This window comes from Phragmites australis, chromosome 12 (genome assembly GCF_958298935.1).
Source record: "Phragmites australis chromosome 12, lpPhrAust1.1, whole genome shotgun sequence".
In the NCBI taxonomy this organism is placed as follows: Eukaryota; Viridiplantae; Streptophyta; class Magnoliopsida; order Poales; family Poaceae; genus Phragmites; species Phragmites australis.
In genome coordinates, this window is record NC_084932.1 from 31,846,274 (window position 1) to 31,990,452 (window position 144,179).

General features: G+C 43.4%; 4 protein-coding genes and 1 pseudogene across 7 annotated transcripts; 2 read left to right on the top strand and 3 right to left on the bottom strand.

Annotated features, from left to right (window-relative positions):
• Window positions 1-2,799: 2,799 nt before the first annotated feature.
• Window positions 2,800-80,407, bottom strand: LOC133886539 (uncharacterized; annotated as a pseudogene).
• LOC133887228 (uncharacterized) lies at window positions 44,552-46,235 on the bottom strand. Of its 2 annotated transcripts, none has more exons than XM_062327178.1 (4): window positions 46,075-46,235; window positions 45,832-45,924; window positions 45,612-45,747; window positions 44,552-45,524 (listed from the first exon to the last, which is right to left on the bottom strand). In XM_062327178.1, the coding sequence occupies exons 1-4, from the start codon at window positions 46,198-46,200 to the stop codon at window positions 45,448-45,450; spliced, it is 432 nt and encodes a 143-aa protein (XP_062183162.1). In that variant the 5' UTR covers window positions 46,201-46,235; the 3' UTR covers window positions 44,552-45,447. The 2 variants fall into 2 exon arrangements, with proteins under 2 accessions (XP_062183162.1, XP_062183161.1); XM_062327177.1 differs by having other exon boundaries at window positions 45,832-45,927.
• Window positions 69,946-76,170, top strand: LOC133887214 (wall-associated receptor kinase 3-like). Its single transcript, XM_062327164.1, has 4 exons — window positions 69,946-71,083; window positions 71,846-72,120; window positions 73,421-73,504; window positions 74,962-76,170. Exons 1-4 carry the CDS (start codon window positions 70,317-70,319, stop codon window positions 76,044-76,046), a joined length of 2,211 nt encoding a protein of 736 aa, XP_062183148.1. The 5' UTR covers window positions 69,946-70,316; the 3' UTR covers window positions 76,047-76,170.
• A 28,335-nt stretch (window positions 80,408-108,742) lies between the features above and the next one.
• On the bottom strand, window positions 108,743-109,312 carry LOC133886540 (uncharacterized mitochondrial protein AtMg00810-like). The gene has a single exon (XM_062326212.1). It carries the CDS (start codon window positions 109,310-109,312, stop codon window positions 108,743-108,745), a length of 570 nt encoding a protein of 189 aa, XP_062182196.1.
• Window positions 109,313-114,376: 5,064 nt separating this feature from the next.
• Window positions 114,377-130,127, top strand: LOC133886088 (uncharacterized). 3 transcript variants are annotated; one of them, XM_062325818.1, is made up of 9 exons: window positions 114,377-114,616; window positions 114,718-115,337; window positions 115,545-115,645; window positions 127,225-127,281; window positions 127,396-127,477; window positions 127,582-127,813; window positions 127,939-128,083; window positions 128,179-128,431; window positions 128,881-130,127. In XM_062325818.1, exons 2-9 carry the CDS (start codon window positions 114,737-114,739, stop codon window positions 129,909-129,911), a joined length of 2,502 nt encoding a protein of 833 aa, XP_062181802.1. In that variant the 5' UTR covers window positions 114,377-114,616; window positions 114,718-114,736; the 3' UTR covers window positions 129,912-130,127. The 3 variants fall into 3 exon arrangements, with proteins under 3 accessions (XP_062181802.1, XP_062181800.1, XP_062181801.1); XM_062325816.1 differs by having other exon boundaries at window positions 127,225-127,477; XM_062325817.1 differs by having other exon boundaries at window positions 114,377-114,580; window positions 127,225-127,477.
• The last annotated feature ends 14,052 nt before the right edge of the window (window positions 130,128-144,179 follow it).

Consider the following 144,179-nt stretch of genomic DNA (forward strand, 5'->3'; position numbering starts at 1 on the left):
GTCAAGATCAGATACAACATTCACTTAGGCGGACGTCGTGCTTGACGACACTATCTACCAACCGAGCCAAGTGCTCGGTCCCTCTAAATGCACTGTTACGAGGGAAATGTAAGTGATTAGTTATCGAGGGATATGCATGAAACAACCTGCAGAGGAAGAAGAAAGGGCGACGTCGTCGTAGCTAGAGCTAGCTGCGCTTGTGGTTATGGCTCTGATACGTGCTCTATATATACACGCGCGCGTACATAAGATGCATGGTAGCTTGCCTCGATCGTGTCGATGATGACAACGCACGCATGCATTGATCTGCGTGATTAAGCAGCAGCACATCGCGTAATTCGCCCTCGCTGGGATTAACGACGACCGTGTCCCGATCTTCAACTGCATGCATTATATTGTCCAATCCTATTTCTTTCTTGTTTGCCGATAAATTAAGCAGCAGCACGCAATGCATGACCGACCGTATCGAAACAGAAACAATGTATATATGAGAGTCGAACTTGCACTTGCGTGTGCTCCAACTTTGGAGCAATACTAACGCCGAGACATCGGATCCCGCTACCGTCTGACGTCTTGTTGCTATTCGATTCAAGATGATCGACAACTTACTGTCGTTTGGATTCATTGCAAATGAAAAATCTCACCATAACAAGGTACTTGTTGCTTGGCTGCTCGCAACACCACCTGCGCCATGCGACTCAGATTTCCCTCGCAACTCTGCTTACTTATCATGTACTGCTCGATTCATAGAGCATCTCAACAGAAGAAATCAAACACTTCCATAGCCAAAAAAGACAAATTTGAGATCTCAATCAATATGCAAGGATGTGCTCAACAAAAATTGCATAAATCACAAACAAACATTATGATTGGGCAATCAAAATATTAAAGATCTCACTGCAACGTTCAGAAGGAACAGAAGCAACATTTACAAAAGTAGAATGCAACACTGAAGCCCAAAAAAATTAAAAAAAACTTGATCTTTTAGTGTAATAAATCAAAACTAACATTTGCAATATCTAAAATTACCTACCACAACAATTAGAATGGCGTGATACAACATGTCCTAAAAATTCTTCTAAATAATCAACAGAGAACAACTGTAATATCTAAAAGTGTATATCACAATAGCTTGATTGACCTAATGCAACTAGTGCAAGAAATCGATGTCACTACTGCAACAAGCAATAAACATTTGTACCACATATTGACACCACTATTGCAACAACCATAAAACATTGGTGAAACAAATCAAACAAACTCTTGTAACATCCAAAAAAAAGCAGCATCTCACAATGAAATGGCTATTACACTAAACCAAAATAAGATAATATAATGCAACATCCTAAATCAATAACTGCAACATCCCAGATCATGTATTGCAACATCTCAAATAAAAAAGGAAACATCACAAATAACCTATTGCAACATCATAAATTACCTATTGCAACATCACAAATCTACAGTTGCCCTCTGTCAGTCTCTAGTGAGATGCGCTAGCCATGGCGATTGCCTTCTTCAGCGAGCTATGAGACCGCTAGCAAAAGAGTAGGGAGAGGGAGTCCGACATCCTCACCGAAAGTCATTGGATCGAGCTACCTGCCACCAAAACCAAAGACAATATAAGGTGCTCAAGCTACCTAGGTCTCTCTCCGCTACTAACGAGCTACACTTGTACATTCGCGGAGTGACGAGTAGTGCTAGTGAGCTCTGCTCGTAGCCTCCCTTTGGTAGGAGTGAGCAAGTGGAAAGTGGACGCAAGCAACTCTAGATGCAAGCGAGCGGTCATGGGTGCACAGGGCAAACGAAAGCAAGTGAATCAATGTGAAATGGATAAGAACCCGTGGTTGGAAATTTGAAGCTAGGGAGATAAGTGACAGACCTGAAAAGCAAGGAGCCTAAATTGTACAGATGAGCATTTTAGGCCCAACTAGTTTTTCTACTGTTGTGGGCCTGTTGAAGCATCCGACACTCGTGTTTGCCATCGGACGTACGAGACGAAATATTTTTGTATGTATAATAATATTCATCGATCAGATCGATGCATGATGTTAAACTACAGCTAGATCTGTTTAATTATTACGTTATAGACAATTAAAGAGGATCAGGAGGCCTGCCTTCAACGCTTTAATTTTATCGAGGCAGACAACAGACATCAAAGAATTTTATCGAGGCAGGAAAGGGATGAAGTTGCACTAGTTAGTAAGAAAGCTCATGACTGAATTGGAATTGTGCCTAATAAAAGGAATACGGATCAACTTAGAAGCACATTCAGATAATAAGTTAGTGCTGTACATTACAGGAAATGGCCCATGAAATGAATCTGGCACATGGGATTCTTCATGAACCTAAGTTACAACACGTTGCGGTGCAGTGCAGCAAGATAAAAAAAATAAAATAAAATCAGCAGCTATATAGAACATTTTATCTTCAAGTTCTGCAGCCAACACCTCACAAGTTTATTTGCACCATTGGCGTCTTCAAATTTTACCAAGACCTCAAATTTTACCAAGACCACAGTGCTGTGACTTCAATTTTTTACTTAGAGCAAACAATGATAAGAGGGAAAAAATATGGGGGAACAAGAAGGAAAAAGAAAATATTATACAAAACTACAATTGTATTGTTAAGCCTAGTAGGATCGAGAATTGACCCCATGTTTCCTCAACCATTTATGTGCCCCTCACACCTCCAGATAAGTCTTGAAATGTCTGCTATAATCGACAGCTCATTTCATCTCGAGAACAAAAATATGGAATACTGCACAAAACAATCAGAAAAAAATCTTCTACATGGAAACTAAACCTTGCCTTTCCTTTTAGTATCTAGAGCTTGCATTAAGTTCAATCATGAAAATCAAACAAAAAGAAAACATAGAACCATCATAATCCATCTATACAGAAAATAAAAGGTTTAACATCACAAAGGCACTATAAAAAGAGATACCTTGTTCTGGAAAGTTCTCATAACCAATACGATTACATCACGTAACCTACAGAAGAATCGCATAATCAGATCTATGATTTTTATTTGCTATGCAAACCAAAACAAAAACACTTCACAAAGAAGGTTGGTAAGTGAGAAGGTAATATAAGATGATAGCTGGCACCTAACATCGTAATCCTCATTATCTGGCTCTGTCATTCCATGTGTATTAAATGGTAGATTTACACCCCAAGAACTTACTAAAACAAATTGAGTAGTGCGCCCATTCTGAATTTTTGTCTACGAAGATGAAATTTAGGAAAATCAAATAAACATGTCATGAAAATCAAACAGTTATTGTACTTCAGCATTCATAAATATTAAAATAGACAATGTCACGTAGGAAAACATACCTGTAGATTTGTCGAATACTTCTCATCAATTACAACTTCACCTGTATGTTTGAACTTGATCTGATAGCCAGGAATTCTAAGCACCAATGTAGCCAGTTCCCACTCCTCGGGAGAATACGCATGCTGCACAAAAGATGGTAGAAATCATCCCCAGGTCTTGGATACTGTTTAATCAAACTTGTTCTGTCATCGGTGAAAAATGTGCATGACACCACTGTAGTGCAATCATGGAAACGGTTGTCCAGCTATCAGGGACAGATAGATTGTTAGGACAGGAGCACAGGAACTACCCAGAATGAATTGGAAGTCATAACTGAGCAAACTCCAAAAATGGAAGCTACTATGGCTATTTTCATCCAAATAATTTTTCATAAATGTTTTTCTTCAATAATTGGATGTAGAACCTATTCTAATTCTACACAGAAGGGGGAAGGGGAGAAGCAAGACACTGATTAGACAAGCAATAAAACAAGCGTATAACATGTAGTGCTGCATTGATGTCATCCTTACACTGAGCTATTGTCTTAAAATCCCAACTTAAGAAACAACAAATACAAGATCTGTGTCTTCAAGTACTAACTCAGTAGTTCATCAAAGACACAACATGGAGAAGCAGTAAGTTGTAGACATGGGAGTACAAGTTTACAACTACATTAGCAACAATATAAAGCTTGTATTGGCGGAAAAGATGTACTATTAGATGGGTTACTTTTGGCAACGAGAGAACGAAGTTCTTTCATGTTGCTGCTATGGAGAGATTCAGAAAGAATGTAATAACCATCCTGGAAGCTCAGGATGGTAGCCTTGTCTCTCTACTCATGATGAAAAGGCTGCAATTCTCCTCAATATGTTCAAGAGCAGAATGGACTCTTCTGATAATCTTTCTATGCTGTTTGATCTTGATGCTTTGATTCACAGAGCTTTTTCCCTTGATAACTTGGCCGAGCCTTTCTCTAGAGAGTAGATTGATAGAGTTATCCGGGGCATGCCCTCTAATAAATCTCCCGATCCGGATGGTTTCAATCAGTTCTTCTTAAAGAAATGTTGGAGCATCATTAAGAATGACTTTTACCTTCTTTGTGACGACTTCTATAATGGTTCCATTAGTCTTCAGCCAATTAACAACTCTTTTATCACTTTGATTCCTAAGAACAACCCAATTTCTGACAAGGATTTTAGGCCTATTTCTTTTCTAAACTCTAGCCTCAAGCTTATCAAAAAGCTGCTAGCTAATAGATTGCAGAAGGTCATTGTTCCTATAATTCATAAAAATCAATATGGTTTTATGAAAAGCAGGACAATTCAAGATTGCTTGGCTTGGGCTTATGAGTATTTGCATCAATGCCATCATTCCAAAAAAGAGATGATCATCTTGAAGCTGGACTTTGAAAAGGCTTTTGACATGGTTGAACACCAAACAATTATTCTGATGTTGCAGAAATTGGGCTTCCCCCCGAAATGGATTACCTGGGTGATTTGCATTCTGAATTCCGATGCTTCTACAGTCCTGCTCAATGGGGTTCCTGGAACTTTTTTCAACTGTAGGAGGGGGGGGGGGGGAAGGCAAGGAGATCCTCTTTCCCCCCTTCTCTTCGTTCTAGCGGCAGATCTGCTTCAACATATCATCAATGAGACCTTTAGATCTAGTGTCTTCTCTAAGCCAATTAATACTCATGGTGAACTGGACTTGCCTATTCTCCAATATGTAGATGACACTTTGCTGTTCATGGAGGGTTCTCAAAAGCAACTCTTCTACCAAAAAGTTGTCATAACCAATACGATTACATCACATAACCTATAGAAGAATCGCATAATAAGATCTATGATTTTTATTTGCAATGCAAACCAAAACAAAAACACTTCACAAAGAAGGTTGGTAAGTGAGAAGGTAATATAAGGTGATAGTTGGCACCTAACATCGTAATCCTCATTATTTGGATCCATCATTCCATGTGTATTAAATGGTAGATTTACACCCCAAGAACTTACTAAAACAAATTGAGTAGTGCTCCCATTCTGAATTTTTGTCTGCGAAGATGAAATTTAGGAAAATCAAATAAACATGTCATGAAAATCAAACAGTTACTGTGCTTCAGCCTTCATAAATATTAAAATGGACAATGTCACGTAGGAAAACATACCTGTAGATTTGTCGAATACTTCTCATCAATTACAACTTCACCTGTATGTTTGAACTTGATCTGATAGCCAGGAATTCTAAGCACCAATGTAGCCAGTTCCCACTCCTCGGGAGAATACGCATGCTGCACAAAAGATGGTAGAAATCATCCCCAGGTCTTGGATACTGTTTAATCAAACTTGTTCTGTCATGGGTGAAAAATGTGCATGACACCACTGTAGTGCAATCATGGAAACGGTTGTCCAGCTATCAGGGACAGATAGATTGCTAGGACAGGAGCACAGGAGCTACCCAGAATGAATTGGAAGTCATAACTGAGCAAACTCCAAAAATGGAAGCTGCTATGGCTATTTTCATCCAAATAATTTTTCATAAATGTTTTTCTTCAATAATTGGATGCAGAACCTATTCTAATTCTACACAGAAGGGGGAAGGGGAGAAGCAAGACACTGATTAGACAAGCAATAAAACAAGCATATAACATGTAGTGCTGCATTGATGTCATCCTTACACTGAGCTATTGTCTTAAAATCCCAACTTAAGAAACAACAAATACAAGATCTGTGTCTTCAAGTACTAACTCAGTAGTTCATCAAAGACACAACATGGATAAGCAGTAAGTTGTAGACATGGGAGTACAAGTTTACAACTACATTAGCAACAATATAAAGCTTGTATTGGCAGAAAAGATGTACTATTAGATGTGTTACTTTTGGCGATGAGAGCACAAAGTTCTTTCATGATGCTGCTATGGAGAGATTCAGAAAGAATATAATAACCATCTTGGAAGCTCAAGATGGTAGCCTTGTCTTTGCTCATGATCAAAAGGCTGCAATTCTCCTCAATATGTTCAAGAGCAGAATGGGCTCTTCTGATAATCTTTTTATGCTGTTTGATCTTGATGCTTTGATTCACAGAGCTTTTTCCCTCGATAACTTGGTTGAGCCTTTCTCTAGAGAGGAGATTGATAAGTTATCCTGGACATGCCCTCTGATAAATCTCCCGATCCGGATGATTTCAATTGGTTCTTCTTAAAGAAATGTTAGAGCATCATTAAGAATGACTTTTTTACTGTCTTTGTGATGAGTTCTATAATTGTTCCATTAGTCTTCAGGCGATTAATAACTCTTTCATCACTTTGATTCCTAAGAACAACCCAATTCCGACAAGGATTTTAGGTCAATTTCTCTTCTAAACTCTAGCCTCAAGCTTATCACAAAGCTGCTAGCTAATAGATTGCAGAAGGTCATTATTCCTATAATTCATAAAAATCAATATGGTTTCATGAAAAACATGACAATTCAAGATTGCTTGGCTTGGGCTTATGAGTATGTACATCAACGCCATCATTCCTAAAAAGAGATGATCATCTTGAAGCTGGACTTTGAAAAGGCTTTTAACATGGTTGAACACCAAACAATTATTCTAATGTTGCAGAAATTGGGCTTCCCCCGAAATGGATTAGCTAGGTGATTTGCATTCTGAATTCCGATGCTTCTACAGTCCTGCTCAATGGGGTTCCTGGAACTTTTTTCAACTGTAGGAGGGGGGTAAGGCAAGGAGATCCTCTTTTCCCCCTTTCTGTTTGTTCTAGCGACAGACCTGCTTCAGCATATTATCAATGAGACCTTTAGATCCAGTGTCTTCTCTAAGCCAATTCATACTCATGGTGAACAGAATTTCCCTATTCTCCAATATGTAGATGACACTTTGCTGTTCATGGAGGGTTCTCAAAAGCAACTCTTCTACCAAAAAGGAATTCTTCACACTTTCTTGGCCTTAACAGGTCTCAGAGTGAATTACAGTAAGCCTTGCTTGTTCCCAATCAACATTAGCCAAGATAAAGTGTCTCTCTTGGCTGGAGTTTTTGGCTGCTCGTTAGGCTCTTCCCCCCTTCACCTATCTTGGCCTATCGTTAGGCACAACCAGACCTCGGGTGGAAGATCACGTGACTCTAATGAATAAAATTGAAAGAAGATTATCAGCTATCTCCAATCTCCTCACCATCACAGGGCGGTTGGAAATGGTTAACTCGGTCCTTTATGCTCTTCCAACCTATTCCGTGTGCATCCTCAGACTTCCTGTTGCTGTTGTTCAGACCGTTGACAGAGCCAAGAAGAAATGTCTATAGAGGGGGACTATCCTTCAGGTAACTTTAACTTGGTGTCTCAGCAAATTAGTTTTTCCCACAAACATGTGGTCATACCAGTATCATAAATATTTTAAAGAGTTTTCAAAATGAAGATAAAATGCTTAGAAATTCGATTTCCTAAACCTGCAGTAATGTTTTTCTGTACTAATAGCACATAGCCCCACCTTGGACTTGGAACAAATGAATAGCAAGGGTACCCCCAATACATATACACACACACACATAGCGAGTCTATTCTGCGCTTAGGCGCACTGTAGTTTACTATTGCGTCACTCTCTGTTTTGTTGCTTCCTTCCATTATCTCTCCAGTCACAACTCAAACATCTATTACTTACAATCCGCTAGGTAGACCAGTTATAACTGCGTGTCTAGAAGTACATAATTGCAACACGAGAAGCTAACGAGTTACGTTTTAGATTGTACTATTATTACAATCGTGTTTCTTAGGTTGTACATCATTAGGCAAAGAATTCGTTAGGAGTTACGTTCATCCATAACGCAATTGTAACTCAATTTTTTTTATTTATGTATGGTTGTAACTCCCTGTCTTGCGGGTTGTTACTCTACTATTTTTTGGATTGTAACTGGGGTGGCGCAACAGTAACTAGAGCATACATACATATACGATGAGTCTATTCTGCGCTTAGGCGCACTATAGTTTATCACTGCGTACATTCCCAGTTACAACTTAAAAAACTATCAGTTACAATCCGCTAGATAAACCAGTTATAACCGCACGTCCAGAAGTACATAATTGCAACATGAGAAGCTAACGAGTTACAATTAATATATATATATATATAAGGACCGGAGTTACGTTTTAGATTGTACTATGATTATCATCGTGTTCCTTAGGTTGTATATCTTTTGGCAAGGAATTTATTAGGAGTTACATTCATCCATAACACAATTGCAACTCATTTTTTTTATTAACGTCTGGTTCTAACTTCTTATCTCGCGGATTGTAACTTTACTATTTTTTGGATTGTAACTAGGGGTGACGCAACAGTAACTAGAGTTGAGTCTAGACACATAATATATATATATATATATATGTTGTCTATAGTTAATTTTCCTTAATTCATGGTTGTGGATAGATTAACTCATTATTATTAACGATTAATATATGTGAAGATGACTTTTCACTAACAGGATACATTTGACTACTACTTAGAAAATTTAAAAAACATGCCAATTAGAATGTAAAAGATGCTGATCCAGTTATATTCAAGCAAAGCACAACAACATTACAGTTCATGTGATCAGTGATCCAAAAGATGCAGCAACATATGCTTTAAAACTCACCACAGGTTATCTTCTCCTCATTGTTAGCAAATTGTCTCACCAAATCACCCTACAACCAAGACAAGAGACTCAGTACGCTTGAATAATAGCAGTGTAGGCAGAACTAAAATCAACACTGCAGGTAGAAGAGATTCATGTATCAGTTGTGCATGTAATTCCATTTTGAACACGGTAAGGTAAAATTTTCAAGTAACCTTCTATCATCTACATATTACGCATACCCGACTATGAAGGTGGAAAGGAACCACCAGAGAAAATCAGCATATATATCTTTTAAATGTACACTTCTTGCACAGATTGTTATAGAAATGAGAGACAAGGAACAACTTTTCTGTCAGAATATCATTTCTACTCCCTCCCTTACCACACGAATGACATTTTAAAATGTGCACAGTCAAAAACCTTTGACTTGATCACTGATATACACAATAATAGTTAGATGGGCGCGCAGTCTACAGCAAAAGAAATTGCTACTTGTGAATGATAACCTGGTGGCCATTATCATCCATAGGCGTGCAGTCTACAGCAAGAAGAGTGCCAACATCATCTGCAGTAACCACATACTCATACATCGTAGCACCTGAATTAAGAAATATAGAGAACTAGTCAGCAAATTAAATTGTCTCTGAACAATATAGCATAGAATGTAGGACAGGTTGCCCAACTTTACCTTCAATAGACTGTCTGGTGCCATCTTCAAGATAGCGAACCCACTAGGAACAAAACAACTTGGGATGAAAGGTTTTACTTGCAGAATTTAACCATTAACGGCATTCATAAAAAATCATAATCAGGAGTCAGAAAACAACATACCTGGAAATTGCAAAGGGTAGTACCATTTGTAGGGAAACCACATGCTGTTAATGTAAATCCTGGTCTAGGCTCACCAACAATTTGAAACCCTTCAATACCAGGTAAAGGATCACCTCGGTCAAAAGTAAGAATATATCAATAGATATGATCTGGAATCTTTTCTAGTTACAAAATTAGCTCTTTATTTACGATCAGCTGAGTATTCTTGATTATCATGCCTGTACAATTGTGAGTCACCAGTGCCAGCATTTTCTTCAAAATAATTAGAGGGAGTAGCACCTACAATATCCCTGAAAGAAAGTGCCAGGCAAGAAAGAGATGTCAACTTGTCAAGATCTTTTCATGCAGATCTCAGGTTAGACTGGGTAACAAATAATAATGGAGTAACAGAATATCTAAATGAGCTCAGATATTGAGCATACTGCTGAAAATGGGATCCATGATACGTTTGTTCAGCATGTCAATCACTTGGATCTTGAGCATATTGATGAAGTGTGTTCCTATTTGCATCTTGTGAATACAAACCAGTTAATCAATTATGTATGGAGATACGATATTAGAAAAGCAAAGTCCATGACCACGTTACCCTATTATAAGACAGGGAAAGTTCATTTCTCGATGGAGTTGCTTGCTGATGATTAATATTATTCATGTTTCCAGGTTGAGTCATATCACCTAAACTATCTTGAATCAGTACAATCAACTGAGTGTCTCAAAAAGGATAATTTAATTTACATCAAAATGGTAGTAATAGGCTTCAATAATATAACAGGTAATATGGTTGTTGCTTGCAAACAGTCAACTATATGATACAGAAGCTATTCAATGGGTCAAAATGCTGATAAAGAAAAGTTGTTCAAATGAAAGTGGCCTTGGCCGTTTGATTGTATTATGCGGTTTATGCATGTAAATATTTCAAGGCACAGTTCGGCAAACTCTTGAACATGTGAACTATCCAGCAATCATGTACACTAGTGACCAACAGTGGACCTATTTTTTCTCGAATACGCAGGAGAGCTGCATATCATTGTATTAAAAGAGGAATAAAACAAGTACACAACATGAAAACACAACACCCACATACTTACACACAAATCACCGAACCAGCTAAAGAATACATGCACGCCACATGCTATAAACGCGACCCCAACAGCTACAACGAACCAAGCTCAAAGCACAGGTAGCTATGATAATCCAACCACTCCTGCATCACACCGAAGTTGGGCCTCCTCCCCAGCCCGTCGCAGGACCATTTGGATGTTAGGCGTAACATCATTAAACACACAATCATTCCAGTGTCTCCAAATCAGCCATGCTCCAAGACTCACCAGGGAATTGAATCCCCGTCTAGCTGGTTTAACTATCCTGCTGCTAGCCCGCAGCGACCATTCGCTGAAGGCCTCCTCATCACCTTGTGGAGTCAGATCAGGCAGGCCAAAACACCTAAAGAGGAAGAACCAAACTTGCCTTGCAAACACACATGTCGTCAAGATATGCTGAATTGATTCCTCCACCTGATCGCATAAAGGACATTGCGCAGGATGCGGAAAACCCCTTTGGGACAAGCGATCCGCCATCCAACATCGATTATGGACAGCTAACCATATAAAAAATTGGCACTTTGTCCGAGCCCAGGTTTTCCAATAGTGGACCTATATCCAGAAACTTGTGTGTAAGTCCAAAATATCATAAAAAACTTAGAGGCCCCAATGGAATTATCAAAATTCCTAAAGAGGGGCGTTGATAATTTATGTTCTTGTAAGGGATCCCCATCACCCCAAGCACAAATTTTCTAGATCAAGCACTACTGCATACAATTAAAGTTACATTAGGGCCTATTTGTCTTTCAGAAAACAGGTCATTAAAATTAGTTTTAGTGAGAAGCGGAAAAAATATATCTGATTGCGAAGATAGGTCGTTTTAGGCTTCTCCACTGTTCTCTAAATATAAATCATCCTAGAACTTCTAGGCACTTTTTCCTCTTTTATTCCTTCTTTTCCCTTGCTAAATAAATGCTTTCACTCTAAAAAAAATGAGCCATCTTTCCCAATGCAGTATAAATGAAGAGCAACAAGGTCATTTGATCCACTTTCTTAATCTTTGTGCATAAGTCTAAAGTAGCCAATATTTGCAATCAGATAGAGTAGTGCCTTATATAAACTGATCACAATAATTCATCAACTACACCAAATCGATCGAGAGATGTCAGTTTCATCACACTTTTAGAGCCAATATCCAAATACCTTGAGCTGCACTCAGTGGGTTAAGACCGTACAAAAAAGGGCATTCATGATTACTCTCATTTATAAATCCAGAACGGTATGTGTTTTTTAAAAGTCATTGTGTTGCTGTGTCACACTCACGTGTCCTTGGCAAGTCAAAGAATCAAAATGAAACAGCGTTCAACATTTTCAGTCTTAAGGATGTATAATTGTGAGCACTTACATTTAGAGATCTCTGATCTTCCAATGCATCTGTTGGTACAAGCGCTGAAAATTGTGGCCAAAAGGAATTATTACATCCTCATGATAGACACTGAGCAAAAAGTAACAAAAATACGCTACTAAACATGTTTGATATTAAATATAAATGTAGGGCTAAACATGTTCGATGTGAACCATATGAACTGAGCAAATCGACAATAAGAAGAATCAAGAAAAAAGATTGAAGAATAACAGACATGTCAACTGCAACAGTAAATTATCTCCAATTTCAATAGAGATTATGATGGCAGCTACCCATGTAATAAAAAAACTCAAAGTCAAGCTGTGTAATAAAAAAACTCAAAGTCAAGCTGTGTAATAAAAAAAATACTCATTGGAAACAATATAGCAGCTAGCCATACTAACTAACCTGTTGCACACTGTGTCAGAGTACATCCTGTCTGATAAAGTTTGTGCAAGCATGCGAGGGATTTAGAAAAGTATCATAAATTTAGTCGCATTCAGTGTGACACTGCTCTAAATCCCAAACTTAGGAGTGGCATGCTCAAGAAAATCTCATGATGAAAGAACATGAGATAGGAGTTGCAATAGCTACAGAGACCATTGCACACAGAGATTTTGAGCATACATTCTTGAAATGTACAACAGCACGATACTTTTAGTTCATTTGCCAGTCTCATATTTTGCTCAAGATGGCTTTTCCTCTGGCTCAGCTGTTTCGAAGCTATATCTGGGGTGATCCTGATCCCCACGGTAAGCTCCGGCCACCACGTCTTCCTGCAGTCTACTTCGATCTCCTCAGCTGCCTCCTCCTTCCGACAGAATTTGATGACCCAAAGCTCTGTTAATAAACTTGCATAGATAGCTGAGGTGTCTGATCCAAGGTTTAGACCAGGGTTAACAAATGCGACGAAAACCCGCTCGAAATGCGCGGTTTTCGACCGATTCGGTGTGGTTCGCATTTAGAAACCGAGCAATTTTCAATCAAATTCAAATTCAAATCAAAATTGAAAATCTGATGAAATTCGGTCTGTTTTCGAAGAATGCGCTGAAACCCTGATTGAGACTAGACACAAAAATCACTATGAATCGGAGTCGATCACAAACAGCCCAATGCATTCCTATGAATCGGCTTCTGTTTGTGAGAGTGTAATGAGCACAAGCGATGGAGTCTTTGCTGCTCTTCTGCCATGTGCACGCACGCCATCTGTGAATCCTCGAAGCTTCCGGGCCACAATTCCACCGCCGGCTGCTCTGCCTTGCGCCTTACTGGGCAAAGCCTTGCATGTCCCGCGGAGCACAGAGCTGGAAGCCATGGATAACGTAAATTTCCTTGTTTGGAACGTACGGGCACTAAATTCCCGTGTCTTCTATGTTTGCTAGAGACGAAAATTGATGAAATATCGGATGGTTTTATTCTGGGAATGTTAGGAGCACACTTAATTTCATTGTTGCTTCTTTGTTTCCTGCGATTAACACTTGCCGGGGAATTCTTCTAGCAACTAGTATTGGCAAAGGAACTAGTCCTTGGGCTAGACTCGGCGCAACATAGGTGATGGCTGCATCACTGAATTGGTGTCGGAACGAAGGTGACTAATTTCTTCCATTTACAAGCTAGTCACCGACGACGATGCAACTCTGCTCTGCTGCACAACAATGTCACGGTCGCAACAGCAGGGCAAGAAAAGAAGCAGCCCAACCGCGAACCTGTGCTATCATGGACTTGGAGGGCATGAATTGATGCGCCATTCTCAGAAGAGGAGATGATCTGGAACTCCATACGAGACATTATGCATGCCATCTGAGATAACGCGCCAGGGCTTCAACGGGTAAATGTTCAGTTCTACAAGACGTTATTCGTAGTGATGGACACCGCGCCCGGATCTTCCATCTCCACAATGAAAATGAAGCTCTCATGATCCATCCTTATTTTGCCCAAGAAAACAGACAGAGGCAGTGCCGGTCGATGCAGCAAATTCTGCTTTGCCAGCCAGCGTCGTCCTTCCCAATCACTTCAAATACCTATCTTGTCCTACTCAACCTCACGATGATGATGGAATTCGCTCGCTCTCCGATGACGTGGGGCCAAAAGTTTCATTATTTTTTAAAAATTAGATAAGTGTTTATTAATTAAATATTTAAGTTTATCTCTTCTCTCCTACTTAAAAGTGACGTAGACGATCTATCGTCAGCGTTTTTCTGCCTCCGTCTGCATGCATCATCCGCGTCCATCATTCGCCCACCCGCACGCATCGTACGTCCGATCCACGACTTATCCATTCGTCCTCCTTACCCTCCCCACCTACCTGGCCCTGCTGCCCCCAATCCTTCCCTTCTCCGTCTCCGGATTCCAGATCGATCTCCGATTCCTTCCCACCCCTCAGCGTGTAGGATTGGAACCTGAGGGAGTGAGGGAAAAGCTCCGCACGACATCCCTCGGCGTGTTTTGAGGCTTGGTTGGGGCGGATTTAAGCTCGAGTGGGTGAGATTTGAGCTTGAGACAGCTATGTACAAAGAATTGCTATGTTCTTGCATGGTCTGAGAGAGCTGCGAGGGGGAGAGAGCAGGAGGCATCTGAGCTGCAAGAAAGAAAGCCTACAACGCCCCCTGCAAGATCCTCAATTGACGCAAACAAACATAAACAAAGGGGGATCTAAGATCAGCGAAGAGAGGGGATCAATGCTTTCGTCAATCCTGTTGCTAAAGTTAGACATTTGAACTTGTTCTCTTATTGTGTAATTGCGGATCCTATGCGTTATGCATAGTAGACTAAATCGTTTCTGGTAGAAGTGTAGACTGTACTTGTCTTATAGAATGTATAGTTCTTTGTCTTGTGAGATGTGTCATATAAGACTTGTGAGGTGCCTATACTATATTCTTATGCATGGTGCTAGCGCCTAGTGCTACGTCTAAGTGTCTTTCGTTCTGAATTAACAATTCCGGATTGATATATACCGATATGTTTCGTTTCTGATTTTTCTGTATTACTAATGCCATATTTGTTTCTAGCATTATCATCATCGACTCTGCCTCCAAGAGAAAATATGAAACTTTTAGTGGCTTCCAATATTATCATCATCTACTATACTCCTGAGAGAAAACATGAAACTGAAAATGTTGTCACAGGAGAAGCCCGGGATTGCAATACTTGATCGAGATACTTAAAATCTCAGAACATAATTATATATATACACATATTTACATATATGTTTGTTTATATATAATTGTACATATGTATATATATATATATATATATATATATATATATATATATATATATATATATATGCATTGGTTTTAGGTGTTAGTCTATCTTCAACCATATTTCCTTCATTTCGTTTTCTTTCTGATTTTTTTCCCTGTTCTTATTTCCTTAATTTTCTCTCATCTTCAACGGCTTCTCTTCGAGGGGAATCGCGGAGGGAAAAGAGAGATAATCCCGTTCTAAAAGTAATGACCTTAGAATTCTTTTGTAACAGAAACCGTGAAAAAAAGAAATCGTTAGAACGTCGAAGAGAAAAAAAATCACTTCACAACGAGATTTTCGTCTCCAAAAGAAGCCCTTGGCCATGACCTTATACGGTGACCAACGGTACGCTACCTCACAAGAGGTGGATAGTAGCGAACGAGGAACGTACATTAATTATTTGATGAGGACATATGATTATGTCTCGGAAGGATCACGGGGCTTTGTCCCATCATCAAGATTTCAAAGGTAAGTACGTGGAACGCTTGCGGATTACGGGTTTTAATCTCTAGTCATCCAACGACCAACGAGGACTCGAGCATAAACAAAGAGTACGTACATACGGCTAGCTGCCAGACGAATAAAACTGAGGATTCCTTTAGCCACTTGTGAACCTTTAATTAGCAGTACTGTAATATACTCGTAACAATTAACTAAGGAGACCGACTTTTCTTCCGATGCAAGTCACCAGCAGTCTTCCTAGAGATTTGTATGCAACCAAGTAAACTTAAAAATGGATGTGCTGCTTAAAAATAGCAAACTAAACACATAAAGCTTACAAACTGCAGACGCGGTACCTAGGGATTCGCTGTGAAAGGTATCTATGGATAGAAAATGAAAACACGGTAATTCTCGTTTCACCGAAGCTTGTTTTTGAAGTCCTGCGATCGAAGTAGCTGAAAACAATATCACGAGAAAACATAAATGAAAACAAGGAAAGTACGCAAAAACAATAGTGGAAATGATTTTGGGTTTTACCTATCTATTCCGAGTTTTCCCATTTTGGGTCGGCAATTACCGTTTCTCTCTATTCCACCGAGCCATAGTGCTGTCAACACACAAAGCACAAGCCCAGTTACTCCCGACCACAATAACTCGATCTCATTGCAATGGTTATGTGACTTGTGAGATATTGAAACTATATATGGTTTTATTGCTAAAGTTAGACATTTAAACTTATCCTCATATTGTATAATCGTCGATCCTACGGGTCATGCAGGGTGGACTTAATCATTTGTGTTAGACACTTAAATTGTACTTGTCTTATGGAACGAGTCATTTGTCTTATGAGATGTGTCATATAAGACTTGTGAGATGTCCATACTATATTCCTATGCACAGTGCTAGTGCCCAAGGCTACGTTTCAGCATTTTCCGTTCTAAATTATAGGTTTTCGATGGATACTAGCACGTTTCCGTCTCCACAATATTGTTTCCGATTATCCCATAATACCAATGTCATATTTGTTTCCAGCATTATCATCATCGACTATGCTTTCGAGAGAATAGATGAAACTAAAAGTGGTTTAGGTTTTTACCGATCAATTTCGAACTGTTATCATTCATAAAGGTAGGGGATGCCTCCAAGTCCCCCAAAATATTGTGAGCGCAGGAGAAGTTAGAGCTGTACTGCTTGATATAGTGGGTATCCACGTGTGGTCAATCTTTTTAAATTTTGGCTATAAAATATTTTAACATATATCATTAACATGTATTTGTTTTAAAAAATTATTTTTATAATTTTAGAATTCTTTTGTAACAAGAATCGTGAAAAAAAAAATTAGAACGTTGAAGAAGAAGATTTTCATCTCCAAAAGAAGCCCTTGGCCATGATCTTATACGGTGACCGACGGTATGCCACCTCACAAGAGGTGGATAGTAGCGCACAAGGAACGTACATTAATTATGATTACGTCTTGAAATGATCACGGGGCTTTGTCCCATCAAAAAGATTCCAAAGGTAGGTGGAAGCGCACGCGGAGAACGGGTTTTATTCTAGATATCCAACGACACGACCAAAGAGGCTAGCTGCCAGACGAATAAAAATGAGGATTCCTTTAGCCACTTCCGAACCTTTAATTAGCAGTACTATCGGTGTAAGTATACGGGGTTCACTGTTAGGAGGGATGTCAACGAATGATTTTTACGGGACTTGTTTTTTTTTTCTCTAAACAGGATCCACTGTGCGACCATTTGACATGGCACAACCACACTCTCGACTCCCGTTAGATTTCTTGCGACTAGTCCCTACAGATCGCGGGCAGATACTCGTGTAAACCAAACTACTCTTATTTAATGCTAATACCCATGTAGTTTTCCTTTCCCAGGCACACCTTACCGGCCGAGGCGACTGGGGCGGACGTAGAGCTTCCGTGTTCCATCCCGCGGCATTAATTGTTAAAGGATGGGTTCGCAGACGTCACTAAGGGTGTGGCAGGGGCGCGTGGGCAACCGGTGATTCGAATGGAGCAGGCCGGGTGACCCGGACAGATAAGTACAGAAGGAGCTGACGGAAGGGACAGGCCTTCGTAATGATAGTCTATTGTCGACCATCTAGATAGGGATGGGCCCACTTGTAAGGATCTTTCCCCCTGGGCTATAAAGGGAGGAGAGGAGAGAAAAAACGGAGACAAAAAAAGAATACACAGGATGTATAGGGCTATTACTGTAAGGGGGGGGGGGTCTGAATCTGGATAATCCTCGGTATTCTTAAATTGCACATACATACATGAATTCAGTAGGCACTTTTCGAACAAAGATCACGCACCCGTCATTCGATATACCCCAGAATCATTGTCAGAGACCCCCCCGGACAATTGGGTATCCATGTGTGGTCAGTCCTTTTAATCTTAGGCTATAAAAACCTTTTAAGATATATCGTTAACATATATTTGTCTTGGTTTTGCAAACGTGTAATTATAGAAATAAATGGTTAAATTATCTGGTTCGAGGGCGTGTGCTTAACCGAGTACTGTAACCGCAATTAAGGAGAGTGACTTTTCTTCAATCGCCTCTCTCTCGCTCTCTATATATAGATAGATAGATGGCCACATGCATGCATCCGGATCGGACCATAGAGCTAGCTTCAATACACGAATCATTACTAGCATGCAACACCCAGTAATAGCCATGCCACAAGTGCTGTGGTTTTTCCTTACGCCCGCCATTATTTCCCATCTGGTGGTGCCGCCGCCAGTGGCAGCGGCAGCCGCCGTCTCACGCATAGCCCCGTCGGCGGTGCCAGCTCCACGGCCGGGCTGCCCCGGCAAGTGCGGCGATGTAGACATTCCCTACCCATTTGGCATCGGCGACGACTGTGCCTGGTCGGCATTGGGTGACTTCAGCATCACTTGCAACCATAGCTTTAGTCCTCCAAGACCATACTATGGCGACTTTGAGATCATCGACATCACGGTGGAGGCCGGCGAGATGCGCGTCTTCAGCTCCGTGTCGTACATCTGCTACAACTCATCCAACACCACCGAATCCAACGATGTGGCCTGGACATTGAAACTCGGCAGGGCGTCTCTGATCTCGAAAAAGCGCAACATGTTTACGGCCATCGGCTGCCGCACGGAGGCATATCTCGGAGGCAAGGCGGCCGACTCGAACTACTTGACCGGCTGCATCAGCTCTTGCGAGAGCTTGGGCGATGCGGCTCAAGACAACGACGAGTGCGCGGGGCTCGGCTGCTGCCAGATGCAGGTCTCGGGCAACCTTCGCACGATAGAGGTCTACTGGGGCTCCGATTCCAATCTTGCGTGGAACTACAGCCCCTGTAGCTACGCCTTCGTGGCCGAGAAAGGCTGGTACGTACGCCTTAAGACTAACTGTCATTGCACGAGTACCATTATTAGCTTATCAACTATATAACTAGTAGCATTGTTGCTTTCCATGTATTTTACTAATAATTCTTTAGTCTACTGACCTAAAACTAATTAATTCCATATGTATATGTATATTTATATGTTGGCTATACGGAGAATATACACACTCATAGCCTTATACTTCTGAGCATCTGTGAAAAAAGCTACTCTCCTTCTTCTTTTGACTTTTTTGTAGTCTATGGGATACTACTTTAACTACTAAATTTTACACCTTCATCTAAATATACTCTAATGAAATTACTACATATATACTTTTGCAAAAACATTTCTAATTAAAGACAAATCTACCTAATAATCCTGATAGTTTTAAATACAATACAACATATGATTCTGTGTGTACGTCTTTTAGGATTTGTGTTGGTCAAACATCAATATTTACATAAAATTGATATTACTAAATTCATCAGGAATACTTTCATATATATATATATATATATATATATATATATATATATATATATATATATATATGTAAAACATATTTTCATAGAAATCAATAGTCAAAGTGTTACATTAGAGATTGTGTCAATGTTCTAAATGACTTTTATAAATTTGGAATTGTAGGAAGCTGTGGTTGACATTTAGAAAGTTTGATGGCAAGGATTTTAGTACTACAGAAAAAACAGTGGAGGAAGTGCCTTTTACCACGACAAGTAGAAAACCTTATACTATACTAGAAAATAAGAAAAACAGTGGAGGAAGTAACTTTTACCATGACAAGTAAAAAGCCTTATATATACTTCCCTGTAAAAACATCTGAGTAACTGTCGCTTTTCTATACATCAGGTACCATTTCCACCGAGAAGATCTCAGTCGGGACGGAAACAAGAGCTTTCTCAGCCGGGTTGGACAGAGAGGAGCTATCCCGTTGGTGCTTGACTGGGCCATCAGGAACAATGGCTCTTGCCTGCTCCCGCCGGAGGCAAGCGGAGGTAAACCGACAGCTTCTGCCTGTGTCAGCGAGCACAGCTTGTGCGTCAACGCCACACAGGGGGAAGGGTACCTATGCAGTTGCTCCCAGGGATACACGGGAAATCCATATGTCATTGGCGGATGCACAAGTTAGTTAATATATCCATATATAGCTTGTTATTCTTTTTGCATACATGTCTTTTAATTTACTTGCTCAGTAGTATAAGTGTTCGGTGCGAGGGATATATATATAGGAGATAACCCTAATATAATCCAATCTACGCTTAGGGAGATTTCTTATTTTTTGACACTAGAAAATTTTGTAATCCCTAATATGGCATCAGCTGTCTCAATGACAGTCAGTGACACATCCCCTTGTTATTTTGATATTGAACATACACCTAGAAGTCATTTGATTATCACCCCTTTTTCCATCAATTTTCTCATTCTTCTCAATATATCATCTAATTAACACAATAGCGATATGCAAGCATCTATCCCATGGCACCAACACACGAGATCGATCCATGTGTCAGTCTCACCGACTCCAGCTCTCTCCCTCTATCCTATAATTTGTCAAGCTAGACGCACCTTACCATGTTGCAAATAACCATTGGGGCCACACACTGGTTAGTGCATCTATTTTCTTTTTACCTTACCAGTTTTCTTCAACATCAGCGTACAACTTACTTTCAGTTAAAGTCTATAGCAAATATTTGTTGCACTTGACTAAAAATATATTTCCACTTTCAATCATAAGAATTAGAATTATATAACTATATATATAAGCAAATCTAGTCACACAATTGCACGTGCCACCTTGCTAGCTAGTTTCTCTTCTTTCAGGAAAAAAGAAATAAAAATATATGCATGGGATATTCTACGGTAAAATGATGATATGGGTGTTGATAAAATGAAATAACTTGTGCATCTGTAATTTCATTTAATTAACTGCGGTACTCGACAGCTCATAAATTTGTAGGAGAGCTGGGCGTCTCACCAAGCCAAGACATTAAGGCACCCTGTCAGGGTGTAATTGAGTGGCAAAAGAAACGGCCTCGGGCCTTTTATGGATTTTTCCTCTAACTAACTATTCAAAGTAATGCATTTTAATTAATCCTGTTATGCAGATATCAACGAGTGCAAGCTTCAAAAATCAAATCCTTGTGGCAGTGGTAGCACATGTCATGACACGCATGGTGGTTACGATTGCAAATGCAAATTCGGTAACAGAGGAGATGGTAAAAGTGAAACAGGATGTCAGCCCATAGTTCCTACAATTGCAATAGTACTATTAGGTGAGAGTTCTTTCAATAATTGCTCCCCCATTCACCATACATGTCATTTTGCCTTTTCTTTCGATTACATGGATGACTAGCTCATTCATACCAATCACACTCGCCACACATACTCACGCATCTACAGTGTGACTCCTGTCATACTAAAAGCACTCGTGTATGTGTAAATCATAGGCACTAAAATTTGAATTTTAATAGATGGATTCATATATATACTCACGTCTCCACCACTATGCTAAGAGGTGGTTCCCTATCAATTTGCAAATTGACACTATATATGCAAAATGAACAACTACGTAATTACTAGCAATAGGCAAACCTTTTCAACTTTATTACTCCTTTGTTCTTTTTATTTGTTGTTTTAGCTTTAGAAAAGGGCTCTTTTCTATTTTTCATTATTTGATTTCAAGAAGAAACATAGCTATATATCTCTACCTCATTTAGTGTTACGTTTGATAATAGTTGAAAACGCGCGTGAAATAATGTGAGATGGTTTGCATGCATGTATACCGGTCGACAGACAAATGCCTTAATATCGATCTCTTGAATTTGCATTTGCAGGTGTATTCGTTGTTGTGGTAAGCCTAGCATATTTGTTGCTACGGTTGTTGCTATCATTGCGTCTTCAGAAGCTTAAGAGACGGAAGCAGAGGATGTGTTTTGACAAGAATGGTGGTGAAATACTGAAGAGCGTCGGCATCAACATCTTCACGCAAGAGCAGCTCGAGAAGATCACAAACTGCTACAGCAGACCCATTGGACAAGGACACTTCGGCGAGGTCTTCATGGGGACCATCGATGGTGACCAAAGAGTCGCGGTTAAGCGCTCCTCCCTGAAAGGCGAGGAGCTCCCGCAGGAGGAGTTCGTGAACGAGATCACCATCCAGTTCCGGATCAGCCACGCCAACCTGGCCCGCCTCATCGGATGCTGCCTTCAGACGGACGTCCCCATGCTGGTATTCGAGTACTTCCCCAATGGGAGCCTCTACAGACTGCTTCATGTCACGAGGGATCAAGTGCTTCCACTGCTGGCACGCCTCAACATTGCCATCGGCTCCGCAGAAGCTCTCGCCTACATGCATTCGCCTGGTGGTCAGAACCATGTCCATGGCGACATCAAATCCGACAACATCCTTCTCGACCACAACCTCATGCCCAAGGTCTCCGACTTCGGGTCATCCAAACTCCTATCGATCGGGTACACCAGATACGTGGCAGCAGATATGAGCTACATAGACCCAGTGTGCATGAAGACAGGCCGTTTCACACAGAAGAGCGACATCTATAGCTTCGGCGTGGTGCTCCTGGAGCTCATCACGAGGAAGAAGGCCAGATATGGTGAGAACAATAACCTCCCCATAGACTTCGTCAAGTCCTGCAAGGAGGAGGGCAATGGAAGGACGATGTACGACACAGACATCTTGGCTGAAGGCGATGCTCAATCTCATCGTTACATGGAGTGTCTTGACAGGATGGGTGCTCTCGCGGTCCGATGCCTCAAGGAAGACGTGGATCAGAGACCGACCATGGCAGAGGTGGTGGGGGAGCTTAAGCAAGTCAAGTTTGAAGCTTGAGGAGGCCTATGTTCCGAGGCAAGCTGAAGGCACGGCTCGCTATATATATATATATCAAGGAACCAGGCATTTCAGCTTAAGGTAGCTACTTCATGCATGGTAGTAGCTAGTCGTCTTCAGCTTTATCCAGTATTTATCCTTCTTTGTCATTGTCGAGTTGATCGTTTGAACCATGCACGTCGTGTGCTATTTTATTTTCATGTAGCGGACTATCAGTACGCTGACATTTGTTAAGCTGCTTGCAATATTGTGTACTGCCACTTAGTTAACGAACGGTTGTTTCAGAAAACCTTATATATATTGGAGATGTGTGAACCAGCTATGTAAGTTTTTGCTTCCTCAAATATGGATATTGTAGAGAATAATTTGAACGGTAATCTTGACTTCCTGTCTTCCCTTGCGAATTGTAGAAAACCCAGGTCCTTGAAATAGATTAATATTATAATCCTTTCCCTGTGGACTCCCTGACCATATGGAAAACAAGTCTGCACAATTACTTGAGTTTAGTGCAGGTTATAACAATTGAACAGGTGGGTTTCCATCAACATTTTCAAACTTAAGCAGTCTCTATTTGACAGACCTTACCAACAACCTATTCACAGGAGCAATGCCAGAATCCATCACTGTGATGCAAAATCTCGCATTGCTTGATATCTCCAACAATAGCATGTTAGGCCCTACCCCAGCACAAATTATTATGTTCAGGAGCTTACAAAAATTGTTTCTCCAAAGGAACGAATTCTTTGGCTGTATACCAACAGATAGCATTGGCAATCTTAGCCGATTGGAATGCATTGAATTCTCCCATATATAACGAGTTAAGTGCACCAATACCGGCAAGCTTATTCAACCTTGGCGAAATTATCCAACTAAATATTTCTAACTATTCCCTTACTGGTGCACTGCCGATTGATCTTAGTGGGCTGAAACAAACGGATACAATTGAATTATCTTCCAACTTTTTGCTTGGAAGCATCCCAGAGTCATTTGGATAACTTAGGATGCTCACTCACCTGAATCTGTCCCTGATAAACTCATTTTCGGAATCGATACCAAACTCGTTTCAAGAGCTTACTAACTTAGCATCATTAGACCTCTTCTCCAACAAATCTCTCTGGTACCATTCCCATGTTCCTTGACAATTTCACCTACTTGACAACCTTTAATCTCTCCTTCAATAAGCTAGAAGGCAAGATTCTAGAGGGAGGTGTTTTCTCAAACATCACGTCGCAATCTTTGATCTAGGACTTTTGCCATGTTTCGGGAAGTCTCACTCACATAATAGACATTTCCTAAAAGTTGTATTCCCTGCTGTCACTATAACATTTTGTTCTACTGTCCTTTGCGGTTATCTAATGATCAGACGAAAACTTAAGAAGTGCAGGATTGATTACTCACTAATAAGACAATCAAAGAGGGTGAATGATTGCCTCTGTTCATAAGAGAATTGACGATCAGGCAGTGGGACATCAAGTATTTCAAACTGAGCTTGCCTCTGTTCTGGACGATCAGCTGCTGCAAGATGCTTCTTCTTCTGCCTGCGACCTGAACGACTTTCTTCCGCCAATATTTGAGCTGGCGTCGCTGAGCGCAAGTGACGCACCTGACCAGAGGCTGACGTTGAGTGATGTGGCTGTGACAATGAAGAAGATAAAAAGAGATTACATCAAATCCACATTCGCAACAATACAGAGTGCTGCCCAGTGATTACCTTTGTATATTATGCTCTATTCATATGCTTCTGCAGTAGAAGGACAGCATCAGCTGCAGCAAGCTTTTACTACATTTGCATTTTTTTTCTTCGCTTTTATATCTCATTGGCCCGTGCCTCCTACGATTTTCTTCTTTTTTTAGATATATATTGTCAAGTGTGAAACAAGTTCGTGTTCTTTGAAATGGAGGTAAAGGTTTATTTTATCCATAGATTGGCCTTGGCTGGATTTGGGCCTCATTGTCCAGGCCGAGTAACAAGCCCACCAAAGCCCAGGTAATGGTTGGTCCAATGCATCAAATCTTTTTCTTAATTAGCAGCCAAATCTTGTCGTGGCCATAGCCATGGTCTTCTCATCTTGCAGTGCAGCAGGTACGGTAATATAATGCATGTACACGTATATGTTTAGTTATTTTGCTATCTTTTTATTATACCGTACGTACGTATCTGTCGAGGACCAGCTAGATTTGCTATCTAACAGTGATGTACGTCTGGAGTGACAGACTATTGCCAGGTCGTGCCGTGCAACTAAACGACGTGCTTCGAGGGTCGGACTAATTTTTTCGGAGAAGATTCGGGAAGTGTTTGGGGCTGTTCTATATGCTAAATGGTCCAGCACTTAGGAAGAGTACGCTGGATCATTCGGCGTTCACGATTTTTCTGATATGTGCTTTGAATTGAAGTTTTTTATTTGGACTAACCGGAGGTGGAGTTATATGTTGTTGAAGATGTATGTTTGCTTGTCTCATAATGTGTAGGTGATGGACGTAACTTGGCAGCCTACAGCGGTATGATTGGAGCTAAGCGGGGTGCTTAGTGTTGAACGATCGAGGATGCCGGGTGGAGTCAAAGATGATCCTAATTATACATATGGAGATCAAGCAAAATATGAGAAAATAGATGAATACGACGTGTTGACAAAGTCAAACGAAGGGGATACATATACAAGTGACAAGGTGGTCCGAGAGATCAGGAGTGGGAGACACTTGCTAGCGATCAAGATCGTAAGATAGACTACACGTGTCAATATTGGGATGCTTGTTGAAGTGAAAGCAAACGACAGTATGTCACGTTTTAAGAAGCCTGCGAGCCGGTTTTGTGGTTCACCTAACATGCCTTAGTGAATGAAAAACAGTACAAGTCAAATATGAAATCAAATCCTCTGCCGACAGCTAGAACAGATTGATATTACTCCCAGTTGTTCCTTCGACTCGCCATGTGAAGCGGGTTATAGCATCTTCTGACATTTCTGGCTGTCTCTTCATGCAATTGTTCATATAGTTCCTTATAAACTGCAACAACGATAATACGATACTCGTATAATACGACACATGAATGCCTTATGTGGAATATATTGGCGGTAACAAACTCAATGGTCTGCACTAGTTGAACCACCCTTCCCACGAGAGGCAACAATAACTCCTTCCTGAATTTTTTAGAATAAAATGACCACACCAAGCAACAACTTTCATCGGGAATCTATAACTTTTTCAGCTTTCATAGGGAATCTCATGCTACAACCCCCAGCCATTCCTATACACTCAATCCATGTACTAGCCCCCAGCCACCATAAATAACTCTACCCTTAACCATAGATAGACCACTCATTCCTCAGCTCTCAACTGCAATGTCTTCTTCAGCACCACCAAGCCCAACCGAGAAACATTAGGGTATTTTATCCCCTAAGGGGTCAAATCGTCGATATACTTTTGTGGTAACCCTTGTAGGCTTCATGAATCCCAGGATATCTCCTACACCTATGGCAAACGCTTTTTCATATGTGTCAACTACCAGTACGACCCGTCTCGACATGTACCGTACGAGAACCCATTAGTATAGCGACATAGATCACTCATGTTGCACTTACCATACGATTTTATGCACTTTCTTACTAGTCTCCCCTCTTGTTTTATTTTTCATGTCTCCTCTACCTATCTGTGACTTCATGGGATAGCTAGATATGGAGCAAACTGAGGACTAGAAGCGATGGGTCAACATGAGCATGCAGTGAAGGAGGCAAGCTTACAAATACCAGGAGTACAAGAAACAGCATGAGGAACTACGGCTCAAATGTTAGGAGGAAGAGCACATGAGGAAGGCAGCGAAAGAGCGCACCATGGTTGAGGCACGAGAAGCAGAGAGGGAAAGAAAGCGGGAGAGGGCCCGTCGCACTAAGGCAGAGGCAAAAATATTATGTGCTCTCAGTAGAGAGCATCTATTGTAACCCGACATATTTTCATTTTCTATGGCATTTTAGGTTTAGCAATGGCACGCTATTAGGTTATTCTTTACGCTTACCATACTTGCAAACGTTTGTTGCCATCACCTTTTTATGGTTATGGTCCATTCGCGCAGCAACGATACACCCCCATGTCTTATGTAATGTTTAGCAGCATATGTAACATCCGTGCCAGGTTATACAATAATTATACTTCACAACTACTATTGTTTGAAAAATTAGATTTTGTATCCTCCCAACGTTACTTCTCTAAAAAATTTAACTCACACACTTTTGCATCAACTAAAACAGAAATGTCGACAAAATGACATCGAACCAAAATTAAGGATAAAATGAACCACTTCATGATGCCGTTTGGACAACTATTTGCACAACTAGCATTTTTCACCAAATAAATGTACAATATTTTTCAAATTGCCGTATGCAAAAGTTATATTAGAAAAAACAATTATACATATGTGTATTTTGTTGTATATTAATAAAGATGCCACCTATTCACTGGACGAGATGAAGGTCTCGCCCGTTCAACGGGAGAGACCAAATTATCACCCACTGAATAGGTGAGATATTCCTCTATTCGGTTATTTAATGCACTAAGCGTTATGGTCCATAAGTTCTTGCCTGCTCAACGGGCGAGATCTTGCTCTTGCCCATTGAACGGGCGATGGCAGCCTGCAATTTTTTCAAATGAACATGTATTCTTGAAAATATTAAACAAAAAAAAATTCAATTAGTCACCACCGCGCCGGGCTAGGCCACCAGTGTAGTCCGAAATGAACCGCGAGGTATTCAGATCTGACAAACTTGTTGACAAGTGCTTTCGCGAAGTATGTTTCGATGGGCGGGATTGTACAGGGAGATAAACCCTCAATGAGCCACCAACATAAGTTTCAGGTAATAATTCCTCTATTGCATATCAATTTAACGATATAATATGCATTCCATAGAACTAAATCTACCGTGCACAAATTTCTGCAGTGTCACAAGCAGCCACAGGGCACCAACCTTTGTGGGTTCTATGTTGCCCAGTACATGCTGCAAATCATTGGCTCTAGTCCACCAGTATATCCGCCAGTTAGTGTAATTATATTAAAATAAATTTTTCATCGTTGTGTCTAACTATTTTAAATTTCTTCTACAGACATATAAATTTCCTACAAATAATCTCGCGAAGGACGGTCTCATGTATATTCAAAAAAGGCTCATCAGTTTCATACTTCGGGAGATCATAAAGGAGACCGGCGAATTTTATGATCCTGAAAACTTTATTAGCTAAGGTTTGTAATCTCAACAGAAACCAGTCAGTTCAATATATTGAAAATGCTTGCATCTTGCAATCTATTGATGTATTATACCTTTATGGCTAATGATATAGAAAATGAAGCAAATGAACTCATTACTTCCTTTTATTTCACTATGCTAAAGCTAATTTGTTGGTTTCTATATTGTCAAGCACGGGAAGCAAATGAATTCTCAATGAAGAATGAAGAGTGAAGAATGCTGCGCAAATGTCGTGAGGCTTTGTAATATTGACATTTTACTTACGTTTATGTGTGACTTTGTGACTTTGTAATGTTGTGAGGCTTTGTAATATTGACTTTGTATGATATGTGTGATATTGAATGAAGATGTTTTATCTACAGAGTGTATGGAGTTTGAATGCAAATGATCTGTTATGTGTATGATATACTGTTGTGTGTATTTTGTTGTTGATATGTCAGTTACAATCAGTAATATATGGATTTTGTACTGTGTATATGAATTTACAGACGGTTCTAGGAAGACAACCATCTATACAAATGCATTCTATAACGGCTTATATTATATAGTACAGAAGGCTCAAAATTGGAACCGTCTGTACTGTCCCATAGTATATACGGTTCCAATAACGAGCCATCTATACTATTATAATAGTACAGACGGCTCCAATAACTAACCATCTGTACTGTTTCATATCACAGATGGCTTGTTATTGGAGTCATCTGTATTGTTACCATAGTACAGAGGGCTCGTTATTGGAGCCGTCTGTACAATTTTTTGTACAGACGGTTCAAAACCAATCTATATAAATCTGATTTGTACATACTCTTTTTCACAGATGGTTCAAAAAAGTGTCTCGCACCGGAGTTACGAACCGTCTGTACAAAAAGATTCTCTAGTAGTGATGCTGTACCCTGTCAAACCTATTTTGATTTAGGCTTATGAATAAAATATTCCTGGCTCGATCGTCAAACAGCGGAATCTTCCCACTTCTCTCCATTGTCGTATACGGATCACACAACTAGTTAAGGTCAACAAGTGATCAAAACCAGCCCTGATACCAATTGTAGGACCGAGATTAGTGACTAGAGGGGAGGTGAATAGGTGCCTCACCAAATTCTTTCGAATCGGATGGTATTCTCCTTGATTCACTCAAAGCACCTCAAAAATTCAAGTGGAAGCAAATAGAGAGAGAAAAAAAGGACTGATAACATATGACTCCATTGATGAGATATGAACACAATGTTCTATTTAAGACCATTCTATGAAACTAGTCACAAAAAGGCTAGCAACTTTGAAAGAAACTCAAGAAGTTGGTCACCAGTTGAAGAAACTATCTAAGTTGATGACTTAGAGGTAAGCGAATACGAGACCTAAATTTGTATTATTATACGTGCATTTTATGCCCCTAGCAACAAAGAGATCAACTTCACAAGGGTGGAAAAACTGCAGCTTAAAAAGGAAAACAAAAATCACAACCGAAAATGAAAAACTTGCAAGAGAAGCAAGGAAACCAAAAGGAGACTAGAAGGTGATGAACACAAGCTCATGTGAGAAAATCAACTTCATTAAGCACAGAGCTCAGTCCTATTTTAGGCAGATTATAAAGTATTTTTCTCTCACAAAAGCTCTAACCTGGTACAAAAGCTAAGCCTATCATCTTCTCTCCTCTAAAACCTATCACTAGACTCTCAAATGGCTGGCTCAAGGCTCTCCTATAGTTTTACCCCTCTATTTATAGGCCTAGGGAGGTGCATTAGCCCTTAAGTTTCCTTATTCTCAAAATACTCTTTGCTTACAATAGCCTCCTACCTACCACCGAGGTATTTTGGTCCATTTTTTGCTTTGTCCATCGAACGGTCATGACACCTCCACGACTTAGCTTCACCTCGACGCTTGCTTCACGATGATGCCACGTGCACTCCATTCCTCCACTATTTTGAGTTCAAACCATGAAACCGCCTTGCACATTTCTCAAAGCTAGACTCACTACTGCTTGCTTTGACCCCAAGCAAGCATCCCAATATCGATACGTGAACTCCGTCTTGCAATCTTGACCGTCGGTAAGTCTCTCCAGCTCCCGATCCCTCGAGCCACCTTGTCACTTGCACCGGCATCCCCTTCGCTTAACTTTGTCATCACATCGTCATCATCCTTCATTCCATGCTTTTCTTGACCTCCATGTACACAGCTATGATCATCCTTGACTCTGCCCGACCTCCTTGATCATCCAGCACCAAACTCCCTGCTGGACCCTGATCATCCCGCCATCGATCGTTAAGTTGCATCCATCACCTGCACAACATTAAACAAGCAAACATGTTTCTCCAAACTGCCAAAAACATCTCCAATTAGTCAATATCAAAATCCTCAGTTAAAGCACATCTCAGAAAAATTGTGAATGTCGGATGGTCCGACGTGCACACCTCCTGAGCGTCGGACCATCCGGTGTGTGAAAAGCATCAAGCCGTCAACTTCTGCAACCTCTCTGCACTAAATGCTCCAGCGTATTCTCTGGCATGCACACGTCGAATCGCCGGACCATCCATCGCATATATGTCCATCAGAGCCAATTTTTTAGTCTCTATGCAGGAAAATCTCCGGAGTTCACACAGGTCCATCGCCAGATCATCCAGCATACCCTTCACGTTTTGCTTCATAACCAAATTGCTCCAATGTGTACTCTGTTTGAACGCTAGACCTTCTAATGTTCAAAGCTTGATTTCCTTCGAAAACTTCTTCTCTGCAAGAATTAGTCCGACGATCACAAGGGTGCATTGCCGGACCATCCGTTGTACTGATCTTCTAAGCTCCATCTCCTGAAATAATCCATCGTGCTTAATGCTTCATCGCCGGACTATCCGGCATGCATAACCTTCACTGCATCGGGCTTTCCGGCGTGTGTAAATTTCTTGGAACAGAGACAAAACTCTCAACTCTATTTCTTTCCAACTTTAATTAGTTATGATTATCATTGTGTACATATACATGACCAAGCGCAATCCAAAAATTATCGAACCAAATTCACATAAACTTCTCGATCACTTATCACTCAGGAAATGCATGCAATTGACAAGCGGCACCCCTCTCCGACTGAGACATCGCCGTGCGCCGTGAATACTTACCTGTTAATAAGATCTCGTTCGAAACGCAGCAAGTTAGTTTCCTCGCGGCGTTGTTATGCAGTTGAGTGGATTCGGCTCATGTACCGGCAAGCGAACCACCGTCTGTCGTCAGTATAACTGCACTGTCTGAACCATGCTTAATTTTCCAGATGAAAAGGGCTTTTCTTATCCATATATGGAGCTGTACAGCCCGTTCGACCAGGCCCAGAGAGAGAGAGCGAAAGAGAGAGAGAGAGAGAGAGAGAGAGAGAGAGAGAGAGAGAGAGAGAGAGAGAGAGAGAGAGAGAGAGAGAGAGAGAGAGAGAGAGATAAACGCCAAGCTATGGATTAGCTCAGTATGGACAAATTACAAAGCCTTGCGATGCCAGATGTGCATATGCATGCGATGCAAAATTAAAAGTGTAGATTATGGTGCATGCCACGCTGTATCAAGCAAGAAAGCTTATTATGATTCATCTCACATAATAAATTTGCAGAAATAAACACTTATAACCGATTGGATTGGCGACAAGATGAAATATAGGCATCGGACCGTCACTCATGCAAACGTTTTGGTTACGGATTTTCTCGAGAAATATTTCTCTAATGACTTAAAATCACCTCTAGAAATCGTTCGGCAGCAGGATGCATTTGGTTTCCTGAAGGAGATGATGGTGGTGCAATTGATCAATTTACTCTTATACTGATTTGCCTTTTTATTTTTTCAATGAATATTCATGATTACTAGTAATTTTAACAGGTATAGTTTGTCAATAAATAACCAACAAAATTGGTTTCATAATGTTTGGAGTTATATTCTTCGTTACTATGCTTTTTAAAATGTTTTATCCAATTTTAATGGTGTAACAATAAATCTATTTTGGCCTGAGGGTCCACCTGGGAGAGAGAGGGGGAGAGGATAAGGAAGAGCGAGGTGGCTTGGGCATGAGAGAGAGAGAGAGGGAGGACGGCAGATCTCGGGCTTGGTAGAGCGTGGGCGGCAGAGCTTGGGAGCATGTTGGGAGCTAGTGTATCTATTGATTTTAGTTGATGTTAAAGTGAACAAAAAAGCCATAAATACCGCACTGAAGAGAAAATGAAGAAACAAAGGATATCGGGGAGCGTTAATAGGATAGTGTCATATTTATTTGACCCAACTGGATACCAAATCTTAGCATTGAGATATCGAAACATTAGTGTAGGAAAGAACATGAATCCTGAATCGGTCCATTTACACATTGGTTTGATTGTGCTTCTATTTAAACACCGGCAAAGGAGCATGGCAATGTACACAATGAAACAGAATTGGAACGGATACAGGTAGTAATGTTCTTGTACTCGGTCGTCATGATACCCGTCAAGAACAATGCGACGTGGACCGTCTACTCAATAGCTGCTGCTGTTTGCGTGTTTCTTGTGATCATGTCCAGTACACTCCCATGCACCTATGCAGGTATGAACTAACTGCCAACTTTAGTCTGCAATTTTCGGGTTTGATTTGTGTGCGTGTGTACGAATGAACTTAGTTGCTGATTGGATGCGCAGATGAAACGACGAACAACAATGAAGAAGCAGGACACTGCGACATGGATGCATGCAGCAATAGATGCAAAATCGAGGCCGAGATCCTTGGCTACAAGAGATGCTCTGCCGCTTGCCACAAAAACCCTGAGCGGTGCTGCTGCACATTTTGTTCGGCGCCAGCCCCGCCGGTGTCGTTGAAATAGTTTCATGCATGTATGTTCTTGCATAGTTGCATCTAATGCATCCATATGATCTTCGATGCAAACCAATAAAGATGTTTTTGTTCCTGAAAGCGCATATGCCCCAAAAAACGAGAGTCAGTCTATGCCCAGGAGTAGGAATAGGCATGGTTCGATCGATTGATCCACTCTAGTTTAACTTAATCAACTAACTCGATAATTTTTCTAATTTAACTAAATCAACAGCAGCCGCGCTCTATGGCCATTATACACACCAAGAACAATTTACTTGTCCCCGGAGGCAATGACCTGAAAGAAAGTGGAGGGAGAAATACGTGTCTCCGCTTGGGGAGGCGGAGGGAACCATATGTAATTTGGACTGCCATTTTACTAATTGCACGTCTTCATTAGTGCCAGTAAGTAATTGTTCCAATACATAAAGAAATACATGAGGTAGGGTGAAATATATATGTGTGTGTGTTTCGTGTAAGAGAAATATGCTCTCGACAACGTATCACTTAGAATATTATATAGCGTGGCCGTGCCACTATACACAGCGTATACAAGATAGAAAATAGCAATGTAAAGGGAACACTTATCTTTATTATTCCAATGGATGATTTACAAAAAGAGCCACAATGTTTTTCCCTTTTTTTTTGGCTCTATTGGTAGTTCAGATCTTGAATACAAGCAAAAGCAACGAGGGAGATGCTGAAAGATGCCAACTATTTATTGGTTTTCTTGATGTTGAAGTGAAAACAAAAGCAATAAATGTCACATCTAAAAGAAAATTAAGTAAGCAAGGAATATACAAGAGCGTAAATTGGATATTGTCATATTTATTTGATTCGACAGGAAGTTGAACCTAGCATTGGGATATGCCACTACTACACCCCGCATGACCAGCGGAGAGATATCAAAGCAGTAATGTAGGATACCACATTAAGGAGAAAAGTATATCAAACCTTAGGAATATCAAAGATAAAGTATGAGAGGAACAAATAAATTCAAGAACCCTGACCACTTTATTTGGTTGTGCTTCTATATAAGAGAAAATTAACAAATTGACATTGCAAAAGGTGGGCTTTGACTATTTGCCACCCAAAATTTTAGCTTCGACAAATTGCCAATAAAAACTATGTAATCTTTGATTCTTTGCCATTTTAGACAATATAATTAGTTTTGATTTTTATTTATCCATTCAGAGCATGTCAAATAACTATTGTACCCTTATCTCACCTTTGTCCACCGATTCACTTAATTTGTCAATTTTCTCCAAGCACAAACCAAGAACTACTCCCATGAAAAGATCGTATTTTTCCTCGATTCAGCTGGCTTATGTCTGAGAAATCATTGCTGGAGATCCCAGAGAAGCGAGAGGCTCGAGGTTTTTGCTCCAATTGGTGTCGAATCTACCTCGGAATGGGGAAAGGGGCGGCCTTTTGAGCTCTGAGGAGCAGTCTCTGAGAAGGCGAGAGGGGATGATGCCGTCTGGTTGGGTCAGTTTGAGGACGACTCCACGTGTGTGGTCATAACGATGCTGGTGCCAGCGGGGATGGAGTCCAGTTGGGAGGAGCTTCTGAAGAAGACCCAGGAGCTGGAGATTGGGCTGGCGCAGCTTAAGCAGGATATGTCCAAGCTCATGCCAGGTGTCGGGGAGCGGTGGCGTTCACAGTCGGTGTCGCCGCGACGCACCGGTGCCGTCGCCGCCTCCTGCGAAGTCCCTGTCCTCCCTAGCGCCCCCTCGCACTCTCGTCCTCCCTCGCTCCTCCGGGTGAATCTCGGTTTGGGAGACGAGCATCGTGAGTCTCGGTCGTTCTCTAGTGAATCGGTGGACAAACATGAGATAAGGGTTACAATAGTGATTTGAATAGCCTTAATGGATAGATGAAAATTAAAATCAATTATTTTGGATAAAATGACAAAGAATAAAAAATGATATAGTTTTTAGTGGTAAATTATCGAAAACAAAATTTTAAATAGCAAATAGTCGAAGTCCACCTTTTATGACATCAATTTGTCAATTTTCTCTCTATATAAACACCAACAAATGAGCTTGCCAACGAGCACAACTTGACATAGGAGGTAGAGAGATAGATTACTAACAATCATCAAACTCACCCAAGGCAAGACGAACATAGCTCGGTTGGTACCATCTCCCGGCAAGGAGTGGACCCTCCTAGGCTCGAACCCGGGCATGCGCATGCTGGGGCGTCGCCCCTTTACGGCCACATTTCGGCCCCTAGCAGCCGTCGGTTGCCCCTGAGACGCTCTCAGCACTCTGTACTGAGGGTGTGGACCTCGTCTGTGAAAAAAAATCTAACTCACCCAATGGCGCCCAATACGACAAGGCCCATCTACTCGATCGTTGCTGCTTGTTTCATTGTTCTTGTGATCATGTCCAGTATCCTCTCATCCACCTATGCAGGCATGTATACCAACTAGCTACTCTTACCTCAGCAGTGCTGCTGCACGATCCACAATGAACCCCAACCGTGCTAGTATTGATTTGCATGCACCTACTTTTACTGCTTTAGGTTGGATGATCCAGTAGTGAATTTCCAAGAAGTTTATGACTAACCCCAATACGAAGCCATCCACCTACTATTCTCCTCATGTAGGTGACAGGCGGATACCTATAGAACAAATGGCTCATCGACTCTGGTTGTCCGCTCCATATGACCGGAGATTCATCATGGTTCTCCAGCCTCACCCCTGCGAAGAGACATGAGTATAATACTTTCAGGGATGATCAGAAAGGAAGAGTGAAAGCCAAAAGTATGGTAAAGGTGAATGAGAGTTTCACTCTAAAAGATGTGGCTTTGGTGGAGCATCTAGGATAAAATTTGCTTTTTGTATCTCAGTTGTTAGATGAAGACTTGGAAGTGTGTTTCAAACGCAACACTTCTCGAGTTGTTGATTCTTTTGGTGCTTTGATTTGTCGGATTTCTAGAGTTAGAAGAGTTTTTTAAGCTAATTTTTTTGAGTCTCTTGGTTCCTCTTGTTGTTTGATTGCTCAACCCTCTTATTAGATTTGGATGTGGCATAGGATACTAGGACATATGAGCTTTTATTTGCTTACTCGTTTAAGTGCCCTACGCTTGATCCGAGGATTGCCCAAGCTCAAGTTTAAGTAGAACCTTATTTGTGCTCCTTGTTAGCATGGCAAGATGGTTGTCACGTCTCACCTACTAGTTAATCTGGTAATGACTGAACGATCGGAAGAACTTCTCCATATGGACATTGTTGGTCCTTCTCGGATTCGTTCGGTGGGTGAGAAGTGGTATGTTCTTATCATTGTTGATATTTCTCTTGTTACTCTTGGGTCTTCTTTCTTGTGAGCAAGGATGAAATGTTCTCACACTTTCAAAGCTTGGTATTGAGATTGTTCAAAATACTTCCTAGTGCATTGAAAGCAATCCGTAGTGATAATGACACTGAGTTCAAGAATTGTCTCTTTGATGCTTTATGTCTTGAGCATCAATTTTCTGTCCCACGCGTTCCTTAGCAGAATGGCGTAGTTGAGAGGAAGAATCGAACTTTGGTGGAGATGGCTAAGACGATGCTCGATGAGCATAGGACTCCTAGAAATGTTTGGGCAGAGGCTATTAACATCGCTTGCTACATCTCTAATCGGATTTTCTTGCGCTCGATCTTGAATTTGACATCTTACGAGTTGTGTTTTGGGATGAAGCTGAAGGTTTCACATTTGAGAGTTTTTGAATGTCGATGCTTCATCTTAAAGCGTATCAATCTTGACAAGTTCGAGTCATGTTCTTCTAATGGGATTTTTAGGGTATTCTCGTCATGGTCATTCTTACAGGGTCTTTGATCTTGACACTAACATCATCATGGAGTCCTGTGATGTGACTTTTAATTAATCAACTCCTTGTGCTAGTCCTATTCTTAAGTGTGCATGTGACTAGGAGATGAACGAAAATATCTTTGTAGATGATGATATTCCAGCTCTCGAGGATGATGAGGATGATTCACTACTTCCTACTACCACACTTGCTTCTGAGCTGATTCATGTCTCTTCTACACCGGCAGAGGGTCATGCAGCCTCTATTTCCACTACAGCTACCACCTGCTCCAATTGCATTTGAGGGGGAGATCATCTCACAGCGTGAGGTCCCTCAATACATTCAGCAGCGACACCCTCTATAGGTGATGATTGGAGATCTCCATGTGAGGGTAATATGATCCAAATTTGCTCATCATGCTCATTTCACTAATTCTGCATTTGTTGCCTCCTTTGAGCCCTATGATGTTGGACATGCTTTATCTGATTTAAATTAGGTCAATACCATGCATGAGGAATTAGAAAACTTCGAGAGAAACTAAGTTTAGGTTCTTGTTGAGCCACTCCCTAATATTCACACCATAGGCACAAAATAGGTTTTCAAAAACAAATAGGAGGAAGATGGGTCTGTAGTGAGAAACAAAGCTAGACTTATGGTTCAAAGTTTCACTCAAATAAAGGGGATAGATTTGAAGAAACCTTTGCACCGGTAGCTAGACTAATAGCCATTAGGACACTCTTACATTTGTGTCATCCAAAAAATTCTAGTTATATCAAATAGATGTTAAAAATATTTTTCTAAACGGTTTCATAGAAGAAGCCCATCTTTTACGACGTCAACTTGTCAATTTTCTCTCTATACAAACACCAGCAAATGAGCTTGCCAAGGAGCACACCGTAACATAGGAGGTAGAGAGATAGATTACTAACAATCATCAAACTCACCCAATGGCGCCTAATACGATGAGGCCTGTCTACTCGATGGCTGCTGTTGGTTTCATTGTTCTTGTGATCATGTCCAGTATAGTATCCTCTCATCCACCTATGCAGGCATGTATACCAGCTAGCTACTCTTACCTCAGCAATGCTGCTGCACGATCCACAATGAACCCCAACCGGTGACGTCGAAATAGTAGCAGAGATGGCCGATGAGCAATGCCGGTGGCCCAATAAATTTCATGCATGTAATCGATCTAATTGCTCTCGCATGTAATAGCATCCCTTTTGACGCAAAGCCAATAAAGTCCAAGAGCGAAACAAGAAACATATGAGCCCACTTAAAAGAAAAGGAATAAGGAGAAGCTATGGGCTAAACCATTGTAGTAGGCTGAGAAACCGCATCTGGCCTAGAAAATTTTACTGTTGGCGGCCAAGAAAATAACCGAGTGTAATATAGTAAAAGTGCAATTAGTTTTATTTAGTAATTGATGTCGGAAGTGAAACTGAAGTAAGTAGAGAGCATATATACAGAATTGCATAGTGTCATATTTATTCGGGTCTAGAAAGATATCAAACCTTGGCATGCACTGAGATATCAAAAACATTAATAATGTGGGAGCGAACATGAATCTACCCTGAATCAATGGATGTACAACAGCAATTCGATTGTCTGTCTATATAAACTAGCAAAAGAGCCTGCCCGTGAGCACCCCAGACAGAGATCGAAGAGACACAAGTAAATAAATCTTCTTCAACTCGTATTATTCTCGTGGTCATGTCTTGCACCCTCTCATCAACCCATGCAGGTATATATTTTGCAATTAGCATCCTGCGGAGGACAACGATGAGGCACAGTGATCTCTGTCAGGCCGTTCTGCTCCTTTTGTCTGTGTCGTCTGGCTTTGGACTGCTATTCCCTAGTGACTATCGTTTTGGTTCGGTTTGCTTAGACTGTCTGTTTGTCTGTCACATAACTGTTGGACTTCTGTTCTATTCTTTCTGTATGGATGTAAGAAACTAAACGGTGGTTCCATTATTTGGTAATGAAAATAAGGTATCCCCGTATTAAAAAAATATTATGCAATTTAAAAAAAAAATAGTAACTGCACATGTGTTTCACACATATGGAATCAATCCTGGATATATTAATGTGTGGAAGGTAAATATTAGACGTATAAGTATGAAAGACAAATAATGATAGATTGATTGTATTTTTAGAATGTATGGAAGGCAATATTGAATGTCTAAATATGAATGGCAATTAATATAAGATTAAATGTATTTTTGGAATGAGGGAACGGGAAGAATTTTTACACGGTGACCATTTGATCAACTTGGGTGTAAAATGGAGGTTCAATTCTGCTACAACTCGTGTATTTTATAAGAGTATAGATATAGATGTTCGATTTGTTTATTATCTCACCTAAGTAAAAAAATGGTTGATTCAGACTTGTTTACTCCTCTTAAAAGAGCCTTCTCCTCGCCGTTAGAGATTGTTCCACGTGGGAAAGCCCGGCCGGCGAGGTTGTAATGTCGAGGTTGATCGCTTGTCGCCGGCGAGGCGCCTTCTCCTCTTGACGTGTATGTGCTTACCGCCGCCTGGCCTCCTCGACGGCGGCGCGCTGTGGCGCTCGTGCCTTGAGGGGAGGGAGCTGGTGGTCGCTGCCTGGAGCTAGGTTTCTCTCGGTGCTCCTTTTATCTCAAAGCCCGACTCTATCTCCACAACTCCAAGCGAATTAAGGAAAGCAAGGACAACCAGGGTTGAGGCTGTGATTTGCATTGGCAACATGGTAGATTTACACGTACGTCTCAATGCCCATGGGGATCACAGTAAGAGTGCATGGATATTTAAAAACACATGATATTTATTGAACCAGCATCAAACAGATGAACACATTACATGTGAGATCGAGCTGGTTGATCAATTACACGAATGGAATTAACCATCACTACGGATCTGAATATCGCTCAAGCAAGATCGATCATTATCAGCCGTCGCTTTTATTTATTTTTGACAATGGCACTGGTAGTTCTTGTTTTTTTTATGGTGGTAGTTCCTTAAGTCGGCAACAGCACTGCTGAGGTTTAGTATATGTCTCGCATTTGACACCGTCAATCTTGGAACCATATTTGCTTATGCATTTTTTGGCACACGTAGCCATCTTCTTCATCGTAGCACGTCCACCGATCAACTTCTTCACCTGCCATCCGGAAATCAGTTAATTAGTACTCAAGTAGAAATCAAACAAGATTGCTAAATTGGTTAACATCGTTGTACATACAAAATGTAATCATGGATTACTTTGGTCGTACATAGAAACAAGATTCATATATTAACCAGGAAAATTATTTAACCGGAGTACGTAAAATGCTATGTCAGGTTGTGTGTGTTGTACAGTGCAGAAGCCGGAAACTTGTTTTCCATTATCTAAAGAAACGTAAAATGCTGTGTATATTGGACAAGAAAGGAGTAAAAGCAATGACGCACCAGAGCTTCGTGCATGACTGCAGGAGAAATTGATGGTAGCCATGACAATCAGAGCAACCAGGCACACAACTTTTGAGTTCTTGGTTAGGCCCATGAGGCGACGCTATTCGAGTAGATAGTATTTTCCTTCTACCGTATTGTTGTTCTTCTTCAGGTCAATGTGTTGCTGCAGCATTGTTTCTGTTTGCGAGTGTTTATATAGAGGCCCAAGCTAATCCTGGATGATCATTTTTTGCCCTTTTTGTTCTATATTGCATATCTTTTCTGCCCCCGTTCATAAATACACTAGTTGAGGCTTCATATTACATGATCAGTTTTTGCCTTTTTTGTTCTATATTGCATATCTTTTCTGCCCCCGTTCATACATAACTAGTTGAGGCTTCATATTACATTATCATTTTTTGCCCTTTTTTTCTACATTGCATATGTTTTCTGCCCTCCTTCATAAATACACTAGTTGAGGCTTCATATATATTACATATCTCACATATAGAACCATCTTACTCACTACATGAAAAATAACCATAGGTGACGGGTAATAACCCTCATTGGTGACGGGTCTCGTACCCCACCCGAAACACATCACTGATGACTAGTCATTGGTGACAGGTAAGCACCCATCACCAATGATATCATCAGTGACAGTCATAACCTCTACCCGTTACCTTTGAGCGGACATAAGTGACGGGTAACCTCTTAACCCGTCACTTATATACTAATATAAATGACGGGTAACTAGGTTAGTCACTTATGTTTGGCACCCATGTGCTAGGAGGATTACATAAGTGATGGGTAATATAGTTACCTATCACTTATATTTAATATAAACGGGTAACCAGGTTACTCGTCACTTAAGTGTATGATACCCTATGCGAATATCCTGTTTTCAGGCTGCATCTTGGAGCGTAGGTAGGATTTAGCAGCCGTCTTCTCCTTGCAAAGCAACACATCCAAATCTATATCTACAAACACGCATATAAGAACTCGCTTCATCACATAATCGCAAAGGTTACAAAGTTCCAATCAATTCATTACAGAATCATATATGTTACAAAATTTCGATCAACTCATAACATATTGATGCGAAAAGTTGCCACACCAACACACTGAGCATCTCGTGTGCAGTATTTGGCGAGCAGCACCCAGGATATCCCGACCGTGGTACTACATCATCAGACCTTCGTCATCACCCACACTCGGGAGGGACCCTATCGAAGCGTAGATGGCCGACACTTGTTCTGGGTTGTTGGAATAAAAAACAGGTAGCAATATAGATTGTAAAAGAGAATGGGATTACAGAAACTAGGCAAAACATGAAAGGTAAAGTAGATTGATTTTGATTGGTTGATGTCCTCAATCGGCCATGACCCTCTCATATTTAAAGGGCAGCAGGTCTTAGCCGTAAGAGATCATGACTACTAATTCAAACTGAACAATACTTACAGCTGTAATTCGGCTCCAAACTTTCTATAACAAACATATATTTTCTATTTGAACACGTAAAACTCCCATATATCTTTCCAAATACGCTTTAATGTAGTTCGGCCTTCTTTAGATTCGACCGACTCTTCTCTCCGTCTAGAGACCAACTGTTCACTAGTGATAGGCAACTGTTCATCTGATCATGGGCAATGTTCATCTGGTCGTAGGACACTGTTCACTGGTCGGAACATTGTTCATAGTTGTCAGAGGTACTGTTCACTAGTCGGAATTCTGTTCACGGGTCAACCAGGAAACTTTCAGAACTGAAATTCTTCATAATATGCCAATTTTGGTCGTCAACACGCCGTCTCAGTCGCTCTCACTATGGGGCTCGGAGGGCTTGCGACGATGGCGCGAGGTGATGTCAGGGAGGAAGGGAGGGAGTGGGACGTGTGTGCGGGCAGAAGCGCGATCGGATGATGCGTGCGGGTGAGCAAAGACACGATTCGATGATGCGTGCGGGCGGACGAAGGAGCGGAGCAAAAAAATGCTGACGATACATCTATTAGGTATTTTTTAAGCAGGAGAGATTGCATATCTTTTCTGCCCCATTCATAAATACTCTAGTTGAGGCTTCATATTTCATGATCATTTTTTGCCTTTTTTTGTTCTATATTTCATTTCTTTTCTGCCCCCATTCATACATACACTAGTTGAGGCTTCATATTACATGATCATTTTTTGCCGTTTTTATTCTATATTGCATTCATAAATACACTAGTTGAGGCTTCATATATATTACATATCTCACATATAGAGCCTTCCTACTCTATCTTTTGTTGATATTTTTCTCTCATGTCATAAATATTAATTCTAGTTGCATTTGAGTCTTCATATGATCAATCTCAGTTGATAAGTACACCTAGCATCTTTTTATTCTATCTTGCATCAATATTTGCCTTCTTGGTTCATAAATACACTAGTTGGGCTTGAGATCATCATATCTATCTCAATTTATAATCACATCTAATGTATTATGTTTTATCCCATACTAATATTTTTCCTCACCTCCAAGATCATCCATATGTTCTTCTATGATAGAAACTAGTGATGATAAAGCAAAACCAAAATGTAAGGTGTTAATAAGACCAGAACTGTCACTCGACTGGCCACCTCCCAAAACCAAGGCTATACTCCGAGGGTTTGACGGATTCTCATATTTGGCTCTAGTCTCATTGTCAATCTCAGTAGATCTAACCTTTCTATACAACTCATCCACAATAAGAGTTTCATAGTTGGGGGACTCAATGATAGCAGTGACTTTGACCTCCCAAACCTTACGATCTAGACTATAAAATAGTTTTATAGCTCTCTCATGATCGTCATAGAGAAGTCTACCATTCGCCCTCATATTGTTCACTATCCCCTGAAACCTGCTAAACATGGACTCTACACTCTCACCAGGCAATTATCGAAAGTTCTCATACGCTCTTCGGTATGTATCAAACAACTTAGCCTTGACCTGTGTAGTTCCCTCATGGAAGTTTTGCAAACGTGTCCAAATCGCATAAGCAGTAGTAAGATCAGAGACACGATCAAACTCAAAGCAACTCAAGCTAGAAAAGAGAATGTTTCTCGCCTTGCTATTAGCTTCAAACTCATCAACTTGAGTTGACTAATACGAGCTTCGAGAACAACAAATTGAGCGCTCTGAAGTACACTCCACACTGCAGACCCTTGACTTTCAAGGTAGGATCTCATGCGAGTTTTCCAATAGGCATAGTCAGAACCATCACAATACAGAACTTTGCTTCCTCGTTCCATTGTCGCCTTCTTGGATTACAAAGTCGATAAAGGTGTGGTGATCATTGATCAGGCTCTTATACCAATTGAAGGACATGAACGGTGACTAGAAGGGAGTGAATAGGAGCCCTTAAAAAATTCTTAATCAAGGAACAAGGCCAATATCCAATTCGAAACCAACCCTCTACAAGAACGAAACACAACTAAGAGCAACACAAAGCACAGTGAAAACAACACTAAAGTGCGCTCACAATGAACAACAAAAGTACTCTGACCAGTACTGATTAACAATGTTCTGACCAGGTGAACAGTAATTCTGACCAGTACTGATGAACAGCAGCATAACCAATACTGATGAACAGTGTTCCGACCAGATGAGCAGTAAAACCCGTAGCGCAACTAGTGCTGATGAATAGTAATTCTGACCAGTGCTGACGAGCATTAACTCCGACCAGATGAACAATATTCCAACTAGTACACCGACCTACAGGAAGGTCCAAAAAAGATTTGGTTGCAAAATAAATATTGTTCACGGATGTTCTGAATATGAACCGGAAGTTACAAACTGGTAGCAGTACTAAAAAACTATAGCTCAGAACACAAGATCCAAACTAGAAATCCAACTAAACATGGTCCAAATCCAACGAAATTTTAGCCACAGCTTCTCACGAACACCATGAGTCTTTATCAAAAAGATCTCCTCAAACATATCAAGATTTCAACCTCTATTTTGTGGATTTGACCAAAAACAAGTGGAGAGGAAAATGTTTAGAAAAAGGATTTTAAGTTTCTCATGTGAGGGAGATTATATGGGATCACCCTAGATGTCTTCACACAAGTCCTAGCAACTTTTTGACCTAACAAAATCACTTGAAATCGCTGCCAAAAGCAAGGAGTGAAAAATCAACCAAAACTTCAAAAACAAGAGAAAGACATGAGGGAGATCAAAAGCATCACAAGTTTAATTACTAAGCAATTGATGAATAGAAATATAAACTTAGCAAGATTACATGGCATGGAAGCTGCCCTTTATCCTCCCACTCTTGATTAGATAACGTTTAGAGCTATGAACTCTAACTACTCTCTCTTGAGATCCTAACCAAGCCTAAGAAAATATCAAGAATGAAGATAGGTCCTGGAGAGGTGTTGACGTGCTCTGGTTGTCCTCCTCACCGAGAGCTCTTTGCACTAGCCCTCTCCCATATATATATATATATATATGACTAATACATAGATATTATCCCCAAAGGGCAAAATGGTCTATCTATTTTGTTGTCCATCGGACGGACTCGGCGCCTTCACCACTCTGCTTCGTCTCCAAGCAAGCTCTATGATGGTGCCACGCATCCTCCGACTCTGCCCCCGGTTTTGAGGAAAAATGGGCAAAACTGTCTTGCATGCTTCTCCAAGCATGACTCCTCGATGTCGATGCGTGTTCGACCTCCGCCATGACCTTTGATGCCTTCAAGCCTTCGCGCTCCCACCACCGGACCGCCTCTCAACTTGCCATCGCCTTTCCGCCTTGACTTGGTCGACGCCATCTTCATCACCTTCTCCTCCCACCATGCTTTATTGTGCCCTCCATGTGAGCGATGCGGATCGCCCATGGCTCCACCCGACCTAGCACAGTCCGTCGGCACCAAGCCTTCACTTGCCCTTCACCACCTTGTCATTGACCGTCATGTCGCATCCATACACCTACACATCATGAACCAAGAAATATGTCTCTCTGCCATCCTCTGTTTTCACCCCCGGTTAGCCATAAACATAATCAAACATAATTGAAACATGCTATGCCAACCGAAGGCTCCAAATCAACAATTACATTAATCACTTATCATCAACAACATAAATCTCCCTTGTGTTCTCAGTTTGGACCTGGAGTGTAGGTTGGTTTTGCATCAGAGAAAGAACCACCTGTTGTATGCCCTTCTTCCAGAGAATCTGTATTTGCTCTAAGAGGCAAATGGTCATGAAACTATCCCATTTTTTATGCAAAATCAGATTGAGATAACAATTCAAGATGTTTACCCAATTCAATATCTTGGGTTTCTTCATCAATGTCTCCTTCCTCAACAATCTCGATAGACTCACCCACAGCCACCAGTGCATATCTTTTAAGAAATTCCTCTTCCGTCTCTTCTCGCGCAACATCATCCTCCGAATCCTAGTTGCATAATGGATTTGATCTGAAGTGATGCGCTTAAGCATGAAGAGAGAAAATAGAAAGCACAACTCTACATTTGGTTACCTCATCATCATCTTCAATGTCTTCCTCCTCTTCATCGTCATCCTCAAGATCTTCTGCACCGTTATCATCATCATTGTCCCCATCCTCTTCAACCTCCTTCAGATGAATGCAAGATTCCATCAACGATACATAGCGATGTTGAAACACTTCGGTGCCATCCATGGAAAGGGCCAAGAGACGCTCAATTACGGTTGCTAACGTTAGCACTGCATGATGACAGGAAACAGTAACAAGATGGCCCACCTTCGTAAGATGACACATGCCGCCTTCGTAAGATGGCCTGGATAGTGGAGCCTTGTTCACATGTAGCTTCTCAGTTGTACTCTGAAACAGAACAACTAAAATCCCCATAAATCCAAATCTACTCATCGGAATTCATAGTTCAAGTACCCTCTGGAGCGAAATTTGAAATATCTACAACTCTCTAATATATCAGTTTTAAAGATTCGGCCTAATAATTCGTACCAACTTGGTACTAGTAGTAAAGACGAGGACGGTAGAGCTTCTTCTCCACCACCCACATCACAACCTGCTGTGCGCGCAATAACTGATTCGCCACGGAATTCGCCAAGGAACCTGATTCGAGTAATTGATGTTGCTGCTCGATCCGTCGGTCTAGATTTTTTAGTGCGCTTCAGAAGGAAAAAGCACGTACCAAGATTCGCAATTGACGCTAAAGCTCTGCATGAGAATATAAGGTTGATCTTCCTAAGCATGAAGCAAACCATCCGGCTTCCGATCGATGGGATAGTTGGTGGATTGGTGGTGCCCTGCTTTAAGGACATAACACCCCGTATTTATGAGAACCTGGTAGGTGCCAATTTCCAAGTCTAACCCCATCACAGACTAGCAAACTTATTATCCGGTCTCTATACATATATATATAGAAGAGTCCACACCTTATAATAATACACAAATTAATGTTAGGCCCTAAGCAATTACTTTATTTTAATTGCATTATCTGTGGACCAACTTTAATAATAGACATGATTGACATGCAGGGCCACCGAATATGAATTTTCCAACATTTGCATCTCTCATTTTTGGCACCATCATTCCATGGCAAAACGAAAGATCCTGAGGCTAAAACGAACACAACAATGCTAAAATTGAGATCCATGATTGTCCTGGTCGTTTAATTTTAATTATACGGTTTTTATTCTAGTCATCCAACGACCAAAGAGGACTCGAGCATAAACAAAGAGTAGTACGTACGGCTAGCTGCCAGACGAATAAAACTGAGGATTCCTTTAGCCACTTGTGAACCTTTAATTAGCAGCATTGTAATACTATACTCGTAACAATTAACTAAGGAGACCGACTTTTCGTCACCAGCAGTCTTCCTAGAAATTGTGTATCCGACTAAGGCTCTATTTCAGCTGGAGATTTTAAAAACTAATTTAATTATAGATTGTAAAAAACTTATAAATTGTAGATTAAAAAACTTTGATGCGTAATATAGTAAAATGGAGTTTCACAATCCGTAAAAAGCTAGAGAAGATCAACTTTATAAACGGATTGTAAATAGCTATAGCAAGAAGCTGATTATTTGTTTCAGTTTTAGATTGTAAAAGCTGAAATCCATAATCCCAAATTGAAACAAAGAGGGACTAAGTAAACTTAAAATTGGATTTTAAAATGGATGTTCTCCTTAAAAATAGCAAATTAAACCCATACAGCTTACAAACCACAGACTGTGGTACCTAGGGATTCACTGTTAAAGGTACCTAGTATAAAAAAACGAAAACAGTAATTCTCGTTTTACCGGAGCTCATTTTTGAAGTCTTTCAACCGAAGAAGTCGAAAATAATATCACGAGAAAATGGAAATGAAAACAAGAAAAGTACCTAGAAACGATAGCGGAAATGATTTTGGACTTTACCGATCGATTCCAAGTTTTCCCATTTTAGACCAAAAACAATAGCGGAAATAATTTTTCAGCACACGTCACTCACACACATATACATATATAGACACACGTTAAAACGTTCTAGTTATCGTCGGAGCCGCATTGTCTAATGTTACTTGGGGACAAGGTTCACGTTACCGACCGGAGTTCGGTTACCGAGCTCCGGCGGTAACCGAAATACCGCGGTTACAGGTCAAAAATTCAAAAAAAATCAGAGAAAATTCATTCGGCAAAATTTGAATTTTTAAGAAAAAATCGCGATTTTAGCTGTTCGGTAACCGCTCGGTTTTGGTCGGTTACCAAGCGGTTTGGGTCGGTTACCGAGCGATTTTCTCGCATTTTTGAATTTGTCGGTTACCGAGCGGTTTGGGTCAGTAACCGCTCAGTTTTCTCGATTTATCGAGCGGTTTTATCGAATTTCAGCGCAGTTCAACAAAAAACCCAAAAAAGAGCTCAACCTTATAAAATCAATAACTAATTCATCTGAGCTTCAAATCAAGTGAAACAAATTTTGTTGGATTCCTTGTAACATGATCTACATGATAAAAGTATTTATACTCATAAAAATGTTCAAATTGTTCTGTGAGAAATTGTATTTGTTAAACCAAGTTAAATGCATAGTTTACTCTTTGCTAATCCAAAAATCATGAAACTAAATTTTTAGTCTTCTTACATGATCCTATGTCTTTTAAAAATACATGAACTCATGAATTAGTTATTGTAACATGCATGATTGTGTAAATGTGTTGCGACTAGATTAATTCATAACTGACTCATCACACCTCAAAAATTAGTGAAACCACTTTCATTAGCTTATTTATACTATGATTTATGTAGAAAAAATAATAGTAGACATGAAAAAGTTAATTACAGTGCTGTTTCTTAACATATTCACTTTATGCTTGTGAACTTTGTAAACATCATAGAGAATGTAATATAACTCTAAATAAAGTGAAATCAATTTTAAAGATTCTCTTAAAATACGTTTTATAAAAAAAAATATGTGTTTGCATGTTACACTTTTCCTTAATGTGAGTTAATATATGAGCCGCACGCTTCAATTTTTTTCATTTTTTCAAACTTTCTCCCTATAGAATATGATGCAAACGACATTATTTTTGAAACTTTTTTCACACAAGGTCTTAGAATTGTGTCTAGTTTTTTTTAAGATTTTTTTGAATTGTTTTTTTATTTTTGTATCTTTTCGAATTTTTTGAATTCAAATTTCGGTTACCGTTCGGTTTCTGAAACTGGACCGGACCGAGAAGGTCGGTAACCGCGATTTTTGGGCGGTTACCGATGGTTTTTTGAACCCTGCTTGGGGGGCGGGTCATCAATATGCCTGTCAATCTCCACCATAATCCAACCATGGGCCATTCGCGCAATTAACAAAAAAGCGTCGTGCATTCCTCTAGCGGGGCAGCGAGCCCTTATTTGTTTTTTATGATGATTATGGATTCTAGCCTCAAAAGTAAAATAAAAAATAAATAATACTAATTTAAAAAGTCTATTCGAAAAGAACCAACAGTGAAACTTGACTTTCACTGCCGGTTGTAGTTACGAACCGACAGTGATACTATTATTGTCGGTCTTTCTTATGAACCGGTAGTGATGTGCTGACTGTCACTGCCGACTCTAGCTGCGAACTGACAGTGATAATGAGTATCACTGTCGTTCCGTGTTACGAGCAAGTAGTGATAACCAGAACTCCGAGCACGTGAGAACTCCGAGCACCGAGAGCTCCCGAGCAGTTTTGCTTATCTGAAAAAATTCATAATGTTTTCATACGAAGTTGGATGGGGACAAACTTTATATGAAAATTGTAGCTCTCAACGAGATCTACAATTTTGTAGTTCAAAACTTTTCATTTGAAGTTATTTAGATATCAAAATAATCGTTTGAAGTTTTAGATAGAAAAGATCAAAATGATTGCATATGCTATTGTTATCACTGGTACTTTCTGTGTGGGGGGGTGGTAAGAACGTAACGCGCGAGCTGAGAGGTCTTGGGTTTGAGTGCCACGAACTGCACATGTGCGAAAAATTGCATGACTAGAGACTTGTGACGGCGCAACAACGGGGATTCCTTGGTTGTTATTTTTTTCTTGTTTTTGGACAGAAAAATATCGATTCAGAGACCGACTATCACTGCTGGTTTAAGCCTTCAGCTGGTAGTGATAACACCTTCATTACCGGTCGCCGGGCCGGCAATGATAGTTGAGACTATCACTGTAAGATCCCAAACCCGAGATCTCCTATGCCTCCTGTATCAGTCCCTGGATCAATTAGCTGATACGCACAGTATAACAGTTGCAGTATCACAGTCAAACTTCTTACATACATATTAAGGTTCAGAGTACAAAAGGTTTATAAATCATACAGTATTTTACAAACCGCGCCGAACGGCCAACAAAACTCAGCTGAAAGCAAAGACTCGAAGCCACAAGCAGCTAGAGTGCGAACGCGACTTCTAAGACTACTCTTCATCCCCGCCTTTACCTCCAGCGAAGTCGGCATCGGCTTTCTCATCTGAATGACAGCAAGAGTGAGTATGGAAGGTACTCAGCAAGCCCTATACTACTTCAAGGTGTTGATAGGTGCATAAAGGGGGTAATTCAAGGATAAGACTTTACGGTTTAGTTTTAAGCGTAAATCAATTTATGCAGGTATCCAATTGTATCATGTAGGATTCACTTCAAAATAGTTTAAAAGGTTTAAAACCAGGTAACAAGCAATATCTGGGGGGTTTTCGGTCCTGGGAGGGGCTACACCTCACTCCGTAGTCCCTATCATCACCTCTGGTGTACCTCTAGTACCTCACAGCTTCTGACGGATTGAGCTAGGAACCTCATCACACGGACATCTAGTCCGCACACTCGCTCATAAAGACATACGCACCCAAAATCTTGTCAACGCGATTGCTGCTTTCACATGTCCATGACCGTGTACACAGCTATTCAAATAGCTTTACAGTCTGCAGAGGTTGTACACTGTACCCACGCGATATGCTCAGCCTCCAACCGTTGCAAGCGGAGGAGCGAATCATACCGAGACACTACAATCACCTTTCCTGCCGGGCTTTTCTACGAGATTTACCTCCAAACGTCAGAGTCCATGTACTGAAGGCCAGCCCTCTTTTTAAGCCTAGGCCGGTTCTAGAAACCTCCAAATAGAGGGACCGATGGAAACTTGATTGCTCGTTGCTCTCAGCCTCCTAGTATGATACACAACTCAGTCCGGTGAAGGAGAAGTCAAGTCTTGCCCATTCAGGATGCATGGTTGCACGGGGTGGCTAGGCCAGACTGCGCAATGACTCGGTCCTTAAGCGACCGGGGCATATATCTTCTGGCAATGAACACCACATAGGTGACTCAAGTCCCTAGGAGCATCCTCATCCAGAGTACTACACCACCTGCCCCCGCCAAACAGTTTTTACCCAGTTTTACACTTCACCCACCATATCCCACATGACATCAAGGATTTCACAACCATCACAGAATTCAGAACCATCAAGGATTCATGATATATGAGTTATCATTGATAATAGTAAATCTTATCTCCAAGGAGAGGTGTTTTAAAAGCAACGTCTCTGAGGATACGTATTCAATCCTAAGCATGCTAGATATTAAGGTGTCATCCGACGTTAATATGGATAATGACAGGTAAATCCTATGGTGATACGTATTTTGGATGATGACATGTTAAGGTATGGCAATTATTTGATAGGATTAACTACTATAAGCAGCTTGTAAAAGCGCAATACATAGCACATACGATAATAAGTCAAGTTTAAGTTGATCATGTAGATTATTTGAAAACATAGGTTCAATATGATCAAGGAGATATGACTTGCCTTCTCTGAGGTTTTCTTAAAGATCTTGGTTGTAGTCAGGATCTTTCTCGCTCCTGACGCTTCCCGCGCAGCACTCGCAGAATTCTAGCGGTTCTGTATTTGCGACTATGATCAGTAATGAGTTATACTAGAGAAGAACCAAATTAACACCAAATGGAAAGCCAAATGAGCCCTAATAGATATCACAATGTGATGGATAGATTGATCTAGAATTTAGATGAATTTCAGCGAAAGAATTGCCAAATGAGCCCTAGAAGCTCAACGATTGCATGCGGTGCTCGGGGCGGTGCCAGACGGTGACCAAGGAAGACGACGACGGTGCAGAGAAACTAGATAGCACCACCCCTCAACTACGCATGGTTGACTTGCACGGAAAAGGGGTGTAGTGCTCCCTGGGCTACTCGGCACGAAGGCTGGACCACACACAAGGGCATATGCACGCCGACGACGACCATGGCACGGTGGCAAAGGACCAAACGCACGGCTATACATGGCCACACGAAGAGAGAGCATGCTAACGACGACCCGCTAGCTAGGAGGGTGCGCAAGGGGACTGGGATGCCCACTGAGCTTGAAAACGACGAGAAGATGGACGGCGGCTAGCGAAGCGACGGTGGGGTGGCGGCGGAATGGCTCGGCTTCCGGTGCAGGCGAGGCGAGTTCCCATTGGTCTTCCGTTCGATGGAGAGCGGCTCAGGGATGGCGGCAAGCTTGTGGTGCTTCGCGGCAGCTCGCGGGGGAAGAATCAGTGACGGCGGAGCTACAATGGTGAGAATGGCGACGATGGCGGCTCGGTGGTGGTGGCGAAGTGGGGAAACAGAGAGAGAGATCAGGCCTCTCTATTTATAGAGGGAGAGGGCGTAGTGAGTTGTTGCGGTGCTTGAGTCATGCGGGCGTCGGTGAGCTGAGCGGTGGTGAGGTGGTGAGGCGGTGTCCACCCTTATTTCTACGGCATGGTCGGGCTGCTCCGGCCATGTGTGTGTGCAGGTGCAGAAGTCGCACGGTGTCAGGTGCTCGGGCAGCGTGCTGTGAGGGCAGAGAGAGGAGAGAGAACGAGAGTGTGGAGAGATGTCGCGGGGGGGGGGGGGGGAGAGAAAGTCGCCGGCCCATTCATTGCACCAGGCGTTGCGGTGGCGCGACATCGTGCTGGAGGAGAGGGAGAAGGTGCTAGTGGACGAGCGCGTGATGGGCGACACATGGACGATCAGGGCTCGCGCGCTGGCGCTGGAGAGCGGGTTGTACGGTGCGCGAGGAAGTTGGGCCAGCAGCGTGGCTGCGGCCCAGGCACGGGAGAAGGGAGTCGAGCTGGTTGGGTTGGCTTGCTGGGTCGCGCCGAGAAGGAAAAAGGAGAAGCGGCCCGAGGAGAGAAAAGGATTAGGCTCGGGTGAAAATGAGAAAAGGGAAAGAAAATAAGGTTTGGATTTAAATTCAAATGAGAGATTTGAACTTGGATTTGACGTTGGTTTAGGATCAATTTGATGGGAATATTTGAATTTTGAATTAGAAGATGATTTGAATCAATTGAATTTGAGCTGAATAGAATCTAAAAATATATTTGAAATTGAGAGACATTCAATTTAAAATCCCACTCAATGAACCATAAAAACTATAAACCAAATGTAGATGAATCAATTAATACATGGAGAAATTATTTTGGAAACAATTCTAATGCATTTTGGAATACCTATTCAATTTAATACATTTAATATATATGAATGTATATATACATACTGATATATATACATTCATATACATATTTTCTTGATTTTAGTTAGTCTAATTAATCACAAAAGTTTTAATTTGGAGCAAAATTTGTAATTAACTAATATGCTAAACTCAGAATATTACAATCACTGCCTGTTGCTCACTACTGACTCCAAAATTGACAATGAAGATGGTTTTGAAGCTAGCAGTGACGAGATTTTTGAGTAGTGATTTGTGGTACTCGAAAATATCGTGAACTGAACTTCGTAAACCACGCTGCGATGTGGTGCAATGAAATGATAGTAGGCCTGCTAGTTTCATTCCAAAAGACGATGGATGAGAAAGCTCCTATAGAAATTCTTGAAATATATATATATATATATATATATATATATATATATATATATATATATATATATATATATAAATAGTCATACTTCTCAAAATTAAATTTGAAATATATAGGTGTAGAAATTCAATATATTCTATTTTGAAATGATAATTTATGTTCATAGTCAATTTATATGTAGACTTTTCTTGGAAAGTAATTTTGCAATTTTGTAATTTTATTGAGTGTTCTAAACGTTATTACTACCTTACAAATATATTTATTTATCACCAGAGGGCGTATGCGCCTCATAAAGAGGTGGGCGGTCACGCTCGAGGGATGTACATGAATTATTTGACCAAGATTCCAAAGGGAGGTCGAAGTGCATGCGGAGTACGGCTGGGTTTTATTCTAGCTTGAATTTAAAGTGCTAATCATGTAATCATATGTATAGACGACGCGGGTTACTGCAGTCATGCAACGATCGACCAAAGAGCTGGACTCGAGCATAAACCAATCGATCGGGTCGGGCCCCCTCTACGGCTAGCTGCCAGACGAATAAAACTCTCGAGTCCTTTAGCCACTTGTGGCACTTTGTCAGTACTGTTATATATATACTCGTAACAGTTAATTAAGGAGACCGACTTTTCTTCCGACGCAACAAGTCACACCAGCAGTCTTCCTAGAACTTCTGTACTCGACTAAATAAACTTAAAATCGGATTTTTAAAATGAATGCGCTGCTTAAAAATAGCAAACTAAACGCATAAAGCTTACAAACAGACTGCAGCTTAAAAAGTAGCAAGACGCATAAAGCTTACAAATAGATCGATCACTGCGACTGGGGCGTCTATAGATAGATAGATACCCACATGCATGCGGCAGACATCTCGGATCAGAGAGCCTACTGCTAGCTTAATTAGCTTCTTCTTTACACGTACAGGACACACTACTACAAAAATTATTTTTAGAGACGGGTGATAACTCGTTTTTACAGGCGTTTAGTGTATCCGCCTGTGATCGAAGGCATGTAGAAATAAATGATTTTCACAGGCGCAAAAGTGACCGCCTGTGAAAATCTATTATCACAGGTGGTTCACTTAAGGAACCGCCTGTGAAAATAAGTTTACAGTCTGCAGAAAAATTGCATGACTAGTGACTTGTGATGGCGCAACAACGGGGATTCCTCGGTTGTTATTTTTTTCTTGTTTTTGGACAGAAAAATATCGATTCAGAGACCGACTATCACTGCTGGTTTAAGCCTTCAGCTGGTAGTGATAACACCTTCATTACCGGTCGCCGGACCGGCAATGATAGTTGAGACTATCACTGTAAGATCCCAAACCTGAGATCTCCTATGCCTCCTGTATCAGTCCCTGGATCAATTAGCTGATACGCACAGTATAACAGTTGCAGTATCACAGTCAAACTTCGTACATACATATTAAGGTTCAGAGTACAAACGGTTTATAAATCATACAGTATTTTACAAACCGCGCCGAACGGCCAACAAAACTCAGCTGAAAGCAAAGACCCGAAGCCACAAGCAGCTAGAGTGCGAACGCAACTTCTAAGACTACTCTTCATCCCCGCCTTTACCTCCAGCGAAGTCGGCATCGGCTTTCTCATCTGAATGACAGCAACAGTGAGTATGGAAGGTACTCAGCAAGCCCTATACTACTTCAAGGTGTTGATAGGTGCATAAAGGGGGTAATTCAAGGATAAGACTTTACGGTTTAGTTTTAAGCGTAAATCAATTTATGCAGGTATCCAATTGTATCATGTAGGATTGACTTCAAAATAGTTTAAAAAGTTTAAAACCAGGTAACAAGCTATATCTGGGGGTTTTCGGTCCTGAGAGGGGCTACACCTCACTCCGTAGTCCCTATCATCACCTCTGGTGTACCTCTAGTACCTCACAGCTTCTGACGGATTGAGCTAGGAACCTCATCACAAGGACATATAGTCCGCACACTCGCTCATAAAGACATACGCACCCAAAATCTAGTCAACGCGATTGCTGCTTTCACATGTCCATGACCGTGGACACAGCTATTCAAATAGGTTCACACTCTGCAGAGGTTGTACACTGTACCCACGCGATATCCTCAGCCTCCAACCGTTGCAAGCGGAGGAGCGAATCATACCGAGATACTACAATCACCTTTCATGCCGGGCTTTTCTACGAGATTTACCCCCAAACGTCAGAGTCCATCTCTGAAGGCCAGCCCTCTTTTTAAGCCTAGGCCGGTTCTAGAAACCTCCAAATAGAGGGACCGATGGAAACTTGATTGCTCGTTGCTCTCAGCCTCCTAGTATGATACACAACTCAGTCCAGTGAAGGAGAAGTCAAGTCCTGCCCATTCAGGATGCATGGTTGCACGGGGTGGCTAGGCCAGACTACGCAATGACTCGGTCCTTAAGCGACCGGGGCATATATCTTCTGGCAATGAACACCACATAGGTGACTCAAGTCCCTAGGAGCATCCTCATCCAGAGTACTACTCCACCTGCCCCCGCCAAACAGTTTTTACCCAATTTTACACATCACCCACCATATCCCACATGACATCAAGGATTTCACAACCATCACAGAATTCAGAACCATCAAGGATTCATGATATATGAGTTATCATTGATAATAGTAAATCTTATCTCCAAGGAGAGGTGTTTTAAAACCAACGTCTCCGAGGATACGTATTGAATCCTAAGCATGCTAGATATTAAGGTGTCGTCCGACATTAATATGGATAATGACAGGTAAATCCTATGGTGATATGTATTTTGGATGATGACATGTTAAGGTATGGCAATTATTTGATAGGATTAGCTACTATAAGGAGCTTGTAAAAGCGCAATACATAGCACATGCAATAATAAGTCAAGTTTAAGTTGATTATTTGAAAACATAGGTTCAATATGATCAAGGAGATAGGACTTGCCTTCTCTGAGGTTTTCTTAAAGATCTTGGTTGTAGTCAGGATCTTTCTCGCTCCTGACGCTTCCCGCGCAGCACTCGCGGAATTCTAGCGGTTCTGTATTTGCGACTATGATCAGTAATGAGTTATACTAGAGAAGAACCAAATTAACACCAAATGGAAATCCAAATGAGCCCTAATAGGTATCACAATGTGATGGATAGATTGATCTAGAATTTAGATGAATTTCAGCGAAAGAATTGCCAAAATCGGAGCAGAACGGAGATATTATGACTCCCGAAAGATTTAATCTAATATAAATCAAGAAAATACGAAATAACACTATTCATATGTGGGGCCCATGGGTGGGACCCACTGAATAGTAGCCTAGGCCCACATTAGACTCAGTGGGTCCACATGAATGTACCAGCCGGGCCAAGATGAGCTCGGATTGGGCTGAGTTCGAGCCTAGATGGGCTGGAACAGGCTTGAGCTACAGAGTGCTAGCTCGCTCGGGTTTGGACTGGCTGGCTTATCGGGCTCCAGAGCTTGGCCAGCTCACTAGGGCGTAGCCTTTGGTGGCTGGGCTGGCAGGATGGCGGTGTGTGGGCCGGGCTGCACAGGCATGAGAGCAGGCCCAGCCACGTGTGTGCGCGGGCTCGCTGGCCAGTGAAGGGGCGAAGGGGATCGATCGGCGCTGAGCAATCGCGGCAAGCTGTGCCGAAGAGCTCGCCAGAATTGCGCTCTTGGCGAGGACTCACGATGACGAATACGTGACAGGGATCTACACACTACGTGGAACTCGTCTAGAAGCTCAACGATTGCATGCGGTGCTCGGGGCGGTGCCAGACGGTGACCAGGGAAGACGACGACGGTGCAGAGAAACTAGATAGCACCACCCCTCAACTACGCATGGTTGACTTGCATGGAAAAGGGGTGTAGTGCTCCCTGGGCTACTCGGCACGAAGGCCGGACCACACACAAGGGCATATGCACACCGACAACGACCATGGCACGGTGGCAAAGGACCAAACGCACGGCTATACATGGCCACGCGAAGAGAGAGCATGCTAACGACGACCCGCTAGCTAGGAGGGTGCGCAAGGGGACTGGGATGCCCACTGAGCTTGAAAACGACGAGAAGATGGACGGCGGCTAGCGAAGCGACGGTGGGGTGGCGGCGGAATGGCTCGGCTTCCGGTGCAGGCGAGTTCCCATTGGTCTTCCGGTGGATGGAGAGCGGCTCAGGGATGGCGGCAAGCTTGTGGTGCTTCGCGGCAGCTCGCGGGGGAAGAATTAGTGACGGCGGAGCTACAATGGTAAGAATGGCGACGGTGGCGGCTCGGTAGTGGTGGCGAAGTGGGGAAACAGAGAGAGACAGAGAGAGAGAGAGAGAGAGAGAGAGAGAGAGATCGGGCCTCTCTATTTATAGAGGAAGAGGGCGTAGTGAGGCGTTGCGGTGCTTGAGTCATGCGGGCGTCGGTGAGCTGAGCGGTGGTGAGGCGGTGTCCACCCTTATTTCTACGGCATGGTCGGGCTGCTCCGGCCATGTGTGTGTGCGGGTGCAGAAGTCGCATGGTGCCAGGTGCTCGGGCAGCGTGCTGTGAGGGCAGAGAGAGGAGAGAGAACGAGAGTGTGGAGAGATGTCGCGGGGGGGGGGGGGGGAGAGAAAGTCGCCGGCACATTCATTGCACCAGGCGTTGCGGTGGCGCGACGTCGTGCTGGAGGAGAGGGAGAAGGTGCTAGTGGACGAGCGCGTGATGGGCGACACGTGGACGATCAGGGCTCGCGCGCTGGCACTGGAGAGCGGGCTGTACGGTGCGCGAGGAAGTTGGGCCAGCAGCATGGCTGCAGCCCAGGCACGGGAGAAGGGAGTCGGGCTGGTTGGGTTAGCTTGCTGGGTCGCGCCGAGAGGGAAAAAGGAGAAGCGGCCCGAGGAGAGAAAAGGATTAGGCTCGGGTGAAAATGAGAAAAGGGAAAGAAAATAAGGTTTGGATTTAAATTCAAATGAGAGATTTGGACTTGGATTTGAAGTTGGTTTAGGATCAATTCGATGGGAATATTTGAATTTTGAATTAGAAGATGATTTGAATCAATTGAATTTGAGCTGAATAGAATCTAAAAATATATTTGAAATTGAGAGACATTCAATTTAAAATCCCACTCAATGAACCATAAAAACTATAAACCAAATGTAGATGAATCAATTAATACATGGAGAAATTATTTTGGAAACAATTCTAATGCATTTTGAAATACCTATTCAATTTAATACATTTAATATATATGAATGTATATATATACATATACATATTTTCTTGATTTTAGTTAGTCTAATTAATCACAAAAGTTTTAATTTGGAGCAAAATTTGTAATTAACTAATATGCTAAACTCATAATATTACAATCACTACCTGTTACTCACTATTGACTCCAAAACTGACAATGAAGATGGTTTTGAAGCTAGCAGTGACGAGATTTTTGAGTAGTGATTTGTGGTACTCGAAAATATCGTGAACTGAACTTCGTAAACCACGCTGCGATGTGGTGCAATGAAATGATAGTAGGCCTGCTAGTTTCATTCCAAAAGACGATGGATGAGAAAGCTCCTATAGAAATTCTTGAAATATATATATATATATATATATATATATATATATATATATAAATAAATAGTCATACTTCTCAAAATTAAATTTGAAATATATAGGTGTAGAAATTCAATATATTCTATTTTGAAATGATAATTTATGTTCATAGTCAATTTATATGTAGACTTTTCTTGGAAAGTAATTTTGCAATTTTGTAATTTTATTGAGTGTTCTAAACGTTATTACTACCTTACAAATATATTTATTTATCACCAGAGGGCGTATGCGCCTCATAAAGAGGTGGGCGGTCACGCTCGAGGGATGTACATGAATTATTTGACCAAGATTCCAAAGGGAGGTCGAAGTGCATGCGGAGTACGGCTGGGTTTTATTCTAGCTTGAATTTAAAGTGCTAATCATGTAATCATATGTATAGACGACGCGGGTTACTGCAGTCATGCAACGATCGACCAAAGAGCTGGACTCGAGCATAAACCAATCGATCGGTCCGGGCCCCCTCTACGGCTAGCTGCCAGACGAGTTCCCACTTGGGGGCCGGGTCAACTAGTGCCCACCAGCGATCATGTGGCCCACTGAGATGAAGTCTTCCAATGGGATGCACACCGTGATCTATGAGTTCCGTGCCATCAGCGATCATGTGGCCCTTCCTTTGTGATGAAGTCTCCTAATGGGATGCACACCGTGATCGATGGAGTCTGCTACTAGTAAACGCAGCTAGATCTAGTCACGAAGAAGCAATCGAGTCAATGACCATTCATAGCTTGATTGAGATCCGAGCTGCAAGAAAGAAAGCCTACAACACTCCCTGCAAGATCCGCAATTGACGCAAACAAACATAAACAAAGGGGGGTCTAGGATCAGCGAAGAGAGGGGATCAATGCTTTCGTCAATTCTGCTGCTAAAGTTAGACATTTATACTTATTCTCATATTGTGTAATTGCGGATCCTTTGCGTTATGCATAGTAGACTAAATCGTTTCTGGTAGAAGTGTAGATTGTACTTGTCTTGTAGAATGTATAGTTCTTTGTCTTGTGAGATGTGTCATATAAGACTTGTGAGGTGCCTATACTATATTCTTATGCATGATGCTAGCGCTTAGCGCTACGTCTAAGTGTTTTTCGTTCTGAATTAACAATTCCGGATTGATACTAATATGTTTCGTTTCTGATTTTTCTATATTACCAATATCATATTTGTTTCTAGCATTATCATCATCGTCTCCGCCTCCGAAAGAAAATATGAAACTTTTAGTGGCTTCCAATACTATCATCATCTACAATACTCCTGATAGAAAACATGAAACTGAAAATAGTTGAAACTGAAAATGTTGTGAGCACGTACAGAGAAGCCCGGGATTGCAATACTTGATTGAGATACTTAAATCTCAAAACATAATTATATATATACATATTTACATATTTATATATATATAATTGTATATATGTACATAATATATATATATATATACTTCTATATATATGCATCGGTTTTAGGTGTTATACGGTGACCGACGTTATGCTACCTCACAAGAGGTGGATAGTAGCGCACGAGGAACGTACATTAATTATGATTACGTCTTGAAAGGATCACGGCGCTTTGTCCCATTAAAAAGATTCCAAAGGTACTCCAAGCGCACGCGGAGAACGGGTTTTATTCTAGATATCCAACGACACAACCAAAGAGGACTCGAGCATAAACAAAGAGTACATACGTACGGCTAGCTGCCAGACGAAAAAACTGATGATTCCTTGAGCCACTTACGAACCTTTAATTAGCAGTACTGTAATATACTTGTAACAATTAACAAAGGAGACCAACATTTCGTCACCAGCAGTCTTCCTAGAGATCATGTACGCGATTAAGTGAACTAAACAATTGGATTTAAAAATGGATGTGCTGCTTAAAATTAGCAAACTAAACCCATAAAGCTTACAAACTGCAGACTGCGGTACCTAGGGAATAGCTGTGAAAGGTACCTTGACATATAGAAAACTAAAACAGTAATAAATTCTCGTTTTACCGAAGCTCGTTTTTTAAATCTTCTGAGTAATTTTTTACACACATCACATACATATACATATATATATATATATATATATATATATATATATATATATAATTAAATACTAGAACGTTCTGGTCATCGTCAGAGCCGCATCATTGTCTAATGTTACTTGGCTTTGGGGGGGGGGGGGGTTGTCACCAGCGATCATGTGGCCTTGATGAAGTCTTCCAATGGGATGCACACAGTACATGATGGAATTTGCTACTGTAAACTAAACGTAGCTAAATCTAGTCGTCAAGATGCAATCGAGTTAATGACCATCCACAACTTGATTAACGGTTAAGCTACATACGCACACATGCTGCCATGCATGAGCGGCCTGACGTACGTGAAGGCATGTGCTGCGAGCGTATAGCACGTCCGCATGGTTAAACGCGAGATCCACGGGCGCTCACTCAACCGCATGCTCAGGTTAAAAAATACGAATTTGTACAATATATTTGAGCGTATTTATTGGAATAGACAATATTTTTCTGTATTCACGAATTTAGTATCGATATTCGTAACATGATGTGCTAAAAATCATCTGTATTCGGTACACCGTGTACCGAATACAGGGAATAGTGTGTATTCCGCACATGGTGTGCCAAAATACCTTTTTTTTACACCGTGTGCCGTCATGTCATGTCACGTCATGCTTTTTTGCTTTCGCTTTTTCACTTTATTCCCTGTTGGCCAGCCTTTTTCCTTTATTCGCTGTCGGCCAGCTGCATGCGGATGGAGAGCTGCTATAAAATGGCAGCATGCGGATTCATTTGAGCAGAGTAGAGGGAGCGCGAGCAAAGGGAGCGCGAGCAGAGCTAGCTCGAGCAGAGAGAATTGGCTGCGTGAGGGAGCGCGAGCAGGTGAGCGTGAGGATGAGCAGCATTTTAAGAAGCAGTAGTCGAGCTCGAGGAGGTGTAGTGCAGCAACAGTCGAGCGCGAGCAGGAGTAGAGCAGCAGCGCGCGGAGAGGACAACCTTCCGTAATAGTAAGTACGTAGATTATGTATGTACTTAATATTTTGATTAGAAAATGTAATTAGAGAAAGTAGAGTATTTATTCCGTTCGAACACATTGGTTAAATAGTATTAAGTTGATAAAATAGAGTAGGTATAATATTTGCATATTATATGATCTCGTAACAGTAATTATGATCTCGTACATAATCTACTATAGTGTAACAGTAATTTTGTATGTACATTATGTATGTACTTAATATTTAGATTAGAAAATGTAATTAGAGGAAGTAGAGTATTTTTTCCGTTCGAATAAATTAGTTAAATGGTATTAAGTTGATAAAATAGAGTAGGTATAATATTTGCATATTTTATAATCTCGTAACAGAATCTACTATAGTGTAACAGTAATTTTGATCCTAAATTATGTATGTACTTAATATTTAGATTAGAAAATGTAATGAGAGAAAGTAGAGTATTTATTTTGTTCAAATAAATTAGTTAAATGGTATTAAGTTGATAAAATAGGTATAATATTTACATATTTTATTATCTCGTAACAGAATCTACTATAGTGTAACAGTAATTTTAATCATAGATTATGTATGTACTTAATATTTAGATTAGAAAATGTAATTAGAGAAAGTAGAGTATTTATTCCGTTCGAATACATTGGTTAAATGGTATGAAGTTGATAAAATAGAGTAGGTATAATATTTGCATATTTTATGATCTTGTAACAGAATCTACTATAGTGTAACAATAATTTTGTACGTAGATTATGTATGTACTTAATATTTAGATTACAAAATGTAATTAGAGAAAGTAGAGTATTTATTCCATTCGAATACATTGTTTAAATAATATTAAGTTGATACAATAGAGTAGGTACAATATATACATCTAAGTAGTTATTTGCCCATTTACTTTTTTTTAGTAGAGACGCTATGACTATCCATATTTATTATGGAGAATGTCCCGCTGTTTTGCATGGGAGGCTTGTATCAATTTAGAACTGCCAGCACGTAGAGAGTACGATTGAGTTACCTATTGATCTAGAAAGCTTAAAATCACATGTTATGAGCCTTTTGCGTGTGAACCAGCAGTCCTGCAATGTTGTCCTAGAGGTTGTGCGGCCACGGCTTGTGCCAAACAGCTCGATCATTGTCCATACGTTGTTCGATTTGTGAAGGAACAATGCATGGACTTTGTACTCACGCAAGGCATTAGAGGAGAACTTTGAAATGGGAGTGTACGTAAACATAGTATCACGACTGGTGCAAGGTGAAGCGGTGCCTAGCGTGGAAGGATAAGATCATCATGTGATGCATGATGAGGAGGGAGGGCACTTCCGGTACAGAGGGACCTGAAATGGACCATGGTGAGGTAGATGCAGGATGCAAGATGCATGGATGATGAAGCCGGTAGTAGTGGGGATGAAGAAGGTGCTGACAACGATGACCCGGTGCCGGCGATCCAGTACTTTCATGGTGCTGGGCTGCTAGATTATACCATCGTTGAGTATAACACCCTATATAACTGGGGATACCAGAATAGCGACATCCAGGTGGGACAACAGTTTTGAAATAGGGAGGAGGTCATCCACTTTATCAGCAACTATGATGTAATCACAAGAAAGGACCATAAGTGCGTCTGGTCTAACCCTACGGAGTATGAGGTCAGGTGTATCAAGCACCTGAATTGTCCTTACTTCGTACGAGCACATAAGCCAAAATACGAGAACTATTTTGTGCTGAGTAGACACACCCCACATACATGCAGCGAAGAGGCTATTAGGAATGTGAGTCTTACAACTATGCCCTGAGGCTGCTGCAGAAGATGGCCATGACCAATCCAGGGACCAATGGGCATGGCGGATGAGCCAATTAGGCTGTAGGATGGGTCGTACAGCAGCACTGACCGATACCTCATTAGGTTTTTCTGGTCCTTTGCCCAATGCATCGAAGCTTTCAGACATTGCAAGCCGGTGGTATGTGTAGATGCCACATTTCTTAGCAGCAAGTACCATGGTAACCTAATGACAGTGATCGCAGCGGATGCAAACAATCAGATCATTCCTCTCGTGTATGTAATGGTTGAGAGTGAGAACAATGATAGTTGGTTGTGGTTCCTCACCTTGGTGAGGACACTTGTTGTCGGCAATAGGGAACGAGTCTGCATCATCTCAGACCACAACAAGGGCCTCTTGCATGTGTTGGAAGTGCTGCATGACAGCACAAACCACTCCATTGCATGGCCTGATGTGGAGAGAAGGTGGTGCATGCGACACTTAGGTGCGAACCCGTACTCAAGGTGCCACAACAAGGGTCTTGTAAAGAGGTTCAAAGGGTTGTGTCTTCAGAACCAGCAGGCGAAGTTCAACGAGATATGGCGAGAGTTAAATGATACCACTCGCAAGATGATGGCAGAGCAAGAAGCCCAGGTGGACCATATGGGGACGCAAATGGTGGAGGGCCAAACCATCATTAGCCATTTACGTGCTACATTTAGCCAGTGGATAGCAGGAAAGCCAGCGGAGCGTTGGGCCCTAATCCATGACACTCACGGTTCCAGGTTATTACATAGAGTTTGAAAGATTGTATTTTACTTTTGGTTATGAAAATATCCCATCTAAAATTGTTGTCTCTCATATTAGGTATACGATAATGACAACGAACTTGGCGGAGGTGTTCAACAATGTCCTAAAGGGTGTACGCGGTCTCCCATTGTGTGCCATCATTGAGCTCATATTCTATAGAACAGCTCACTACTTTTGAGACAGTGGTATAGCTGCAATGGAGTGCAACACGTGGTTTGCACCTAAGGTGGAGGAAATCATATCCAGAAGGAGGAGTAAGGCACACTTTCATCGTACTAGGATCTACGACCGGGCCAACAATGAATTCGAGGTCATGTGTCGTTATCAGTACACTTCAGGATACAACACGGCTTGAAATCATTGGCATGGCTCACGTTCACCTTCCTGAGCTTCTTCAGCTACGGTACGATGAGAACCACAGGGGAAGGATGTTTTTCGCAGGGAAACAGGTACAACGATAATACGTGAATTTCAATTGCTCTGATAACTTGGTACTTACTCAATAAATTTATTGCATACCTTTGCAGTTGGTCTCATTGCGTTCCAGGAGTGTGCGCAAGCTTAAGGAGTTAGACCCTCGATTCCATGAGCCACTTGCACAGGCAGGACTACTATCGTTCACTCTTATGATGGCTGGAGCTCCCATGGAGGGTAGTGGTAGGACTCCCCTCCCATCGATTGAGGTGTCACTGCTAACAGGCCTCGTCGACCGATGGCGTCCTGAGACGCACACGTTCCACTTTCCTTGTGGAGAGATGACTGTAACTTTGCAGGGCGTGGCCATGCTAACCAGGCTACTGATAAGGGGCACCCCGTTAGTACTTTCACGACCAGCAAAGGAGCAGTGGAAGAGTTATATTCAAAGCAGGTAATTATTTGTTACATAAAGCACTTCATATGTTCCAGTGTTGTTCGTGCTGCATTGAGTCTCTGCTTCTTGGAGGTTTAATGTGCAATATGACATGAAGAATGTTGGGCTCTCCATGTCATGGATTCATGGGCTACCACAGTTCGGTCCTTGCCCACCGGATGCGGACGAGGCTACAGTTATGCCACAATACGAGGTGTACTTGTACATCTTGCTGGGAGGCATTATGTTTTGCAACACGGAAGACAATTATGTACTTCCTCATATTGTATGGTTAGCGGGTCAGCTCGCATTACGTCCGTACGAGCCGACACCTTACAGTTGGGGATCTACGGTATTGGCCACTACGTATAAAGGATTGTGTGCCGCTACCTAGTGGTCAACGAATATGGGATCTATTTCTGGCTGCCTACACCTTCTTCAGCTCTAGAGCTGGGAGTATCTCTCAGTTTGTCGACCGTGGGTGAGCAAGACCTACTATCTAGTTCTCATCTCCGATGGCGTTACCGACGACATGAGGCCTACGATGGGGTATCTGTGGATTTATGCCAGGCTGCGATGGACTCACCAGCAAGACCATGGAAGCTACTTCCGGGTGATCAGTGACCTTGACGTCCTCAGCGTTGACGTCGTGGAGTGGGATCCATGGCGTATGGAACGAGTGGCCAAAATTACGACCGGAGGCCTCATCTCATCCTCTTGTTTTTGTGACTCGAACTTATGGATGACCAGATGCTTCTTGCTGTACATGAACAATGTGGAAGTGTATTCTCCTGACCGTGTATAAAGGCAGTTCGGTCATCGACAATTGGTGCTAGTACCTCTCCCATGAGACGCTGGTCGAGCGCACGAGTAAGTGTGTTATTGTACATACCATTATTATGTTAGGTGATCCATGTTACAAAATTATAACTGTTTATGTCACGTACAGGAGGAGCGCACATGAAAACATAGGAACAGATGGCTAGTTGGAGATTAATGCAGAGCACATAACCAGGTGGATGGAGTCAAGCCCAGTGGATATCGTCGTTCCTGTGGGACAGTACGATGACGACATGTACTGGGAGTTCCTTTCATGGTACCGTTCTGCACGCGTGCCACCTTACTCAGCGGCAACGTACCGCCATCCCTCAGACCCTTCCCCGAGGATCGTGCCCGGCTTCTTCATGTGGTGGTAAGTGATGTTGTACTTATAACAATTTTCATTAGTTACACATCCGTATTATTGACATAACCCTCAATAAACACAGACCGAAGCGGAGTACAAAATGCATACGAAGGCGGAGCAAGCATGTGGGGAAGCAAGTGGGTCATCCACGCGAAGTGATCAGAACCCTCTCCGGGACTACATGAGGATAAGATGGTCTTGCTTGTTGTCCGCGATACGTAGTCTAGGTGGTACGACGTACCCGCCATGGACCCGTCCAATGCTCGTGAGGCACAATCACGGGAGGCACCTTCGTCTGTGGCCCATCATGTGACACGTTCTTGTGCTGAAGCCGAGGAGGTCATAGAGGCTCCTACTCCCGAGCAGTGTACACTGGGTTCCCAGCCCCCTTAGTGGACACAACCTACTCAGGCTACGCAAACACCTCCACCAGTATTATCAACTCATCACGAGGATGTCATTGACTGCACGTAGCAGACACCAACCTGGAGTGGCACACAAGATTTTGATTGGGCTGCTGCATTGCAAGCGCACAGCTTCACTGAGCTATTGAGCGGCCAGTACCCCCAATATCCTCATGCACCTGGGGGTTTACAGTAGTACCAGCATGCTGAGACTTCAGCATTTCAGATTCTGTCTGAGCATGTACTACCGGCATCCACAGTCCCTCACGACGATCCTACATCGTGGTACATGCAGGGCCGAGTTAGCGGTTCTGGGTACACATTTGGTGGAGTTGCAACACCACACGGCGATGAAGATGACAAGCAAGGGCACACGTGGCATGGGCCAGCTCAGGCTGCTGGGATGAGGGCCACACACCCGCTAGATGCTTACACTCCTGGGGATTACTTGCGGCGTCGGCATCGTTAATGAGCCAGTGCAGTATATTGTGTACGCATCAGTTTTGTGTACTCATCTGTACTATGTGTTATTCACTATATTATATACTCATTTGTACTATGCCTTATACACTGCAGTGTTAAAGTAATTACATTTAATTTACATAATCTTTGTCAAATAATTAGGACACATAACTTATTTATGAGTTACTTATTAAGCATTTGTATATATGAATTATGATATTTTATACATGTTTAATGTTTATTAAATAACCAGCGATTCGTGCTTTGGTGCAGAGAAAAAACATTGCAGTCAAAGATCAATACATATATGGCGGGATATTCTAGTACTGGCTACCCGTGGACACCTACAACGATCGATATAGCATTGAATGCCTCCTTGTAGGTTGTGCGTGGAGGGAAGGATGATCCCTTCAATGAGAGCAACCTAATCCAAATTATGTCTAAATTGCATGCAAGACCGTCATGTTCTGCGTTCACCGTTCCACTCCTACATGTAACAACCGACGACCTTAGGGCCCTCTTGCATGAGCGTCGCCAAATATACATCAAGGTGTGCGAACTAGCCGATCATCCTTCTGTGCTGGGTTTCTATATAAGGCAAAAAATGATGGCGATGTTACCAGTATGCATCCCACATACAGGTTCATCATTTTCTATTTGATCACTCTACTTATCTTATTGCTATTGATCCGAATGCTCCTCTTCTGCGTTAGGTGTTCCCAGAAGACGCAGAGTTGATCAACAAAAAAATCCTACACTTCTTGGCAATGCAATGCTCTTCGCCGGGGGTGTGATACCTGGTTCGCGTAGAAGACGATGAAGATCATCGAACCTAAGGGGTACAAGAGCGCCCTCTACTATTCTACCTGAAAATGACGACGCCGATGTTGATGATGATTTCATGCCACCAATGCCTCGACGTTCCACCAGCCATACAGGAGAAGGTTCAACAAACACTACAAGAGGACGTTCACACACCACATCGACATGGTGTCCAACCAACAACGTAATAGGATGTGCTCCTACCGTGATAGGATGTGCTCCAACCAACAACGTAATAGGATGTGCTCCAACCAACGACGATGACAACGATTTCATGCCACCTCGACCCCTCCCTTCGAGGCCTCCATCTCTGGAGGACCGTGATGACTGTGAAGATGATGTTGGATTTTCTTGTACCCGTCCTCATAACTTCCAACCACCACCTCGGAGACGACAACCATCTTACCCTAATAGCCTTGACTGGCACAACTGGCATTCTTTCGCTAATGTATGTCGTCACTTTCCGCCGCCATCTTGAGATGATCAATGATAAAAGGGTTAATGTTGTGCATGTTCAAACATACCTAAGTGTTAAGGCTGCCCGCCGTCTTAGAGACTACATGCTTTCTTTCTCATGCATTTTGAAATATACAGTTAAATTAGCAAATAATTTTTAATTTTGTTGAAAGTTACTAGTTACATGAAATGATAACACACCAGTACACAATTTAAAATTTTGTTGAAATTTGCCAATAAAATAAAGTGCCAACTCACCGAGATAAAATGACAGTTAAATTAACAACTCATTTCAAATTTAGTTGAAAGTTGCCAATTATATGAAATAACAAAATACCGGTATCAGATGACTGAAGCAAACCGCAGCCGGCCACGACCATATTTGCCAATTACATAAAATAACAAGACGCGAAAAAATCAAGTATTGCGGCACACCGTGTGCCGAATACACACTTCCCTGTATTCGGCACACGGTGTGCCAAAAATATCTTTTTCGGTAGACCGTGTACTGAAAAAGGATTTTCGGCACACCGTGTGCCAAATACAGATGCTAGAATTGTGAATACAGTAATATGTTGTCTATTTCAATAAATACGCTCAGGTATATTATACAAATTCGTATTTTTGTCCATGCTCAGCGGGGAGTGGCGTTGGCTGCGCGCGCGGCAGAGCGGGACCCGGAGGGGGAGTTTTTTTTCAGGTTTATATACCAGTCTTCCTAGAAATTTTGTACGGTTATGTAAACTTAAAATTAGAATTTAAAATAGTAATGCACCTTAAGAATAGCAAACAAAATGCATAGAGCTTACAAACGGACTGTGGCACCAACATATGTTTCCGATTTTCGTATTACTAATGTCCTATTCGTTTTCAGCATTATCATTATGGGCTCCACCTCTGAGAGAAAATATAAAATTAAAAGTGGATTCCAATATTATCATAATTGACTCCACTTTCAAGAGAAAAATATGAAATTGAAACTGATTTAGACCTTTTTCGATTGTTTTCGAACCATTTTCATCCTAAAGGTAGGTGTGGACTGCAGAGGCCTTCAAGTAGCCTAAAACGTAGCGCAGGAGAAGCCCGTGATTGTAATACTTGATAATATTGGGCATCCATGTGTGGTCAATCTTTTTAATCTTATGCTATAAAAATCTTTTAAGATATATCGTTAACATATATTTGTTTTTAAAAAATATTTTCTTGATATTATATTATAATTTGTTTTGGTTTTGCAAACGTGTAATTATAGAAATAAATGGTTAAATTATCTGGTTCGAGGGCGTGTGCTTAACCGAGTACTGTAATCACAATTAATGAGAGTGACTTTTCTTCAGTCGCCTCTCTCTCGCTCTCTATATATAGATAGATAGATGGCCACATGCATGCATCCGGATCGGACCATAGAGCTAGCTTCAATACACGAATTATTACTAGCATGCAACACCCAGTAGTAGCCATGCCACAAGTGCTGTGGTTTTTCCTTACGCCCGCCCTAGTGATTATTTCTCATCTGGTGGTGCCACCGCCAGTGGCAGCGGCAGCCACCGTCTCCGGAATGGCCCCGTCGGCGGTGCCACAACCACGGGCAAGCTGCCCCGACAAGTGCGGCAACGTAGACATTCCCTACCCATTTGGCATCGGCGACGACTGTGCCTGGCCGGCATTGGGTAACTTCAATATCACTTGCAACCATAGCTTTAGTCCTCCAAGACCATACTCTGGCGACTTTGAGATCATTAACATCACGGTGGAGGCCGGTGAGATGCGCGTCTTCAACCCCGTGTCGTACATCTGCTACAACTCATCCAACACCGCCGAACCCAACGGAACGGGCTGGTCATTAGAACTCGCCAGTTCGTTTCTGATCTCGAAAACGCGCAACATGTTTACGGCCATCGGCTGCTACACGGAGGCATATCTCGGAGGCAAGACGGCCCACTCGAACTACTTGACCGGCTGCATCAGCTATTGCGAGAGCTTGGGCGATGCGGCTCAAGACAACGACGAGTGCGCGGGGCTCGGCTGCTGCCAGATGGGCATCTCGGGCAGCATTCGCACGATAGGGGTCGACTGGGGAACCCTCAATTCCAATCCTGCGTGGAAGTACAGCCCCTGTAGCTACGCCTTCGTGGCCGAGAAAGGCTGGTACGTACGCATTAAGACTAACTGTCATTGCTCGAGTACCATTATTAGCTTATCAACTCTATAACTAGTAGCATTGTTGCTTTCCATGGATTTTACTAGTAGTTCTTTAGTCTACTGACATAAAACTAATTAATTCCATATGTATATGTATATGTTGGCTATACGGAGAATATACACACTCATAGCCTTATACTTCTGAGCATCTGTGAAAAAAAATCTACTCTCCTTCTTTTGACTTTTTTGTAGTCTATGGGATACAACTTTGACTACTAATTTTTACACCTTCATCTAAATATACTCTAATGAACTTACTACATAACATTTCAAAAGACAAATCTACCTAATAATCCTGATAGTTTTAAATACAACCTATGATTCCGTGTGTACGTCTTCTAGGATTTGTGTTGGTCAAACAACAATATTTACATAAAATTGATATTACTAAATTCATCACGAATACTTTCATATATATATATATAACATATTTTCACATAAATCACCAGTCAAAGTGTCACATTAGAGATTGTGTTAATGTTCTAAATGACTTTTATAAATTTGGAATCGTAGGAAGCTGTGGTTGACATTTAGAAAGTTTGATGGCAAGGATTTTAGTACTACAGAAAAAACAGTGGAGGAAGTACCTTTTACCACGACAAGTAGAAAACCTTATACTATACTAGAAAATAAGAAAAACAGTGGAGGAAGTAACTTTTACCATGACAAGTAAAACATCTGAGTAACTGTCGCTTTTCTATACATCAGGTACCATTTCCACCGAGAAGATCTCAGTCGGGACGGAACCAAGAGCTTTCTCAGCCGGGTTGGAGAGAGAAGAGCTAACCCATTGGTGCTTGACTGGGCCATCAGGAACAATGGCTCTTGCCTCCTCCCGCCGGAGGCAAGCGGAGGTAAACCGACAGCTGCAGCCTGTGTCAGCGAGCACAGCCTGTGCGTCAGCGCTACACAGGGGGAAGGGTATCTATGCAATTGCTCCCAGGGATACACGGGAAATCCATATGTCATTGGCGGATGCACAAGTTAGTTAATCTATCCATATATAGCTTGTTATATATTCTTATTTGCATACATGTCTTTTAATTTACTTCAATATATAGCATAAGTGTACAATCGAATCCACGCTTAATTAGTGCGATTTCTTATTGTTTGCCACTACAAAATTTTGTAATCCCTAATATGACATCGGTTGTCTCAATGACAGGTGGGTCCAGACCCACACTGTCAGTGACACATCCCCTGGTTTTGCAAAGGCTGCAGTTGAGACCATTAAGTCTTCAAAATAAAGACGGATGAGAGGTCATTGCACAAAAGTACGGAATGGCTGCAGGATGGGACAAATTATCATAGGACTAATCCATTCTAAAGACAAACACCCATAAAAATTTTTCTCTCCAGGTGTCGTCAATATTTGTTTATTTGAATAAAAATAGTTAACCTAGGGAAATATCGTGTGTACCTCCGCCCCCCTCCTGGTTAACCTAGGGAAACCAGAGCTTTGCAGCCTTTGCTAGCCAGATTGGAGAGATTACTACCCCGGTGGTGCTTGAATGGGCCATCAGGAGTAACGGGTCTTGTGGCGAGGCGTCAGGAAAACCGACAGCTCCCGCCTGTGTCAGTGCCCACAGCCACTGCGTCGACGCCACACACGGGCCTGGGTACCTATGCAATTGCTCCGAGGGATACACGGGCAATCCCTACATCATCGGCGGATGCACAAGTTAGTCGATCATATTTGTCAGTAGCTTCTATTATTTTTTAGTAGTACATGTCTTTTGTGCCGCTACAGTACTGTTTGATTCGTGGGATAGGAAATAGTCCTAGGATCATTGGATCCACATCCAAGGACGCTGCTAGTGACAACCAATGCCGTTGGATCAAACATGAAAAAGTTCCCTGCCATTTTCATTTATTAATATACAGCACCACAAAACGCCCCATCACTGCTAGTTCCAAATTGGGATCACTGCTGGTTTGGTTTTGGAACCAGGAGTGGATAATCTGGATTATTACTGCCGGTTGAAAAAATCAGCAGCAACAGATAATTGATAGTAAGACTGTCGTTGTTGATTCAAGCCTAAAACATGAACATTTGCTTAATAGATAAAGTCTTCCAACCCCTGCCTCAAGAAATCCCACTCAATTATTGTGTGGGACCAATATTGGCGACGTTAGCGGCAGGCCTTTGACCTCTTCATATATGCCGACGTGGGCTTCGGTGTGATCGAGTGCATGTAAAAAGCAATGGACTTTGGGCAGTTTGATCTCTTGGATTTTTCCTCAAACTAATAACTATTTCAAATGTCTATTCCTATTATGCAGATATTAACGAGTGCGAGCTGCAAAAATCATATCCTACGTGGTTATATCCTTGTTACAGTGGTAGCACATGCCATGACACGGAAGGTAATTACACATGCAAATGCAAATTCTGGCAGAAAGGAGATGGTAAAATTGAAAATGGATGTCAGCCCATAGTTCCTACATATGCAATGGTAATATCAGGTGAGAATTCTTTCATTAATTGCTCCCCAGTCACAATATATGTCATTTTGTTTTTTTTTTCAATTACATAAATGACACACATACACCATCATACACGCACTCCACACACACACCCGTGTCTCCTATCACAAACATACAAGTAAAACCGTTGAAAACGCTCACGTGTGTAAATCGTGGGCACCAAGATTTAAACCTTATGGGTAACACTACTACAAAAATTATTTTTAGAGGCGGGTGATAACTCATTTTTACAAGCGTTTAGTGCATCCGCCTGTGATTGAAGGCCTGTAGAAATAAACGATTATTTAGATATCTAAATAACTTCAAATAAAAAAACTTTTAACTACAAAGTTGTAGATCTCATCGAGAGCCACAATTTTCATATAGATTTTTTTCCTCATCCGACTTCATATACAAAAATTATGAATTTTTTAATGGATGTTCATTTCCAGAGGCGGTTCACATAAGGAACCGCCTGTGGAAATGACCATTTTTACAGGCGGTTCCTTATGTGAACCGCCTGTGATAATAATCTATTATCACAGGCGGTTCACATAAGGTATGTGAACCGCTTGTGAAAATATATTTCCACAGGCGGTTCGTAACTGCAGGAGGCTCTCGCCAATTGTTCAGGCGGTTTTTCAAATAAACCGTCTGTAAAAAATTATTTTAAGTGTTTTGAAAAATAATTTTTATAGTAGTGTAAATCATATGCTCACGTCTTCACCAACATGTTAATAGGTGGTTCCTGTTATTTTGCCACTTGACACTGTGTACAAAATGAACAGCTACTACTAGCAATAGACAAGCCTTTTTCAACTTTATTACTCCCTCTGTTCTTTTCATTTGTCGTTTTAGCTTGCGAAAAGGGCTCTTTATTATTTGTCATTATTTGATTTCAAGAAGACACATTGCTATATATCTCTACCTCATTTAGTAGTATTACGTTAATTAGTACTATGTTCATCGGTCATCACGGGTAGTTGAGGTAGACAAGCTAATTTAATTAGTACTATGTTACGAGAGGTAGGGGTATTTTTTGCTTTTTTTTAGGTATATTTGGCAGAGTTCTAACTCTAATAATCCATGGAGCTAAGTATTTCTAGCTCTAAAAATCTGTGGAGTTGTACTGGATTTAGATTGGGAGTGTTTGAGTGAGCTATTATATTAATAATTTAGATTGATAATAAATATTTAAATAATCTTAATTTAGCATACAAACTATATTTTCTAGGTGAGGTGATTGTGAAAAAAAGTCATCGATGTTAAGATAAGTGTTATTAATTAGTTCTGCGTTAGTAGTATCGTTCCGTGATAGTTGAAAACTTGAAATAATGTGTGATGGTTTGCATGCATGTGTACCGACAGGCAAATGCAACGCCCTGAATATCGATCTCGTGAATTTGCATTTGCAGCTGTATTATGTGCTATCGTCCTTCTGGTAATCCTAGCATATTTTGGTCCTAAGAAGCTTAAGAGACGGAAGCAGAGGATGTGTTTCGACAAAAATGGTGGTCAAATACTGAAGGGAGCGGAGATCAACATCTTCACGCAAGAGCAGCTCGAGAATATCACAAACCGCTACACCACACCCATTGGAGAAGGAAACTTCGGCAAGGTCTTCATGGGGAAGATCGAAGGCGACCAACAAGTCACGGTTAAGTGCTCCTCCCCGAAAGGCAAGGAGCTCCCGCGGGAGGAGTTCGTGAAAGAGATCACCATCCAGTTCCGGATCAGGCACGCCAACTTGGCCCGCCTCATCGGATGCTGCCTGGAGACGGACGTCCCCATGCTGGTCTTCGAGTACTTCCCCAATGGGAGCCTCTACAAACTGCTTCATGTCACGAGGCATCAAGTGCTTCCACTGCCGGCACGCCTGAACATTGCAATCGGCTCCGCAGAAGCCCTCGCCTACATGCATTCTCCTGGTGGCCAGAACCATGTCCATGGTGACATCAAATCTGACAACATCCTCATCGACAACAACCTCATGCCCAAGGTCTCCGACTTCGGGTCATCCAAGCTCATGTCGATCGACAGGTGCGCTTGGGAAGTGAAAGCGGATAGGAGCTACATGGACCCAGTGTACATGAAGACGGACCGCTTCACGGAGAAGAGCGACGTCTACAGCTTTGGCGTGGTGCTCCTAGAGCTCATCACAAGGAAGAAGGTCAAATATGATGGGAGCAACAGCCTTCCCATAGACTTCATCAAGTCCTGCAAGGAGGAGGGCAATGGAAGGACAATGTACGACAGAGACATCTTGGCTGAAGGCGATGCTCAATCTCAAGCTTACATGGAGTGCCTTGATAGGATCGGCAAGCTTGCGGTTCGATGCCTCAAGGAAGACGTGGATGAGAGACCGACCATGGCAGAGGTGGTGGAGGAGCTTAAGCAAGCCAAGTTTGAGGCTTGCGGAGGCCCATGTTCCGAGGCGAGCTAAAGGCACGACTCACGAGGTATATATATGAAGCAAGGAAACTGGCATTTCAGCTTAAGGTAGCTACTTCATGCATGGTAGTAGCTAGTCGTCTTCAGCTTTATCCAGTATTTATCCTTCTTTGTCATCGTCGAGTTGATCGTATGAACCATGCACGTTGTGTGTAATTTTATTTTCATGTAGCGGACTATCGGTACGGTGACATTTGTTAAGCTGCTTGCAATATTGTGTACTGCCACTTAGTTAACGAACTGTTGTTTCAGAAAACCTTATATATATTGTAGATGTGTGAACCAGCTATGTAAGTTTTTGCTTCCTCAAATATGGATATTGTAGAGAATAATTTGAAGGGTGATCTTGATCTCCTGTCTTCCCTTTCGAATTGCAGAAAACCCAGGTCCTTGAAATAGATTAATATTATAATCCTTTCACTGTGGACTCCCTGACCATGTGGGAAACCAGTCTGCACAATTACTTGAGTTTAGTGCATGTTATAACAATTTAACAGGTGGGTTTCCATCAACATTTTCAAACTTAAGCAGTCTCTATTTGATAGACCTTTCCAACAACCTACTCACAGGAGCAATGCCAGAATCCATCATTGTGATGCAAAATCTCGCATTGCTTGATATCTCCAACAATAGCATGTTAGGCCCCACCCCAGCACAAATTGGTATGTTCAGGAGCTTACAAAAGTTGTTTCTCCAAAGGAACTAATTCTTTGGCTGTTATCCAACTAAATCTTTCTAAAAATTCCTTTACTGGTGCACTACCGATTGATCTTAGTGGGCTGAAACAAGCGGATACAATTGAATTATCTTCCAACTTTTTGCTTGGACGCATCCCAGAGTCATTTGGATAACTTAGGATGCTCACTCACGTGAATCTGTCCCACAACTCATTTTAGGAATCGATACCAAACTCGTTTCAAGAGCTTACTAGCTTAGCATCATCAGACCTCTTCTCCAAAGGGAAATTTCTTAAACAGGTGTGCACACACCGGTTATCTAGACCGTCTGTACATTTCGCGCACCAATTTTGAAGCAAACTAAAGAAAAGTGCTCAAAAAGGTAGATTTGTAAATGTACATGTCGGTGCAGCCATATTCCGGTGGGATGCGGTAGTTTTGTGGTTTTATCAACCACACTTTTCTGGTTATTTGTATCATGTGTAAATATTTTGGTTTTCTATGTGTTTATTTTGGTGGGATGGTCACACTTTCCGGTTTTTAATGTTCCGGTTTTTATGCATTTTTCGGTGGGATGGCCATATTTTCCAGTTATTTTGTATGGTGTGTAAATATTCCGATTTTTATATGTTTGTTCCGATATGATGACCTTTTTTACCGTTTTAAGGTTTTTCCAAATCTCAAAGCACACGAACGGAACAGATAACTGGTGTGTGCACACCCCGGAGTGGAGTTGCATTTTCCACCTCTTCTCCAACAATCTCTCTGGTACCATTCCCATGTTCCTTGCCAATTTCACCTACTTGACAACCTTGAATCTCTCCTTCAATAAGCTAGAAGGCAGGATTCCAGAGGGAGGTGTTTTCTCAAACATCACATCGCAATATTTGATCTAGGAGTTTTGCCATGTCTCGATAGATCTCATTCACACAATAGATATCTCCTAAAAGTTGTATTCCCAGCTGTCACTATAGCATTTTGTTCTACTGTCCTTTGCAGTTACCTAATGATCCGATGGAAACTTAGGGCATGTTTGTAGGGATCCAGATTTATGTAGAAACGTTTCAGATCCAGATTCTCTATAGAAACGTTTCTTTGGTGAATCAGAATTACTTGCTGAAACCATTTGGCTACCTGACATTTCAGATCCAGATTCTCCCTGGAAACAACAACTATGAACTAGAATTGGTGAGAAACACCTTTTTGGGTGATTCTTCCTCGTAGTGTTAAAGTGAGAAACGTTTCAGGTGTTCCAGGTGAAACATTTCTCGTTTTTTAGCGTTTGGTAGGGATTCAGGAGAATCCGACGAGAATCAGAAACGTTTCGTCCATCCAAACGAGGCCTTAAGAACAAGACAGGTGTTCAAACCTCTGTAGTTGATCTCATGAGTCATAGGTTAGTCTCCTACCATGATCTCCTTCGTGCCACTGATAATTTTAGTGACAACAACCAGTTGGGGACTGGGAGCTTAATTTGGAAACGTTTTCAAGGGCCAACTGAGTACCGGTTTGGTGGTTGCATTTATTTGAGGTGGGCGAACATTGAATTCTGCTAACATACTGAGCAATGAAGAAGTAAACAAGTATAGCTCTTCTTCCTCAACCTAGAAGAAGAATTCCATTGTGAGTTTAGAAATACCCAAAAAGGAATTAGCAGTGTATGTAATCCGTTTCATATAAAATGGCTGACAACAAGCAAAAGTTGAACTGCCAGATGCAGAAAACTAGAAGTGAATCAGTGATATTGTTCATAAATGCCACAATAAAGTATGTTTGAGAAAATTGCCACTCAATGTCTCATGAATATATAGGTCAAGGAGTCGGGAATTTAGGATCCACTTTTTGCATTCAGCGTGTGGCACTTTTCTAAATCCCAAACTTAGAAGTGGCATGCTCAAGAAAATCTCATGATGAAAGAACATGAGACAGGCGTTACAATAGCTAAACAGAGCATTGCACACACAGATTTTGAGCATACATTCTTGAAATGTACAACAGCACCATACTTTTAGTTCATTTGCCAGTCTCATATTTTCCTCAAGATGGCTTTTCCTCTGGCTCAGCTGTTTCGAAGCGCCAGATATAGCTTCTTGCTGCCTCTCATCAACAGCCTAGCAAAGTAAGATTTTAATCAATACAACATTCTACAAATTGGGGACGCAGCAAAGTAATATGTGTCATCCATAGAGACCGTTCTCATGTCTGTAAGCTTCCTCTCTAGAATGTGTTTTTCGCTCAACAACCGCAGCTCCTACCAACACAACATAATTACAGTTATGAATTAGTCAGAGTGGTAAGAGAAAAGAAACTAAAAGGCCAAGACGCTTGCAAGCGCCAAAAAAATGAACTGTTTGATCCTTTTTAACCTCGTACCTTGAGAGATGCATCCGCAATTTGCTTGCGAAGCAACAAAATCTCATCCTCTTGTGATCGTGATCTAAAATAAAGCTCCTGCAGCAAAACATCAGCAGGTCAAGGAATTGGTGCATATGGAAATAACTAGCAACTTGTAACTTTCCTTAACAGTTACCTTGGTCTCCGGATCCATGAGACGAGTATTGTGATCTTCCACAATTAAGTCTTTGTCCTGTGATGCATCCTGTAGTTGATGCCTGCCAGCACAAGATCTAGCCTCATTTCACAAAGAAGTCAACAAGATCAAAGAAAGCATCTGCAGCAGTTATTTTTGCACAAGAATGAAGGACCTGGCTAGAGTGTCGGAGTTTGGAGCGAAGGGTTTAGCATCACCATTTTGCAATCCATAGTCCCTAGCAGACACAGTCACGTTAGTCCTTGTAAGTTGATTCCCAGCGTTATGATCCACAATAAGGAAATCAACTGGGGCATTGAATGAGTCCCGCATGTTCTTCCTCCTGTAGAAGACAGCAAGCATTACCAGCCTTGTCAAGCACACGACACAAACCTAACACTTACACACATCATTCATACACTTACAAACTGACAAACACATGACCTATCAGGGTAATTAATCCTTACGTGTTCCAACAGAAATCAATTCATTCTCTGCTTAGATTATGCTCGCCCCTCGTGTTCATCTTAAATTGTTCATGGGAGTCATTTCAACCAAGGGAGCATAAACCAACCCCCATCAACTGAACGGGTCAAGCACGGTGGCAAAGGCAATAATTTATTCTCCCCTCTATTCCAGCAAGCCTGTTCTTCTAAGTAATTGTTTCAAAGTCCAAAATAGAGCATTCGATCACACGATAACAGCATCACAGATTAGTGCAGGGCGCAAAAAAATTGAACCCAAATCGCCACGCTACTTCATCTAAACTCGCATTTCGAAGGCGAACTCAACCGAAACGAATGGTATCTACAGCATCTCAACCTAGCACTCCCGCGCAAGTCCGAAATCGACCAAAAAAGAAAGCCCAAATCCTAACCTGGTTTGTCGGGTCGATCCTCGTCCGGGGTCGGCTTGACGGAGGCGGAAGACTTGTGGGGCGGTGGATTTGGGGCCGGGCAGGTCGACAGATGGAGTTGGACGGGCGGCGGATTTGGGGTAGCTCGATGGATGGAGGTGGACGTGCGGCGGGTCGAAGTGGAGGCGGGCGGGGTTGGGGGCGGGGGCGAGCGGGACGGACGGCGAGATGGGGTCCGTCGGGGCCAGGCTAGGCTAGGCTGGTTGGCCTTAGGGGCATTTTTGTTTTTGAGACCCTTTTTTTAGGCTACCTGGGGTGGACCGAAAAGAAAATAAAAGAAAAGGAAAAGTCTGCGAGTGCGCGCGCGGGGGAAGACTCTATTTTTGATGTCGCCGACGTTGAGCAAGTAGCCGATCCTGATCCCCACGGCCACAACGTCCTGCTGTGCTCTGGCATCGACGTCGGCCATTGTCTAGCAGCAAAATGCTCAGACCATGCGCCCTGCCCTGCTCCTACAGACCAACCACCGCCATGATCAACAAGAAACCGCCATGGTCGCGGCTGATCCGATGCGTAGGCTGGACTGCCACTGGCACTGGCTCTGGCTCCTTCGCCACATGGCACGTTGGAGTCAGAAAAGCGCATTGGCAATGTGAGGAAGCTACAACTACTATTTGACAAAGTGAGAAATCAAATTGAAATGCGTATTAGTTTATATATGATAAGTGATTCAAAAGTGTTGATTTGGTTTGATAATTTTTGATTGCATATGTATTGTAATTATGATCATGACTAATCAAAATTGTAGAGAAAATCGAGTTGACGTGTTTGTCCCTGAGTCCAGAAAAATTGTACACGCTGGATGATACGGCGCTCTAGAATTTAAATATGCCGGATGGTCTGGCGTTCAGACGTAGTATACGTCAGAGCATTTCAAGACAGAGGCCGAAAACGAAGTGCACGCTGGATGGCCCAGCGATGGGTGAAGAGAACACCTGACTATTATTTCCAAAGAGGGTTCAAATAGAGTCTAGCGGTGCTCTACTCGCTGGATGGTCCGGCGTTCAAGTGTTAAGCACGTCAGAGCATTTTGTCCAGAGAGTCTGCAGAAGGGTGTCATACACGCCGGAAGGTCCGGCATGTACACCGGAGAATCACTGGACCAATTCTTGCAGAGAGGTTGCAAAATGAGTGGTTCGGTGGAATTGCACACGCCGGATGGTTTGGTAATTGAAGATGAACACGTCAGATGCTTCGCCAAACTATTTCTTGCAGAGAGGATTCCAGACAGAGGGGTCTCCTAAGTTGCACATGCCGGATGGTTCGACGCTTAGAAGGGGTGTGCGCCGGATTATCCGGCGTTCACGATTTTTCTGAGATGTGTTTTGAACTGAGAAATTCTATTTGGACTAACTACAGATGGAGTTATATGTTGTTGGAGATGAATATTTACTTGTCTTATGATGTGTAGGTGATGGATGCAACTTGGCGGCTGACGGCTGGCGGCTGTCAGCCCATAGTTCCTACATATGCAAAGGTAATATCAGGTGAGAATTCTTTCATTAATTGCTCCCCCAGTCACAATACATGTCATTTTTTTTTTTCAATTACATAAAGGACACACATACACCACCATACACGCACACCACACACCCGTGTCTCCTATCACAAACATACAAGTAAAACCGTTGAAAACGCTCACGTGTATAAATTGTGACACCAAGATTTAAACCTTGATGAGTAAAATCATATACTCACGTCTCCACCAACATGTTAAGAGGTGGTTCCTGTTATTTTGCAACTTGACAGTGTACAAAATGAACAGCTACTACTAGCAATAGACAAGCCTTTTTCAACTTTATTACTCCCTCGTTCTTTTCATTTGTCGTTTTAGCTTGCGAAAAGGGCTCTTTATTATTTGTCATTATTTGATTTCAAGAAGACACATTGCTATATATCTCTACCTCAGTTAGTAGCATTACGTTCATTAGTACTATGTTCATCGATCATCACGGGTAGTTGAGGGAGACAAGCTAATTTAATTAGTACTATGTTACGAGAGGTAGGGGTATTTTTTGATTTTTTTAAGTATATTTGGCAGAGCTCTAACTCTAATAATCCATGGAGTTAGGTATTTCTAGCTCTAGGAATCTGTGAAGTTGTATTGGATTTAGATTGGGAGTGTTTGAGTGAGCTATTATATTAATAATTTAGATTGATAATAAATATTTAAATAATCTTAATTTAGCATACAAACTATATTTTCTAGGTGAGGTGATTGTGAAAAAAAGTCATCAATATTAAGATAAGTGTTATTAATTAGTTCTGCGTTAGTAGTATCGTCACAAGGAAGAAGGCCAAATATGATGGGAGCAACAGCCTCCCCTTAGACTTCGTCAAGTCCTGGAAGGAGGAGGGCAATGGAAGGAAGATGTACGACAGAGACATCTTGGCTGAAGGCGATGCTCAATCTCAAGCTTACATGGAGTGCCTTGATAGGATTGGCGGGCTCGCGGTCCGATGCCTCAAGGAAGATGACGATGAGAGACCGACCATGGCAGAGGTGGTGAAGGAGCTTAAGCAAGTGAAGTTTGAAGCCTGCGGAGGCCCATGTTCCGAGGCGAGCTAAAGGCACGACTCACGAGGTATATATATGAAGCAAGGAAACTGGCATTTCAGCTTAAGGTAGCTACTTCATGCATGGTAATAGCTAGCCATCTTCATGTTTATCCAGTATTTATCCTTCTTTGTCATTGTCGAGTTGATCAGTACGGTGACATTTGTTAAGCTGCTTGCAATATTGTGTACTGCCACTTAGTTAACCAACGGTTGTTTCATAAAACCTCATATATATTGGAGATGTGTGAACCAGCTATGTATGTTTTTGCTTCCTCAAATATGGATATTGTAGAGAATAATTTGAAGGGTAATCTTGACTTCCTGTCTTCCCTTTCGAATTGTAGAAAACTCCAGGTCTTTGAAATAGATTATAATCCTTTCACCGGGAAACCAGTCTGCACAATTACTTGAGTTTAGTGCATGTTATAACAATTTTAACAGGTGGGTTTCCATCAACATTTCAAACTTATTACGCAGCCTCTATTTGATAGAACTTTCCAACAACCTACTCACAGGAACAATGCCAGAATCCATCACTGTGACGCAAAATCTCGCATTGCTTGATATCTCCAACAATAGCATGTTAGGCCCTAACCCAGCACAAATTGGTAGGTTCAGGAGCTTACAAAAGTGGTTTCTCCGAAGGAACGGATTCTTTGGCTGTATACCAACGGATAGCAAGCATTGGCAATCTTAGCCGATTGTAATACATTGAATTCTCCCATAACGAGTTAAATTCAACGATGCCGGCAAGCTTATTTAGCCTAGGCGAACTTATCCAACTAAATATTTCTAACAATTCCCTTACTGGTGCACTACCGATTGATCTTAGTGGGCTGAAACTAGTGGATACAATTGAATTATCCTCCAACTTTTTGCTTGGAAGCATCCCAGAGTCACCTGAATCTGTCACACAACTCATTTGAGGAATCGATACAAGACTCGTTTGAAGAGCTTACTAGCTTAGCATCATTAGACCTCTTCTCCAACAATCTCTCTGGTACCCCATGTTCCTTGCCAATTTCACCTACTTGACAACCTTTAATCTCTCTTTCAATAAGCTAGAAGGCAAGATTCCAGAGGGAGGTGTTTTCTCAACATCACGTCGTCGCAATCTTTGATCTAGGACTTTTGCCATGTCTCGAGAAGTCTCACTCACACAATAGACATCTCCTAAAAGTTGTATTCCCTGCTGTCACTATAGCATTTTCGTGCCACTGATAATTTTAGTGACAACAACCAGTTGGGAACACTACAACCTTATAATCGTGCTAAACTTAGGTGTTGTTTGGTTCAACTTTGTAACCGCAAAATGTAACGGTATCAAAATCCATAGGAAATGGAAAGAGAATAATTGAAACCGTGATCTGTTTGGTTCGAGCTGGTAATTTTATGAGGATACCTTGAGACCTTCACTCAACTTGAGCCACGTTGCAGAATTGTTACAAAAACGAAATCTTGAAGCAGTGATTCGGAATGAAACATTCTTCTGAACAGATTGAAATCATCAAACTTGCTGAGCTCTCTCTATCAGAGGCAAAAAAGAAAGAAAGAAAAAAGTTGTAGAAGAGGGGGGAAAATCCCAATTACACGACCAGATGCGTGAGAAATTTTCAACAAAAATAAAAAGTTAAACTAGATTCCACACCGAATAGCTTATTGGAAGAGTCCGGCTCTAGTGCAGGGCTGCAGGGCCAATAGATCGGCGACCCCGGTCCTCTTTGCCAACAAAAATTAACAGCTTTTAGAAGCTAATCTGATTGCTACGGAACGGACGCGCCGGCGCCAAATACTTCGCGCCTTCGTCGACTCCGCACTGTCGCGCGTGTCGCGGTATTATCTGTTCTTCGACTCTGCACCGTTGCGTGTCGCGGGATCATCCTTTTTTCGACTCTGCGTCGACGCGCGGGATCATCCTCGTCTCAGTAAGCAAGCCGAGGCGTTCTCCTTTTCATCTGCTTATTCATCCATACTTCATAACGTGAAGGCATGACAGATATCACATCCAATTTCCCATCTTCACCAGGTCTGTTAATCTTTAGATCGCAGAGTTCCATGCCTAGCCAACCAAGTTTGTGTTCTTTGAAATAGATGTAATTAGGGTTCATTTTATCCATAGATGGGCCTAAACTGGATTTGGACCTTATTGTCCAGGCCTAGTAACAGGCCAACCAAAGCCCAGGTAATGGTTGATCCAATGCATCAAATCTTTTTCTTAATTAGCAGCCAAAATTGACTCTTGAAAAAGTATCCACAAAATAAATGGCATTCGTTTTCCAGCCAAATATGGTTAAGGTATCAATGAAAACACCATCTAGTTGGATTTGGTGGCTGCCTTGTACCTCTACTCTATATAACCCTGGCCCGAAGGAGAAGTAGCGTAGTACAACAAAAACGCAGCATCCAGATCCAAGCATAAGAATAAGCAGAGCTTCTCCAGATCGATCACTTCGCTTCGGCCATGGCGGCGCTGCTTGTCAGGATGAGGATGGGCACTAGTGTTGTATTGTTAGCAGCTCTTGTCGTGGCCATGGCCATGGTCTTCTCATCTTGCAGTGCAGGAGGTACGGTAATATAATGCACGTACACACATATACATGTTTAGTTATTTGCTATCTTTTTACTGTACCGTACGTACGTGCTGGCCTTATCTCTGTTCTGTCGAGGACCGGCTAGATTTTGGTCATGCATGCGTATGCCACTAACAGTGATGTACGTTTGGAATGACAGACTACTGCCAGGCGATCGTGCCGTGCAACGAAACGACGTGCTTCGAGTAGTGCCAGAAGAACAATTACAAGAACTTCCAGACCTACTGCATTCCGGGCTGCTGCTGCCGAGTGCCGGATGCACGAACGGCCTCCGCCCGCTGCTGCTGCCGCCGCCACCGCCGCCGGAGAAAGGGTTTGGATTAAGTTCACAGCCGCCGCCGGCATCGATCTGGCTGGCTAGATGGCTTCCTATCTGGATTGATTGTTCCAGCAATAAAAAAATTATGTAACGATGATGATTAGTTATCAATGGATCTGATGATGTGATGGTATCTGCATGCGCGTTCTCTGTTCTCTATCTTGAATGCCCATGTCGTAAGCTAGCAAGCAGCATATTTTTTAATAATGAAATGAAAATTATTTTAGTTGTTATATCTGAAGATGTACAAAGCTAATAATTATTACATATGCTGGGTTCAAGTAGTAATCCTATGGAGCTCACTTGCATTCGTGAAGCCCAGCACTGCAGATTCCAGCTGGGCCTTCTCCTCTCCCGATTCGAGTTTTTTTTTATTTTTATATTTTTAGTTAAAATTTAAATAAATAGATTTTCGACGAAAATATTTGCAAAACTAGATGCCCGCAGCCCTCTGAGAGGACGGTTATGGGTCCTAACCGCCCCCTGAGAGGGCGGTAGGCCTAACCGCCCCCTCAGAGAGCGGGTGGGGCCTTCCCGCCCGACCCACAGTCTTACTCCTTACCGCCCTCTGAGAGGGCGGGGGCGGTAAGGGCTCCTCCCGCCCGCCGCGCCGCACCAGCCGCCCGCACCTTGCAGTCTATAAAAAACCCAAAAAATAGGCAAAAAACCATAAAATTCGGAAAAAAAGAAAAGTTGAGAAGAGAGAGGAGAAGAGAGGAGAGGAGAGGCGAGGAAGAGAGGTCAGCGAAGCCCTGCTGCATTTGGGCCGCGGATTTGAAGAAAAATTTTGGGTAAATCTTTTTTCCTTTTTATTGTTATTAATTAGTGCAGTAGTAGTATATGACATAGATTTTAGACATTTATGACCTAGGGTTTAGAAAATTGTCAAATTTAGTTAGAAAATGGTACGATAGCAGTTCAATATAGAATATTATTTTTAGTATATTATTTTCAGTATGTTATCTGTAGTATATTATTTTTAGTATATTATTTTCAGTATGTTATTTGTAGTATATAGTTTTTAGTATATTATTTGTACCTGCGGACGTATGAGGCAACAGTAGATGATAATTTGCGAACCTAGGGTAGCATTTAAAAACTATTTTATCCGATAATCAGAAATATAGTTTGTTGTCTTAACATGGGTTATGTTTGCGGGTGTTTTTAGGGATGGCAGATAAATTAATTTTTCAGATATATTAGGGTGAGGTTGAAATTAGGTATGGTCCTAACGGTGTAGATCTCTCTGGATTTCGTCGTGTCATGAAGGGGCTTAGTAAGGCTAATGAGAGGACTATTGTGGGTGTGTGCAAATGGCTCATGCGGTTTTTCCAACTGGATCCGCATCAATATGAGCTGAAGTTGAAAGTTGTTCTGAGCTGTGCTAGTCATGGATACTTTGGTGAGCTTGTTCCCATCGAAGCCGCATCAACTTGGAGGCAGTATGTAGATATATGCTATGAACGTGGCATGCCGCTTGTTTTGTTAGCTAAGGCGTACCTGAAAGATCAAAATGAGGTGAACTCCGCAGAAGCAGTAGCAGGACCAAGTGAGGCAATAGAAGATGAGTCAGAGGCGGCTAATGTAGGGTCCAGGGAGGAGGTTGGTGATGTTCCAGAGCTGCTGCCGATGGGTGTAGCTGATGAAGGGGAGCACATCCCTAGCATAATTGAAGATATGGATTTGGAGGATGAAGAGTTGGAGGAAGGTCTTGCCGATGGGGGATTCTTCTGATGAGGAGGGTAATGCTCCAGTTCCTGCAGAGTGGCGGGATCAAGAATTTTCGAAGTTGGTGGTCAGCGAGGCTGACCAGACACCGTGACAGTACCATGAGAATGAGGTGTCACAGGGTGCTATGTACCCTACAAAAGAGGCAGTTATTGATGCAGTGAAATTCTGGTCATTGTCTCTTCGTACGCAATTCAAGGTTGTTAAATCAAGTAAAAGAGAGTATGATGTGAAGTGCTTGGTTCTTCAGTGCCCTTGGCGGGTGCACGCATTCAGAGGAAAATAGGCAGACTACTGGCAATGCTCAATAGTTAAGGAACATAATTGTCACATTGAGGAAATAGAGTTCAAGAGTGTGTGCTAAGGAGTGGGATATGCATATGTAGACGTGAGCGGCATGTTCAAGAGTGTGTGCTAAGGAGTGGGACATGCATATGTAGTTGTCAGAAGCCACAATTACTCCACAAACCTTGTACACACGTCATAGCTGCGTGCGCGGAGCACCATATGCTTCCAAGGCAATATGTGTCACAATATTTCATGAAAGATCAAGTACTGAACACTTGGAACCAGGAGTTTTGCCGTCACCAGGCATTCTCGCTCGTCCCCATCCGTACCGTCCCCTTGCAAGTCCGCCTCATCTCTTCCGATTACGCACCCTCTTTTACTAACCGCTCATCTTGTTCCATTTGTTTAGTCCCCTCCACCGCTCTGTGATTTTATTCAGTGGCTCGACAATGAGCAAAATGACTCACAGAAGCTGTGGATTGACATGAACATGAGATGGAGAAGGGAAGCCTACGCACGTCGGGAGTACGAACAACAGCAAGAGGAACTTCGCCTCAAGCGGGAGGAAGAAGAGCGTATGAGGAAGGCGGCGCACGACCGTACCGTGGCTCAAGCTCGAGAGGCTGAGAAGGAAAGGAAGTGGGAGAGAGCCCGCCGTGCTAAGGCGGCAGGTCCCAATGCCCTCCGAAAGGGAAAGTATCCTAGATGCACGCAGTAGAGAGTACCTAATGTAACCCGACATACTTTCCCTCCCTAAGGCATGTTATGATTAGGATCGGCACACTAATAAGTAGGTCTTAGTGCGAACCGTACATGCCATCTTTGTTTCCTCATCGTGTCATCGCGGTTACAGTGTATTGTAATGTTTTCATCATGTGTTTAATACTATGTTTGTCCTCGTTCGCACCCCATACCCACGTAAAATGCTGCAACTACTAATTACTGATTTTTTCTCCCGTTATTACATAATCTACTCCAAATTTAATTTCTTAATTTCCTTACACCCCTTCCTTTTTTATTTCTTTAATTACAAAAATAATACATTTTTAGAGGATAAAATGGAAAAAAATTTAATTTTAGAGGAAAAAATGCTCCTAATCGCGCCCTCTGAGAGGGCGGCTAGGGGCTAACCGCCCCCTCAGGGCCTAACCGCCCCCTGAGAGGGTGGTTAGCCCCTCTTGCCGCCCTCTGAGGAGGCGGTTAGGCCTACCGCCCTCTCAGGGGGCGGTTAGGACCCGTAGCTGCCCTCTCAGAGGGCTGCAACCTCCTGAGAGGACTGCGGGCGTCTAGTTTTGCAAATTTTTTCACCAGGAATCTATTTATTTAAATTTTAACTAAAAAAATATAAAAATAAAAAAAAAACTCCTCCCGATTCTGCCGGATTAGTCACCACCCCGCCGGGCTGGGCTATCTCTGCCGCGGAGCCACATCGATGCCTGTGAGTTTTGAAAAATAATAGCAGTTATGGAATTCAGAAACAACATCGATTTGCCTGGCGAAATTCAGCAAGCGAAGCTCGCTTGTCCTGACTCCTGATCACCAGGCAGCACCTGTTTCGCCACTGTGCGTGCAGGCTCGGCAACTCGGGTGGCAACGGGATAAACCTGTACGACTCGCATCGTAGAACTGGGCGCGAGATTTGTATACGCTAGGCGTCCCTGCTGGACTCTTTCATGCGGCAGCGAAGGGGACGGTGGTGGTGTTAGCGGCGGGGGAGAACGCGCCGGCGCGGTGAGGCCCTTAGCATTTCGAGACACGCCACCGTATGTGTGTTGCGCGTCGCGGTAAGGCCCAGCAGGAGCCGCTCCAGGCGCATCGGTTGGAGGAGACTGCCGTACGCGCGGCGGGAGGGACGAACGCGTTCTCTTACCCGAGCACCTCTCATTAGCCGGCGGAAGGCGGCGTGAAGGGCGGTGGCGGTGGCCGCGGGGATGGTCGGCATTTCATTCCCAAACCAGGGGCGGTCGGTGTTTCAGCTACCGTCCACCGGCCGATAGACTGCTCAATTAGCTCGGCCCAGTTACTGCCGAGGTCCGTAAAATTGAAGGCAGTCATTTTTCGCAGGCAACTCCGGGACGGCCAGCACGCGCGCGGCGGCGCGGTGCCGGTTGTGAGCCCGCCGTGCAAGTGCTGTGAAATGGAGGTGAGCGCACTGCGGAAGAGGGAGGAGATGAATTCCATGGAGGAGCTAGCTGTCTTTCTGACGGGACGAGGCGAGGCAATACAGTCATCGAATTGCATTACCACATAGCCCATACTTATTACTACTTTTATTATATAGACTCTATCTATCATATTTTGAAGTAGCAGAGGTTTTGAAGGCTTGGCTAAACAAAATTTCTTTTCAGATATTATTAAAAAATAACACATAGATTTTCTTGCTATTACAGAGACAGATAGAAGCAATTTTCATACTTCAACCATGCGGTGGCCTTGAGTACCTGTGGTACATAATATGCCGCCTAGAGGTAGAGACATTGGCTCCATTGTAGAAGGTGATTTTTATACTAAATTCCTTCTAACGAACAAAGAGGACAGTTTCATATGGACTTTATTTGCGGTTTATGGACCGGGTCAAGATGTTCTTAAGTCTGCATTTCTTGCATAAATAACTCACGTTTGTAGTGTTGAAACTCACCCAATATTAATGGGGGATTTCAATATTATACGGAAACTGAAGGACAAGAATAATAATAATTTTGATCCACGTTGACCCCGTTTATTCAATGTTGTAATTGAAACAGTGGTTCTATGTGAGATAGTAATAGCAGGACGCCAATATACATGGGCAAATGACCGTGATCCTCCAACCTATGAAAAACTCTATAGGATACTCATGAGTACTGAATGGGAAGCTAAATATCCGAAGGTCTTAGTTGAGGCAATGGATAATGCAAGATCGGACCATACTCTGTTATTTCTCAATACAGGTGCTCCCTTCTATTACGGAAAACTACCTCCCTTCAAATTTGAATTGGGATGGTTAATCCGAGATAGTTTATATGAGATGGTTGCTAACATTTGGCAAAGGGAATATCGGGGAACCAATGCGATTGAAAAATGGCAAAACAAAATTAGATCCCTTAGACAATATTTGAGGGGTTGGGTCAAACATACAACTGGAATGTTGAAGCAACAAAAGAAACAGTTGGGTAATAAAAATTGATGAGCTCGACAAAAAGGCGGAAATAAATCCACTAACACCTAATGAGGTGGCCATTAAGCATTACCTCAATGAGAGGCTCGCACATTTATTGCTAGAAGAAGAGCTAAAATGGTACCAACGTGCCAAGGTGAATGAGTTACTAGAGGGTGACAATAATACTAAAATACTTTCAACTAGTAGCCAATGGTAAACACCGAAAGCAATGGATATATAAATTAGAGGATGAGAATGACAACCTTATTAGGGAAGCTAAACTCAAAAAATTATATCACTAAATATTACAAGGGGTTATTTGGAAAATTAGAGCATAATAATTTTGCAATGGATAAGTCTTGCATAAATGATATACCTCAAATAAGTGAAGAAGAAAATGATATCCTTACAACACCTTTCAATGAAGAAGAGGTGAGGTATGCGATATTTCAAATGGAACATAACAAAGCTCCAGGCCCAGACGGCTTCCCTACTGAATTTTATCAGGTTTTTTGGAAGTGATCAAGGGTGACATCATGGCATTGTTCTCTGATTTTTAACAAGAGCAATTGGCCATATATAGCCTTAACTTTGGGGTCATAACACTTATCTCAAAAAAACAGAAGGCATTGAAGATCCAAGAGTACCATCCTATATGTTTGTTAAATGTCAGCTTTAAGATATTCACCAAAGTGGTCACTAACAGGATTGGTACCGTGGCAGAAAAGGTAACAAAACCTACACAAACTGCCTTCATGTCAGGACGAAACATTATGGAGGGAGTAATAATCTTATATGAAACCATCCATGAACTACATAGGAAGAAACAAAATAGAGTGATTTTGAAAATTGATTTCAAGAAAACCTATGACAAGGTGAAATGGTTCTTCCTTCAACAAACATTGTGAATGAAGGGATTCTCTGCACAATGGTGTGAGTGGATTCAATGCTTCGTGTCAGGAGGACATGTAGGAATTAAGGTCAATGATGAGGTTGGCCACTATTTCCAAATGCATAAAGGACTGAGACAGGAAGACCCCCTATCACCTATCCTTTTTAATATTGTAGCAGATATGCTTGCATATTAATATCCAGAGCAAAAAGTGATGAACAAATAACAGGAGTGGTTCAACATTTGATAGATGATAGTCTGTCTATTCTGTAATATGCGGATGATACAATTATTTTTATGGATCATAATTTGGAACAGACTAAGAATATGAAACTCTACCAATGTGTGTTTGAGCAGCTCTCGGGGTTGAAGATAAACTTCCACAAAAGTGAGTTGTTCTGTTATGGTGAGGCAAAGGAATGCGAAGAACAATATACACACTTATTTGGGTGCAATACTACTACATATCCTTTTAAATATCTTGGCATCCCAATTCATCACTGAAAATTAAGAAATAGTGGCTGGAAGGGGGTTGTTGATAGGTTTGAACGGAAGTTGAGCAGTTGAAAAGGGAAGATGATGTTAGCTAGAGGCCGATTAGTGCTTCTTAATTCGATCATCAGTAGTCTTTCTATTTTCATGATGTCTTTCTTTGAGATTCCAAGGGGAGTCCTAAAAAGGTTGGATTACTTGCAATCTAGGTTCTTCTGGCAAGAAGAAAATCATAAAAAAAAAATATATAGACTAGCACGTTGGGATATTCTTTGCCAACCCATGGACCAATGGGGTTTGGGAATTGCCAACCTTTCAGTCAGAAATATCTATCTCCTAAGCAAATGGCTTTTTAAGCTGCTTAATGAGGATGGGGTTTGACAACAACTGCTCAGGAATAAGTATCTTGGCTCCAAAGCGATCACTCAAGCCTATGGACAGCCAAGAGATTCACACTTCTGGACTAGTCTTATGAAAATTGAAAACGATTTCCTCAAATGGGGTCTTTTCAAGTACAGAATGTGAAGCAAACTCGTTTCTGGAATGATATTTGGTTTGAAAAATACCCACTAAGCCAACAATTTCCCTTACTATAAAATGTTGTGAGACATAAACATACCACAGTCGCGGAAGTAATGAGAATCATACCTCTAAATTTATCCTTCCGCCGACCGATAAATGAGAACAAACTAATTGAATGGCAAAAATTAATGTTGCAACTTGTTCATATCTAGCTCTCTAATGATAGAGACATTTACAAATGAGATCTGCATGGAAAAGGGCAATTTACTGTCCAATCGATATACAAATAAATGTTAAACCACCCCACCAGCATCCCAAACATGTGACTTTGACAACTCAAGCTCTCGTTAAAAATAAAATTTTCTTATAGTACATAGGACGTGAGGTGATTTTAACTAAAGATAACCTGGCCAAAAGAAATTGAAATGGCAGCCTCAAGTGCTCTTTTTTAATCATAATAAAAATATCCAGCACCTTTTTTTTAATGTTCCTTGGCTAAGACAATCTGGTATATAATCAGAATAGACTTAGGTATTAAGAAACCGAGGAACATTTCATATATGATAGGTACTTGGTCACGGGAAATAGGAGCTAAGAAAAAGAGAAGAATCTTAGTTGGGATAGCGCAATATTTTGGGTTATCTGGCTTTGTCGTAATGATATAGTGTTTCATAAAAAAATAAATATACCATTCATGCAGACACTTTTCAGGGGTACTTATTGGTTAAGTTTTTGGAGACTAATACACAGAGAGGATTAAAGGGAAGAGTTTCTAAAGGTTTACCATATTTTGGAGGTGATGGTAATGGAGCTCTTCGCCAAACACTAGTGACTATGTAGTTATAGATTACAAGCTTCATGACAATATATGACTTTTTATCATGTTTTCTCTCCGTGTGATGCTGGATTCATATGCCGAAATATTATAATAATCAACGGTTAGTTGTATGCATCTCATGATGAAAAAAACCGGATGCTTTTATCTATTTTCTAAAAAAATCTACCACATTTTACAAGGCATACTTTATCAAAGGCTCATTCTCGTATTCAGTTTGTCCACTTCACCCTTTTGTCTCTCTAATTAAATTTGTCTTTATTATGTGTCCTCGTACAACCACATACCTTCTGTGAGCTAGAACAACGTTTTAATAATTTTCGTGATTATTTTTTCATGAATTTTGATACTACTATCTCGGAGTTAAACTAGTACCAGATGCATGCCCTCAACAATGAAAACAAGCACGAATTTGTATTAATCCAACTAAGTATAACTGGAGTGACGTCACAATATATATACGCGCGCTCTTTGTGTGTTTGCAGTGACGTTTGTGGCCACTGAACATTAAGACCTTCGTGGTTAAACGCCCCATCCTAGAAGGAGACAAACCCTTGGAAGGAGCGAGCGTATCTAGCTCAAGGTTTACAAATTCGTTTTGCCAACTAAAAGCTAATTTGTTGGTAACCGTTCGATTTTAACGATTGATCGAGCGGTTTTCTCGAATTTTTATTTTTTTTCAAATTTCCTCCATATAAAATATGATGTAAACGACATTATTTTTGAATTTTTTTTCAATGTAGACCTTAGAATTATCTCTAGTTTTTTAGGATTTATTTTTTATTTTTTTATTTTTTTAATTCAAATTTGGTAACCGCCTTATTTCGTCATAGAAAACAGGCAGAGGCAGTGTTGTGTCGGTGGATGCAGCAACTGGCCGGAGGAGTTGGCCTTGCAAATCCTGCCTTGCCAACCAGCGTCGTCCTTCCATCACACCTCTAAAATTAGTGAATCAACTCGAGGCTCGCACCAAATCTCTGGCTGCTGGACTTGGGAGCGCCTCCACCGGCACGGGCTATGTCAGGATGATGTAACATGCGCGCTATGTGCTCAGGAAGAAGAGACCTTCGACCACCTTAGATCTTACCATGTGCTGGGTGCTGCGGCAGACCGAGGATTTTTAGCTAGCAAGAGCAAACTTTTAACTTAGAAATTAGAAGGGCACAATGCACTTGATATTTGTTGGTGAAATAAAATATCTTCCACAAATAAGATACTGCGAGAGTCTATATACAGGAATGACTCAAGCTTGAGGAGAAATGGAGAGGAAGTGAACACCATGGGGAATAAGGAAAATCTTGCTCTGCCCTTGGCTTGATGGCTAAAGGTCAATATTTATACTGATATTCAGAGTGTAAGGGCCTGTTTGTTTCCAGCTACTTCTGGCTTCTGCTTCTGTCAGAAGCCCAGAAGCCAGAACAAACGGGTTTGCTGAGAAGTTGCTTCTGGAGAAGCCAGAAGCTGCTTCTGAGGAAAATGAGCTAGAAGCTGAGAAGCTCGCTGGGAGTAGCTTTTCTGAGAAGTTATGTGCTGAGAAGCCAAAAATTTATTATAGAAGCCAACAACCTACTTCCAAAAGTAGCTTTTCAAAAAAGCCAAAAGCACAGCTTTTCAGAAAAACCAAAAGCATAAGCTCAAACAAACAGACCCTAAATGTACAAGTATAACCCTACGGAGTTGGTAGAGATATAAGTTTTTACTATACAACCAGACTACAGGGCTAGCCCCGTAACATATCGCTACGACTAGTGGCAGCGGTTATTACGACAAGTGGTCCTAGTTGCTGGTCATTTATTAAGGGTCGCTTCACTGCAAGTGGAGGGCGACCGGTGGGCCTCCCTTTGACTGATCTTTTAGAGGGACCGATGGCTCTGGGGGCCATTGGTCTTTCGGGGCTCCACAGGCTCCATGGTCGACATGCTCCTGAGGCTGTGGCCTTTGGGGTAGCTCCGGATCCTCAGGTCTCCGGAGGGGTCGGGAAGCCAAGAGCCTATGTACGTAGGCCAACAGAGTCACGACCGTCGAGGGTCCTTGAAGGCGACCCCCAACAGTAGCACCTTGCGAGGGTGGCCAGTGAAGTGGCTAGCCCCATGACTTTCAGAGCAAGGCCTCCGGCGACCCTTGGCTCCGTGGCCAGATAGCCTGTGGGCCTCCGGTTTGCTTAAGTTGTTTTTTCTAAGGGATAGTCCAACGGTTGAGCTGAACGTCTGACAACACTTATGATAGGGGACATTAAATGCGACATGCGATTAGTGGTGTAGTCATATCTTGCTAGGAGGTAGTAGGACGCGTGGTGCCTCAGCATTGAGGGTCGTGGCGAGCGGATCTGCTTCCCCATGATCATGGGGAAAGGAGGCATGACATGTGCACGCACCGCCAGGAGGCAACGACCCATCCCCCAATCTATAAAGCGGGGGCTTTGGAGAGAAGAGGGCCCTCAGCTTAGCCAGCGTGAACTTCCAGCTTCGGTAGGAGTACCATGGCGCATTCCCAGCGAAGGCCATCCACGAGTGGTGGTTTATCGGGTGGCCGAGGGGGAGGTTTTAGTACGATGTAGGGTCCGGGTCCCCTCTCTGCTCCACCAACCGGGAGATCAAGTACATCCGGACTATGGTAGTGGATATGCCTAAAGCCCAGCTGGCCTCAAGGGTGGCGCTCCTCTGGCGGGTGGCACAAAGGATGAGCATACGTGACCTCGCAGAGCAGTTCACGATGCTGCGCATCCGACCCCTTCAAGCGGGTTGGGACCACACCTTAGAGCAAGGTGAGAAAGATGAAGGCGAGCCGAATGCATACTCCAGACCCATTGACTTCGGTGAGTCCTCTCCGTTGCCCAGCTTCGAACCCGCAGACGTCAGATGCCTTCTTTTTTTTCAGAGCAGTGTCTCGCGCTAGACAAAGCTGCCAAAATCATGGACAAGTTCTTTGGTCAGCCTACCGTCGCAGAGTGGGAACAATGTAGGGAGCTGGTAGGGAGCTGGGAGCGTTATAACCGTATCTGCTCCCACCTCGGACTGGCGGCTCCAATGTGGCATGATCCGGCGGAGCCCTGGGCCATCAGAAAGCGTGGGCGTTCTGCCACCAGCTCCGCGGGCTCTGTGGTTATGGTAGTTTCGCTCCAGGCTTGGACTCCTCTCGTTCCAACGGGCTCGTGCACTAGCTCGACGGCTGGGTCGTCCGGGACGGAGTCAGATGGGGCAAAGTGTCGGAGGCTCACCCAGGGCTCCCGAGCCGCAAGTGGTGTGCCTGAAGACGAGGCTTGGTCCAGAGGCGGAGGCCTCGGGGAGGCTTCAGCCCGTCTAGGCCCGGTCAGCCACAATCAGAGTGGAGGAGGGGGCGAGGTCTCCCTTGATGACTTTGTGCCATGAGGGATCATTAACCCTTTTGATGATGAGGACGTGATAGGTCTGGTGGCCACTGTGACCGTTGGCGCAGGTGGGGCCGTAATTCCCTTTTACCCTGCCGCACTTATGGATGAGGGTCCTAACCTTCGCACCTTCTTGTTTGCAAGGGTGGATGCCAAGAACCCAGCCTAGGCCCCTGCCCCGAAGGTTTTGGCTCCACCTGAAGTCTTGGTGACTCCCCCAGGGGGGCCGAAGACATCGCACCGGAGGCTAGGGCCTCGCAGCCTCGGGTCATTACTGCGGATCCGGACTTGAGCATCGTGACCGGAGCTAGGGGTACATGACCCTCTATGGCGACAGCTTACGTGCCTCTGGAGCGGGGTCTGACCTTCAAATCCTTGACCTCGAGCGACTTCGCACTACGCCTGGAGGCATTGAGCATCTTTGCTTCTTCCTCGTCTCACCTCAAAGGTGGGGGGATTGGGCGGTCTCTGGCTCAGAGGCATGCTGAAGAGGTGGTGGCGCGTCTTGGGGCGATGGCCTGGCAGGTATCTTTGTTGTAAGGAACTCTTTGTGGTTGTAATCCTTTGGTTGCTAATCTCACTCTTCCTTCGCTGCAATTGGCAGCAACTGCTCCTGGTGGAGGTGTTGGAGTGTTCACAGCACCGGGCCCTCGCGGCGGCCCGCGACGAGGCTCGCGACGAGGCAGTCAGGCTTCGTCATGCTTTGGCGGAAGCCGAGAAGCGAGCAGAGACCGCGGAGGGCCGTCTGCAGGAAGAGGTTAGCGTGCGGAAGAGGTGGCTTGGTGAAAGGACAATGATGTCACCTAGAGGGGGGTGAATAGACGTTTTTATAAAAATTCATCCCCTTTTACCGTTGGCCTAAACTTGCAGCGGAAAATAAACTAACAGATTTTTCACAAGTGAAAAACCTAAATATGCTAGGCTCAACTAGTGCACAGTCACCCTAAAAAGATGTAAAAGTTACAATCCTAGCGTGACAAAAATTATTCAATTCTAGCAAAAGATATGCAAGAAAACTCTAGTTGAAAATCCTGAAAACACTGTTCATCCTGAGTATCCGGATTGGGTTGTACATTATTCAGAACCTCCGGATTAATCTGGAATATCCGGGTTCTGTACAGAATGAGCTCAAAATCTGAAATTAAAGAACGGCTAAAGAGTTCTATCTCAAATCAAATGAAGTCGTGTTCTCCAAGTGTTGATTCCAAGTAGATCCACGAAGAACCTACAATCAATTTCACATGAACAAATAGATCGAGCAATAAGCATAAATATTGAGTAAGAACACAAAAACAAGAAAACAACAGAGGAGACACAAGATTTGTTTCCCAAAGTTCAGACACCTCCTCTAGAGGTTCCTACGTCTCCGTTGAGGGACTCGGTCACACTTGAGCCGGATCTCTCTCAACCCTTTTTCTCTCCAAGCCCGGTCACACTTGACCTTGTCTTCCACTCTTGATTTCTTCCCTTGCGGAGGCAAAATCGAAGCCTTCACAAACTTCCCGCGGCACATCATAACCTTGGATGCTCGCCGACAACACCTAACCGCCTAGGAGATTCAAGCTCCAAGAGTAACAAACGCTTCGCGCACTTCTTGCCGATGAACTCGAGTGCTCAAGAATGGATTTTAGCTCACTTGCACTCAATGTTTCAATCTCTTAACCCAACTTACTTTTTTTCTCAAATCTCACACTAAAATGGAGTGGGAGGGAGTTCTTTTGGCTCTAGAATATTTTTCTTTCGTGCCCAAGCAGCAAACAAGGGTGGGGGTGAGGGGGTATTTGTACCCATCCCCCAAAAACTAGCCGTTACACAGCTTTTTGTACTGGTTGACCCGGAGACTCCAGGTTGGCACTAGAACGCTTAACCGAGAGCCCTGACCGGAGTACAACCCAGAGAACCCGGAGTATCCGAGTAAACTAAAAAGGTTCAAACCGAGAACTCACCTCGGAACCTCACCCGGAGACTCCAGACAACCCCGAGTATCCGGGTTAACCCGGAGTATCCGAGTTGAATATAACTGTCCTCTGAAAAACATCGATAACTTTTGATCCCTAAATCCGACCCGACGGGGGAAATTGCCACCCTTATCGTGGTGTTCACTTCCTCAAACAAGATGCAGCGAGAGTCTATCCACATGAATGACTCAAGCTTGAGGTGAAGCGGCGAGAGGCGCATAGACGCAGGGTTGGATCTTGTCGACGATGTTGGTTGGGGAAGCTTGTCTATGTATTCAAATATGGAAAGCCCATGTTTCTAAACCAAAAAACCATCACTTTTATTTAGTCGTATGTATTTTCAAAGTATGCCAAAATGTGCTATAAAAATCGGAAAATGCTATATAATTAACGGAAAAAGTCAATTTGGTGACAAAACCAGAGAATATTACATAACTAACCAGAAAATATTGCATAACTAACCGAAAAATATTATACTAGTTACGAAAATAAAAAATATTATAGTTAACCAGAAAACGTTGAACCAGCCATTGTAAATATTTTTTTATTTATAGGATACTAATAAAATATAGGTGATTGAAATTTATGGAGCAAGATTTAGGAAGCTTGTTAAAGCACATAAAAAAATAGAGATAATTTTTTTAAAGAGACTTTCTATATAAAGATTTAGGAAACGAAATTTAGAAAGTAAGCTGAAGATGCTCTTAGGATGCATGTGTCACCGCGAAGCAAATCACGCGAGGCAGGAAGCTGGTTCCCTGTGCTGTACGTCAGGGCTCGCAACATTCACGTCAGTACTAGCTATCACCGTTTGTCTTCCTGCTCTGAGAGCGTGACACAGAGGAGCTAGAAAATTCCCAGTACTATCACCGTGTGAAAGACTTCTGTGTGCGGTCACACGAGGCAGGCTGCCGTGTGAATACAAGCTGTGTATTGCCGCGTAAAAACCGAGCGTCTGGCCGGCGATTTTTTACAAATTGAAGATCAATATTTTATGTGTTTACGCAAAAAATTATGTCACTACAGATGCCTACATTAGAGTTCCTTTCCGAAACATACAGCTCAACAAACAATCTCTGTTTTTTTAGTTTACTTCACCAAGTCAATGTCTTCGCCTTAAGACAAAAAAGGAGAATTCCACTGCCCGACGGAGACTCTGGCCGTGCGAGAACAGGCAAGACACATTTGTTTACTGACGTGTCTGCATGCATATATGAACTTTCGTGAAATTTCTTCATCGAAAAACAAATACAGATCCTATATAGGAAAAAAAAAAACGCGTTAGACGACGACTACTCTCTTGACTTCTCTCGGAATCGTTTGTGCAGTCTTCCTAGCGGCCAAAAGACCCGGCATTTGCTGCAATGGAATGATAGTAGGCCTGCTAGTTTGGTTCCAAAAGACGATGGATGTGACACATCGATGATCGATCTTAGCTTGTGTTGTACCAATCGATGCAAGAATTCTGAAAGGTAGCGCAGGTCATCGGTCTTCTTATAGAAATTCAATATATTAAACTGAAATGTATATAGTGATATATAGTCATAGATATCATGGGTGGTTATGCAACTAGTACGAAACTTCTAGATTATCTCTGGTGACTGTTCAGTGTTGATTTAAAAACTGACAGTGATGTCAGTTATAAACCGATAATTTTGTGGTAGCGTAGGATTAGAATATAAATGTAAAACTTTGTTACGATAGAGTAACCACACGATAAATCTATAGCACATTTATATAAAAATTGATGTGGGTTTTGGAGCCGAATTAATTTTACAATATATAATTCAACACCTCTCTTTAGGACATCATGGTCCTTGCAGCATGGCTGTATGTATTCGTCACGGCAACTGGTCTGTTGTGGCCAAAAGTTTCATTATTTACAAAAATTAGATATGTGTTTATTAATTAAAAATGTTTATAAAAATAAAAAAATCTATAGTGGTACGTTGGCTGGGACCAGACTGAGCTTCATTGGCCCGAACCCCAAGTCGACAAGAATTCGGGTCGTTGCATATCAACTTCCTAGCTAGATGATATATGCAATTAATTCTTTAAATATCTAAAAAAACAAAATAAACTGAAATAAGATAGCAACCCTCGACAACTCGCTAGATAGCAATGTACACATACATACGAAGTGTTCCTTTTCGAAACATACAGCTCGACATACAATATCTATTTTTTTAGACTTCACCGAGTCAAAGTCTACGCCTTACAAGTTATTGTTGAAGTTTAAGTCAATTCCTCATATTTTTTCTTCAGATTAGGTTTTTGAGTGAGTTGGTCGTTACATACAGCTTAATACGGTATCAGAGTCAGATATCTTGAATTCGAGTCTTGGACGGCGTAATTTAATAAAATAAATTATTGCCCGCTCCTATTCCACGTCTGAGGTCTTAGGAAGTCTCCACGCGAGAGGAGGGTGTTGAAGTATAAGTAAATTGCTCACCTTTCCCATCAATGCATGCATATTTCACGTGAAAAGTCGCTTGACTTACGCTCGTGTAGATAGTAGGAAGTATAAGTAAATTGCTCACTTTTCCCATCAATGTGTGCATATTTCACATCAATGCGATGCAAGGTTGTGTAGATAGTAGGAAGGCATGCTCCCCGTGTGTAAGAAAATTATCACTACTGGTTTATGTTATAAATTAGTATGGAAAATTGGCGATTGTCCCCATCCATTGTTAGTGTCGGTTAAAAATCTATAATGATGCCAGTTATGAATGGGCACTTAGCCCCATTTCTAGGCAGCTTAGACTTATATATGAGCCAGCTTAAGTTTAACTATCCACAGAAGTCCTGAGAAGCTCGATGTCCTGTTCTATACATTTTCTGAAATTTGAGCTTAAATAGACTTGTTTTGTTTGTTGTGATATCATTATTTAAGACATTTTTTTGCATTATAGGATATATAATTAATATTATATAAACATCGTATATCTATAAAAGGTATATGAGGATCGTCCGTATCTTATTCAATCTGAGGGGCTACTCGTAGCCACCATGGAGTAGGTATAGAGATAAGGCACAAAGAAACTAATCGTACTGAATATGGACGCTATCCACTATTCGGGAAGGATTCCTACATATTCGGGAGTCTAACGATCCAGATAGATTACACCCAGAGTTGTCCGGTTAGGTTACATCCGAGTTTTCTGGACTATATAAGGCGGGGAGAGGGGGCAAGTCCAAGAGACCAAGTCAATACAATCTAAAGCCAACACCAGCAACTCGTGCCTTTAGATCGCTAAAGTCGCGAACCTTCAAGCAAGTATAGCCGGATAGAAGATCAACACCCTTTCAAGATCCACGATAGTAGCAAATCCTCTACTCGACTTGATATTTAGCAGTACAAACATAGAAATCCATCTAGTTCTTAAGATCAGATCCATCCACCACACCAATTGTATACTGTGATCCTAATAATAATAAAGGCAAGACATAACATAGGACTATTATCCCACTTAGAGGCATGAATATGTATAAATTTGTGTCTCTCCACGACACTCTTCGATGACAACGCATGTATCCCTATTTTTCTATTTTAAAACAATAGGTAGTCGTGTACAAATCCTCGATAGATGACGTTGTCTGTTGGGATACGAGCAGATTAGTTGACACCGGAAGATATTGCGCTTCCCGATATGTCTAACTTAGATCTTAGGTCATTCAGTGACTTTGGCTCCGACATCTATGCTAGGCCGAAGGAGTTTCTGGAGATCAGTCGTTCTCTGAAGACAATCTACGGCCAATTGACTTCCAAGTCAGTTGGCCAAAGCGGTCTTTCAGTTGATCACGCTATGGGGTCGGTTCACCCGACCTCTGTACCTGTCCTAATTACTGGTGGTGAGAGTTACCGAAGAACCGAGGGCTCCGATCAGAATATTTCAGAGGAAGAGCTCTGATTTACTAAGCTCGATGCTTCCTCCTACTCAGAGTCATCCGATGATGAGGAAGAGTATTGTGAGGTGAATTTTCTCGAAGTCAGGGGGTTAGGGAAATGAGGATAACCCTAACAATCGACCTAACCCATCTGCCAAAGATGTCACACCTGCCACAACGCCACAATGAAGAATAACTACAGCTCTCGTCGTGGGAAACGACCAGTCGATCGCTCAGATTCCCCCGGCAAACCCCCTTGCGGCCGCTGGCCAGACTCCAGGTCAAGGCAACGAGACCCCGATGATTCCTTGAAATCTCTTTCGTCAGTTTATTAGTACCCAGTTTACGTCCCGGACAACACAACTACACGAGCGGGCCAAGATCCTCCTCAACTCTGTCCCTCTGGAGGGGTTGAAAGACCCAGGCACTACTCACTAATGTAGGAGATGACTGGTGCATCTACAGAGCTCAACAGATGTCCAAGGCCTCTGTTCAGGAGAAGAGCAACACACCTTGAGTTAGCTAGCCTCAAGAACTCGGGCCAAGACACGCGCCCAAGAGAACTCCTTCTCGGCAAGATCGTCCTCACATGACTCTTACCGAGAACTCAAGGGAAGACGCGCACCATGTAGCCCATTGTAGACTCACCATAATAGGGGAGCGTGGAGAAGCCCAGCAAGACCTCGCTAGCTTCCTGATGTCCGGGATCAACTGGACTTGGGAGGTTGGATTGATGATAGTTGGAGAAATCCTGTGGTTACTCAATGTCGAGCTTTCACTCGTCAGTTTAGATCTGTGCGCTAGTTGTATAGATTCTAACCCGATTCAATTGAGAAATATAACAGAGATACTAACCCACAGTGGAATTTCCCTAGATCTACATGACAACTAAGCCAGGGGGCACTACTACAGAACATGCTATATTTGTCGCTCTATCACTGTCGGTTTCTTTAGAACCGGTAGTGATACGATTATCACTGTCGGTTCGTAAGAAAAAATATATCACTGTCAATTCGAGTCAAAAATCGACAGTAATAATGAGTTATCACTGTTGATTAGTGTAAAAAACCTATAGTAATTATATCACTACCGATTATTTACATGAGCCGCTAGTGAAACAGTCTAGTATCACTGTTGGCCGGCTACCCACGCGGTAGTGAAGGCAGTCCTCAAAGAATTAGTACAAAATCAGTCGACCACTTTGTTTATGATCGATTGCTTGTGCAATTTCTGAAGTGATGAGATTATTTTTTGCTGTGGGTATTCTTTTGCAATTTCTTTTTTTATTTTTTTGGCTCTAGAATATCAATCACTGCTGGTGGACAATAACCGGTAGTGATAGTAATCTGACTATTACTGGTCGTTGCGTATGGTCGGTTCTAAAACTAGTAGTGAAAGCTAGTTTGGAACCGATAGTAAAGAGCTATTTTGTAGTAGTGGGGAGAAGGTCATGGCCAATTACATCTCCACGCCTTTTGAAGGGTCAATCCGTCCGTGGTTAAGCAATCTGCCTCCCAACTCAATTGACTGTGCGACATTTTTTGCGTGAATTTCTAGAGGACATATAAGCGTCATGGGAAGAGGATGAACTCCACCACCTCTAACAAAAACCCAAGGAGTCGCTCCTGGAGTTCATCAAGAGATTTGGTATGGTAAGGTCCCTCTTAGAGTTCATCCGCTTTTCCAACAAGGCGTGAGAAATCGAAGGTTGATGAAAGACATGGCTATGCGCCCTCCTCGATATGTCAAGGAATTCTTCGAGTTGGCCGATCGCTGCGCTTCTGAGATGAAATATGAAACTAGATTCCAATATTATTATCATCGACTTCGCTTTCCCAGAGAAAATATAAAACTAAAAGTGGTTTAGGTCTTTATCGATTATTTTTGAACTGTTTTCATCCGTAAAGGTAGGTGTGGAGGCCTCAAGTTGCCCAAAATGTTGTGCACGCAGGAGAAGTCTTGAATTGCAATACTTGATAATATTGGGTATCCACGTGTGATCAATCTTTTTAAATTTCGGCTATAAAAATCTTTTAAGATATATCGTTAACATATATTTGTTTTAAAAATATTTTCTTGATATTATATTATCTTTTTTTGGTTTTACAAATGTGTAATTATAAAAATAAATGATAAAATTAATTTGTGTTTTGAAGACGTGTCAAGGTGCTTAACTGTGCTCTAGACCTCTTAAGTATTGCATGCATGATTAAACGCATGCATGTTTGTCACGGAAGTTGGCCATCTGTGTAATAACCGCGTAAAGTTTAGGTTGGTTCTTTCCCCAGTAAACAGTTTTTCTGTCGGCGTTTGAAAAATGCTTTGGTTTGACAACCAACATGAAAAAATAGAGATTTACCTGATAAGTTGTGAGAGTTTGCACTTGGAAACGCTTTTGCATAACTTCCCGGTGAAAATATGTGAATTTCCATGCCGCTGTCTAGGATTGCCGCTACACACTAGAAGACTGAAGAGAGCAGATATCCAACCGGTGATAGACAAGTTGGGAAGCAAGTTGACGGGATGGAAAGGCAAATTCTTGTCCTTGGCTGAAAGAGAAACGTTAGTTAAGACAATCATGCCGTCATAGCCGATCTTCTTTCTTACAGTGTTCCCGTTACAAAAATGGCTTGCCAAAAAGCTCGACTGTATTAGAAGAGCTTTCCTTTGGAGAGGTGACGAACCGGAGAAAGTCACGGGCGGAATTTTCCCCTCCTTGATAACGGGAGAGATATGTCTGGACCCCTCAATGTCGTTGGATAAGAAAGTGCATAACCATGCTAATGTGATTAAAGAGTTAATCACAGTTTTGATTACCCATGACACGATTGAGTGAATGGTCGAGCTATCATAAAAGGTGGCACGTATCTCGCCTTGAGCTTGACTGATATCTTGAGGCAAAGAGATCGGTGCATGTGTATAGCATGGTTCAGTCGATATGATCTTTGTGTATACTCGAAAGTCAACATGTCCTGTTAGGGACCGCTATTGATTTTGGTTTGGAAAGGGTTTCTGAGTCGTGACCGTTTATACATGAACCTGACGGGTCACACACTTAATGGATTGGATTCGTATATGGGTTTGATTAGATTGTGATCTATGAGGAGTTAGAGTCCTAAAGGGCTTCTAATGTGGGGGGCCATTAGCGAGCTGCGTGTGGTGGCCAAAAGTGGGAACCTCTCTGGAAACCCTAGCCACAACGTTCCACTCGAACTCCCAAAACCCTAGCCGCGAACGTAGTGCTAGCACACCGGTGCATGGTGATATCCAGTCCAGTACGTGTGAATACCGTAGATGCACTGCTGCTATTGCGGCGTTGATCTCATTGGCATAAGGAGATCGACCATGTTGATTGGAGCTGATCGAGGAGCGCGACCACGCTGATCGGAGCTGGTCGAGGAGCGCGATGATGCTGCTCAAAGCTGGTCGAGGAGCACGACAACCTGCTCGTAGCTGGTCGGAGAACTGCATCCTCTACTTTGACGCTAGCCACAACATTTCGCTCAAACTCCCAAAACCCTAGCTGCGCACGCGGTGCTAGCACACCGGCACATGGCGATAACCAGCCCAGTACGTGTAGATACCGTAGAGGCGCTGCTGCTATTGCGGCATTGATCTCATTGGCATAAGGAGTGCGACCACGCTGATCGAAGTTGGTTGAGGAGCGCGACCACGCTGATTGGAACTGGTCGATGAGTGCAACCACGCTTCTTGGAGCTGGTCAAGGAGCACGACGACCTGCTCAGAGCTGGTCGGAAAACTGCATCCTCTACTTTGACGCGCACGACGTTGGAACGGTCTACTCCAACTCATCTTCCGCTGCGATGCTCGTCCAATGGTAACGATCTATGATTTCCCACTCGCATGATTTCCTGGTTAGATACGGTAAAATTTTTTGTTTTAAACTAGCGTAACCTACCCGTTCCCCAACACATATTATATATACATATATATATGCATTGGTTTTAGGTGTTATACGGCGACCGACAGTACGCTACCTCATAATTATAGTAGCGCACGAGGAACGTACATGAATTATTTGATGAGGACATATGATTACGTCTCGGAAGGATCACGAGTCTTTGTCCGCAGGATCAAGATTCCAAAGGTATGTCGAAGCGCACGCGGAGCACCGGTTTTATTCTAGTCATCCAACTACCAAAGAGGACTCGAGAATAAACAAAGAGTAGTACGTACGGCTAGCTGCCAGACGAATAAAACTGAGGATTCCTTTAGCCACTTGTGAACCTTCAGCAGTACTGTAATATACTCGTAAAAATTAACTAAGGAGACCCAACTTTTCTTCCGACTTTTCGTCACCAGCAGTCTTTCTAGAGATTCTGTACGCGACTAAGTAAACTTAAAATTGGTTTGTAAAATGGATGTGCTGCTTAAAAATAGCAAACTAAACCCATAAAGCTTACAAACTGCAGACTGCGGTACCTGGGGATTCGCTGTGAAAGGTACCTAGGGATACAAAACGAAAACGGTAATTCTTAGTTTATGGGAGCTCGTTTTTTATGTCTTTCGACTGAAGCAGCTGCAAACAATATCACGAGAAAACGGAAATGAAAACAAGAAAAGTGCGTAGAAATAATAGCAGAAATGATTTTGGGTTTTACCCATCGATTATGACTTTTCCCGTTTTAGACCGGTAATTACCGTTTCTCTCCACTCCACTAGGCCATAGTTCTATCAACACACAAAAGCACAAACCCAGTTACTCCTGATCGTGATAACTAGACCTCATTGCAATGGTTACGTGACTTGTGAGATATTGAACCTATGTATGGTTTTATTGCTAAAGTTATACATTTGAAGTTATCCTCATATTGTATAATCGTCGATCCTACGAGTCATGCATGGTGAACTTAATCGTTTGCGTTAGACACTTAAATGGTACTTGCCTTATGGAACGAGTCATTTGTCTTATGAGATGTGTCATGTAAGACTTGTGAGATGTCCATACTATATTCCTATGCATGGTGCTAGTGCCCAACGCTACGTTTCAACGTTTTTCATTCTAAATTATAGGTTCCTGATTGATACCGGTATGTTTCCAATTTCCCTGTATTACCAATGTTGTAATCGTTCCCAGCACTATCATCATCCACTCTACTTTTGATAGAAAATATGAACTAAAAGTGTCGTAGCCATGCCACAAGTGCTGTGGTTTTTCCCTGTATTACCAACATCATTTCCGATTTCCCTGTATTACCAATGTCGTAATCATTCCCAGCATTATCATCATCCACTCTGCTTTTGATAGAAAATATGAACATAAAGTGCCGTAGCCATGCCACAAGTGCTGTGTTTTTTCCTTACTCCCGCCCTACTGATCATTATTTGCCTTCTGGTGTTGCTGCCGCTAGTGGCAGCAGCAGTCGCCATCTCTGGCATGGCCCCGTCGGTGGTGCCAACTCCACAACCGGGCTGCGCTGATAAGCACGATGATGCAGACATTCCCTACCCATTTTGCATCGACGACGATTGTGCCTGGCGGGCCTTGAGTAACTTCACTATCACTTGCAACCATAGCTTTAGTCCTCCAAGACCATACTTAGGCGACTTTGAGATCATCAATGTAGAAGACAAGAATTGTGGAAGCACAGCTCACAATCGTGGCAGCGGCCGGGTTTTGTATTTATAGTTGTACAAGAGGTATAAGGGAAGGAAAATCCCTGATTACAAGGAGGAGATAAGTCCGGAAGATATACATCTAAACAGTCGAGACTTAGAGCTTAAGTAAACCAAAACTTGTACACAAAAGTTATACATTAACACCCCCCCCCCCCCGCAGTCGAATCGTGAGGCTCCTGAACGCAGAGACTGGAATGAAACTCATGAAATAACTGGATTGGGAGCCCTTTGGTCATAATATCAACGAACTGATGACTGGAGGGGACATGAAAGACCCGTACTTGGCCAACGAAAACCTTCTTGCGGACAAAGTGAATGTCAATCTCAATGTACTTGGTGCGGCGATGCTAGACTGGATTAGAAGCCAAGTAGACAGCACTGACGTTGTCGCAATAGACAATGGTAGCACTGTGAAATGGATGATGCAGGTCGAGAAGGAGCTGTCGTAACCAGCAGCATTCGGCAACAGCATGGACGACGGCGCAGTACTCGGCCTCCGTACTGGAACAGGAAACTGTAGTCTGTCGCTTGGATGACCATGGGATGAGATTGTCACCAAGGTAAACACAGTATCTGGAGGTGGAGCAACGAGAATCAGGACAACCGGCCCAGTCGGCGTCGGAGTAAGCAGTGAACGACTTCGGCAAGGAAGCATGGATGCGCAAGCCATGAGCAAGGGTGCCTTTGACATAATGAAGTATTCGCTTGATCATGTTAAGATGAGGTTCCAGTGGATCATGCATGAAAAGACAGACCTGTTGGACCGCATATGCAATATCTGGTCGAGTCAGTGTAAGATATTGTAATGCTCCAGCAAGACTACGGTATTCAGTTTCATTGGCAACAGGAGAACCCTCTGTGGCAGAGAGTTTGGCTTTCATGTCAACAGGAGTGGCAGTGGCGTGGCATTTGGCCATGCCCGCACGCTATAGAAGGTCAACTGCATATTGTCTCTGAGAGAGGAACAAGCCATCGGAGGAGCGCTTGACATCGATGCCGAGGAAGAAGTGTAAGTCACCAAGATCGGTCATAGCAAACTCATCCTGAAGTTGGTGAGTGATCCGCTGAAGAAGCGAAGATGAGGAAGCCGTCAATATGATGCCGTCCACATAAAGGAGCAAATAGGCAATATGAGCACTATCCTTGAAGATAAAAAGTGACTGGTCGGAAGCCGATGCAACATAGCCCAAGTTGCGGATATGGGACGCGAACCGTTGGTACCACGCACGGGGAGCTTGTTTGAGACCATACAGCGACTTCAAGAGCTTGCACACACGATGAGGTCTGGAGTTGTCGATGAAACTAGAGGGTTGCTGACAATATATAGTCTCATCCAGAGTACCATGCAAGAAGGCGTTCTTGACATCGAGTTGGTGGATGGGCCATGACTGAGAGACAGCAAGGCTAAGCACAACACGAATAGTGGAGGGCTTGACCACCGGGCTAAAAGTCTCATCGAAGTTGATGCCCAACTGCCGCGAGTATCCACAGATGACCCATTGTGCCTTGTAGTGAGCCAAGGTGCCATAAGAATGGTGTTTATGCTTGAAGATCCATTTGTCGCTGACGATATTCACATTGGGAGGTCGCAGGATGAGTACCCAAGTGTCATTGGCGACAAGAGCTTGATACTCGTTAAGCATGGCTTGGCGCCAGTGAGGGTCCGTGAGAGCAGATCGGTATGTCACGGGCACAGGAGACACGGGGGCATGCTAGACTGACAAATTCAGTCTATCAATAAGCTTGACAATACCCACCTTGCCCTGTGTGACCATGTGGTGACCAATCGTCGGATGCGGCCCAGCTTGGGAAGTCACAGGCACGACAGGGCCCGAGGGTGACGTCGTGGGTGCGGATGGGGCCGCACGTGGCGAGTCGGAGGTCAGCGAGGAGACATGCGATGCTGCGTGTGGTGAGGGCACACTCTAGGATGTGCACAGGGGCACGCTAGGTGGCCCGAGTCCAGAGGGCCCGACTAGGGTCAACGTAGAAGACCCGACCGTCCCCGGTAGTGGACCAACAGGGGCTGGCACGCCAGGAGTCGGCGCACCACGATCAATAGAAGAACCTACAGGAGGTAAACAACTTGCTGCTACTAGAGGTAAGTTAGTAGATTTGTAGGAATTATCGAGGAACCCGAGGGAATTTGGAGAAGGTGGTGGTGGGGATACCACAAAGGGAAAAACCGACTCATCGAAGATGACGTGTCGAGAGATGATGATGCGGCGAGTGGAGGGATCGAAACAATGATACCCTTTGTGAGCGAGGGGATAGCCGAGAAAGACACACGGTGTAGACCGAGGGGAGAGCTTGTTTGCGGTCATGGAAGACGTGTTAGGGAAACAAAGGCACCCAAAGACGTGGAGATGTCGTAGGTAGGGTGGGGAGCCGAACAAGCGCTCAAAGGGAGAGATGAACTGGAGAGGAGCTGAGGGATGCCAATTGAGGTAGGTGGTGGCGCCCATGGCCTCGACCCAGAAGGACGGTTGCATATGTGCTTGAAAAAGGAGGGTGCAAATAACATCGTTTGTGGTGCGAATAGCAGGTTCGGCATTGCCATTTTGTTGAGATGTGTAAGGACAAGAGAGCCGGAGAAGCATGCCATGTTGACGGAAGAACGCAAGGTTCACATGATTGAGGAATTCGAGACCGTTGTCCGCCTGAATGCAACCAATAGGAAGGTTAAATTGGGTGTGCACATAAGCCAGAAAGGAGCAAAGCATCTCATGGACGTCAGATTTTCCCTTTAAGGGAAAGGTCCAAAAATAATGAGAAAAGTCATCAACAATAATAAGATAGTATTAATAACCAGAGTTGCTAACGACAGGTGATGTCCAGAGATCATAGTAGATCAACTAAAAAGGAGCAACACTAAAAGAAGTGGACTGATCAAAAGGAAGAAGAACGTGTTTGCCTAACTGACACGCATGGCACATGGAGGGACCATGTTTATTACATGAAATAATGCTGGAACGCTAAAGTGCGGAGATGATGTCGTGATCTAGGTGAACAAGACGGCAATGCAATATGTCGAAGGGAGCCGAGGTGGTCAACAAAGCGGTTGGAGTTGTAGGAGTGGTAGTGGCGCCAAAGGTGTAGAGGTCACCATCACTATTGCAGCGAAGAATCTTGGTCTGTGTGCGAAGATCCTTGATAGAGAAATCAAGTGGGTCAAATTCAATCAAACAAATATTATCATGAGAGAACTGACAAACAGATATAAGGTTTTTAACTATCGAAGGAACAACAAGCACATTATTAAGGTGAAAGGAATAAGGAGGATAAGAGAGAGAAGCGTGTCTCGAATGAGTGATTGGGACGGAGGAGCTATTACCAACAGTTACAAAAGAAGGACACACTGAGGGTGCGAAAGTGTGAAGTGTACCATCATCGGTGGTCATATGAGTGGTGGCACTGGAGTCGAGGACCCAACCATGTTGGGATGGAGTTTGCATGGCGTTGAGGGCAGCGATCAGGGAAGCTTGATCACACTGATGCGCCTGGGAGTACGGCGTGGAGGTCTGCACGCGAGCGAGAGTCGTCGTGTAGGTCTGCCGGGGGGGGGGGGGGGGGGCGAGCGCCAAGGAGGCTGGAACTAGGGTTCGTCCGAACATGACCTTGGCCAGGCCATGTGGGGCCGATCGTGTACTGCTGGCCCCACGGAGACACACAGACCCACGGGATAGGAGGTGGTGTGGGGCCGCTAGGTTTTGCCTCTTGGGATGGAGTCGAGACGCGGTTTAGGGCAGAAGGGCCACCGTCGCCGCCTCGGCCTTTGTCGCCATTGCTGCGACCATAGTTTTTGCCACAACCGCGACCAGAGGAGGATCTACGGTTCTGCTGATCAGTGCTAGAACCACAGGAGCCGGAGGTGCCGTAGCAGCCCATCGAGGCTAGGAGGGCCAAGGCAGAGCCCGCAAGGGGGTTGCTGTCGGCGGTTTTGCTCATCTCATGCATGAGGAGCAACGAGCGAACTTTGCTGAAGGACGGGAGCGAGGCGGTGAAGGAGATGATGTCCGCCGCATGCTTGAGGCGAGTGCTGATGCCGCGAAGCATGTTGAGGATGAGTTCACCGTCTTGAACAAGACAGTTGACATCGCGAAGAGTGTCTGCCTGGAGCTTGAGGCACTGAAAATATTCAACGACAAAGAGATCACCTTGCACCATAGAATGGAATTGGCGGCTAAGGTAGATCGCTCGAGTGTCCTGGTTGTTGGTGAAGAGCTCGCGGACGCGGACCCATAGGGCATGGGCGATTTGATCCGGCTCGAGGGTGACGTCGAGAACCTCCTGGGAGATCGATCCGTAGAGCTAGGTGCAGATGATGGAATCGGCCTACACCTAGCACGCATCGGTGGGGTTGGACGGCGCGCTGTCGTTAATGTGCAGGAGCAACCCGAACTTGCACACCGTGGCCTTGAAGTATGTGGACCACATGGTGTAGTTCGTGGCCTTGTTGGAGGGAGTCACAGGGACATGGTATTTGATGGAGGCGACAGAGAGAGTGGGCATGAGCGGGGAAGGGGTGAGGATTGACACCATCTGGCTGGATTGAACACCGGTGGTGCCATTGCTGGTTGTGCGGAGAGTGCCGGTGCCAGTGGCTAGTTTGGTGGAACCCATGGGAGAGGGTGCGGTGATGGTGGCGGGACAACTAGGGTTTTGTGGCGGCGTGTGGGAGGTAGGGCATCGGAAGAGGAAGGTTCAGAATATGAACCTGCCTGATACCATGTAGAAGACAAGAATTGTGGAAGCACAGCTCACAATCGTGGCGGCGTCCAGGTTTTGTATTTGTAGTTGTACAGGGGGTACAAGGGAAGGAAAATCCCTAATTACAAGGATGAGATAAGTCCGGAAGATATACATCTAAACAGCCGAGACTTAGAGCCTAAGTAAACCAAAACTTGTACACAAAAGTTACACATTAACAATCAACATCACAGTGGCGACCGGCGAGATGCGCATCATCAGCCCCCGTGTCGTACATCTGCTACAACTCGTATGACACCATCGAATCCAACAGAGCGGCCTGGTCATTAGACCTCGCCAGGTTGTTTATGATCTCGAAAAGGCGCAACATGCTTACGGCCATCGGCTACAGCACGCTGGCATTTATTCTTGGAGGCAGGGTGGAGGACGCTGCGGACTTGAGCTACTTGACCTGTTGCGTCACCTCTTGCGAGAGCTGGATTAGTCATACATACCATCATACTCAGTGCACACACTTACACACCTAAAAGCGCTCATGTATGTGTAAATCATAAGGATTAAGAAACATAGCTATATACTTGGTGGCGACACCGGTCTGAGCTGAGGGAAGCCAGCTTAAAGATTCCTATCTATCACTCAAGGTGGAGCGGAGGAGGAGACAAGATGCAAACTGTTACGAGTATTAATTATTTTGTAGTAGTTTTTTTCAGCGGTGTTCTTCCGGGAAGTTGCAATGGGACGATTGCCCTGCAGAATTACGTACCCAAGTGACCCAAGAGAAAACAACGATCGAGGTCATAGCTTGACTTGAGGCAATGCTCACTTCTGCTATATAATTTTCTGTACCAACATGGAAAGATAAGATGTTTATTACAAGCTAATTTGATGGACTACAACCTAGATCGGAACATCAAGCTGCTGATGAGAATTAATGTTTACAAGCACAGCGCATACGCTAAGTGAACACGCAGCGACATGAATGGCAAGAGGAGCTAGCCCACTGTTTCTAATTTAATATTAGCTTGTTTTTAAATGCGCCAACTTCCCGTGCTTACCGCTAAGGACACTCGATCAGGTCAACTCGATCTGTGCTAGCTGCCACTCCGTCCCATATGCATTTAAAAAATGGTTTTGAAAAATTTACTTATATATGCAACCAAGTATATATTTTACATCTGCATCGACAAACGGGCTCAAGGGTCACTGTCCTTACGCGTTTAAAAAACGCTTCCAATGTCCGATAATTGCGCAAACTGCCCGCGCTACTCTCTCGATCTGTGCTGCCAGTCCGTCCCATATGCATGCATCCACCTCCTTTCCAGCTCGATGCCTGCCTTGATGCATTTCTTTATTTGTTTCTATAGGCTCAAGGTTCGCTTCTCCTTAAATTACTTTGCTGTTCTGTGAGAAATTACTTGCTGCCTGGAAGACCTCAAGCAATCGCTTGGTACAAGGGATCGAGCTAGCTAATAAAGGTGAGAAGAATTAGTCACTTCCATTGCTGCGAGAAGGTTAGCATGCAAGGCTTCACCTCTTGCTCATCTCATCGGACCGCTTGTCTGTATGTACTCTGTAGGCTAACTGGGTATGTATTAACTCGATGATCTTGTAGATCGTGCTAGACGGCAAGGATGGCCGAAATTATAGTGGGCAACGTGGGGACGATCGTCAGCGTCGCGCTCAAGATCAAGGAAGCTGTCGAGACGGTTCAGCAGAACAAGAAGGAGTGCTGTGCCATCGCGAAGTGCGAGGACCGAGTCAGCGCTCTCTTGAAGTGGCTAGAGGATGGGACGAAGATACCGATGAACACGGCGATGTGCGACGTGCTGGAGGATCTGGCGGAGAGCCTCGAGGAGGCCCTCGGGCTCGTCACGGAGTGCCAGCAGAGGCACATCATCAGCCGTTTCTTTGGGGCGGGGGACATGGCGAAGGAGCTGCGTCGGGTGCAGGAGGATATAATGCAGAAAATCATGCAGGCGTCCTTAGCCATCAACATCCACGTGACCATTATTATGACGACCCACGTCCAACATGCTGGTGCTCCTCCTACGCTGCTGACCCCGGATCAAGTGGTTACCGATGGTAAGGAAGGCAGGCTTCAAGATGTTGGTGATCCTCCTCTGCGGCTGACCCCGGAGCAAGTGGTTACCAATGGTAAGGAAGGCTGCAGGCTCCAAGACGCTGGTGCTCATCCTCTGCCGTGGCCCCAAGAGCAAGTTGTTACCGATATTGGTAAGGAAGGCTGGCTAGCAGCTAGCTCCATATCATTCAATTTATCAGTGTTTACCAATTGGCACCTTAAAATTTAGTTGTCTTACTGCAACTTAATTAGTCAGAGTCGAAGTGATGGCATGTGCTACTGCAACGTAACAGTTTAACAGTCTCGTGCATGTTTGCACAATCTAATTCAAACCATGTCGGTATGTGTTGTTTCATCAGAATGTTTCACAGAATTCAGTTTGTCTGAGTTGAAGGCCGCTACAGACGACTTTTCAGACGAAAACATCATTGGACGAGGTGCCTTTGCTATTGTCTACAAGGTACTCCATATGCTTGGCCTACTAATTTTGTTTTGGGCGTTTCAACTAGATGATCATCGTCATCGTTGGGTCGATTTGCATGAAAGGATGCATGTTAAGATGACGCAATTGTTTTTGTCTTTGGTACAACAAGGATCTTCCAGGCACATCACCTTGGCTCAAAGGCCATGCTATACTAAAATTGAAGTAGCATAAAGCAACAAAGATGTATCTCTGTTTTTTTTTGGGGGGGGGGGGGGGGGGGGGTCACCCATAAGGACCCCCGCCGTCCTAGGCTTCTCATGCTCGGGTCCGAGGCCACTGGGCTTCGGAACCCCTCCGAAGCCCTGGACTCCGAATTCTCGGCAGAGACCAAGGCCTTTGGGGAATTCGGGCCCCCTCCAGGCACTGTCCCCCGGGGCCTTGGAGAAGTGGCCAGCCTCCTCCCAAAAGATCAGCAAGGAGGGGGATCCACAGGCCGCCATCCGATTGCTACAAAGTGATCGGGATTTAATACCGGTCACATAGGAGGCCACTCTGACACGCTAGGTATGGCCGATGCCAAAAATCGGCGGTCGACTATGCTTTACAGCCACTTGCTACCACTGCTACTGCCACAGTTAGATGATGTCATCAGGGTAGTTAGAAGAGTTACCAGGACCTGAGTACTGTTTTACACGGCTGGCCCAGGTCCCAGTAGTACTGTAATATTTGTATACTTATACCCTAAAAGGGCACTATAAATAAAAATCCTAGGCACCCGGTGCATGAGACAGACTTTTACCATCACCATGGATTCATTGGTCACTCTTGGAAATCCTTTCCTCTCATGTTCTTCCCTAAGCTTGAGTCACTCTTGAGAGTTGATTCTCGCCGAACCTTGTTTTGTGAAAGCCAACTTCTTTCACCAACAGCTGATGTCGTCCGTACGTGGGGAAGATACATTGTAGAAGACCAGGAACACTAAGAGAATGCCACCAAAGAAGAATACAACCAAGGCGTCAGCCCAAACCTTCAGCTCCACGGCCACCCCAGTGCGAAGATCAGTGCGGCCGCCACAACCAAGCAACCGGTACGCTCTGGTTGGTTGCACTATTGAGCAAACCATGGGTCAGGCTGCCACCGCCAGCCCGGCCACCACCGTCGGCCTGGTCGCTACCCTGGTCACGACTGGAACGGGGGTTCTCGCCGGATCAGAGGCCCCTCAGTAGCAGCATGTCGGGGGCCCCGCCGTCCCCCTCAGGGCTACAACCGAGGCTTCTGCTATACGGACTGCTGCGGCCGGCCAGCTGGTACCCATGGTGGCCCTCCAGGCTCAGTAGGACGAGCTGCAGGCGGCCTATGGTGGCCCATGGAGTGGAAGAAACGGTCGGCGACGAATGGCCCGGAGGACAAAGGCCAGTAGTGGCCCGCCAGGTGGATCACCTGGCCCTATGGAACCTTCCTTAGCTAGCTCTGTCACCTCTGCCTCGGCCTCCGTCTCCGCAGCAAATCGTGCAGCACATTGACAACGGGGGCCACGCTTGACAAGTGGTCTTAGCCATAACAGGAGGAGGAGCCTCCGGTGACTCCTCAAAGAGGCAATGATGAGACTACGTGCGGGGGGTCCACCAAGTCGGTGCAACCAGTATCCACCTCCAAGTCTCTGGATGGGCCGAAGCCCCTGTGGAATTCACCTACGATGACGTTGTGGGGTGAACTTCCCTCACACCGACACTTTAGTCATCACGTCCCACATCACCGAAGTTGAAGTCTGGAGGGTGCTGGTTAACGAAGAAAGCTCCGCCGATATCCTCTTCATACATGCCTTCGACCAGCTCCTCATCCCGTGGAGCTAGCTCTCTCTAGCTCGGAGGCCCCTTCAGGGGTTCCATGGGGCCCCTCTTGATGCCCTGGGCCAGATAGAACTGCCAGTCACCTTCGGCGAGGGCTCCTCCATGCGGATCGAGATGGTCACCTTCGACATTGTGGGCATGCCCTACGCATACAGCGTCATCCTAGGCTGGGGAACCCTGAACAAATTTGGGGCGGCATCCCATCACAACTACCTCTACATGAAGATACCCATACCTCAAGGGCTGATCTCCTGTCCACGATGATCAGAACCTAGCTAGGTGTATTGAGTATGGGCACCCTACCCCGCTCAACAGCCGCCACGTGCATAACGTAACTGAAGGACCCTCGTCGGCGTGCCTCAAGCATCGCGGCCCTCCGAAGCCACAACTTGAGGGGGACGTCATGCACGTCCCGTTGGGTATGGGAGACCCCGACCAGGCTTTCTAGATCAGGGAAGACCTCACCTCAGAGCAGGAAGCCCAGCTCGTGGTCATCTTGAAGGCTAACTCTGATGTCTTCGCATGGTCTCCGCAGGACCTCCCCAAAGTCGACCGCCACATCATCGAGCATGCCCTCCGGGTCAACCCCCAAGCCTGTCCTATACGCCAGGGGCTCTGCAAGCTATTCACCAAGCGAGTGAAGGCCGCGAAGGAAGAAGTCCAGAAACTACTGGAGGCTGACATCATCCGGGAGGCCATCCATTTGGAGTGGCTTTCAAACCCTATTCTAGTCAACAAACCTAACGGGAGATGGCGCATGTGTATCAACTTCACGGCGCTCAAAAAAGCCTGCACCCGAGACCTATACCCGCTCCCTTACATAGATCAGTTGGTGGACTCCACGGCTGGCTGCGAGCTGTTGAGTTTCATGGATGCAAAATCCTAGAACACCAGCTAGGACACAATGTGGAGGCCTATGTGGATGACATATTCATAAAAAGCAAGCTCAAAGACAACCCCTTTGTTGACCTCTAAGAGACCTTCGATAGCCTCTGGGTTGCCAGAGTACGACTAAACCTGGAGAAGTGTGTTTTCGGTGCCAAAGCAGGAAGGCTGCTGGGGTACCTCGTCTCAAGGCAAGGCATTGAGGCCAACCCCGAAAAAATCAATTCCATCACAAAGATGGAACCCCCCACCAAATCGAAGGGGTCCAGCGACTAGCCAGTCTCCTCACAGCCCTCAGCCTTTTTCTTGCCAAGTCCGCCAAGCACAACCTTCCTTTCTTCTAAACCCTGAGGGGCTCCGAGCCATTCAAATGGACGGTGGAGTACCAGGACTCCTTTGAAGCCCTCAAGGCCCACCTCTCCAACCTTAAGGTACTTGCGATACCCCTCCCTGGCGAAGGGCTCCTCCTGTACTTATCTGCCTCCGCCTCTGCCGTGAGTGTCATACTTGTATGAGAAGAGGAGAAAGATGGCCACTCAATTTACAGGGCGGTCTACTACATTTTGAAGGCTCTGGCGGAGGCCAAGACACGATACACATAGCTTGAAAAGGTAGCATATGCCCTTCTAGTGGCATCCCGCAAGCTCTAGCACTACTTCCTTGCCCATGACATCACTGTACCAACCTCATACCCACTGGGCGATATGTTCTGTCACCGGAAGGCGACGAGATGCATAGGCAAGTGGGCCATAGAGCTGGCACCCTTTGCGGTGAAGTTTGTGGCCCGTACGACCATCAAATCGTAGGTCCTGGTGGTCTTTGTCACCGAATGGACTCCCCCATCTACAGGGCCCCTGGAGACCCCGCCCCTAGATGTATGGACAGTATACGCAGATGCAGCGTACGGGTCTAATAACGCGGGGACCAGGGTGGTCCTCGTCTCCCCAACTGGCCAACAAGTAGCCTTCTCTGCCCGCTTGGAGTTCAAGACAACCAACAACATCACCGAGTACAAAGCCATCCTTTTGGGGCTCCGCAAGGCTCGAGCCTTGGGAGCAGCCAGACTCGTTGTCAAAACCGACTCCCAGATTGTCATGGGGCACATCGACAAGAGCTTCCAAGCCAAACACCCAAACATGCTAAACTACCTCGAAGCCATCGCCGGGCAGAGGGGTCATTTCGAGGCATCTCAGTACAAAGCATACCACGTGCATATATCCACGAGGCTGATGCCTTGGCCAAAGCTACCCCCGAAAGTGGATCCCTCCCCTCGAGGGTCTTCTTTGAGGTCCTCCATAAGTCGACAGCCCATGCCTCCAACAAAGTTGCCACAACCGTCCTACCCATTGGACTCCCGGACTGGAGAGCCTCCCTCCTTTCTTTCCTAAAGGGAATAGAGGGGCTGGACGACCCCATCGAACTCCACCGTATCCAACAGCGCGCCAGGGGCTACCTCTTGATAGACGGAGCCCTTTACAAAGCGGGCTAACATCATATGCCGCTTCGGCCTTCCACGGCAGCTAACCGTAAACAACGGGACGCAGTTCAACTCCGACCTTTTCTGCGAGTTCTGCACTGAGCTCGGCATCGAGATGTGCTTCACTGCGATTCATCACCCACAGTCAAATGGATTAGTCTAGCCCACCAATGGCAACATCCTCTCAGGACTAAACCGGCGCCTCATTAGCCTCTCTAAGGGCTTATGGGTTGAAGAGCTCCCAATGGTGTTGTGGTCCCTCCACACCACAGTCACCCGACCCACTGGGTTTACCCCCTTCCGCCTGCTATTCAGTGACGAAGTCATGACTCCGATAGAAGTCAAAGGGTGCTCACTACGGGTGTAGATGCCAGAGACCACTGAGGAAAGGGAAGTATCCCTCGACCTCGCCGAGGGCACGAGACTCCAAGCCATCCAGAACCTTGACCGCTACATCATTGAAACCAAGGCTTGGAACGATCCTAAGGTCACTTCGAGGACCTTCAAACCTGGAGACCTGGTCCTCCGATGCACGTTGGCCCGAGTAAACTCTGGAACAAGTGGGAGGGCCCTTACCTCATCTGTGAGTACAATAGGCTAGGCTTGTACCACTTGGCAGCCATGGAGGGAGACCCTATCGACCATACCTAGAATGCAGATGCACTCCGGAGGTATTATGCCTAAACAACTCACCTCGATGAAGAGCCGTATGGTGTTCTACCCAAAGCCTCGCTAACGTTTCAAGTAAAGGACAAAAAGAAAAAGAAGAGAAGAGAGCGAGACAGATGATCTAAAGGAGATATCATTCAACCAACTGGTTTTTACATCCAAAATATGTGTACATACGCGGGCCACTTCTCTGAGCTCAAAAAAAGAAGAGAAAAAAACCACGGACTGCAAGTTCCTAACGACAGCACAAGTGCATCAGTCACGGCTGATGACATAATCTGCCTCCAGCCCACCACAACTTTCGGAGGATGAGGCCAAGTTGGGCGTAGCCTCCTGGGCCTTCTCCTCTTTCACCTCCTCCTCTTCAATCTCCTCCTCATCGATCTCCTTCTCCAAGAGATCCCAGTCAATCTCCTCGTCATTGTGAGAGATATTGATGATTTCGACTGAAGCAACTGACACTCCTCCCTGCAATGACGGGAGCACGATGGTTACTGGCTCCAACCTCGCAAGCAGGCCCTTGGCATCTCCTGTCCTTGGCTACTCTGCGACCAGCGGAACCAGTGCCACCATCGATGGTGGCTTGGCCTGGCCGCTGGTGCCCAAGGTGGGAGGAGAGGCCATGGGAGGAACAAGCCGAGTTGCAAAAGGAGTAGTGTCTTACAAAGAGGTAGGAGGGTCGTGAGGCAGGGCACTGCTTATAAAGCCTGGGCGAGGCGACTCCCATCCCAACTCGAGAGCACACCTCCACCCAATGCCCTAGTTTTTTGTGGACACGTCCTCTCGCAGTTATTACTCGAATTAACTTGATGTGCGCAAGACCCCTGCATTAAAAAGGAAGTGGTTCCACCAGCATAACTTCACCCTGTGACATGGTCCCTTGCATATTGGGGCCACAACAACTTGGCCCACATATCAGCAACCGCGTCGTGAGGAGGACTTGACAAACAGTATGCTGGAGCCAGATATGCGACCATTATTTGGCGTCATAATATACTTACACTAGAAAAGAGGAGACCATTTCAAGTACCACACACCATATGTGTTGTGGCAGTCCAACTTCGGAAGAGTTGCCAGTGAAGAATCAGCAGTCACCATAGAGGGGCTCCGGACAACCCTACCTCCGACGATCATGAGAGGATCACAGGGGCTCCGGATGGCATTGCCTTCGTGGAAGCCTCCCCGTGGCCTTAACCATGGGGGAAAAGATGGTTCCAATCCATAAAAGGTACACACCACCGCTGCCCTCTTCAGAAATTCAACACTGTTGTTTACTTTTGACACTTACATAGCATACTAAGGGCCTCAGGCTGACACATGCTAGACAATAGTCATGTTTTATGTAGAAAATTCCTAGTCATTGACAACAGTAGTTACAAAACTTAAAGATATATCTCTGCTTAGATAGTCTAAACCCTCTACACCTCGAAGGCATAGCCTCGGTCATGTCGAGGTCCTAACCCTCCGCACCTCGAAGGCATAGCCTCGGTCGCATCGAGGTCCAAACCCTCCACACCCTGAAGGCATAGCCTCGATAGCATCGAGGTCCAAACCCTCTGCACCTTGAAGCCATAGCCTCGATCGCGTTGAGGTCCTAACCCTTCGCACCTCGAAGGCATAGCCACGATCACGTCAAGGTCCTAACCCTCCGCACCTCGAAGGCATAACCTCGATCACGTCAAGGTCCTAGCCCTTCGCACCTTGAAGGCATAGCCTAAGTCGTGTCGAGGTCCAAACCCTCTGCACCTCGAAGTTCGCACCTTGAAGGCATAGCCTCGGTCGCATCGAGTTCCAAACCCTCCGCACCTCGATGGCATAGCCTCGGTCGCTTTGAGGTCCAAACCCTCCGCACCTCGAAGGCATAGCCTTGGTCACATCGAGGTTCAAACCCTCAACACCTCAAAGGTATAGCCTCGGTAGTGTCGAGGTCCAAACCCTCTACACCTCAAAGGTATAGCCTCAGTCACATCGAGGTCCAAACCCTCCGCACCTCGAAGGCATAGCCTCAGTCATGTCGAGATCCTAATCCTTTGCCACCTTGCTCCAAGTCGCACCTAAGACGCCGAAACTATTTTCGCACCCTTCGACCGCTAAAATGACCAAATTGTGTAAGGGATCTAGGAATGGGGAGCCTCCGGATCATAGGTGCGATAAAAAATTAAAAGTGAAGAAAATCAAAACATTATAAATCTTGTTCACGTACATAAAACACACTTGGCAATATGCCCTGCATTCAGTCTAGACCTAACAAACGTGCTAAACCGCCACGCCTCCCCGAACTACGGCGAGATGTGGAGGAGCGATTCTGACCATCAGAGGCACTGACCACACGCCTATAGCAACGACACGGGTACCCTCAGTGTAAAGACCTCCCGCTGAAGATAGAATCTCCCCGAACCTGAGGAGATGAAGGTCCTTCCTCAGTCTGGAAGGGATAGGAGTCGAAGGCCGTGAAATCTAGCTCCTCCTCCGATGACACCTCTATGGCCTCTATGTCCTTGGTCTTAACCCGAGCCATGACATCCCCGAGAATGTCCGCCAGCACTGCTCTGTTGGGACCCCGCGGGAGAACAAAACGTCGAGAGTCACACGAACCTGTGGCCTCAAAGACCCTCCAACACTCATCTAAATCTACAGAGCCCGAGCAGTCCCCGATGAAGGGATTAGTGACGTCCTAAGAGAGGGGTGAATTAGGACACTTAGAATCTATTCGGCTCTAAAAACTACACAAGATAAACCTAATCAATTTCATCTAAATGTGCTCTAGGTTTATCTAGTGTGTCTACTCTACCGATCAAATGAGCCTGCAACCTATCTAGAAAGGTAAATTGCAAGAATGTAAATTCGGAAACGTAAATAAGGTAGAGAGAGCAAACTCGGCACAAGGATTTTTATCCCGTGGTATTGATGGCATAAATACCACCCCTAGTCCAAGTTGGAGCTCCACCAAGGATATGCTCCCAGACGGCACCCGGTTAAGACTTTTGAGCCACCAAGGCCTCAAGCTGGAAGAGCCACCAAGCCACCAAGGCAAGGTCTTACCACTAGCCTCTCTTCCGGTTCCTCACCGCCGTGATCACTTTGGAGCTTGAGCCACAAAGGCAAGGTTCTCCGTGTCCCTGCACAACCGCCTTGCCGCCGCTCCACACCAAGTCAGAGGGTCAACAAGCTTGCCAACGAGTCATCAAGACTCCAAGGTGCCGGCGTACCTCTTGGTACAAGTTAGGATCACTTCTTGATCCCCTCTCAAAGCCATAGCACATAGCTACAACTCTCTCTAGGCCTATAAGCACTAATCACTCTCTAATCTTGTGCTTAATTGCCTTAGATGATCACTTTAAGCACTTTGGTGGCTTGGATATCTTCTCAAGTGTCTATGAACTTGTCTGGATAGCCACACCTTCGAATGACTGAGTGGAGGGGTATTTATAGCCTCAAACCCGCCAATTAGCCGTTGCGCCAATGCCTCAGAAAAGTTGTTAACACCGGATGATCTGATGAGAACAGTGGTACTAACACCGGATCATCCGGTGAGTACATCCTCAGAAATTAGCCATTGGAACCCCCACTCAACCCTCTATGAACATCGGACACTCCAGTGTATACTTCATCTCCATCATCAGACCATCTGGTGAGTTATCCTGAGCCAAACCGCGCCTTTGCAGCCTCTCTATGTAATTTGCTCCGGTGTAAGCCTCCGGTGTACACAACACCTATCACCGGACCAACCGGTGAGGTATTCTTCGATCAGCAACTCTTGGAAACGCTTTTACAGGAAATACTTCGGTGTGAAGCATCCGGTGTGTACAACACAGGCACCGAACCTTCTGGTGAGTTGATCTTCATTCTTCTGTGCTTGGATTCTTCTCTGCAAGAATTAGTCCGACGTTAAGCTTTCGGTGCACACACATCTATCACCAGACCATCTAGTGAGTTGAGCCTTATCTTCTTTTCCCTGGAAATGCTCCAGTGCAGTTGTCTCTATGATCACTGGACTATCTGGTGAGTTGTTCTTCAATCTTCAATGGCTGCAACCTTCTCTGGTAGAAATGCTCCAGTGTGTATCCTCCTCTGATCACCGGACCATATGGTGGGTTGTTCCATTTTGCCTTCTGAGCATAAACACTCCAGTGAGTACTCGGGCCTCAACACCGGACTATCCGGTGAGATCTTTCTTTTTTGAACACATGCTCTGGTTTGTGCAAACTTCTTTGCACTGGACTATCTGGTGAGGCAAATCTTCCTGGAACTTCTCCAATTCAACCAAACTTTGTCCCGGTTGCGGTGGCTTCTTCATGTATTGCATCCATGAGACCTACTAACATATATTCTTGACAAACATGTTAGTCCCATTGACTATGTTGTTATTAATCACTAAAATCACAATCATAGCCTAATAGGACCATTTTCGCTACAATCTCCCCCCCCCCCACGCGCCCTTGGGGATCACAAGGAAGGATGAAGTGCTCTGCCTCAATCTCGTGGGTAGTGCTAGCCCGGAGGACTAAGACGTGCTGGGCCCTCCTTTGGAGGCGGCAACCCTAGCATGTGGGAACATTCCAATGGCCCTGGGTTGTCGACGGGCTGAGGCACGTGAATCCTTCCCAAAGGTATACCAACATAGCACACAGATAAATGGACAACGCACAAGGTAGACATAGCAACGCCAAAGCGTGGCGAGTAAGTTAAAATACATAAAGCAGGAGCACAGGAAAACACATCAAATCTTTGACCCCCTGCTAAAAGAAGAGAAACAAAAAAGATAGTAAAAGCCTACTCAGGGCTACATCTCAGGAGGATGATCTAGCAGAACGCCTCCTGCATCCTGAGGCTATTCTTGTGGGGTGGTGTCCGAGCAAGGAGGCGGCCCAGGTGGCGGGGCCTGACCCCTTGCTCTGGAGTCAACGCGAGGAGCCCCCTGGGCACCAGACCTCACGCGGCCCACCATAAAGCGTAGTGTCGCGGGCCAATCGTGCTTTGCCCATACTCCACTACGGAAGCAGTCCAAGGCCGCACGGATCTCTATGGGGGGTGCTTCAGCCGAATTTCCTCAACCACAGAGTCCAAGACCGACTGCTCCAGTGTGCTGATCTGGCGGAGCCCTACTCAGTGTAGCAACGCCAGCTAGAACACCAAGGCCACACAGATGCTCGAGCTGGCGAAGGCCTCATTAGCGTTGGTCACCACCCCCACTAAAAACCGGAGCCAGCGGAGCGTCTGCTCCAACACCCCCAAGTCAGAGGGCAGCGATGGGCCCTTGGTCCCAAGATTCTCAAGAGCCGTCTCGATTCCCCCGGCTGCCTCTATCGCTTGCACAACCAGCCTGTGGCGCTCTACACAAAGAGCATCCTCCATTGCTCGAGCCTCTACCCTTCTTGCTGAGCCAGAGCCGCAATACAGAGGTCCAGGACTTCACCCTCCACAGACATACGACGAGCGTTGGCCTCGTTGATGGAGGCCTCTGTCACCCGGCGTGCGTCATTAGCCTCTCAAGCCGGGGCCTCCACCGACTAACAGGGATCGGTTGCCTCCCGAGTCGCAGTATCTGCCGCCCAATGAGCCTCATCCGCCTCTCGAGTCGCGGCCTCCGCACGTTCTTGGCCTATCCTCTCCTCCTACAGCTGACCCTCTGCAGCCTTCGCGCATTTCGTGGCCTCCTCCAAAGCACGACGAAGCCTAGTCAATTCATCACAAGCCGAGTCACAGGCTGCCGCGAGGGCTTGACGCTGTGAACACCCTAGTTGGCCATCATCGCGAGGGGCTGCTGTTGGGGGGTCACCCATAGGGACCCCCGCCATCCTAGGCTTCGCTTGCTCGGGTTCGAGGCCATCGAACTTCGGAACCCCTCTGAAGCCCTGGATTCCAGATTCTCAGTGGAGACCAAGGCCTTTGGGTAATTCGGGCCCCCTCCGGGCACTGTCCCATGGGGCCTTGGAGAAACGGCCAGCCTCCTCCCAAAAGATCAGCAAGGAGGGGGGCCCACATGCCCCCATCCGCCTGCTACGAAGTGATCGGCATTCAATACCGGTCACATAGGAGGCTAGTCTGACATGCTGGGTTTGGCTAGTGCCAAAAATCGGTGGCTGACAATGGTTTACAGCCACTTGCTACCACTACTACTGCCATGGTTAGATGATGTCATCAGGGTAGTTAGAAGAGTTACCAGGACCCGAGTACTGTTTAACCCTACTGGCCCAAGTCCCAGTAGTACGGTAATATTTGTACACTTAAGCCCTAAAAGGGCACTATAAATAAAAACCATGGGCACCTGGTGCACGGGATAGACTTTTACCATCACCACGGATTCATTGGTCACTCTTGGCAATCCTTTCCTCTCCTGTTCTTCCCTAAGCTTGAGTCACTTTTGAGAGTTGATTCTCGCCTGTGAAAGACAGCTTCTTTCACCAACAATCTCATAATAGCTATTACGTACCACTCCATGGATCATGAGGTTTTATTTATTTATTTCGGCATCTTTTCGAAAGGAAAGACTAGCACCCTTGATCCATTCCGTATTTCCATTAAAAATGCAAACATAATTTGAAAGGAAAGACTAACACCCTCGACCACAATACTGTGCAAGTTCTGGTGTCTCTACGTTTCCTAATTTGATGTTACACGCGCCATCAGCAAAGAAAACTGGTCCGCAAGGGTTACGATGGATATTGTTCTTTCCGGTTTCACTTTTGTTAAATGGACCCATAATTTAACTTGGTCTTTATAATTGATTTCAGGGTGTGTTGCGCAATGGACAAGTGGTTGCCATCAAGAAATTTTCTGACATCCATAAGGTTGATTGGCGCAAGTTTCATCGTGAATTTTGTATTGGTGTAAAGCTTCAGCACAAAAATGTAGTTAACGTCCTGGGATATTGCATGCATGACAAACGGATCAGTTTGATGCAGTATTTTAAAGTTGATAAATGGCGAAACTACTTTTTGGTCCTAGGATACGTGCCAAACGGAAGCTTGCACAATATTACCGAAGGCATGTTTCCACTAAAATAATAGTTCACCTGCGGACAAAATTTCTCTTAAACTTGTTCTCACTAATTAATAGCTGCTTCCCGATGATCTGTATTTTAATTGCAGGGACACAACGTATCGATTGGTCCTCCTGCTTCCGAATTATTGAGGGGATAGCAGAGGGCGTATGCTACCTACATGAGAAACGCCTACATGAGAAATGCGTTGTCCATATGGATTTGAAACCACAGAACATCGTCTTGGATTCGGATATGAATCCTGTGATCATAGATTTTGGATTATCTGTATGGCTGGATCATGATGATGAGATTTATTTCGACGACATAATTGGCACACCGTAAGACGTCGATCCATAAGAATTATCTCCATTAGCGTGAGGCCATGACATATGAATGGACACATAGATCTTTCGTTTCTTTTTTTGTAAGATAATACTTTTTTATTTTAATTAATGTGATTCAGGAGATATATGGCTCCGGAATTTATTGGAGAAGGTAAGGTGTCGACAAAATGCGATGTGTTTGCTTTTGGCATCACCCTCGTTCAGACCATTAACAGCCTGTGCGCTACATCTAAAACAAGTAATGGCCGTGAACCAGAGGAATGGGTAAGTAGTATTGCAACATCAACTTTGTTACACAATTAATGGCTGCTCATCCGATTGTGTACCACTGTACAGCTTATCATCTATGTTTTTCACAGGTTCGGATGGTGCAGGAAGCTGGAGGAGTGAAGGGGTTACTTGATCCCACACTGCAGGTTGACGAGACTCAGGTAATGGAGATTGAAAGGTGCATCAAGGTAGCGCTGTTGTGCATTCAAATGGATCCGACAGATAGGCCCACCATGGCAGATGTTGTCGAGATGCTGAATGGTGAGAAAGAGATTGATGGATTGATGGCGATGATTCCTTTCTACAACTGCGAAGCTGCTCCTGCTTCCTCTTCTTCGTCAGGTAGTTCTTCGCATCATTTTTTATGAGACTCATCAGTATCATTGTTTCTACCAAATACTACCAAGAGGGAGCATATGGTTCTTTTCTGTTCCTGTGCGATCGTTTTGTGCTGCCATACATACATGTCATCAGCACATCTGAGAGATCAGGAGGTGTCAATATTTTCATTTCGTTTCCTTCTCCACTCCACCTTGCGTGACAGTCGGGACGATCATTGAGTCGTACAGCCCTGCTAAAAGTCGCAGGAGCTAGCTTTTGTAAACTGCTTGATCAACCCTGTTTTTTGCATCAAATTCACCTAAGAAGCATTATTAATTAGTTCCACATTCGTAGTATCGTTCCGTGATGGTTGAAAACTTGAAATAATGTGAGATGGTTTGCATGCATGTATACCGATTGACAGGAAAATGCAACGACTTAATATCGATCTCGTGAATTTGCATTTGCAGGTGTATCCATTCCTGTGGTAAGCCTAGCAGATTTCATGCCTAAGAAGCTTATTAAGAGACGGAAGCAGAGGACGTGTTTCGACAAAAACGGTGGTGAAATAGTGAAGCGCATGGGCATTAAGACCTTCACGGAAGTGGAGTTAGCTAAGATGACAAAGAGCTACAGCAACCGCATCGGGAAAGGCAACTTTGGTGAGGTCTTCAAGGGAACCACCGATGACAACCAGCAAGTCGCGGTTAAACGCCCCATCCTAGAAGGTACTACTAACAAGCCACGGGAAGGAGGGGAGTTTATTGACGAGATCATCTTCCAGTTCCGGATCCGCCACGACAACCTTGTCCGCCTCATCGGGTGCTGCCTGGAGACGGAGTTCCCCAGGCTGGTCTTTGAGTTCATACCCAACGGAAGCCTCTACGAAGTGCTCCACGGCACCGGCAAGCCGCGCACGCTCTCTCTGCTGGAGCGACTTGACATTGCCATCGGCTCCGCAGAAGCTCTCGCATACATGCACTCGCGCGATGGCCATCAGCACAGCCGCATCCATGGGGATGTCAAGTCCGGCAACATCCTCCTCGACGACGACCTCATGCCTAAGGTCTCCGACTTCGGGTCGTCCAAGCTCATGTCGATCGGCAGTTATGCTAGGTCCGTGCTAGCGGATAGGAACTACATGGACCCAATGTACTTCAAGACGGACCGCTTCACGGAGAAGAGCGACGTTTATAGCTTCGGGGTGGTGCTCCTGGAGCTCATCACAAGGAAGAAGGTCATGTACGACGGGAACAATAGCCTCCCCTTAAACTTCGTCAAGTCCTGCAAGAGCAAGGGCAATGGAAGGACGATGTACGACCTAGAGATCTTGTCTGATGACGATGCTCAATATCAAGTTTACATGGAGTGCCTTGACAGGATTGGTGCTCTCGCGGTCCGATGCCTCAAGGAAGACGTGGATGAGAGACCGACCATGACAGAGGTGGTGGAGGAGCTTAAGCAAGCCAAGTTAATAGTCTTCGGAGGCACGTACACATGAAGCAAGCAAACATGCATGCATTAATTTCAGCTTAATCTAGCTAGCTTAATCTTCAGCTTAATTTATCCAGTATCCATTGTTATCATTTGTCGAGTTGATTGTATGAATCATGCACATTGTGTGTTATTTTAATTATTTTCGTGTATCCGTACGGTGAGTATTTCTTTATATAAAGCTGCTTGTAATATTGTGCAGCTAGCGCCAGTTAACGAACGGTTGTTTTCAGACTTTTTTGTTTTGTTTTGAATTGGGTTGCGTCGTATTACCAAATATAGAAGCCACGCGATGAGCATCCAGGGTACTTATATTACAGATTATCTCCTGAATCGGGTGTAGGTAACCCGTTGGTACCCGTACACCTATAGAAAAGGTCACCACTATCGGTTTAAAATTGATATATCAACCAGTGTTTAAACTGATAATGAAATAGCAACAGTGATAATTCATGATTATCACTACCGTCTTATGAACCGATAATGATAGTAAGTATCACTGCCGGTTCAAGTCTTTTGAACCGATAGTGATAATGCTTCTACATGTGTAAAAATACTCTACTGCGAACTCTTCAGCATGGGATCTGTGTCTCAAACTTAAGACAGACAGAAGCCCCATATCGAAATATTCATGATAAAGTATTTTATACCTAATTCTACAAATAGGAACAGATGTTGTGAAGCTGTTGTACCAGGAGCTCTTTAGATGTTCCACGTCAAAGAGCTTCTGATACAACAACTCTGCATCATCCGTTATACATCTTGCACTATCCGAGTGACAATAGTAAGTCTAAACGAATGGTAAAAGCACAATCTTTAACACTCTAACTTAGCTTGAAGTGAATCAGCCTTTTACCATTCTTTTATATCTACCTATTACCACAATCATCTTCACACAACATTCACACGTGCAGTGGAGACGGAGAGAGGAGATGAGGAGATGGGGAGAGGAGATGAGGAGACAAGGAAGGAACGCTGCCACGCATTGGTCGGGAGACGGTGGGCTCGGTGGACGGCAGGCTCGGTGAACGCGTGGTGGCTACGGCTTGAGCAGGTGGACAGCCGTAGTGAAGACAGTGAGAGGAGATGGGGAAGGTGTGCAGCCGGCCGTGTGTTGGCTCGGGAGACGATGAGCTCAAAGCTCGGCGGATAGGGAGGTGGCTATGGCTCAAAGCTTGGCGCATGGTGAGGTGGCTACAGCTCAGATCTTGACGGACGACGAGGTGGCTATGACTCAGAGGACGCTTTGAAGCCTAGCACAAGGGGTAGAGATGGTCGCAGTGGAGTTGGTAACCACCGCTCCACTTAGACTACCACTACCCCTCGGGGGCTACTTCAGGAGAGCAAAATGAGATGGGGGTGGTTGAGGGTGATGGGTTCTATTTATAGAAGAATTATTGCTGCTGATTTGTAGTAATAATAATTAGCACCCCCAGATCATCTTCGTCAATTATTGCTTCGTCGGTTTGAACTATAAACCGGCAGTGATAAATATTATCACTATCGGATTGGAATACAAACTGCTTGAGATAAATATTACCACTACCAGTTATTAAAGGCACATCTTTTTAAGAACCTGCAGTGATAATTTTACTATTATTGCCGGTTTGTGTTACGAACAGTAGTGATTTATCACTCCCGTTTCTGGCTCAACTTTTTATGTGCGCCTAGATCTTAAGAACCAACAATGATATATTATCATTGCCGGCTATTATTGAAGCGGCAGTGAAGGGGGAGGGGCAGAGATGACCCTTTCTGTAGTAGTGTTGTTACCCGCTTGAGTATGGGTATTGTGTATTAAACATGTCCCTCTTAGGGTATGTATGTGATTTTGGTTATTAATGACAACATAGTCAATGAGACTAACATATTTATCAAGTATATGCTTTAGTAGATCTCATGGATGCAACAAAAGAGAGGTCACTGAAGCCGGAATAAAGAGAAGAATGAATTGGACTTTTTCTATGAATTTTGATGTGATCAAATGGTATGGATTTCTATACAATCATGTAGAGCACTTAAGCTTTCTGTAGAGTTCAAGATCATCAAAATCGGAGTTTAGAGCAGAAAGTTATGCCCGAAATACAAATCACTGTTTTAGTGAAAATATGCACGTCAGAAGTTCCAGCGTTCACAAAGAAATAACTCCGACGTTCACAAAAATACTCTGACGTTCACAAAAATACTCTAGTGTTCACAAAAAATTTGCAGCAAAGTGTAATACACGCCGGATGTTCTGGCATTCACAAAATGAACACGCCAGATCATTTTTCAGAAAGGTTGCAAATGGCTCGGTTGGCATCATATGCACGCCGGATGTTCTGGTGTTCATATGGGGACATCACGCAAGAAGTTTCGGTGTTCACAATGAGTCTAAGTGGATTTCCAATGGCTAGTTCATAGATGATGTACACGCTGGATGGTCCGTCGTGTGTAATCTTACATGCCGAACCTTCCGGTGAGTACAACAATTTGACCGTTGGAGTAACGGCTAGTTAGCGGGTTTGAAGCTATAAATACCCCTCCACTTAGCCATTTGAAGGTGCTGGAGTCCAGAGAAGTCCTTATACACCTGAGAAGACGTCCAAGCCACCAAAGTGCTTAAGTGATCATCCAAGGCAATTAAGCACAAGATTAGAGAGTGTTTAGTGCTTATAGGCCTAGAGAGAGTTGTAGTTAGGTGTTGCGACTTTGAGAGGGGATCAAGGAGTGATCCTGACTTATACCAAGAGGTATGTCAACACCTTGGAGTCTTGGTGACTCGTCGGCAAACTTGTTGACCCTTCGATTTGGTGTGGAGGAGCGGCAAGGCGATTGTGCGGGGACGCGGAGACCCTTGCCTTTGTGGCTCAAGCTCCGAAGTGATCACGACACCAAGTGACCGAAAGAGAGGCTAGTAGTGAGACCTTGTCTTGGTGGCTCATCCGGCTTGAAGCCTTGGTGGCTCAAGAGCTGTGACCGGGTGCTATCCGGGAGCATATCCTTGGTGGAGCTCCAACGTAAACTAGGGGTGGCATTTATGCCATCGATACCACAGGATAAAAATACGTGTGCCAAGTTTGCTCTCTCTACCTTATTTACGTTTCCGCATTTACATTCTTGTAATTTACTTTCCTAGATACGTTACAAGCTTTTTTATTGGTAGAGTAGACACTAAATAAACCTAGAGCACATTTAGATAGAAATTGAGATAGGTTTTTCTTGTGAAGTTTTTGGAACCGAATAGACTCTAAGGGTCCTAATCCACCCCTCTCTTAGAACGTCACCGATTCCTTCAATTGGTATCAGAGCTAGGGCTCACATCTAACTCTTCAATTTGTGTTAGTGCTTCACACCTTTCACATGGTTTTGCTAATTCAAGTGGCATTTGAGCCTTAGTCTCATTGTGATTAGTTAGGCTTCACCGCCTAGTGAGTTGTGACGTTCGGGGTTGAGATGGATTCCCATAGTACTCCACTTTTCGATGGCACAAACTTCCTTCGGTGGAAAATTCTAATGACTTGTTATTTGTAAGCTCGAGGGTTAGATATTTGGAGAATCACGGAGGGAGAGGTGAGGCAATGCATCACCAACAAGGAGAGGTAATTAGATGCATTGGCAAAGAGTATCCTTTTATCATCTATATATGTTGATGCATTTAATCATATTTATTCTCTCACCAATGCACATGATATTTGGACTAGTCTCATTGAAATATATGAAGGCACAAAGGATGTGCGCAATGAGAAATATAATGTGCTTGTTACTAAGCTCAATGGCATCAAACAACTACCATATGAAAGTGCTAATGATATGTATTCTCGTTTGAATATTTTTGTTAATAAGATCAATGGGCTAGGTTTGATGCCAATTGAAGATGATTAAGTGATGAGAAGAATACTTTAAGCTCTTCTTCCAAAGTGCAAATTGATAACCTCCATCATCTAAGACAACAATGACATCAAGAAGATAACTCAAAGTTAACTGCTCGGTAAGATCACCGCTCATGAGATGACCATGAATATAGAGGTGAAAGCTCCTACCTCATCCAGCGTCAAGAACCATGCCCTCACAAGCAATCAAGCTCAATGCTCACATATGAAGGCGAAGATGAGGAGGTAAGAGCAAGAGTCAAGCTCAAGTGAAGATGATGGAGATGAAGATGAAGAGAGTGATGAAGAGGATGATCAAAGCACATCAAGTGATGAAGAAATTGATCCCAACATGGTCTTGCTCTTCTCAAAATTGGAGAAGAATATGAAGAGGATCAATACCAAGGTTGATCATCCAATCTCCATTCAAGACTTGATCAAAATAATTGATCACATCAAAAAGGAGAAGAAAACCAAAAACAAGAGGGAGACAAGGGGAAGAGCCAAGACATTCACAAGCATAGGAAGATGGGTGAGCGACAATGAAGAGTCAAGCTCAAGTGATGAAAGCTTCACCATCCTCCCCTCCAACAAGAACTCTTCTTCAAGGTCGTCATCACGCAAGTCATCATCGCACAAGTCATCTCACAGGTGCCTTATGGCCAAAGGTATAGAAAGTAATGTAAGTGATGATGAATCCAATGAGGATTCTCCCTCGTATGATGAACTCTTTCATTTGATTAATCAGCAACAAAGGGCCTTTAAGAAACAATCAAAAGAACTTAACAAATTCAATGCACTTAATGATATTTGTGCTACCTTTGTTTCTAATTATGAATAATTATTGAGCAAATTCAATTTGCTAAACAAGGAGCATGAAGAGCTTAAGGCTAAACATGAGTGCATTGAATCTCAAACTAAGATCCGTTTGAAACAATCTACCTCTCTATTTAATTTTAATCCTAAGGTAGATTCTTCCACTTCTTATGATGATTTGATTGATTTATCTAGCTCACCCCTTTGTAATGAGATTTATGTTAAGAATGTTGTTGCAGAATCATCTAACAACCTCATTGCACAAGAAAATGATGAGCTCAAGTAAGAAGTGGAGAAGCTCAAGGAGTACTTGGTAAGATTGAAGGGCAAAGGACGTGTCCCTCCTCAAGATAACTGTGCTTTTATGGTGAAGAATCTTGCAGGGGGGTCAACCGTGACATGCTTCAAATGCCATCAAGAATGCCACAAGTCCTTCCAATGCAAACAAGTGAAGAAGGAGACCAAGGAGAAAAAGAAGACGGTAAACCTCTTCAACAGGACCTCCAACCTCTACACCAAGCCCAACTATAAGGTCAAGACCAAAAGCAACCACTACAAACTCAAGAAGAAGGAAAATGGCAAGGTGGTTGCACACATGGTTGGGAGAAAATATTGGGTGTGGAACCAACCTATTTGGATGCCCAAGGAAGTCATCATAAACATGAAAGGGCCACAATCGATTTGGATTCCAAAGAAGACTTGAAGTCCACAAGTCGACTCAGGGATTTGGAGACTTGGCTCACAAGATGAAGTAAAGATTCAAGCAAAGAATCCATGTGTACAAGATTAGACGCATTGATGAAGATCATGATCATCATATACCCAAATCCTCATCTAAAGGTGAAAGGTACTAGATGCAAAATGCTTTCAATTTGTATCTTTGGATTGTCTAGAATTGCATATTCTTAATTCAATCTAGTGCAATGCATAGTATAGGTTTTTCATATGGTAGGATGCTTATGTTTCTCTCTTTCTTATGAGCAATCTACATGGTTTATTAGTTGTAGGTTTCTTATATGGCACTAGTTCTTCAATTGGTATTCTTTATGTGCCATGAACCACTCTATAGGATAAATTTCTCATTGTTATCAATAACGAGTGCATATCACTCACAAGTATTCAACACTTATATGCACACATTTAGGGGGAGTATATCTTATGGGTTGCGATTTTGAGACTAACATGTGTTTCAAGTAATATCTCTTGTAGTCTTATGGAGCAATCTACAAGTCACCGGAGGTATGTAATACTTAAATGTTTCAATCTGTATCATTGTTAATTCATTGTAAATTTGAGCTACCTCCATGCATAATATGGCTTAAACTTCTTATCTTGTCATATTGTCTAGTTGTGCATATGTTTTACTTTCATCATATATATTCACACATATATAGGTAGTTTAGATCATATTATGCGAGTTTCATAAATTATGATCCATTGCTCATTACCTTCAATTGGTATCCACATAATCCTTTAAATTGTATTCCTACAAGTGGTACCATCTTTTATCAGATCATGATTCATGAAGCTCTCTCCCATGTGCTCTAACATTTTCCCTTAAGTTCAACATATGTTTGTAGCCTTTTTGAGATTATTGACAAAGCAGAAAAAATTTTGATGACCAAAGCAAGATACAAGAGTGATAAGCAAGATGCAAGATGCTCGGGTTAACAAAGGAGGAGAACTTAGTTGACAAAGGAGAAGAAGAAATTATTGCATTGGTCAATCAAGGGAGATAGTGGCAATAGAGAAAGAGTGAGAACTATCTCCATGACAGTCACAACAAAATGGGGACATATTGTTGGTAACAACATGGTTGCCCTTAAAATTGGTATCATAGTTTTTTCTTACCATGCATTCAAGTAAAGAGGCAATGCATTATGCTCATGAAAATTTGATATCATTTCCATTACAATTGGTACCTTTTATCATTTGTCTTTTGCTTTGGTTGTGTTATCATCAATCATCAAAAAGGGGGAGATCGTAGCGAACATGGCCCTCTTAGGGCATGTATGTGATTTTGGTGATTAATGACAATATAGACAATGATACTAACATGTTTGTCAAGTATATGCTTTAGTAAGTCTCATGGATGCAACAAAAGAGAGGTTACCGAAGCCAGAACAAAGAGATGAATGAATTGGACTTATTCCATGAATTTTTTATATGATTAAATGGTATGGATTTCTTTACAAACATGTAGAGCACTTCATAAGCTTTCCGTAGAGTCCAAGATCATCAAAATCTGAGTTCGGAGCGGAAAGTTATGCCCGAAATACGAATCACTATTTTGCTGAAAATACTTCCGGCGTTCACTAAGAAGTTACTCCGGCGTTCACAAAAATACTCCAGCGTTCACAAGAAAAACACTCCGGTGTTCAAAAAAAATTGTAGCAAAGTGTAATATATGCCGGATGTTCCGGCGTTCACAAAATGAACATGCCGGAGCATTTTTTGCAGAGAGGTTGCAAATGGCTCGGTTGGCATCGTATGTACGCCGGATGTTCCGGCGTTCATATGGGGACATCACGCCAGAAGTTTTGGCATTCACAATGAGTCTGAGTGGATTTCCAATGGCTAGTTCTTGGATGATGTACACGCTGCATGGTCCGGTGTTTGTAATGTTGCACACCGGACCTTCCGGTGAGTACAACAATTTGATCGTTGGAGTAATAGCTAGTTTGCGGGTTTGAGGCTATAAATACCCCTTCACTTAGCCATTTGAAGGTGCTGGAGTCCAAAGAAGTCCTTATACACATGAGAAGACATCCAAACCCCCAAATTGCTTAAGTGATCATCCAAGGCGATTAAACACAAGATTAGAGAGTGTTTAGTGCTTATAGGCCTAGAGAGAGTTGTAGCTAGGTGCTACAACTTTGAGAGGGGATCAAGGAGTGATCCTAACTTGTACCAAGAGGTACGCTGGCACCTTGGAGTCTCGGTGACTCATCGGCAAACTTGTTGACCCTCCGACTTGGTATGGAGCGGTGGCAAGGCGATTGCGCAGGGACGCATAGACCCTTGCCTTTGTGGCTCAAGCTCCAAAGTTATCACGGCGGCAAGTGACCAGAAGAGAGGCTAGTGATGAGACATTGCCTTGGTGGCTCATCCGGCTTGAGGCCTTGGTGGCCCAAGAGCTATGATCGGGTGCTATCTGGGAGCATATCTTTGGTGGAGCTTCAACGTGGACTAGGGGCGGCATTTATGCCAACGATACAACAGGATAAAAATCCTTGTGCCAAGTTTGCTCTCTTTACCTTATTTACATTTCTGCATTTACATTCTTGCAATTTACCTTCATAGATATGTTGCAAGCTTTTTGATTAGTAGAGTAGACACACTAGATAAACCTAGAGCACATTTAGAAAGAAATTGAGATAGGTTTTTCTTGCGAAGTTTTTGGAACCAAATAGACTCTAAGTGTCCTAATTCACCCCCCTCTTAGGACGTCACCGATCTTTTCATATGGGTAAAAATTGTACATGTGGGTGGGTATGAGTATTGTAGCATACATGTTTGTTTGAGATTGGTACAGGTATGGGGTGGTATTATCGGCGGGTCTGAACCCATTGTCGTCCCTAGATTCGTTAAAGGAGTCCATCCCATATTCATTATGCAGTGCATATGGTAAGTATTTCAAATGTAGAGACTGGCAGATAGATAGTGAGTTATATATAGGAAAACTAGTTCGTACTCCTAGGAGTACATACTCCCAGCTCGATCCACAGTTGATCCCGTTATAACTGAAGTATATACTACTTTTCTGAGATATATATACTACTTTTTGAGAGATATATACTATTTTTTTAATATATATACTTCTTTTTAAGTGAAGTATATACTTTTCCTGTGATGCATATACTACTTTTTAAGATGTATGTATTCCTTTCTGAACACCTATTAGAAGGGGAGTATGTACACCCTGGGAGTATAGAAAAGACTTCCTTTCTGAAAATATATGTGCATTGCATGCATGCACCAATTAAGGATCATGCAGTATTAAGTAGTAGCACCAACCACTATCAAAAGAAAGTAGATGATCTGGAAACCATTCTGCAGAGCAGAGCCAAGGACAGAGGAAATTTAGTTCAGTAGTGTGCATGAGAAATTAAGAGCAACAAAATGGCAAAATCCAAAAGTAGACAATATATGGAACCGTATTTGTAAAAATAAATAATATGTTGCCGTATTTGCAAATATAGCAAGTATGTTCGGCACCTTATTCACCGAAAACAGGTTTTCAGTATACCATACACCGAAATAGGACGGGCTCCACTGTATTCGGCACATAAGGTGCCAAATATAGTGCACAATGCCGTATTCGGCATCTCATGTGCTGAAAAGGGTCCGGGTGCTTTTGGTGTGCTGCTGCTTTTTCCTTTCAGTGCAGACGGACGGCGCGCTGCTGCTTTTTCCTTGTCACGTGCAGGCTTTTGGTGCATCACGTGGTGTCATTGTCGCGTGCTGCCATTGTTGTGTGTAGGCTATAAAATGAGAGCGTTCAGTTGAGGAGAGGAGCTTGAGAAGAGAAGGAGCAGCAGCGTGAGGAGAGGAGCAGCACCGCGATGAGAGGAGTAGCAGGAGAGGAGCAGCAACATGAGTTGAACACTTCGAGAGTGCTACTTCAGTTATAGTAAGTACTTATATTATGTATTTAATTAATACTTAGATTAGTAATATTAATTAGAGTGAGTATATTGTTTAATCCATTCAGTTACATTTGTTTAATTATATGAAGTTGATTATATGAATTTGATTAGTAAGTGTAAGTATATTATTTACTTAGTTTAATAACATGAATTTTATTAATCAATGTAATTAGATTATTCTTTTAGTATAATTGTATGAATGTCATTAACCAGTATAATTAGAGTATTTACGTAATTTAATCAGAGTTATTAGAGTTATATGATTAATCGGATTAATTAGTTTAAATTAACTAATTTGATTAATTAGCTTAATCACTTAGGTTAAATAGAGTAATACGATTAATTAGATTGCTTAAATAGGGTGAGTACTGTGAATTTATTTATTGGTTGTCAAATAATTATGGCACGTAACTTGAAATATCACCTACTATTTAATGTTTATGTAATAGTTCTTCAGTAAATATTTATTATTATATTTAATGTTTATTAAATATTTAATCACAATAATTGTATGTAACAATTCAAAATTGCCAACACATAGATAGTACGGTTGAGCTACCAATTGACATAGATGGCCTGAAATCACATGTTATAAACCTTTTGCGTGTGAACCAACAGTACCATACCGTTGTCCTAGAGGGTGTGCGGTCACGACTTGTTCCAAATAGTTCAGTCGTTATCCATACGTTGTTCGAGATGAGAAGGAACAACGCATGGGATTTGTACTCACACAGGGCTTTGTACTCACACAAGGCATTGAAGGAGAACTTTGAAATAGGAGAGTACGCAAATATAGTGTCACGACTGGTGCAAGGTTGTGCAGTGACTAGCGTTAAAGGATCAGGCCAGTAGGTGATGCATGAAGAGGAGGGAGGGCAGTTCTGGTACAGAGGGAGCTGGAATGGACCCTTCTAAGTTAGATGCAAGATGCATAGATGATGAAGCCGGTGGTAGTGGGGATGAAGAAGCTGCTGACAACGATGACCTGGTGCTGGCTATCCAGTACTTTCGTGGTGCTGGGCTGCTGCATTGTACCGTCGTTGAGTATAACACCTTATCTAACTAGGGATACTAGAATAGCGACATATAGGTCGGACAACGGTTTTGTAACAGGGATGAGGTCATCCACTTTATTAGAAACTATGCTGTAATGACAAGAAGGGACCACAAGTGCACCCGATCTGACCCTACAGAGTATGAGGTCTGGTGTATCAAGCATCCAAATTATTCTTACTTCGTACGAGCACATAAGCGGAAGTATGAGAACTATTTTGTGATCAGTAGACACACCCCACATACATGCAGCAAAGAGCTGTTAGAAATGTGAGCCACGCCGTTGATGCGAGGTTCATAGCCAAACTCCTGATCACCCTTGTTGGCACGGACATATGTTTGTCACCAAAATCGATTATGGAGCAAGTACAGACTAAGACATGTATGCTAATCAATTACCATACCGCATGGCGGGCGAAGCAGAAGGCGTTGAAGATGTTGTTTGGAAGCAGGGGCTATACTAGCCCACGATCATGACTGAAGCGGAGGAACTTGTCCGCACCTGCCAAGGATGCCAGTGGATAGGGCGCCGAAGCCACTGACATCGACCCCGTTGCAACCAATTGCTCTCGGCTGGCCCCTGGCACATTGAGGGATGGACTTGATCAGACCATTCCCTCACACAAAGGGAAATCTTCGGTATGCTGTGATGGCCTTGGAATACTTCTCAAAGTGGATTGAGGCTGAACCCCTCACGGCGATTACATCCAAGAACGTCTAGAGATTCTTTTTAAAAAATATCATATGCCACTTCGGCGTCCCACGACAGCTCACCATTGATAATGGGATGCAATTCAACTCTGGCCTTTTCCATGAGTTCTGCACCGATCTTGGCATCGAGATGTGCTTCACCGCGGTTCGTCACCCACAGTCCAACGGAGCAGTCGAGCATGCCAATGGAAACATCCTCTCGGGACTAAATCGGCACCTCGTTGGCCTTGCCAAGGGCCTGTGGGTCGAAGAGCTCCCAAAGGTGTTGTGGTTGCTTTGCACCACGGTCACCTGACCCACTGGGTTCACCCCCTTCCGCTTGCTATTTGGCGACGAAGCCATGACTCCGACAGAAGTCAAAGGGCGCTCACTTCGAGTACAAATGCTGGAGACCACTGAGGAAAGGGAAGTATCCATCGACCTCTCTGGGCGCGTGATGCTCCAAGCCGTCCAAAACCTTGGCCACTACATTGCCGAAACCAAGGATTGGTACGATCCTAAGGACGTTGCGAGGACCTTCAAGCCTGGAGACCTGGTCCTATGACGTGCATTGGTTCCAGGAAAACTCCAAAAAAAGTGGGAGGGCCCTTATATTGTCCGCGAGTCCAACCAGCAAGGCTCTTACCGCTTGGTGGATATGGAGGGGGACCCCATCGACCATACCTGGAACGCAGAGGCACTCTGGAGGTATTAAATATATGCAGCACACCTCACCAAAATTTAGGTATATAAAAAACTCAATTTTGGTATATAGCAAGTTCAAATTTAAATAAATATGTGTTTGGATCTTAGGTCAATGGAATGTTAATAAACATAGATAGTACAACCTTATTTGAAAACACTTGAGTAGCACAGCGGTTTAATTGTTCAGCCTTACTTGGGGCAGGTCGTGTGTACCAGTCTCGGCGGGCGCGCGCGCAGCTAAAACAATTTTTTTGGACCCCGGACCTACGGTGAAAGGGGTTTCACCGCTGTTGCACAAATTTGACCGAGAGTGAATGTTGTTTCATTGCCGGTGGACTTCTTGGGCCGGCAGTGAAATATGTTTCACTACCGGTTATCCTATAAAGCTGGCAGTGAAAATCCCCTTTCACTGCCGGTCTTCATCTTGAGCCGGTAGTGGAAGTCTTCACCTATAAAAGTGGTTGACACCTGCGCTCTCTTGAGACTTAGAAAATTTACCCCTTCCTAGCCTGTGCCCTCCACTGAATCGCTTCCCGACACAGAGGAGCCCGCGCTGTCGTGCCCTGCACCGTCGTCCACCGCCGCCGTCACCGACGAGCACTACCCTGATGCCGAGGAGCTCATTGCCTCCTCCCCGACGCCGAGGAGACCATTCTGCCGTGCATTGCGCCCTTGTCCATCACCGTCGTCACCGAGGACCACCACCTCGACGCCGAGGAGCCCACTGCCTCCACCCCGACGAGCACCCCGATGTCGAGGAGCCCGCGCTGTCATGCCCTACGCCCTCGTCCACTGCCATTGTCGCCGTGGATAACCACCCCGACGTAGGCCTCCTGGCTCCCCCTCCGTCTCCTTCCCCCCTTTGATTCCTAGGGTTTCAGTGTAAGTTCGTACCGATTCATGGCCGGCTGCTTGTGTGTTCAAATGATAAGAACAGATGCTTGTGTGTTGTTCCTTTTGTGTGTTAAAATGATAAGAACAGATGTTGCTTGTGGTCCTTTTGTGTGTTCAAATGATAAGAACAGATGCTGCTTGTGGTCCCTTTGTGTGTTCAAATGATAAGAACAGATATGCTGCCTCAGTCCTTTCGTGTATTAAAATGATAAGAACAGATGCTGCTTGTGTTCCTTTTGTGTGTAAAAATGATAAGAACAGATACTGCTTGTGGTCCCTTTTGTGTGTTCAAATGATAAGAACAGATTCTGCTTGTGGTCCTATTGTGTGTTCAAATTATAAGAATAGATATACTGCCTTGGTCATTTTTGTTTGTTCAAATGATAACAACAGATATGCTACCTCGGTCCATTTGTGTGTTCAAATGATAAGAACAGATGTTTCTTGTGGTCCTTTTGTGTGTTCAAATGATAAGAACAGATGATGCTTGTGGTCCTTTTTGTGTGTTCAAAAGATGCTTGTGAGTATTTCCCCTCTTCTGTTCTGGACAGTACCGGTACATATTCCCTTTGCTCGATGATGAATTGATACACTGAGACTGGACAATTTACTAAGTACAATAGTTTAGACCTATGGTTCTCTAGTTGTCTGATATTTGTTGTAGCCCCTGGTGAGAGTTGTTGATGGTTCTTGTTGGTCTGTACTTGTATACCGAGACAGATTTCTTGTGTTGTCTCTGTAATGGGCTATCTATTATAATTTGATCTCTGGATGTTATGTTGCTGTAAGTTCAGAGATTGATTAGCATATCAGATTCTGGATAAGGAAGTTGATTCATCCTTTTTGTTCTGTCATTACTGTCCATGATGATATTGTGTGATTTTTGAGAATTCAGTCTAGTACTAATAACTAGATGAGAACTTAGTAATTGTCTAGTCGTTAATGTACTCAATAGAACAATTAGGGGGCAGGACCTTGATTGTCCTGGGGCCAATTGTTATTCATTTCCTCAGAGCATTTTTATACACCTATTGTCCAGTTCTTGTTGTACACTGAGGCCGTATTTCTTTTGTTACTCCTGTTATGTGTTGTATTAAAAATTGCACTGTTTTCATACTTGTTTTTCTTTTTGCAAATGATGAAATTGGAGACCATACATACGAATGCAAAGCTCGATAGGGATGGTTGTTACACAAGTCCAAACAGGAAGCTGTTGCGACATACAGCAGTCAAGACATCTAGGCTGAGCTAAAATTGGCTACCTTTGCTCGATAAGGTGAAATTTGATTTCATGTGTAAAGATGTTGTAATTCTTGTTCTTGTTGTAATCATTATTTTGCTATGTAAGATGATGTGACTTGTAAGATCAATGTGTCACAGGTTAGTACCTTGTGTGCATATTTGTGCCTATTTTGCTACGTAAGATGTGACTTCTTTTTATTAAATGTGGTCATAATGTACTCAATTACAAAATTGTATGTGTATGCATTCTATCTTTCGACAGCCTCTCTCCCTCCCTCATTGGCTTTATCTCTATCTCCCTCCTTCCTCAGTTCTCTATATGTGGAATACTCAACCTCTCGTCGTCATCGTATGCAGAATTTCCATAAAGGGATG

What these genes read in the sequence shown, in the direction of transcription:
- LOC133887228 (XM_062327177.1), bottom strand. Translation starts at nt 46,200, where the DNA reads ATGAGTAGATTTGGATTTATGGGGATTTTAGTTGTTCTGTTTCAGAGT. An exon ending in GCATGTGTCATCTTACGAAG is followed by an intron (nt 45,928 to 46,074) that starts GTGGGCCATCTT and finishes ATTCATCTGAAG; the next exon opens with GAGGTTGAAGAGGATGGGGA. An exon ending in AACCCAAGATATTGAATTGG is followed by an intron (nt 45,525 to 45,611) that starts GTAAACATCTTG and finishes GAGCAAATACAG; the next exon opens with ATTCTCTGGAAGAAGGGCAT.
- LOC133887214 (XM_062327164.1), top strand. Translation starts at nt 70,317, where the DNA reads ATGCATGCATCCGGATCGGACCATAGAGCTAGCTTCAATACACGAATT. An exon ending in TGTCATTGGCGGATGCACAA is followed by an intron (nt 72,121 to 73,420) that starts GTTAGTTAATCT and finishes CCTATTATGCAG; the next exon opens with ATATTAACGAGTGCGAGCTG. An exon ending in CACATGCCATGACACGGAAG is followed by an intron (nt 73,505 to 74,961) that starts GTAATTACACAT and finishes TTGCATGCATGT; the next exon opens with GTACCGACAGGCAAATGCAA.
- LOC133886540 (XM_062326212.1), bottom strand. Translation starts at nt 109,312, where the DNA reads ATGGCCAAATGCCACGCCACTGCCACTCCTGTTGACATGAAAGCCAAA.
- LOC133886088 (XM_062325816.1), top strand. Translation starts at nt 114,737, where the DNA reads ATGGCCGAAATTATAGTGGGCAACGTGGGGACGATCGTCAGCGTCGCG. An exon ending in CTTGCACAATATTACCGAAG is followed by an intron (nt 127,478 to 127,581) that starts GCATGTTTCCAC and finishes TTTTAATTGCAG; the next exon opens with GGACACAACGTATCGATTGG. An exon ending in TGCTTCCTCTTCTTCGTCAG is followed by an intron (nt 128,432 to 128,880) that starts GTAGTTCTTCGC and finishes TTGCATTTGCAG; the next exon opens with GTGTATCCATTCCTGTGGTA.